General features: G+C 38.9%; 3 protein-coding genes across 4 annotated transcripts in view; 1 reads left to right on the top strand and 2 right to left on the bottom strand.

Annotated features, from left to right (window-relative positions):
• jmy (junction mediating and regulatory protein, p53 cofactor) overlaps positions 1-45,516 on the bottom strand; it is a 48,516-nt gene extending 3,000 nt beyond the window's left edge. The window contains exons 1-12 of the mRNA XM_062972356.1: positions 44,886-45,516; positions 43,867-44,829; positions 27,094-27,267; positions 23,349-23,499; positions 21,156-21,325; positions 19,412-19,577; positions 18,518-18,705; positions 16,128-16,208; positions 14,041-14,136; positions 12,547-13,081; positions 10,164-10,472; positions 1-4,421 (exon numbers count right to left, since the gene is read on the bottom strand). The exon at positions 1-4,421 is cut by the window's left edge and continues 3,000 nt beyond it. Coding sequence (XP_062828426.1) covers positions 10,165-10,472; positions 12,547-13,081; positions 14,041-14,136; positions 16,128-16,208; positions 18,518-18,705; positions 19,412-19,577; positions 21,156-21,325; positions 23,349-23,499; positions 27,094-27,267; positions 43,867-44,607 — 2,610 coding nt within the window. The 5' untranslated portion in view covers positions 44,608-44,829; positions 44,886-45,516 and the 3' untranslated portion in view covers positions 1-4,421; position 10,164. The remainder of the gene's footprint in view (positions 4,422-10,163; positions 10,473-12,546; positions 13,082-14,040; positions 14,137-16,127; positions 16,209-18,517; positions 18,706-19,411; positions 19,578-21,155; positions 21,326-23,348; positions 23,500-27,093; positions 27,268-43,866; positions 44,830-44,885) is intronic.
• A 27,112-nt stretch (positions 45,517-72,628) lies between these two features.
• Positions 72,629-92,465, bottom strand: LOC100558455 (betaine--homocysteine S-methyltransferase 1). The gene is made up of 8 exons (XM_003216351.3): positions 92,324-92,465; positions 84,850-84,982; positions 80,510-80,628; positions 78,836-79,027; positions 76,577-76,724; positions 75,772-75,954; positions 75,029-75,257; positions 72,629-74,040 (listed from the first exon to the last, which is right to left on the bottom strand). The coding sequence occupies exons 1-8, from the start codon at positions 92,357-92,359 to the stop codon at positions 73,848-73,850; spliced, it is 1,233 nt and encodes a 410-aa protein (XP_003216399.1). The 5' UTR covers positions 92,360-92,465; the 3' UTR covers positions 72,629-73,847.
• A 2,863-nt stretch (positions 92,466-95,328) lies between these two features.
• On the top strand, positions 95,329-142,611 carry dmgdh (dimethylglycine dehydrogenase). Of its 2 annotated transcripts, none has more exons than XR_010003574.1 (16): positions 95,329-95,478; positions 100,913-101,084; positions 104,169-104,267; positions 107,593-107,757; positions 107,920-108,124; positions 111,492-111,740; positions 112,880-113,078; positions 115,665-115,834; positions 116,115-116,268; positions 117,232-117,397; positions 118,204-118,334; positions 121,150-121,367; positions 121,756-121,913; positions 125,045-125,104; positions 126,858-126,938; positions 140,479-140,609. XR_010003574.1 is itself a non-coding variant. In XM_062972355.1 (16 exons), exons 1-16 carry the CDS (start codon positions 95,399-95,401, stop codon positions 141,614-141,616), a joined length of 2,580 nt encoding a protein of 859 aa, XP_062828425.1. In that variant the 5' UTR covers positions 95,329-95,398; the 3' UTR covers positions 141,617-142,611. The 2 variants fall into 2 exon arrangements, 1 of the variants encoding a protein (XP_062828425.1); XM_062972355.1 differs by lacking the exon at positions 126,858-126,938 and adding an exon at positions 141,398-142,611 and having other exon boundaries at positions 140,479-140,613.
• Positions 142,612-144,179: the final 1,568 nt, after the last annotated feature.

Below are 144,179 nucleotides of genomic sequence, written 5' to 3'. Positions count from 1 at the left end.
AGCCAGAACCACACAATTGCCCCTATTGACTATATTTGTAGCTTGGGTATGTTTTGTACTAATCTCACAATTATTTCAGTATGTGATTGGCAAGACAGAATCAGCTCAGAGAAGGCTCTCCATGTTGGGGAGAGGTCATTTCAGTCTGTAGTCCACTCATTTCACCCTGGGTACAAAACTAGGGCAAAGTATTTCCTGAAACAGGCCCTCAATCATGTTCAACATCAGAGACAATGCAAACACTGGAAGCAGTGAATAAATACATTTCTGAAATGCAGGACTTGGAGAATTTGTAGACCTATTAAGGCCTTTATGTGCCAGGCATAAAGGGGGGTTTGTTTATATGTTGCCCACCTTAAAATTCAAAGCCAAGAGTTTCCATGTGGATTATTTTTAAAACAGGGTTGCGCAGAACATTAGAAAACAGCTTTCCAAAAAATATTGGTGTAATGACCACCATACTCCAAATATTAATTTGGTAAGGTTTTATGTAGCAAAATACCTAGTTCTGTTGCAAATTTTTAACTTCAATGTTTTCATAAAATAAAGTAATCTAGTGTGGCATTTACCCGTTAACACATTAATAAAATAATGCATTTTTTGACTAAAGAAGACTTACTAATAAAGCCCAACCCATGGAATTGTGAGAGCAGCAAAAAAAGTACCCAGCTGCCTCCTGCATATTTGAAGTTGTCAAGGAAACAGGACAACACATTAAATTCCGATATTTCCTGTCGCTGTGCTTTCCCAAAACTATTTTCTACTGGACAGGGGTCAATACTGATACCAAGCTATTGTCAACTGACTTTAGCAGCATTTGAATACATCTCACAAGCTCTCAATAAGGTGCTTCTAACATTTGCAAAAAAATGTCTCTCCTTGCAAGTCTTTCCCGTAAGCCTATTTGCTTGACAAGTTACCAACATTAGATCTATCTTGCTTCATGCTTCTGAGAGCATTATGACTAACACAGGTAACTGAACTACAAACACATTACAGTAAGAATAAAATGTGCTCATAAATCCAAATAGCTTTAATTTACAATTCACTCTTTAAAATCAGTGCAAATAAACAATAAAAAGCTGACTATTCGTGTGTTTCTTCTTTTCACAGGACTGTATTAAAAACTCAGTGGGACTCGAGGCAAGTGTCAACGTAAGACAAAGCTCAAGAGCAAAGCTCTTTAAGGTGATTCACTCCCTCTAGCCCTGCAAGACATGATTTTCATGCTGTTACATTTTTGTGGTTACCTCTCTCTTTTTAATTATATAAGCTGTTTTGAATAGCTCTGAATAAACAGTTGAATTAAGAAGCAAACCTAGCTATGTTAAATAATATTGAAGTTACTTATACAAATAAGCCAAGCAACTAAAATTAAAGACTCATGGGATTATTCAGCAGAAGATGAAACCACTTCAACAAACAATGCTGTTCCCCTTCAACATAATAAACATTTTTTCATGGAAATAGACGTCTCCGTGCCTTGGTCCCCATATTACACAATTCTTACACTACACCACTTATTACCTGGCATTTATTGTTCCTTGAGAAAGTCCATAACCAACTCCAGGAATATCCAGCTAGATCTAGACTATATTCAACCAATTTGAGATACAGACTATAATGTGGAACAGAAGGTGATTACAAACAGTGAGTAACCAATATAACATATGATCACAGTACTGTAGGATAACCTGTTCCATACAAATACTGAAATGCATTTTTCATGCACATTTATCAGCTGCAGATTTGAACTTCAATCAATTCAAACATTGAGCCAAGTTTTCTTCTTAACCGCTTACATATTTTCCAAACTTGTTCTGGGAAATGCAGATTCACAGACTGTAACCTACTGGGAGCTTTCAGATGCATTGGTGTGAAATAAAAAAAATAGGAATTACTATTATTCTAAAGCTTGCAAATTTAGTAAGTAAGTTGCAGATGGAGACAAAGACATGGTCTTAAGATCTGACAGATTTGTGTAAAACCTTCAGTGTTAACCGAGAGCCAGGTTAATCTCGTCTTCCTAATGGATCATGAAAGAATATACAACTGCAACGAAAACTCTGAATATGAAATCAACTATTGTACAGCAGCCAATATATAAAAATATGTTCCTATGAATAAGCCATTTTTACAGATCCAAGCCAGTTTCATGTTCTTGCACAAATTCAACTGTCAAACAGTTATTTTAAAAAAAAACATGCAGTTTTCAAGGCAAACATCTCAGATATATCAAGCCTGAACACAGTACAATCATCTTGAAAGCTTCATAAACTTCTCACACGAATTCAAAATTTGTGGATGCAAAACAGTGCAAAGGCAAGGAGTACTGCTTCTTTTTTATATAAAAAAATCAAGTTTTTGTCTCCTCCTATTGTTAATATCTTAAAAGGCCTGGCCACTGACACGTGCTTCTTGAAGCTTCTGCTATGATTGTGCAAAGTTTTACATGATCCACACGCCATCTCAACTTTTAGAAGTCCATGTTTTGTGCCATGGCTGAGAGTTCAAACACAGTATATCATATAGTGGAAATGTAGGGAGTGTAGGGTGACTAAACGGCAAAGGCACACCGACTACATACAATACATTTTATGCAAAAGGTTAAAAGATAAATTTGCAGCTATTTAATTATTGCCACCAAACCCTGCATTGTATGAGATTAGAATCACATACTATAATGCAATCTGGGTTAATATGCAGTAAGTTGGAAATAAACCTATGACATCTGTTCTTTGGGAAATTAATGTTCAATGCATGATGCAACTGATATACTTTTTTCTCCCTGCAGAAAAGTTCTCCTATATTAACTGAATGCATGCTGTTCTCAAGCTTTCCTTTAGAAATTTCAGACAATATAAGGCAATAAGCAAGCATGTGAAAAAGTACACCTGCCAGCAGCATGACAGGTGATCCATAAAAATACTGGGTAGTGCTACTATTATTGGTTAAAGTGGTCTCTGTTGCAGACCCAAGGGTTCAAGAGGACTAAGGTATGCAATGTATCTGTCAGTATTCTCAGTACTTCAACTATTTTTAAAAGGGAAAAGAACAAGAAATTTAACCTCTTGTTCTGAAAGATAAGTGAGTTTACATGTTCCTTTGAAAATACATAGTTCATGGAAGCTACACTTAACAAGGAATGAGTATGACAAATTGTTGAAAAATGGATTGGTTTCTTACATAATGAATAATTGATTCCCAAGCAACGTATACATTAAAAACCTCAAGATTCTTCTACAAGTAGTTTTTCATCAGGAGTTTTAATAACGGCAACATTCGTCCGGATGTAGAAATACTGTTCAGTATTTTGGTATTATAAAACGAGCTGCCTGCAGCTATTAGTCATGCTGTTTGGGGATTACGTTGCTTTAGATAATTCACTGCACTGAAGGCAATGCTTCCATTAGACCATTGGACAACCAGAGTTAACAAGAAGCGTATTTTCCAATAAGCAGGGTGTTACGTAATTGAAATACATCTAACAATGAACAAGAATAATGAAATATAATTAATGTTCAACATAAAAGCAAAATTTTATGTCAGTTTTTCATCCTTCTTAAATAAAGATTTCTTAGAGCAATCAAAGAACAGTTAAACTAATAGACAAAATAATTTTAAGTATTCTCATTACAAAATATTGCTTCTATAAATAAAAATTTATGTAACTTTTTTATAACACAGCCCTGCAATTAAAATGTTACTATTAATAAGAGCACGGAGAAATCTAATTCAAAAATATAAGATGTACACAGTATACATGGCCTTCTAAAAGGTTCTGTTATATACCGGTTTAAATGTTCTCAGCTGTAAACAAATACATTCTTATGTGTTTCTTAGGGTACTTTCCATTACTTCGTACAGCAATTTGTTCTCATTTTCAAATTAATTTGTATTTTCTACTATGAATAATTAATCAACGTTTTCTCTCTGAAAACCATCTCCTGTATGGAAAATATGGTAAGAAGTGAAGTGCTTTGGGTGAATTTCTGTTGTTGCATAAATTAGCGGATGTCAAAGTTGCATGTTGAGTTTTCAGTGGCAAAATCTTCAGTGAATCAAAGGCATAATTTCCTGGTAACTTACATTAGGTCAAAGCTTTGCTGCCATTCCTGTTGAATTGTTATTTCACACAAATGTAAAAAGTGAGTGAAGAATCAGAAAATATCTGGAAAGGTGTAGTCTCCTCATAGTTAAGCAAAAAGCCTACCTAAAGAAGGTGAGTTTTGGTCCAACCAGAAACTTCTATCATGATTTTTAAAGGTAACCCCGGCTCTAAATGGAAATATCAAAATGCTCAATCAGAGAAAGCTTTTCCTTGCGCTGAAGATGGTAATCAAACTGTTGACTTTGAATGTTCAGTGGTGAAAGGATAATCACTGTGGAATCCTTAGATCTGTTGTGTGGAATCCTTCGATCTGTTTCAGAAATAAAATAAAAAAAAGTTCAAGAACAGTTCAAGGGGTATTCCAGACAAGAAACAATCAGGGCCAGCCAAGCCTCCCAACAAAGGATGCCCCCAGGCAGGAAGCTGCCAGGCTTTGAAGCTGCAGGGCTATTTAATGCTAATAAAGCTGGCTAAATGCAACATTCACACTTGCCTCAAACAGACAAGAGTTCTTTCTTCATCCCTGGACATTCCACAGATATATAAACACCACTTCACTAGTTTCCAACAGACCTCACAACTTCTGAGGATGCCTGCCATAAATGCGGACGAAATGTCAGGTGAGAATGCTTCTGGAACATAGCCATAAAGCCTGAAAAGCTCACAGCAACCCAGTTCAAGAACAAACTGCAAAATTGCTATTTAACTCAAAGTTCTACCTTTCTGAATTGAAATCTGTTAAGCATATCTGTTCTAAAACCTTTAGATTTCCTACAGTTGCTGCTACATGCATCTCTGAATCTGTGCCAATGCCACATTCATTTCATGCTGCTTTATATAAGAAACAGATCAGCATGGAGCTACCAATCAAGAAAAATAAGATGACACAACTGAGAATAATTTTCTCCACTGGTGAATATAGTCTGAGCATTTCTGGTCTTAATAAAAAGCTAGCTTTTACTAGTGAACATGGCATATAATGAATGACACAAGTTCCATAAAGGTTTTTAAAACCAAGGTTTTTAATATTCAAGTGAAATAAGATTGTTCCAAACCTCCATCAGTTTACGTGGGCATTGATTCCCTGAGGTGATGGTTTAGGAATTTATGGCACAACTCAAAATATGTGATCACACCTAAATTCCACTAATTATTCATACCAGATAGAAGGATTTATTGGTAAGAAGTGTAAACCACAACTAATATATTAAGATATGCTTTTTTTAAAATGCTGTAGCCACGTGTTAGTTCACACACACAGTATACTATTTCCAACACTGTTTATAATACTGTTCTCACCTCCCACTCACCCCACAATACATATTTCTAGCATGCCAAGTACTTCCTGGGTTTTTGTTTGAATTATGAAATAAATTATATATTGCACATAAAGAGAAAATAAACCAATAAAAATATTAGACAGGAGTGTAGAGTAACAAACATCAGAATAGTGACCAAGCAGAGCAGTTCAACAGGCTATCAGGCTTAGCATCAATACATGGCAGACTCAGGGAAATGCCAGGGGTCACAGACCCTTTCGCCAAATACAGTAGAGCCTCGCTTATCCAACGTAAACGGGCTGGCAGAACGTTGGATAAGCAAATATGTTGGATAATAAGGAGAGATTAAGGAAAAGCCTATTAAACATCAAATTAGGTTATGATTTTACAAATTAAGCACCAAAACATCATGTTATACAACAAATTTGGCAGAAAAAGTAGTTCAATACACAGTAATGCTATGTAGTAATTACTGTATTTACGAATTTAGCACCAAAATATTACGATGTATTGAAAACATTGACTATAAAAATGCGTTGGATAATCCAGAACGTTGGATAAGCGAGTGTTGGATAAGTGAGACTCTACTGTAATTCAACTGGCGGAGAAAACGGTGGGGCAGGTGGGGGAATAGTCTTAATTGGAAGGAATACGGACTCCTGCCTCATTGGTTTGACATTCTTGGGATAAAGCCAATTGCAGCCATCCTAAAAATGCCAACCCATAGAAATTTTGCTAGACATATGGCCTGGACTGGATCAACTGAACTCTTTGAACAAAACAAAACAAATTCTTGCCTTGAGGAGCACACTAGGCAACTATAACACATGGTCTGGGATCCCGGCAAATGCCTGAGTTCCAGGCACTGTTGAACTGAACACTTGTTTGCTGCTCTCCCCATTCATCACAGATCAAAACATTTGGAGTGAAAAAATGGAAAATTGGGGGTTAGATAAGAGAGTATGGTAGGGACATTAAAGAAATGCACTGAAGCTGTCCTGAGTGAGCTGTCTTTCTGAGGTGCTTCCTGAGGCCCTCACCGTTTGCTGTCCACACCAAAGACCCACAACGCAAGGCCCATTTACAAAAGTAGACCCATTATGTCCCACTGCCTAGGGCTCTGTAAAACCCTGGGTCAACCCTGCAGACCAGTGTTGTATGACAGCTATGGCCTAGTTATGAAACAAAGAAAATGAGCAGAAGTGAAAGACAACAGCTTAGGCTCTTTTTAGATGACCTCAGCATGATAAGCTTTTGACATTCCCAGTCAAATGCTTGGCTTTATGCATCCTAAGGATCCCTCTTCCTCCTCTGCTTCCAACAGGAGAACATCGTTGTAAGAATGTCAATATTTTGCATTTGGAGGGGACACAGATCAATGGCAGAAGACCTGTTTTGCATGTAGGTTCCCTATCACATCTGTTTAATTGGTATCCACTAAGTAAGGCTCACAACTTCTGACCCTGAAGGGCTCAGGATGATCAAAGTACACAATCCTAGGGAAGGTGGAGAAGTTATTTAAGTCAACATAAAGCAGCTTCATACACAGCGCAATAAAATCTTTTAACAAGAATTGTACGTCTATCTTTCATTTCTGGATTTTCTACTTTTTTCACATCAGGTTGACTTACACAGTAAATCAGTAATTTCACCCTCTGAATAGCTACAACATAAAATTGATTTTCTCTTTACTGAAAAAGTTGCCTTGGGAAGTGACCTTCCTTCTGATTAAATTTATCTGCAATTAGTTACTGGCATGCCAATTCATATATTAATTCTGTTATGGTTGAGCCTTATGGCTCCGATACTGGGAGACGTGGTCGTAAGACTCCTCGGGAGTCAGATACTCTCGAGAAGCGAGAAAGGAAGCGGCTGCGGGACTTATTTGCAGAACCATCTGACGAGGACTCCTTTGAGGGTTTTACTGAGAGAATGGAGGAAGAGATGGTTAGCTCAGAGGAGGATGACATGGAATGGACTCGTGTGAGGGAGGATTTGGGTGCCACTGGCAATGATAGTATGGAAGGCGATTGGGGACCTTCAGGATTAGACCCGTGGACAAGCTGGAGGGATGGAACGGGATCCACAGCTGGGGATGCTGTGGGGCGTAGTCAAAGGTGTTTCAGTTCTGATGAGGAAAGTGATGAGGAGACGCCCGGAATTAGGGGAACAGCTGATAGCGATGAGGAGCTGTAAACTGGCATAAAAAGGGGTTTGGAAGCAATGGCTAATTGCGTTGGGCAAGGTAATCTGGACAAACGCTTGGGCTCTGTGTGGGAAGTTCCTGAAGACGGGTGTGATTCGTTTGCTGACTACGTAAGTTACCAAGGACACTGGGCATAGACGGCGGGAGGAATTGTGTGGGCTTTTGTTGTGCAACCTGTGCTTAATCTTAATAGCTTGGACCTCCGTCGTCTTCTTGACGAACGCCATCTGTTTACTCTGGACTGACTGACTGACTGACTGACTACGGCCTCGGACTCTCCTTCCTGTGATTATCGTTGGAACTGGTGAACTACAAACGTCTATACCTGCCTTACGACCTTCGGACCGGATTGGAACTTCGCTGACTGCTTCTGCCCTTGTCTGCTGCGTTTGTATCTGGAAATTGCTTGCTGCGTGGAGGAGTAACCTCTTAGTTACTCAAACATAGCTTTTGGCAGCAGAGAAGTATCTGCTGCCAATTATTTGCATTTCTTTGAACCTTTTGTTCACCAGCTTTGTTTGTTTAAGTCCCAGGCTGAAGTAAGCTTTTTTGGTTTAACCCGGATTAAACTCCGGTTTAATCCGGTTTATCTTTTGAACGTTTTTCTTGTGTCTTTTTACTTTTAAGGCCAATGTTTGCCTAGCCCTTGTCTTTTACGGGCATTTTTGGTTCTGTTACTCCAATAAACTTTGCTATATCTTGTGGCGTTCTGTCCATGACAAATTCAGTGGGGCCATCTCTGTCAAATTGATAACAACCATGTTGAGAAGAAATCTTACATTCTATTAATGAAACATATGTTTAAACCTGTAGTCCCAGAGATCAGATTAAAACTTTCATGCAATGTTTGACTGTGACTCAATCTCTATATGAGCATGATATTTCTCTCTCTCTCTCTCTCTCTCTCTCTTGTTTTGTTTTTTGTTTTTGTTTTGCTGAAACAAACTATTGAGATCTACTGGCAAATATTTCACTTTCCAGAACAGCTCCCAGTGTATTCAAAATGCATTGGCAACTAAGGACACATATCATAAACGGAAAAGAGCTGTACAAGTATATAGTCCAGAATATGTTGAACATTAAAAATTGCCTAGGATGTTTGTGAAGAATCACACATGCACAAAATAACATATTGTACATACTCATCTGTATGTTCATTTCTAAGTCAAAGGCAATTTTGGGGGCAAAAAATTATCTATTTTAATGGGACTCATTGATGTTGCGGGTCATTCCACAGATATTAATAATTGTTATTCTTATTATTTCTTACCCGCCTCTTCTCACAGCTTGGGGTAGGTTACAACATTGCTAAAACACATAATCAAAAAGGGAAAACATCAATGCTGCTCTAGGAACCAGCTGCTACCATTTCCCCACCCAGGCTTTCAGAAATGTTAGAAGTTGCACGCAGCAGAGGAGAGCACAAGGGGTCTATCCTTTTTTTAGGTTCTCTCGGTATGGAATAAGTTAGAATAGTAGTGTTGGAAAAGACTTCATGGGCCATCCAGTCCAACCCCCTGCAAAAAAGCAGGAAATTGCATTCAAATCACCCCCGATAGATGGCCATCCAGGCTCTGCTTAAAAGCCTCCAAAGAAGGAGCCTCCACCACAGTCCAGGGGAGAGAGTTCCACTGCCGAACAGCTCTCACAGTGAAGAAGTTCTTCTTGATGTTCAGGTGAAATCTCCTTTCCTATAGTTTGAAGCCATTATTCCGTGTCCTAGTCTCCAAGGCAGCAGAAAACAAGCTTGCTCCCTCCTCCCTATGACTTCCCCTCACATATTTGTACATGGCTATCATGTCTCCTCTCAGAAAGTTCTCATCTTTCACCACTCTACTCAGAGAAGAGCGTGGACACACAGGCACACACACACACACACACACACACACACGTTAAGTTACTCACATTGACTCATGGATAAGTTGACCCAGGGTTTTTGGGCTGATTTTTTTGACATTCCAAAATATCACCCAACTACACGGCATTTTAGAATTGGGGAATAACAATCTCTAGACAGAGTTTGAGAATAATATACTACTTACACATTATATTAACTACAAAGCATTACTTCGAGATGTAATGACAGTCTTTTTGATGATGCGTTCCCCTTGCACAACAAATCACATTACTTATACTCTTTACTGGGTGTGGGGAAATATGGGACTTTAGAGGTCCCATCCCCCGCTCTCACACACATTTTAGGCCATTTCTATGTTTTTAGATGGGGTGTTGAAAGGAATAGAAAAGCAACAAGATGTAACCAGTGGCATAGTGAAGAGAAAATATTACCCTCCCCCAATGTTCAACACCCCCTTCTCCTTGTTGCTGCTCAGTAGTTGTTTGTCTCAACAGAATTATAATTTTGAATATATATGAATGTTGTAGGTCCTAAGCTATTATTAATAGTAGTAGTAATAGTATTTATACTCTGCTTTTTCCTCTCTTCAATGGAGACTCGAAGCTACATATTCATAATTCTCGTTGCTAACAGGGAGGACAGGGAAGAGGGCAAAACTGTATTACTAAAACAGCTATAAAATATATAAGCAAAGTAGAAATATTTGACCTTAATTTTCCCAGTCTGTGCAAGGCAGATTCTCCTCCTCATCTTCAGACTCTGGTGATGCCTCTTTAATTCTCCGTAGAGCTTCGTGGATGCTGCGGGTCAAAGGGTCATCATCAGGCAAAATTGTGAACGACTCCCTCATAATGTCCTTTTGCACCTTCTTCAGCTTCACACCTTTTCGTATCTGTGCCAAGATGTTGTTGCTGTCATCTTCATCCGGGAAAGGAGGGAGGTTTCTCTGTTCAACTTTCCTCAAATGGAAGCTACCTCGTTTCAAGGAGGCCAATACCTCATCCATTGGGGAACTTACTGCAATAAAGCAGAGCATTCATTAACCATATTTATCATATTGTAATTCACAACTGTCCACATTCTGTGTTATTGGATTTAATAGAACATGCACTCAAAAGAGAAAACACATTTTAGAATTACTATTGCTATTTCTTTGTTTTTGCTTTCAAATTATTAACATTGTTGAAACAAACTAAATAAATCAGTTATAAATTATTATCAAATATAAACAACTTCATTTGTAGTATATCAACATCAAATACCACTAGAACTTACAGCACGTAGACTTTTTGGGCAACTTTTCCTCTAGGAAATGTAATGACATAAACAATGTATTATAAAACTTCATTTTTCAATTGTGAAAATACTGGTAACAACTCTACAATATACTTCAAAGAGTACAACATTCAAGACCAAGTGAAGAAGACCCACATCACATATGTTCTGTGGATGTTAAGCCCTCATCTATTTTCTTTACATCTGACAAACTGTCCAATTATAAGTAACCTGGGCAATTTTTCTATGCTAAGCCAATAATGCTAGAAATAAAAGAGTCTTCTTAGTATTATCTGATTACACTGACCCGCAAAATTAAGAATCAAAAACCTTTTAAAAATGTATACTGGTGTTTTAGGAATGTTACATTCTAAATCCAAAATGATTTCAGATTTGTTTCATCATGTCAGTTTTTTTCCCAACTTGCTTTGACACTTTTATATTGTGTAATATGTCACTAGTAGATAAGATTTCTTTGGGAAGTAAAGACTAAAAAGTAAAAAAAGGGTTAAAGTATTTTAATTGACTTAAAAGGCATTTAAATTTATTGATATGAAACATAAAATTCCTTCAAAAGCATTAAATGAAATTGCACTGGAACACCCATGTTCACACTTAATCAAAATAGAGTAACAACTGAATTGATAAAAATAGTGAATTTGTGAAAGACCTATGTGTGGTATGTTATTTTTATTATATTTTTGAATTCAGAAGCCAAAATGTTTTAATAACAACAACAGTAATGAAAAAATTCATAGCAGGCATGTGTTATTACATGTAAATTAGAAAGCCAATCAACTCTTTCCACATCCATCTCCTTTTATAATCCAGGAAAATTACAATATTATAGGCTCTTACTGAACCCCTTTTAAATCACAGTCATTTCTTCATGCAGGAGTGGGGCTAGGATGTGCCCCTTTTAGTATACATTTCAACAAATTTACACTTTCCATTCAAAGCTACAAATCACCAAACCCATTATTTTCTACTGTCAAGAGGGTTGAAATCCAGTTCTTAAAAGCTCAGTGCTAAAAGCAAATGAAATATTTCTGGGGACTATATTAACTATGCAAATTGGCACAAAATTATTTTCTATAGATTATTCTTCTGATAATCATGGAATGTAGCAAATATATATGCAAGGTTATAACACCAACACTTCATACAAGATTTATGAACTGAATAATTCTATGCCACCTTCCAAACTGTTCATGAGGGCATACAAACTGATAATAAAGGAACAAATAATACTAACACTAATAACAATAAAATTCTCAAGGTGGTCTTTATTGCTATTAATTGGGTTCCAAAGATATACTTTTTGTTTGACTTTTTCTCTTCATTAAACAAAAGACATTTGGGTCATAATCACAAAATGTTTTTCAAAAATCCATTGGTTCCGGACACACAACTATGGATTGAGGGCTTCAAATAAGTTTGAAGCTAGAATAATTTTACATTAGAAATATCTACGAACAACATTTAGCTAGAGGGCTCAACCTAGTGCTGTTATCTTGGAAGATATTTGTCATATATGTCCAAAGTAGTAAAGGTTTAGGAAACAGGAAGCCAACAGAGAAGATGGGGGAGGGGGGGAGCAATTGTACTACTGTATTACATTTAACTGTGAACAAAGCATGTAATGGGTTGCTGTGAGTGTTCCGGGCTGTAGGGCCATGTTCCAGAAGCATTTTCTCCTGACGTTTCACCTGCATCTATGGCAGGCATCCTCAGAGGAGGTGAGGTATGTTGGAAACTATGCAAGTGGGGTTTACATATCAAGAATCAAAGTAATCCAACAAAAATGAAAAATTACCTCTCCTCCTCTGCATCCCTTCTAGATCACCAGTCTTCTTCAGTTTTTTCTTGGCACTGACCAACTGGCTGCTATCAAAGAAATGAGCTGACGGTGCAATAGTGTTCAGTAGTGATGGCTTCTCCATGCTGTCCTGTTTGATGGGGCTTGTGCTTTTGTCGGCACACTGAGTTGATTCCTCCTTGATGGGCAAAGGTGGGGGAGGTGGGGGCGGGAGCGGAGGAGGAAGGGGAGCCTCCTGGACTGTATCAGGCTGAATATTATTACTGACGGGCATTGGAAGAGAAGTCGTTTGAGAAAATTCCGAGGTAAGACCACAGGGAGGTAAAAAGGTATCTTCAAGTTGTCCTAAACTCCTAGGCTCCTGGGTTAGCAAAGGCTGGATCAGTTTCTCTTCCCCCAAATTTTCAGTCTGCATAGTTACTGGTGAAGACAGGGATTGATCTGCACATGGAGTTGAACAAGCTGTACTTTTTTTTCTTGCATGGGCCAGGCGAAGCCTGGTTGATTTGAGTATTACCTGTCCAGGGTAGCGCTTAGGAAGAGAATAAATGGGTACAAAATTATATGATAGCTAATACTTTGTGACAAAAAATGTGCTTTTAATACTTTGTTTCAATTGACCCATTAATAATACCAGAAAATCTGTCTGAGAAGACGGAAGTAAACCTACTAAACAACACAGGAAATATTTCTTCTGGATTGTTGTATGTTTTCCGAGGTGTATGGCCATGTTCCAGAAGTATGAAAACATACAACAACCCTGTGATCCCGGCCATGAAAGCCTTCGACAACACAGTATTTCTTCTCATACCAATTATACAACTAATATTTCTGAAACTTTAAAATAATCTATTTTTAATGCTCCCAATTAGAAGATATTACATAAGTTCTCATGAAACTTTATTAGATGTGTGGAAAGGAAACCTGTACTTTCTATGTTTGTACATTTAAAGTAATGTATATCATCACTTAACACACTATATACATCTATATGGTCCATTAATCATGTCTAAAAGATTAACAGGAGAAATGGTTAATCAACCCTATTCAACCCTATAAAATTGTTAAAATGACTTTGTTTTAAGAAACAATAGATTAAATATGATTTTAGTCCAATTTGTATCCATTAAAACACAAATTCCATTGGCTTCAATGGCTCTACTCTAATTATAGCTAAAATTGGATTTATCTCTGTGAGAGCTAGAAGCATTCTTTCTTTCATATAAAGCAGAGATTTTTTAATCTCAGCAATGCATGTTCTTGCTATATGTTATGTAGCAAGAGCATGCATCTGCCATTGCAGTATAACTGTCATATCAATGAATTAGATATTCACAGTTTCACAGGGGAAGGGTGGTGGGTCTTGAAACAGATCCCACACAGATGCTGTATGTGTGTGGACAATAAGGTGCTACAGCTAATTCGGGGTTGCGAAAAAGTGGAGTTAGTGGAAAGCAAAATTAAGATGCATAATTAGAAGCACCAACTTACCTGTTTAAATGTCCGAAGTCTGTCCAGTGTTTTCTGCCGTTCCTGACTAACCCATGAGCTTTTACGTTCTTCCTCAGCTTGCAATCGCTCCCTCTTCTGAGAATTAAATGAAAAGGGGAAATACAAATTTCCATTTAAGAGAAAGGAATCTGGATGGAAAATTCATTCCCTACTTAATGCCCCTACCTCACTGGCTCTCAAGTCAGGATTGCATCTTGCCCCTTACAATCTCAAGTGGCCAAGATTATTGGTAATTGTCAAAACACCAAAAGAAAACGGCAAGAATTAAGGGCTCCTGGTGGAGGCCTGCTTCCATATCTAGTACTTGAAAAAAGGTTTTCAGAATAAAGCTTAAGTTATTATTAGTTACAACTGTAGTAGAGCCACTAAATCAATATTTATTTATATGTTTACTCACTATTCAAGACTGTTTTAAGTGGGACTTGCTCTAGTTAAGAAGAACCTAACAGTCCTAATAAGATTCCTGCCAACAACTTCCAATACCTCTCAACCAAGATGGCTATTGGAAAAGGGCTTCTTAGAATTGCAGTCCACAAAAACCAAAGTTTTTGCACATTTAGCAGTACCTCTTGCTCAACAGAAAAACGACAAGATAAAAAGATCTAACTGACAAAGATGCAGACAGTAAGAATTACAGGCAGCATATAATGGGTTAAAAAGGGGTTAAGATTATATTTTGGTAGCAAGGGGAAATGACCAAAAATGAAATAGGCAATAAATACAAGATGTGGGGTGTTACATGGAATAACATGCTTATAAGCAGGCATTTATGCCACGAATGAGCGTGTGTGAGTATGAATACCAACTATACCTGGTTATTACTCATTAGGGCTTTAGGCAATATCTTTCCTCCCAACTTTGTCCTCCTATGACCATTGTTAAAACTAAATTTGTCATTTTTTTTACAAATATTCACAAGTACTGCATTTCTATTATTATTTGCAAACACCTGCTTATTTATTTATTTACAACATTTTTACCCTGCCTTTCTAACCCAAGGGGACTCAAGGCGGCTTACATGAATTGGCAAAATTCAATGCCCAAAACAGTGCACTAAAACAAACAGTTTATACAGATCAAAATAACAATACAGAATAAAAACATATAATACAAAATTTAAAAACATGTATATATTTGAGTCCATTCATCCAATATCCTTATGCGTAAATCTTAGTCCAGACCATGTCAGTCATTATACTTATTCATCAAATTCATGGCCATAAATGACTGTCTATATTTATAAGCACTTGATTCCATACATCTGATGAAGTAGACTCCATCTACGAAAGCTTGAATAGTGATTAAACATATAAATAAATATTGATTTAGTGGCTCTAATACAGTTGTAACTAATCATAATTTAAGGAAACTTCTTTGTTCCAGTTAATCTCAAAGATACTATAAACATTCTTCAGCTATGTCAATGAAAGACAACTATTGCTTGCATGTTTAGATTTATCCATTTTATTCCAATAAATGATTATGGTTGATGTGTATATTCTAGTCAGTTAGGGCGGGAAACAGCTGTTTTATATTTAAAGGTAAAGGTTTCCCCTGACGTTAAGTCCAGTCATGTCTGACTCTGGGGGTTGGTGCTCATCTTCATTTCTAAGCCGAAGAGCCGGCGTTGTCCGTAGACACCTCCAAGGTCCTGTGGCCGGCATGACTTCATGGAGCGCCGTTACCTTCCCGCCGGAGCAGTACCTATTGATCTACTCACATTGGCATGTTTTCAAACTGCTAAGTTGGCAGGAGCTGGAGCTAACAGCGGCTGCTCATGCCACTCCTGGGGTTTGAACCTGGGACCTTTCGGTCTCCAGCTCAGTGCTTTAATGCACTTCGCCACTGGGGCTCCTGTTTTATATTTACTATGAGTTAAATAATGTGGACCATAGTATTATACATGTTACTTGCTTAAAATGAAACATGAGAATGAGAAACAAATATCCATTATTGATCATTTAATGTGCTATAATTATGCTTCTCGGGAATTATTTTTAATTTTCAAAAAAATTTCATCTGGCATAATAAAGCATCAATTTAGCTTTAAGAAAGACCAAACTCACAAACATAGCAGTATGCTGCGACTCTTCCTCAGTCTGAAAGTGCTGCAGGAATTTTTCACTGTTTTTTGCAATGCAGATTTCCTGTGGAAACACAATTTATTTTAAAGCTATTTTCACTATTTCGGATGAAGGGCCAAATGAAGGCAGGAAAAAATGATGTTTCCTGCTAGCAGGTGACACCAATGTTGTTGAAGCTCCCAATACACCAACAGTAAGTTCCAGCATCACAGAAGCCTCGCTAATGTGTACATAATATGAGGTTTTAACCAGGTTCCCAAAAGTATCAGTTTCTTAAAGCTTGCCTCTTCTAAAATATGCCATAAGAAACATTAATGGGGTGGCTACCAATAGAAACAGTGCAAATAATCCCAGATGTGCATATTATGCATCATCCCTGGTGATATAGCTGTACTATACAAGGAGAGCTGAAGAGCCACTGTATTCAATACCAATGTGTGCATAAGGCACTGGTTGAATTCTGGATGCATTATATATGTGTTATCATTAATCCCAGAAGTATGTAAATCTAAATATATTCCACAATGTGTTTCATTGTATTTATTACGGTTGTGTTAATTTGTATTGTTACAATTATGGGAAATGTCTGCGTATGCCAAAAGCAAAGCTTCTGTATTCTGAGAATCCTCTTCTTTGCAGCAGCAGATTCTCTTTTTCTTTATCAGCTTCATTAATAAAAATTGTTAGGTCCACACAAACCAAGAATGCTGCTTTGTAACCAGTAGATGGTAGCACTATGATAACAATAAAAACTTTTTTTCAAAGTGATACCATATCAAGCTGATTTCAAGACAGTGCTAGGAAGGTAATGCAACACACTGGTAGAGGGGACTGATCTAACATCACTGGGGAAGGAGATCCATAACCAGTTGCGCCTGCAAAGGAGGGGGAACCGAGGGAAGGGTCTCCCCAGCAGATCTTAACACTTGAGCTGGTTCATAGGAAGACATACGTTCAGACAGGTAAGCTGGGCCAGAACCATTTAAGGCTTTATAGGCTAAAGCCAGTACTCTGAATTGTGCTCAGTAGCAAACTGGCAGCCAGTGGAGCTGACGTAACAGGGGAATTGTATGCTCCCTATACGCCGCTCCAGTAAGTAATTTGGCTGTTGCTCGTTGGGCTACTTGAAGCTTCCTAACAGTCTTCAAAGGCAGCACCATGTACAACACATTGCAGTAGTCTATTTGCGATGTAACAAGAGCATCAAACTACCATAGCAAGTTACAAGCAACTATTCACTTGCAGTCAGGTCCTTTCCCAAATTACATATATTACTTTATGACATTTTGTATGCAACTTAAGTAGGGGTAACTTCCATCCCTTCATAGTAACATCAGCAGGGAAAGAATATCACACAATTCAAGTACTGGCTCATTCTTTGCCCCTTGTTCTGTTGTAGGTATTCAGATGAATGGGTCTTTGTAACAGAGACCACTTAGTTTGCAAAATCCAAATTTTTAAAGCAAGCAAAAAGTAGCTGTTCTAGTTATATTGTAGAAAGAGGAAAGTTACATTGTAAACTGAATGATAAATGATTGTTCAGGGGCTACTTGGATACTACACGCAAGGCAAATACAAAGCATATCTAATTATAGGAAAACAGATGTCAAGTACTATATGATCAAATTCTTAGGCTACAATATGATTCAGAAATATTGTAGTTGCACATAGGAGCAGGACATGTGCCCACCAGGTATTATAGCATCAAAAATCTGTTTGATCATGCTAATCCGCTCTGGCCTGGATGAAGTATACGCTCCACCTTCATTGCTACACACTTTCAAACACAGGGGTAAAAAAGAAGGGCAATAAATATATGGCCATTTCTTTTCTGTGCTATGTCTATACTGTTCATGCTGAATTTGATCTGGGCATATACCTGTAAACCTAAATCTAAAAGTATTCAGCTGCAGGTGAGATCTTAACTTCACAAAGGAGCTTCTTATTAACTGGAAATGTAATGTTTACTTCCCTTTAACCTTTATATTGGACTTCTTTGGGAAAGGAACTTGTTAAAAATGTATCCCCAACTATATCGTATCATATTTGAAAAAAGGAAATAAATTAATTAAACTTCATAGCCCAATCAGATAAAGCTAGTCCTCCATATTCACAGATTTTGCATCTACTGATTCAACCAACCCCCCCCCCTCCCCACACACACACACACAACTTGAATATAATATATATTTTAAAAACTGAAAGTAAACCTTGATTTTAACTTTTAGTAGAAAGGGCACTATTTTACTACACCACTGTATATAATGGGATTTCAGCATCCATGGATTTTGTTATTCATGTGAAGATCCTGTAACCAAACAATGACCTCTTTGTTAAGAAGTCAGTGAATGAATGTATACTTCTTGTTTTACCTTTTTATTTCTGAGGTAGGCCTTCTTGGCTGAAATGCGCCCACGTCTTGCTTCTAGTTGCCGGACCTTCTGTTGCAATTTCTGTAACTCTTCTCTTTGCAAGTGTATAGATGCTGCCATATCTTCTTTTTCAAGCATGGCTTCCATACTTTCGTAAGTATCATAATATACTACTTCATCTCTTTTTTCTGTTTGAGACCACCAAAAAAGGTTAAAAACAGTTACACTCAAACATCACTATGTAAATTAACCTTCAATTGTGCTAAACAAGATGACATCCAAGAAAACTGTTCAATATTATAGGAACAGCAATCACAGCACTAGAAGTGGTTTAAATCTTACCTTACACTGACCCTGCCCTGAAAAAATAACAACCACACACTAATGTCTTACAAGGTCTCAACTGTAATCTGACCAGAGCAAAAAACAAGAGCATCTAAGGTAAATTACTCCAGAATTTACCTCCAAGCTAATGCTAGTTCTTTTTTGTCCATTCAAATATGAAGACCGGAAAAATCTATTGAATTTTGAGTGCAGAAACTAAATCAGTTGAGTATAAACAAAGTATGTCTATCTTAGTTTTATTATAAAATCCATCCAATAATCTAATAATCTTATTGTTGATATCTCTAATACTTCAGAAGAAGATAAAAGAATGCAAAAGTAAAAAAAATAAGGCTGCAATCCTTCATACAGCTAGAGATAAACCAGGCTAAAGCAGTATGAGTCTCTTACGAGTAAATATCTTAAGAACTGCAGTATACAACTGATTCTAGAACTAAAGAAAGAAATTTTCAGATTGAAAAAATATTATGGGTTACTGACAATAATCTGTAACATAGCAGCCTACAGCAATTTGTTCAATTATAAAAATATAAAACAAATCTATATCACCTGAAATAAGTCTTTTAATGCTTTCAAGCTGTGCTGTCAGCAGCAATTCTTCACACTTCAAAATTTCAAACTGCACTTCATACAACTGAAGTTGCAGATCATAATAGTCAGCTTCAAGTTGGTCCAAATGGGCAATGGCTTCTGTGCCCCCTTGTAAGCTCTGCATCTGAATGGGAAGGACAGCTGAGAGTTACAACAAGATCTAATAAATCTTAACAATATCATGACACATCCAAAGACATCAAGAAATAGAAAATAATTTAAAGATGTTGTTGTAAATAAAATACATGAAAGTACATTACTGCTACATAAGCATAGTTCTTTAGCCTGCAACTCTGCATACACGTTTACCCAAACTTCCTTGTGAGTAAACATGTTTAGGTTCTGCATCAATTAGTAATAACTTTCCTCATTATCAGGTAAATACTAGAACCAGCAAGGGATTGCAATATGAATGCAGCTTCTTTGATGCTTGGCACAGACAGCAATAGTATCAGAATGAGCTTGGAACAATTTCTTGTCTGAAAATCAACTTCCTTTCCTAGTGACTATCAGATTAATCAGCAATGTCATCACACAATCAAATCTGACAAACGAGGTGTCAATGTAGAAAACAAGTGATTTTTAAACTACATAAATTAATACAATTCCTCATGATACATTGGACCGAAAATAACTACGAATCGATTTGGAAAGATAATCTCTACAGGGATTCAATGGTTTCCCTGAATTTTCAACATCTTTTGACATTGTCAATGCCATCTTTTGGCATTGTCAAAAGATGCCATTCTGGGTATTCCAGTTATTTCACATATTTAGAGAACTGTAAAGAATATTATGTGATTCAGAGTTTCTGGTTGCAACCGCAATGACATATAGCTTTGCAAGTGAACTGGAAATCACCATCTGGTACAACTCAATGAAAACTTTTTACTGTTCTTCTCACAGTATAAACTCTCATCTTATATCTACTGTTCACAAGTGATCAAATGAAAAAAAAACAAGTTTTATAAACTCCTAAGAATCTGTTCCAAAGATAATCACAAAAAAAGATTTGAATGTATTTTGTATCAAGTAAAATGTTTTGATGGCCAGCACAAAAGTAAACTCCTGCTTCCAGCACTATAAAGCAGGAAATGTCAACTATCCAAAAGTACACCTCCACTACAAACCTAAATTAACTTCCTGCTGCACTTACTATAATTATTTTCCTCAAAATCCTGAGGATAACATTTTGTAAGGATGATGTGAACATCACAAAAACTGCTGTTCTTAGAGTTCCTGTGATACAGGTCTGTTCCAAGTAGAAAATCCATGCCACCAAAAGGTTCATTATCATGTATTTCATAAAACTTATATCACTTAGTTTCTGTATGCCTGAAAGTTAAATTCCTTTCTTTAAAATACTTTATCCCAGCATTTCAACAGGTCAAATAGTCATGCTTATCATTTTATATTATGATTGCAAGTCTTTGATTTTTTATTTTTAAGTCTCTAAAAATAAATTAATACAAGCAATTAAAATGTCATCTACATTCAGCTTTGTGCTGAGGTGTGCACATACAGTTCCCAGGACTGTAACTGCCCTATAAACTTATGTATAAGTCTAGAAATTTTAGCACTGGGCTTTCCTTTCTGTGCATAATGATTCTCAACTGATTCACAGATCATATCAAAATGTTTAAATTTTGCCCAAAAATCTGTTCTCAATTTGGTCAACTTATACAAGAGCATAACAAAGTACCTCTTCTTTCAATGCATGTTTCTTCTGTTCCAAACAAATTTCTTTTGCTCTCATCAACTGCAATGTCTCCTTAGAAACTGCATACTGAAGTTTTTCCATTCGTTCCACTGCCACTGCCCATGCAGCCTTACCAAACTTCTTCTGGTCTGCTCGCATTCGATCACACACAGCTGTTGCAGGGGAAAATGAAATAACAGGCTTATCCCACCAAGAAGTATTTAAGAGCGATCTGATAAGTTTACAAATTTTGTTTATTTTGTTGAAGGCTTGTAACAGCAATGACAGATTCAAGGCCTTCTGACATTGATACCAACACCATTTTCAGTCATGACTTTCTATAGCTTTTAATCACAAATCAAACATATTGTGCTTTTAAAAAGTTATTCCTTTAAATAAAATGTGCAATCTATATATAACTCAAATACTGGAAAGGACTGAGTAACTTTCAGACACTGAGAGAACTAGAAACTTAAAAAAATCTCACCTTGTTGGTCATGTAATTCTGAAAGTGACAATAAATACAGCTTGGAGGATATAAATGCATATATGATATCAAGCATCCTAATCTGATAGCACAACAGGTCTGTTAGGTCAGAGGAAGAAGTTCCACCATCTCTGATTTTTGCCTTCTTTTGTTTGCCTTCAGACATGAAAGCATCATTGAATAAACAATTTTGCTGCTTCTGAAGCCATCCCGTCATGCCATGAGGAAAGGAACCAAGTAGGTTGGCAAAATGTTCCCCACCACTTAACCCTGCAAGACACATATCCTACCTAATATCTGGTCATCCATACAGACTGTGTAACTGAAGTTATGTGTGTGAAAGAGACAGAATGTTGTTGGCATACGTGGGGTGATATAAGGAAGGCAGGCACAGATGAAAAAGGTGGATGTGTGGAGGTAGATAAATATGGGAGTGTAATTGTACAAATTGATAGCTAGATATTTATTTATTTATTTATTTACAGTATTTATATTCCGCCCTTCTCACCCCAAAGGGGACTCAGGGCGGATCACATTACACATATAAGGCAAACATTCAATGCCTTAACATAGAACAAAGACAGAGACAAACGCAGCTCTGAGCTGGCCTCGAACTCATGACCTCTTGGTCAGAGTGATTTGTTGCAGCTGGCTGCAGATGACTGCTTATCAGCCTGCGCCACAGCCCGGGCTGTGATATAGTGAAAAACTTTATATTTGCAGACAGGTAAAGGAATAGAATATGGATGCTTACAGAGTTTGCTACCTGTGTTTATTCCTGAGTAATTCATTTGTTAATTTGCTAAACATGCATAAATGGTCACTTCTACATAGATATGTAGAATGGTGGTATGGGAATGCGGTGAGATTCCAGACACAGCATGTTTGTTTGTCTCTAAAGATACCATAATCACCATTATCATTCCTCCCCCCTCTCTCCCCTCATTCCTGTAAACTCAGCATTGCACACTTACTTTATATCTGTATATACTTAATATCACACTGACTTTATATTCCATCCACTATGATGCACTTAGCCCTAGAGCTATAGTGGCTTGGATGTTGGATTACGACTCTGGAGACTAGAGTACAAATTCCTGCTCAACATGAATATCCAATAATAGGTTCCCCTTGGGGTCAGAAACAACGTAAAGCCATAGCAGCTACAATAACAATGATGTACAGACACCTTTGGGGTCAGAGAGGTGGAAGGGAAAATATTTTAATAAGTTCTATGCCAGCTCCTCACGCACGATGATGGATCATGTCTTAAATAGCATTTCAATTTTTAAAAAACATATGAGCAGGTAGGGTTTCCTTTTTCAAAAGGATCAACCAACTGTTTTATCTTGCATAGGAGCAAATGTCAAATGGACAGATCTGAAAGCCCTGAGTTTAAAGCATCATGAATCTAAGAACAAATATATTCCCTAATTTCAATGTCTCTACATAAAATTGAATGCATTTCACTTCACAAGATGGTTTGGATGATGATGTTAAAATACATTTCACATAAAATGTGGAACAAACAAAATATATTTTAAAAGTGATCCCTCTCTTACTTGAGTAGATAGGGTTCTAGCAATTCAAAGTAGGTAATAAAATATTTGAGTGATAAACAGAATGAGTCATTACAGGACAACAGATTATGAAATCAAAACTGAATCAAATGTCTTGATGGAAAATATGGAAACGTCTAGATCCATTACCCTTTTGTGCTTTTGCTGTTATTTCAAAATACTTCACAGTAAGATCTTGAATGGAAAGTACAGCCATGTGGGCTTTCCGCTGCCAGTCCGCATCTTCCTTTTGGAGACTTTCAATTCTTCTGGGTCCTAAGTAATCATTTTCTATGGAAATCTGAGAACAGATCAATCCATTATATCAATCATCAAATTAAAAAATACAGGAAAACATTCAATAAAGAAAGCTATTAAAGCTTCCCCAACATTGAAAAGCATTCATCAGTAGATATAGGTCAAATTCAATAGGCAATTGAATATAGGCAACTCACAAACAGAAACATAGATAATTAAAACAACAATCACAAGGTGGAAAAAAGAAACAAAGAAGCAGGAATAGAACTAAGACTGGGGGGGGGGGGTAGTTTGATCCTAGGTTTTCAGTGTTAACTTGTGAAGAAAAAGATGGAACAATGTACAAAAGATTTAAAAAAAAAAAAGCAGGAATAGAACTTAAGAATGGGGAGTAGTTGACCCTAGGTTTTCAGAGTTAACTTGTGGAGAAAAAGATGGAAGGATGAATAAAAATAAAAATAAAAGAATCACTATCTGAAACTCTGGCATCTTCAACTTTTAAAATAAAAAATAGACCTAAGATTTGGAACTGAGTGGGAATTGATGAGGCTCTCCAGGTGTTGTGGAATTGCAAGTCCCAACATTCTCACATTGACTACATGGCTAAGTGCTGGAAAGTATAAAACAGCATCCAAGCTGGGTAAACAGAATTCTGATGCAGACAGAAGTACAATTGTTTCTAAATTATTTGCTTCAAGTTGCCAATCCAAGTAAGTACCACAACACTGGTAAATCTTCCTTATTTTGCATCTGGTTCCATTATGGAACAAAACTTTTTCCCAAGAGACACTAAAATGTTCTTGGGCAGAGTAATCCAATGCCTGTTGAAAGCTAGGTGAGAGAATACTGGACAGAGCAGATGGGTTGCTCTGCCAGAGAAAAGGAGCTCACATGCACAATAGACTTCTCTTCTAGCAACCAGACAATACAGCCATAGAAAGCTCGGGGGCACAGGAGCACCCTGGCAGTACTCCCACCAACATTACAGTCCCTAAAACAGAACACCACAAGGATACATCAGGGTGCCTTCACATTCATAACTGTACTCTTATACCTTTGGTATGCTCATGGCATGGCATGGCATCAGCCTGAATGGCAATGGGAGAATTGTAAAAAAAAAAACCCACTCAAAACATTAGGTTGTCATAACAAACTAGAAAAGCTGAGAAAGTGGTCATTCCTCAGCTATAGAAAATCCTTACCTTCACAGGTCCACAAATCATAAATTATTTGTACTGTTCTAGGCAAGGGAACCCAGCAAATGCATTATTCCATGAAAGAAAAGAGAGGGGGAAGGAATCATACCCTTATAGATAGCATTTGAAACTAAAGAGCAGACTTCCTTCCAAAAATGTAGCCCAGGTTTTCCTAGCAACTCGATTTATCTATGTTAATGCAACATCCCTGCCTCCGCCTTTGCTTTTTAGCCCCAAATAATATTTTTGAAAGTGAGCTCATTGAAAGCTGGTTCTCTCACATATCTAGATTGCTCTGCTAATACATGCCAGTTACATGTTCACTTATACATATACCGTAGAAATTCCTTTTTACCAATAGAAGAAACCAGACAGAAGATAACAAGATGAGGCATTCTATTTCTTGCTTTTCAATCTGGGATTTGTAAGGATGAGTGCAGCTCAATAACTTACTTTTTCTAAGCAATTCTCAAAGTATACTTTTTTACCATCATAGTTTAAAACAGAAAGGCATTCTGAAGTCACTGATGACAAGTGATATGCCAACTCTATCCAACCTTGCTTTTAACAAAAAGCTGTTGCAGAAGATTGCAATCTTAAGGGGAAAGCAGTCTGTGTTGAACAGGAAGAGAACACTTTCACTTCAGGTTGTTTTTCTGCACATAATTTATCTCCCTCACACATGGTTATGAGAAGCATGTTATTACAGATAATATGCTACTTAGGGTTAAATAAAAGTAATATTTTAGCACCTCTTGACTTCTTCCCATTTGATTCACCTGAAGAGATTTAACATTGAATAGGAAAGCAAACTGGCAACATTATGATCAAAGTAACCTCATTGTAAACTTATATTAACATCTAAAGATGTCTAGATTTTTAATTCTTCTCATAGAAAATCACACAGTAAAGTGAAACACCACAAAACTAGAAAAATACACATATCACTGTTGCCTTCCCAAAAAATCTCTGCATTTGAAGGCTAACATAATTTTTTTTGTTCTTGCTACTAGCATCATTTTTGGTTGGCTAACAAGATCTTGTACATCAGTTATGGAAATTCTTGTAAACATGTCAGTGTTTTTTTATGACTTGCTACTTTGTACATGAAACTGCTTGCCAAAATTATGTTTAAATTAAATACAGTTTCTAAAATAGTTACTGGTACATTCTATGTAATCCTGGAGTTTAAAACATTTAGCAATGCAACAAAAATTCCACACCACGTAAACATTTCAATTATATTTCTTCCTGTCCCACCTCTCCCCAATTTTGATCTGAATATAGCTCTAATGTTTGTACTGCTTACAGCTCTTGCTATCTATTTTAAACTAATCTGACTATATGTACAGGCAGTCCCCAAATTATGAACAAGATAGGTTCTGTAGGGTCATTCTTAAGTTGAATTTGTATCTAAGTTGGAGCAGGTACATTTTATAAGTGTAACTCCAGCATATATATGCATGCATGCTTTAGATAGCACAGGGAAGGCTTTTGCTGTCTGTGCTCCTGTTCAGAGTATTTCACCGCACTTTCTGTCCCTGTGATCATTGTATTTTGAAAAATGTGGCTTGTTGCGGAAACAAGGATTGGTAAGAAAGTGTTAGTGGAGACACCTTTTCCCCATGATAACTCTTTCAGGAGTGAATTTCCCTTCCTAGGGTCAGATTTCTCTCACTTTCTGTTGTCTCACCCCCCCCCCCTTCTTAACTATGAGTCGGAGTAACTCGGGGACTGCCTGTATTGTTTTAATTAGACTAGTTTTTGTGTAAGCCACTAAACAAACATCACAGAATTCAGATGAATAAGTTCCAAATTGTATACTAAGCACTTGTTTTAGTGCGGAGAGGATTTCAAATAAGCTACAATCCCCTCTGGTGTCCCCATTATGGTGGCATCTTTTTGGCACTTCCCTGCCATGATGGGGAAAGTGGATGGTTTGAGGTTTCCTTTCTATGGATGGACCAAACTATTCCTTTGAGAACTTGGTCCATCTTTGGAGAACCAAAAAGGAGTACTGACCCCCTCTCCTCTCTCCAGTGGCCTTTTGCAATGCTGGGCAGCTAAATGGCATGAGTGGTGGCCAGACACAGCTGGCCCTGAGCAGTGTTGCTGCTTTCATCTTTCCATGGAATGGATAAGAGTAACCTTATGTGCAACCCTATGTTGTGCTCTAAAGTTTTACTGTCAATTTATCTACAGGTCATATTAATATTAAAAAGCCTAATTTTGGACCCCAAACTCTGACCTTGACTTATGAACAAGGCTAACTTAAACATGAGCATACATGGTAGGAATGATCTAGCTATGGACATTGTCCATTCTATGCCCTATAAATGCTGTTATGTGTACACAGCTCTCTCCTTGCATATGAGAGGGAGGCTGGAAGCAGGAAACTCTACATTTAGGTTAATTTTGAATGTATATTGCTAATTTGTTACCTTTATTTGCTGTCTCCTGAGCATGGCAAGCTCCCTCATGTCTCTGAAAGGTTGCAGCAAATACTGATAGAGTTCTGTGGTGGCTTCAGCAAGACTACTATATGCTTCATCTTCCAATTGATATAGTTCAAGTAGTTCTACCATGCTTTCTGTATTCTTGTGCTTTTCAAGGAGCTGTATAAAAATGAAGGAAAATAACATAACATAACATAATCAAACTTCTCTGTAATCAATAAAAATATATGAAGTGACGAATATCTGTAGTTGGTAACAGTCACTCATATAACTCGGTGAATAGTACTGACTTCATTTAACTTTACTCTCTATTTTGATTTAATTTATGGGACTTTAAAAAGACCCAATAGAACATTTAATCTTCAATTTTCTATATCGATATTAAATGCAAGGTGTAAATGTACTACTGAAAGTCTTACTTGTAAAATCGATTTCGTTATCTAGAAAAAGACAGAGCATTTTTCTATATTATGCCCCGTTTTAATTATTACTTTAAAATAAGAAGGAAAAGTACTTCAGAACCCTTCCAAATTTGATATATAAATATCCAGTACCATCTGTTCTGTGCTCCTTGCTTGCTTGCTTTTCTACCTAGCAAACAAAAATTTTATTTCAAAGGCTTTTAAAAATTGACTTTAAAATGTACCTTGTACATACCTTGTAATGGTATGCTGTCTTTATTGATTTTCATCTTTTTTTCATTGGATTTTGAGCAACTTTAATTCTACATATTGTGCCAGTATTGAAGAAGAAAGAGGTAAAGCTGTTTTAAATATTTCTGACTGAAATGCCATTTGTTACACACCCATGCATATAACAATCTATGGACTTGTGGGACAGTCTATTGGCAAAATCATTCTGTCCACAGCACTTTTGACTGGCTCCTAAAAACTGTGCCTAGGAGAAGCAGGTAACTTGGATACAGCACTCTTCTTTTTCTCCTTTTCTCATTGAGTACTGTGTCAATTGCTTTTAAAAAATTGAAGCATTTTTCTTCTATTCGAGAGCACAGATTTGTCAATAATATCTAAAGAGGCAGCTATTATTTATATACAGAGAGGTTACACTAAACAAGTAATGAAAAAGCAAATAAATAGCAGTGTCCATTCATAAGATGTAGCTGCCCGTGAACAATGGAACAATGGAACATAGATCTTAACAAAGGTCCATCTCTACACACATATACAAATAAATTGACACAGTACAGCTAACATGAGTAAGGTGCACCAAGCAACACAGAATACTGAATGGGTGATATAGGCTGTGCGACTAAGCCCCTCTTTTCCAGTAATAGCCTAACACACTGCATTGAATGTAGGAAGTGTAGTAAAAACAAGGTAGAAAAGAGTCTCCACTGAATCACAGTCCTTGATTTTTAAAATCTTCTCATTTAAAATAATAATAAAATTGAAAGCTTTGGTAGCATCCAATGGCTTAATGGAAACATGGAATATTTCTAGGTAATATGGCATAAAAATGTGAGCTCTTTAAATGTCAAGTATATTCAAAGCCTTGCTCAAACGGTGGACAACTTCTGTATTCATCTAATCTATTCTTATCTTTCAATAGAGAAACCCAAGCAGTGCTGAATAAAGCAAATCAAGTTTTAAGATATTGTACAGGAAACACATGGTTGATCTATTTAACTGCCTATATCAAAGAAAACAAACTCTAACTTCATATAGTTCAAAACATTTATACTATTTTATCTTTCTATTAAATGCAGTTATGTGGAAAATCTTGGAAATTATAATTTGAGGAAAATTAACAGTTTGAGAAAGCACAGATACTAGCAAAGAGAACCAACAGGATGCCAGCCTGTCAACTGCAGCAGAAACAAGAGGTACTCTAAAGACTAACACATGTATTAATAACATCAGCTTTTGTGGATTATAATCCATTTCTCTAGAAACATAAGAGTATTATCCAGAATATAAGATACGGAATATACACAAAATATAAATCTGGGAATGGGATTATAGAGAATGAGATCAGAGGGAAAGTAAATGCAAGAAGCACAGACAGTGACAATTATTTTAGCAGCACTGGCTATACAGGCAGTCCCCAAGTTACAAACAAGATAGGTCCTGTAGGTTTGTTCTTAAGTTGAATTTGTTTGTAAGTCAGAACAGTACATTTTATAAGTGTAACTTCAGACAAATAAATCGATCTATCTATCTTTGGATAGTATAGGGAAGAGTTAACACCCATGTGGAGTTTGTTTTACTGTCTGTGCTCCTGTTCAGAAGATTTCACCACACTTTCTGTCTCTGTGATAATTGGATTTTGAAAAAATTGGCTTGTTGTAAAAACAAAGGATTGGTGAGAAAGCTTCAGTGGAGACAACTTTTCCCCATGATAATTCTTTCAAGAGTGAATTTCCCTTCTTAGGGAAATCCCACTTCCTGTTGTCTACCCCCCCCCCTTCTTAACTATGAGTCGTTTGTAACTCGGATGTTTGTCATTCGGGGATTGCCTGTACATTCAGACGCTTTATTGGTACCACAAACATCTTTGTCCTAGCCAAACCAATATAACACGTACAAGCCAAGATTGCCACAGTATCGTACAAATAGCCATCAGCAAAGCTTTGTTTGCTTGCTTGCCTTCCATAAGCTCTAGACTAGATATTACTGTAGCATTATATATATATACTAGCTGTGCCCGGCCACGCGTTGCTGTGGCAAAGTGGTGGTGGTATTGGTTAAAAATTGTTGTGTAATTTTTATTTGACGTTATTTGTATTTTTAAATTAATTTTACTGTAAGTTATCTTTTTATTTATTATATTTTATTATTTTCTTGTATAATTTTTAGTTATTTTTTTGTTATTATGGTATTTTATTGTATTAACTTTTTAGTGTTTTTAATTATTTTTAGTGTTTTTTATTATTTTTATTGGGTTGCTAGGAGACCAAGTGGGAGGAGCTTAGCCTTCTAACTGGCAGCAATTGGATAAAAGCAATTATTCCTCTCTCTCTCTAATTAGGACTTTATTTTTCTTTTCTTTTTGTTGTATCAACCTAGAGGCATGGATGATGGGTTGTGTCGTCAAATTTCGAGGTTGGGGGGCCTGTAGTTTTGTTGTTTTGTGGGTCGCCGTGATGCCATCACTCTTTTATATATAGAGATATATATACACACACACACACACACATACATATGAATCACTTCTAAATGCACATGGCTGCCATTGCAATAATATAATTTGATGTGCTTCATATATGTTCTGTGTTTGGTTTGTGACAGATATTTGTACTCGTCCATCCATCCATGGTATGTGGCCTACTGTAGAAAAGTAACTCTTTGACATTTGGAAACTGTTGTTGTTTATTTGTTCCGTCACTTCCGACTCTTCGTGACCTCATGGGAAACTATCTGTAAGCAAATAAAGGTCTGCCACCAAAAGCGCTTGAGATGGCAGTTTAGGACTTAGAATACAAAAGCTTATGCTATAAACTTTCTTCTCTCAGGTAGTCTCAAAGGTTCTATAGGATCTCTTTGTATGCTGATCCAGACTACTGCAGCTTGGCAAACTATATATTTCCCAAATATTTCCCTAAATTCGCAAATATAGTAATTCCTACATAACATTACCATGTATTGAATTGCTTTTTGTCAATTTGTTGTAAAACATGATATTTTGGTGCTTAATTTGTAAAATCATAATGTAATTTGATGTTTAATAGGCTTTTCCTTAATCTCTCCTTATTATCCAACATTTTCGCTTATCCAACGCTTTTATTTTTCAGTGATTGGTTTGGGGGGGGGGCGCCAAAATTCTGTCCACTTACACTTGAAAATTGCCCCTGGCTGTCAGTGACTGGAAGTATGAAGATTTCTCATTTGTAGGGTTATCATCAGTTTAAGCAGCATTGATGGCAAACAACTACAAAGAAGAAAAATAGGTGACCACGGCAATTCTGCATCTCAAATACACTGAAGTAGAGGTATGCTTATGGCTCCAGGTATACAGAAAAATATATTGCTCTTGTGCCAGCAGAAAAGCTTTAGTCCATGGGTGTGTATGTGTGTCAATGTAAAGAGAAAATGGAAACTCCCTAAATAACATAATAATTACAGATAACCCCAACATTCCTGGAACCAATACCAAAGCCTGCCAGAAATGACAGCTACATACTACTCACAAATTAAAAAGCCAATAAACTCATAATGAGAACCCATCTCCCAAACATAGCACTGCAGTGAACAGCAGCCAAGAAAAAACGTATCTATCCATTTTGGATACAATACCTAAATCATTATAACATGATAGCTTTATAAATACAGTAGAACCCCGATTATCCGATTTAAACGGGTGGACCGAAACTCGGATACCTGGATTTATCGGATAACCCGATCTCTAGGCCCAGGCGCCTAGCGGAGGGAGGAAACTTCTCCCTCGGGCAGGCGCTTGGACCCAGGCGAAGCACGAGGCGTGCTGCTGCTTAGAGGAAACTTCTCCCTTTGGCAGGCGCCCCAGCCCAGGGAAGCAGACCACGATCGCAGGCCGATTCCGGGACACTTCCTCCTGCCTCTGCCTCTCCTCTCACGAGGAGCTCCTTCTCACGAGAGGAGAGGAAAAGGGAAGAGGAAGCGCCCTGCCTCTTCCTCTCCTCTCACGTGAAGGAGTTCCTTCTCGCGAGAGGAAGAGGCAGGAGGAAGCGCACCGCCTCTCTCCTCTTCTCGCGAGAGGAGAAGGAGAGGGAGAGGCAGGAGGAAGCGTACCGCTTCTTCCTCTCCTCTCGCGCAAAGGAGCTCCTTCTTGCGAGGGGAGAGGCCAGAGGAAGCGTTCCGGAAGCAGGCCACGATTGCAGCAGCAGCATTCGTGGCCTACTTCCCTGGGCCAAGCCCTCAACCCTTGGGAAGCAGCGGCGCTCATGGGCTCCTTCCAAGGGGCGAGGGCTCCTTTTGCTGGAGAAGTTCATTACACATTAATGCTATGTAGTAATTACTGTATTTACGAATTTAGCACCAAAATATCACAATGCATTGAAAACATTGACTACAAAAATGCGTTGGATAATCCAGAAAGTTGGATAAGTGAGTGTTGGATAAGTGAGACTCTACTGTATTGTTAAGTTTAGTCTTTTTGATCTGATTTTACTGAAACAAGGAGTATTCATTGCCTTTTTGTGATTTATGGTTTGTATCCTGAGTGCCCTTTTGTCCTGTTACATTTGTGGTTAATTGTTAAATGATAAAGCTTAAAGTGTTCTGATATTTCTGGATAGGTTTCTGGTTTAAGGATAGTTCTGAGCTTCAAACTTTGTTCACATGCAAAATATGAGATGACTCTCAAATATCCTTTTTGAACATACACATCCCCACAATGGTGATCTGCAATTCCAAACATAATGTTGCATTTAAACAGCTTACTTACAGTGTGGTGTGAAAAATCACCAGCTCAAGGAACCAGAAGTACAAGACAGCAATGTTTGAAACAATACTTGTAACAATCAATTAAGGATTATAATGGTTAGCAAACTGAACATGAATATGTGACAAAGAAGACTAATGATGTCTTAGATTTTATAAGAACATAATTTCCAAGAGCGGGGGGGGGGGGGGGGGGGGGTACTAACTATTATGTCCAATTTTGAAAAAACGAAACCTAGAAAATCAATACATGCTCAAATCTCAAGTCTGGATTCTGTTCAAAGCACTAATAGAAAGCAGTGAAATACCCGTATTTACCCAAGCCTACTGCACTATCAAATCTAATGCGCACTTCCATTTTCAAAACCCTGAAACCAATAAAAATATTTGCGGACACTATTTAGAAGTATTTAATGTGCAGAGGCATAAGGTCAACTGTAATATGGCCATTACAGTTGCTGCCTGCTTAGAATTCCTTCTTTAAAAGCAAAAGCTTCCAATGGAAAAGAAAACTTTGGGGTGCATCTATGCTGTAGAATGGATTCACTTTAACTGCCCTGGCTCAATGCTATGGAGTTACAGGGGCTTAAGTTTTACAAGGTCTTGAGCATTTTCTCTCAGAAATGCTAATGCCTCACCGAACTACAAATTCCAGGATTGCATTAGCATTGAGCTATGACCATTAAATTATAGATGACATCCTTCAAATAGGAGCTCCAGGTGCTCCTGAAGAAGCTTCCTTTTTTGCTTTAGTTCAGCCCTAAAATTATCATATTACACAAATCTAATGCACACCCTAATTTTGACAAGGTAATTTAGGCAATAAAAGTGAGCATTAGATTTGAATAAATGTATTAATATGAAACTTTGGTGTAATGGCATATTTATTTTGAGCCCACTCTTCATGAAAGGAGTTCAGGGGAGAGTAATTCCTGCCTTCCATTTATTTTCTCAACAACTAAGCAAAGCATGGTGACCGAGACGAATTAGGAAATGACACAGCTGAGTAGGGATCTGAATAGAATAGAATAACTTTATTATCGTTGTACATTGTACAATGAAATTAAATGCTTTCCGTAGCACACATCATAAAACGACACACCCATCCCTCCACACTCCCACCCCACCGCACAGAAGAAAAAGTAGGCCTGCTTGGCCATGGTAACCCACTGGATAACCTTGGGCAAGTCACACACTCTTAGTCACAGAAAACTTTGCAATACAGTCATCATAAATTGGAAACAACTTGAAGGCACACAGCAACAACACAGACCACTCTATGAGGCTTAACCTTTTCACTCCAAGCCTGGTAATGCCTACTCTACCAAAAACCACAAAGATTGCTGAAATATTTCAGAACTACATTCCTGGTTATTTGGTATGATATCTGAAAGTGGTTTTGGAACCACTGACTTGCAAAACAATATACAGAAAATTCTCAAAATTACGAATTTATCATTCTCTCAGCTACTTGGGGTGGGGGGCATGGTGTGAAACAAGCTACAACCAAGCAACATCTCAACCTCACTGCAATCAAAAGAGCAACAGAAGTTCAATGCATGCAAAGAGGGGGACCACTAATGCCCCTTGCCATGTTATTCTTCTACAGGAATAAATGCAGGAATTTCCCTTCATTCAGGGCTGGTGAAGTGTCTACTTCCTTAGTATACACAGCAATACATACAAGCATCCTTGGGATATTCTTATACAAAGGAGGGGGAGATATGGCAACAACTTTAAGACTAATCGAAAAATCTCATGCAAAAGTAAAAACCTGTTAACCTTGAGGGTGCTGCCATATTTCTTTTTCCCCCTCCTACTTCTTTGCTTCTTTTTATGCTCCTAGAACAGTGGTTCTCAACCTGTGGGTTCCCAGGTGTTTTGGCCTACAGCCCCCAGAAATCCTAGCCAGTTTACCAGCTGTTAGGATTTCTGGGAATTGAGAGCCACTGTGCTAGAGAATAACAGCTACTTCTTTGAAAACATATCAAAAACACCATAAATTTCAATATGATAGCTAAAATGACAACACAATTAAATATTGCAGGCATAACGCAGTTAGGTTTGTCCAAAACTGGTGTGATATATTTTGGTGTACATAATCTTGCAAATATTCTTTTCGATTTATTTTTTAAATGTTATTGTTGGGATGACACTAGAAATGGCCCTTCTGTACATGAAGACATGCATCTGAGAGAAATGTAACTCACTTTCACTAAAGGAGTGGGAAGAAGGAATAATTTGGAAGGGATGTAGCAAGGTTCTCACCTATCCTACACAAATAAATTGTTTCTATATTGAAATGACAAGTTCTTGTCCAAGTAGACCCAATCCACAAGAAAGAGGAACCTTCATCAAACACACACCAAAGGAGAGAGGATTTCACGAAGGCCAGGAGTATTATACTGCCATACCCACCTTGTGCATGAATCAAGGTGGGTATGTTAGCAAGTTTGAGGACAACATGGGGGAAAAAACTGGTAACCATAATGAGCATTATGGGAAGCTATTTAAAAAACTAGCCATGTATAGCCAGTAAAAAGGATACTGAAAGAATATAATTATATTCTATAAATAACTTGAAGCACTACACACACTGTATAGGAAGAAAACTGCTAAATAGAAGAACTATAGCTTTGCATTAGTGATTAATAATTTTAGACTATGTCAGGAAATCCTTGTGTTTTGACCAGCTCCCAGAAATGTCATGGAAAAGAAGACTGTCAATTATTTCAAGACATAAAGAATATCTTGTAGAAAAGTCATAAATTGTGTGGGATTGAATTTGTGGATATGGAGGGCCAACTGTATATTTAAACAGACGGAAAAAAAAAACTCTAACACAACTATGTCTGCCTGATTTACACCACTTTTCTGTAATCTTCTTACTTTTGCAATCCATAATTCAAACTACGTATAGTGTTTAGACTGAATCTAAGTGCACACACCAATATTTGATGCCACCACCATCTGGAACTGAAAAAAGCTAAAATAAGCTAATCTTTATTTATTTTGAATATCTGAGATGGGCACAAATCAAGACCTAGAAAATCCTGTTTGAATCTACCTGGGTTTTACATTCCTCTTAGCTTAACCAAGCATGATCCATGAGTGCAATTATTAATCTTCAGTGAAAACACAGACCCTTTAATAAAGTATGTTAATAAAGAAATACATTTGTTACTGTTTAAAGTCAAATCACTGTTCCTTCTCTCACTTTTACACTATTAACAAAGCTTAAAGTTATATTACAGTTCTTGTTCAAGCATTTTAAAGATCCAAGGTGGAGTCAACTATGTGATTACTGGCTCCAAAAGTTGAAATGAAGACAAGGCGTCTCCTGGAATAGCCTCCTCCTACTTGAGTTTTGATAATAAAACCTGTCCAAGCAGATAGACCAGAATTTCACACCTTAGATGTGACAAGCCAGCTAGACTAGTGTGTGTCATGGCTTCAAACACAGAAAGAGGATGAACACTTCCTAGTAACAAATCAATTTATTAAAATCTCAAAATTAAACACGAGGAGAAAGGAAGCCAAATCATCTTAAGTAAGAGGAAATATCTAGTTAGGTCTTACTTAATGAGAGAAAGAAATAAGACCAAAGTCCTTGAGCACATTATCAGTTTGAGATGTCTGACTTGCAAGCTTGCAAGCTTTCTTGTCTCCCAAATGAGCATTTGAATGTTTAATATGGCATCATAGGCATCAAGAATTTTATTATGTTTTGTGATTAACATGCTAGTGAATTACAGATCTAAAGTTATGTTAGCAGTGGGAGAAAACACCTTCAGATTAAATTCCAAAGCAATATCATGAAATCACATGCACAGGAAATCTATGCATATATAACACTAAAATGTCAATTAATGGAAGTGGGGTCCATGTAAGTTATATTTACCCAAAATAGTACAACACACAACAATGGTAACAAGCAACTGCACTCAGAAAGGATATTGGAACATATGAAGAGTGATTAAAACCCTAAAACCCCATTTAATTCAGTATGCACACATTTTGTACACCCGGATACAATGCTAACAATCACTATAAAAAGAGCCCAGAAGAATCAAAAGAAAGGCTTTAGGCATTTTAAAACCAAATGGGATTTAAATTGTATGTTTAAATTGTCTGATTTAAATTCAGACTGAAAGATATTAACCTACCATTGTTATCTTTACAACATATTCCTCAATACTATATAACCTTTAATGCATGTGTACATAACTATCAAATCTGAGCTTTCATAAATTGACATACCTTCCATGAGATTATTAAGCATATTGAAATTAGTACCAGTTAGACAAAATCCTAAACCCTAATTCTGCCTAATAAATATTAGATAAGACTCACTCACCCATTCCTTTCTGGCCTTGTGCACAATATTTGATAACTTTCTATCCTTACTGCAGTAAATCATTGTTCACTATTTCATTCAAAACTATTAGGACTGCCCCCCTGAGACAGATCATCTGGCCCAGCATTATCTACAATGGTAGCTGCTCTCCAGGGTTTTAGATGGAAATACTATCCATCCTACTACCCAAGATCCTTTATTTGATGACACCAAAGATCAATTCAGGGACTTTCTACAGTCTATATGTAAAGCAACTGCTTCCTTTAACGCAAATCTCATTTCCCAGTGCCTCCATTTGCAGAGTCCCAGAAACCCTTTGATTGGGATGCTGTCTGGGTGAAAAAATTGGTTTTGGAGGTCACATTTAGCTATTTATAACCATAAACATGAATGCCGAAAGTTATGAGATCATAAATCCAGCATACAATCTCAAAACTGCTCAACAGAATGCCAACCAAAATATGTTAAACCACATGTATTCATACACAAACACACACACAAACATGTCTCTCTCTGTATCTGGCATAATACACATACTGTGTCATCCCACTTCCTCATATATGTGACCTTCAGAAATGGCAGACTACAACTCTCATCATTCTCAGCAGGATTATGGGGGTTATAGTCCAACATGTCTGGGAACCACCCAGTCTGAATAGGCTCACTTGAATAACTTACTGTGCTATATTGACTAATGGTCTATATAAGAGACATCTGCATTTTTGAGAAATATGGACAGAAAATACTTTGTCCTTCTGAGGTTCCTTCAATACTTCCTAGTTATTTAGACATTTGTTGAAAAATAAAAGCTGTACACTCCTTGGAAATATGAAGGAAAGTCAGATTTCTATTAATCCATAGTCCCAAATCCTGTGAAATTCAACATCAATAAAGGCAAGCATACCTGCAAAACAATTTCTACAACACACACATATGAATTTATTTACATATTTAATTTATAGCCCACCTTTTTTCCAGCACAGGATCCAAGGCTGCTTATAACAATTTAAAACAAAGTTCAGCTAAAATCTTATTATGCAAAAGTTTTACAATAATTAAACAATTCTATTAAACAAAGCACATAGTTAAATAATTTAAAGTATTTCTGAAACATAATTAAAAATATAATAGCATAGCATTCACACTGAAAACACCCTTCTGCTGCATAATTTAAGAAGCAAAGGCCTTCCTAAATAAAAAGGTCTTTGCCTACCTGTGGAAGGGAATGTCACATGATGGGATCAGCTACTGAGAAATAAATAGTTATGTTTTTGTTTTAAATGTGCTTTAAACCAATGGCCATGGAAACCACTGAGTGAGCTATGTGCTGTTCAATTAGAATTGTTAATTTAATTGTTTTTTACTTAGTATGAATCAATATAGAGTTTCTTATACACCTATCAAGGAATTGTTGGGAGAATTTTTTCTTGTATTTTGTTCTTAATGTTTTCCATCTCTATATTCACAGCTAAACTACCCTATCTGAATCAACACTTGTATCAACATAACTTGCATATCAAAACTAAATACCATAGGTGTAATGCTGCCAACAGTAAAGCAATGGGTTTTCTCTTGATTGAAATAAATTGTTTCGAAGTCACTGCTATTGACTAACCATCAATATAACCAATTCAATCTACTGCCAATCATTTTAATTAAAATTCTATGGTAGTTTGTTTGTCTATCAACCTGTATGTTAGATAGCAGGAAAACCTTATAATCCCAGTATTGAAGAGCTAAAAAGAAATAACTTTAACCATGAGGAGAGGCAGGTAAGAAATAAAATGGACTAGTAGTTAGGCACCAGGAATGTCAGGAATATTCAAATCTACTATTACACTGAAAGACAATTAAAATAAAATATAACATATATAATTTTAAACAAACAAACAGAAAGAATGAGGAATGGAATACAGAAGATCAGCATCCACAGAAAAATAAACAACCACCATGGAAGATATAAAGTACGATATACATAATGATTAAGAGCTTTCAGTTAATGGTCAAGATATAGCTTCCTCTTAGTATCAATTTTACTGTTTATTTTTTCCATTTCCTAGTTTTCACCTACTTATTTAAGAACATTTTAGAATTCAAGTATTTCAGCACAGAAGCATCTGCCAAAGCAGATGTTTCATGCAAGTTTATATGGGTCATTATTTAAGAAATCCTTTAAACATTTAAATGGAAAAGAGTAAATCAAAATTATTCTGATAACAATTTTACTCTGGAGTCTAGTAGGTTGTCAGTAGTATCACAGATGGTTAGAAAAATTACACAAAGAAATCCAATTCAATTCTAAACACAACAAATATCAAGTCTTACAAAATTTAGATAGATTATACACTGAGCAACTAAACAAGAGATAAACAATATCAAAATTGAAAAACAATGAAATGAAATCCTCCCTGCTCACCTCATTTCAAGAAATCAAATCTGCAGCAAATCTGTAAGTTACAAATAATTTTAATGAAAAAAACAGTGCTGCATTCATTTCTATGCTACTAAAAGACATTTGATGACAGTCTTTAGGTCCTTTTGAGAGTTCTAGTATGGCTTTTAAATATGCCATTCCTACAATTGAACATCTCAACCTTCATGTCTAGCTACCTTCAAGTGCAGATGGCAAAAATAATGTGAAAGAAAATATATATGCAACACATGAGCTTAGTAGGTTTGTATTTCAGGGAGAGAATCAAGTCCCCATCCTGAAGTGTGGAAAACCACTGCATCAGGATTACACATTAATATTATATGCCTGTCATCTGTTGTTTCATTATCATGGAATAACTTAGGTAAGTGAGATATGAGCTTCTTGTTTCAGAGAAAGCCACTATCAAACATGTAAGAGACAAGAGAAACCTGAGAACCACAGAGAATAAAGCAAGCTACCTAAATTATCTCCTTTCTTCAATATGAAGCACCTTTTAATTAAGGACAGGTCAGTTCACATACCATATACCCACAACAGCAGTACTAACATCATATAATTTTAACAACTTGATTTACCCAAGATAGAATGAGATGACTGCACTGCAGTTAAGCACAATAGCCTGCTAAGTGGGTCATATCTACATCATAGGTTGCCTCATTTCATTTAGGAAGGTTCTTTCTTAAGATATTTTTACTACCCATTTACTTTTATTTCTTAGCATCTCACTTACTCATAAATATGCAACACATTTTCCCATAAGGAAAGATGGCAGCAAAAATCCCTAGTTTCAGTGTCAAGGGCTCTCTTTCATAAAAAGAGGAGTTATGAAAACTGGCACTCCTCAAATAACAGAATATTTGGAAAAAAAGTTTGAAAACCCTGGAAGTCTACTAATAACCAAGGGCCTCAGAGAAATGAGGAAAAGTCTCTATGGACAACCCATAACCCAAAATTACAATGGGAAGCAAAACCTGTATTAAGTGTTGGGGTATGGTGACACTGAGTGGTTTGGTTGGAAGTGGGTGTGTACTGGATGGTGTTAAGTGAATGAAGGAAAGAAAGTCTGGCATTAATCAGCTTGATTCCTGTTTTCAGGTTTGGAATCAGAAACTACAACTTATTAAAACAATTATATTATTAATGGCATAACAATAAAGTTGAACTGTCTTGGTAATCTTCTAAAACAGACTCTAACCAGCATTATTAGCCCCGATTCAATGGATGTGTCACACTTACCCTCATGAAAACAATGTCTAAGCAAATTAGTCTATGTCAAGGTTACCTGAAGGCTCAGACCCAAATCCAAGGAGGGATTTTAAATGAGACCCTGTGGGGCAAGGTAAGAAACAAGCTTTCAAGGCTCTGGGGCCAGTCTGGAAAGGGGACCTATCACAAAAATGTGATTTATGCCTTTCTCATGAGGAAGCTTTTTTTGTTTATCATCTAAGACTACAAAAATGTCTCTTTTGAAGCTGTCAGTATCACATTTTAGGCATCTAGAAAACCAAGCACCTGGGAATTTCCTAGCTCCTTTTTCTATCATCCCACATATAGACCTTTTACAAATAATTCAAAACAAGTGGGTGAAGCCTGGTAATTTACTCATAACATAACAATGTATCTGTGACAAAACTGTTTTGCAACTGTGTGCATCTGCACTGGTACATGATCCAATGCCAAAAAAGAAAACACAAATGGGTTCATTTGCTTCCTTCAATGTTCCAATACTAGAGGGTTTTTTTTGTTTTGTTTTTGCCTTCCAGATGTGCAGGGCTCTCCCACATATTTATAGATCAAAACATTTGTGGGGCCAAAAAAAGCTTGAGTCTAGAGAAGGCATCAAGGAGAAAAGCAGAGGACTACTTGTGAAGGCTCAAGAGTAGGCTTTTGTTTTTGTATATATGACAGATTGGACCAGGGTACAATTCTATACAGTAAGTTTGTTCAAAGCAATACAATTTGAAACAAAACGAAACAGGTTCTTACTATGGAACTGCTTCTTTTTTCAGGTCAACTATTCATTGGAGTTCAGCACCTTCTATTTGTGTTTTTAAATACATTACAACTATAATATCAGTTTGCTTCTGACACAATAAATAAACCACCTTCTATTTTATAGACATCTATTCACATACACATACAGTCACAGCTCTTTTTTAAATTACCGGTACTTCAGTAATGTCTTATCCTTCCCTTCTTTAAAAAAAATAGTCCAAATTGGCTCTTAGGAAGCATTTTTCACCAATGCCTTTGGCTAGTAAATGAAGATGATCCTCATCAGAGTTCTGGAACAACAATCTGGTGTCGCCCAGGTGTTTTGGATTACAGCTCCCACATTACTGACATACTGCCTAGGGCTGATGGTAACAGCAATCCAACATGCAAGAAAGCTGCTGGTAAACACTTAATAGCCATAAAGTACTCATGCAATCACTGGTATTTACCCCTTCTCTATGTATAAAAAAAAATCCTTCTAAAAATACAACACTCTACACACTGAAGTATTTACACACAAAGAAAAAAAAACCCTCATGCCTAGATCTGGATAAAACTTTGATCCTGTTTCAAATTAACAATATATCTGTATCCTACTTTACGCCATTCACTATTTACTGTTCTCATTAACGTAAAAAAAGGTTTCATCCTAAATGAAGGGAAATACCTAGAGCAGAAGTTCGGTACCTATTGCAAATGAATGCTTGTGGCAATCACATACCCACTCAGCATTTTTCATCTACAATCAACCAGAAGCAAAAGAATGCATTTAATGGTAAATGGCTGTTGGCCTCAATCTTTCTTCTCATGTTAACATCAGGTCCAAATACTTCAGCTTTGACTAACTTTATGACTGCTTCTTACCATGAGGAACAGTATCCAACAGCAAACCTGGCAAATATATTCAGTGCAAAATAAAGACTGGAATGCTCTATGGTTATTAAGGTAAACCCACTAAATTAATTCTTCGATGGTGAGTCTACACGTATGCAAATCCCTTTGATTCAATCTCACCCCCATCCCCGATTGAGAGCAAACACAGAATTGCTCTGATTCTGAAAACAAATACAAAAGGTACAGCTTCTGCTGCAAAAATATCAGTGGGAGCTAGTACTAGAAAAATACAATGCAGTTTGACAGTAACTGATCTGCCATTGCTCAAAGCTATGGAATCAAAGGAGTTATAGTTTTACTAGGCCTTCACAGCCTTCTCTGAAAAAAATGCTGATGTGCCTCCACAAAGCACAACTCCTAGGACCCTAAGTTACAGGGGGTGCAGTGGGACATAGTTTATTATTATTATTATTATTATTATTAGACACTCAGTTATTGGAACTTAAGTAACCAGAACTCTCAAACAACCAGCAAAAATTAAAAGAAATACTTTCAATTTTAAAAGCTGTTTTTCAGAATACTACATTACGCTAAGTTTGGTATTGTCTTAATTTGCTTTAAATTACTATTTCTAGTCAATACAGACTATATGGTATGGGATATAGTATTAATCAGGCCTCTTTTTAATTCTCAAGCAATCTGAAACTACATTTATCTGGCACTTATCAACCTTCAAGAGTGCCAGTTAAGTCTACTGTACAAGCAATCCCCGAGTTACAAACATCTGACTTAGGAACAACTCATAGTTAAGAACTGGGTCAGAAAAAGGAAGTGAAAGAAATCTATGCCTTGGAAAGGAAATTCACTTCTAGAAGAATTATTGTGGGGAAAAGGGTCTCCACTGAAGCTCTATCAATGATCCTTATTTCCACAAGCCAAATTTCTCAAAATCCATTTATCAGAGATAGAAAGTGAGGTGAAATCTTCTGATATCAAAGCAAGGGGGTGTTAACCCTTCCCTATGCTATCCAATATACATGGGTTGCTGTGAGTTTTCCAGGCTGTATGGCCATGTTCCAGAAGCATTCTCTCCTTACGTTTCGCCTGTATCTATGGCAGGCATCCTCAGAGGTGGTGCAGCATGTTGGAAACTAGTCAAGTGGGGTTTTTATGTATCTGTAGAATGTCCAGGGTGGGAGAAAGAACTCTTGTCTGTTTGAGACAGGTGTGAATGTTTCAACTGGCCACCTTGATTAGCATTGAATAGCCTTTCAGCTGCAAGGTCTGGCTGCTTACTGTCTGGGGGAATCCTTTGTTGGGAGGTCACACCTGCCTCAAAGAGACAAGAGTTCTTTCTCCCACCCTGGGCATTCCACAGATATATAAAAAACCCCACTTAACTAGTTTCCAACATTCCTCACAACCATAAATGCAGGCGAAAGGTCAGGAAAGAATGCTTCTGGAACATGATCATACAGCCCAGAAAACTCACAGCAACCCTGGCCCCTTCCATACAGCTGAATAAAATCCCACATTATCTGCTTTGAACAGTGTGGATTCAGATAACGCAGTTCAAAGCAGATATTGTGGGATTTTCTGCCATTAGGTCCTGGGTTATATGACTTTGTGGAGGGGGGCCCAGTGATTCTGGCCACGAATGCCTTCGACAACCTGGAAGAAGGCCCAAGTTTGCCCAGGTCTGGCTTTCACACTTCCAAGTGCCTAGCAATGGCGATTATGATAGCGATGGTGGTCCTCACCTCCTGGATGCGCTTGCGGGCCCGGGCCAGCACCTCTTCGTAGCCCTTCTGCCGCAGCTCGCTCAGGCTCTCATAGTATTCCTCGGGGTCGTCGGTCTCGGCAAAGAGCACCTGGGAGAGGATCTTCCACCCACAGGTGTCGAGCCCGTGGCCGAGGTAGACCTGCAGCTGGGCGCAGAGGGCGTCCATCTCGGGCTGGCTCAGCTCGGGCGCCCCGAAGAGCACGGCCCACATCCCGGAGGGCTCCTCGGGCAGCGCGGGCAGGCAGGGCTCCAGCTCGGACGAGACCGAGCACAGCTGCTGGTGCACGGCGCGCAGGTCCTGGAAGGAGAACAGCCCGGCCCAGCTGCACTCTTCCCCGGGTGGCAAAGGAGAGACGTCGTGGCTGAGCTCCAGGACCTCCAGCTCGCTTACTGGAGACTCAGGAGGCGGAGGAGTGGGAGGAGGCCTCCGGGAAGGGATGCTCCTCGCCCGCGGCGCCTCGGCTACGCGACCCCCGGGGCTGCCTTGGCCCCGCGCGGGGGAGGCCGGGGTGCTCCTGCGGGCCGACGAGGAGGCCCCGCGGCGGAGCTCCCGGGACCGCTGCGCCGTCCGGTTGTGGCAGGTGATGGCGAAGCGGCCCTCGACCTCGTTCCAGGCCACAATGAAGGCGAACTTGTGCCGCTCGCGCTCCTGGAAGGCCTGCGGGCGGACCGCCACCCAGTCGGCCTCCAGAGTCTCCTCCAGGGCGAAGGCGCTCATGGCGGCGGAGCGGGGCCTTCCCCTCACAGCTGCAGGCCACCCTCGGCCATTTTAGCGGCGGGGAAGGAGGGAAGACAGTCCAGTCAGCCAGCCAAGTCAGACAGAAAGGGGAAAAGCAGAGGCCTGAAGCCTGAGAAGCCAGCCGGTCGGAAGCAGCAGCTTCTCTTTCTCCTCCTGCTTCTCCTCAGCTCGCCCTTCCTTCCTTCCTTCCTTCCTTCCTTCCTTCCTTCCTTCCTTCCTTCCTTCCTTCCTTCCTTCCTTCCTTCCTTCCTTCCAACGCTTTGTTGTTGTCAAGGAAAGCCAAGGTCCGAAGCCTGAGAAGCCAGTCAGAAAGGGAAAAAGCCGAGGCCTGAAGCCAGTCAAGTCAGTCAGGAAGGGGAAAAGCAGAGTCCCGATGCCTGAGAAGTCAGTCAGTCAGGAAGACGAAGGGCAAAGTAAAGGCCCGAAGCCTGAGAAGTCAGTCAGGAAGACAAGGGGGAAAGCAGAGGCCTGAAGCCTGAGAAGCCAGTCAGCCAAAAGCAGCAGCAGCAACAACGTCTTCTCGTTTTCCTTCTGCTTCTCCTCAGCTCCTGCTTCTTTTTTCCTCAGCAACGTCTTATCTTTCTGCTCCTCAGCTCGCCCTTGCTTGCTTCCTTCCGCTGCTTTGTTGTTGTCAAGGTAAGCCCGTCTGCGATGGATGGCGCCTCTTTCTCCGTCCCTTCTTCCTCTTCGTCGTCGTCGTCTCCCGGCCTGCTTTGTTTGCTTGCGCGGGGCTCCCTCCTCGCTCGGCCCGGCCGCCTTCAGAGGGTCACGTGGAGGCCGCGGATTTGTTGACAGGCCGCAGCCGCCGCGGCGATGCTGATGATGATGCTGATGATGATGAGGCGATGAGGCAAGTGGCGCCGCCGCCCCGCCTCCAGGACGCCTCTCTCTCTCTCTCTCTCTCTCTCTCTCTCTCTCTCTCTCTCTCTCTCTCTCTCTCTCTCTCTCTCTCTCTCTGTATGTCGTTGAGGCCCCAACAGGAGGAGGAGGAGGAGGCCTTTCCTCTCTTGCTCCTCTGGCGCAGGCCCAGGCTCCTCCTCTTCTCCAGGCCCGGGGCTGTGAGGGAGATGGAGAAGGGGAAAGCAAGGCGCCCTTCCCGCTCCTCCTGTTTCCCCGACCAGTTCGCCTTCTTTCTCCAGTTTCACAAGGTATTATTTTCCTTCTCTGCCAAAGAGTGCTGGTGCCTCACCAAACTACAACTCCCACAATCTCACAACACTCAGTGGGTTGCTGTGAGTTTTCCGGGCTGTATGGCCATGTTCCAGAAACACCCTCTCCTGACGTTTCGCCCATATCTATGGCAGGCATCCTCAGAGGTTGTTGAGGTCTGTTGGAGACTAGGCAAGTGGGGTTTATATACAGTAGAGTCTCACTTATCCAAGCTAAACGGGCCGCTGAACCTTGGATAAGCGAATATCTTGAATAATAAGGAGGGATTAAGGAAAAGCCTATTAAACATCAAATTAGGTTATGATTTTACAAATTAAGCACCAAAACATCATGTTATACAACAAATTTGACAGAAAAAGTAGTTCAATACGTAGTAATGTTATGTAGTAGTTACTGTATTTACGAATTTAGCACCAAAATATCACGATATATTGAAAACATTAACTACAAAAATGGCTTGGATAATCCAGAAGCTTGGATAAGCGAGGTCTGGATAAGTGAGACTACTGTATCTGTGGAAGCTGGGGGGGGGGGGGGAGGGGAGAGAGAAAGAACTCTTGTCTGCCTGAGGCAAGTGTGAATGTTGCAATTAATCACCTTGATTAGCACTGAAAAGCCTTGCAGTTTCAAAGCCAGGCTGTTTCCTGCCTGGGGGAATCCTTTGTTGGGAGGTGTTAGCTGGCCCTTGTTGTTTCATGTCAGGATTTCCGGAATCAGACAGGCTTTTGAAACTGCAAGGCCTTTCAATGCTAATCAAGGTGATTAATTGAAACATTCACACTTGCCTCCAGCAGACGAGAATTCTTTTTCCCAGCCTGAACCTTTCACAGATATATAAGCTCCACTTTCCTAGTCTCCAACAGATCTCAACATCCTCTTAAGATGCCTGCCAGAGATAAAGGCAAAACGTCAGGAGAGAATGCTTCTGGAACATGGCCATACAGCCCAGAAAACTCACAGCAACCCAGGGATTCCAGCCATGAAAGCCATCGACAACACATGTCACAATACTCACTTTTCATGAGACCACACTATATTATTTCTATACCCTCAGTCAAATAATTTGCAAGAGGTGAATAGGGCTATGGAGGGGACCCTGAGTGATTTCAAGTCCAGAATGAGTGCAGTTTGGCACCACTTTAATTGCTATGGGTCATGTTATGGAGTCCTGGGAACTGTAGTTTTGTGAGGTGCCAGCACTCTGGAGAGAAGGCTAAAGCCTTGTAAAACTACAGCTCTCATTATCCCGTAGCATTAGGGAATGTCAAACTGCATACAGTGTAGATCAAGCATGGCAGACTTTGGCCCTCAAGGTGTTTTGGACTTTAACCCCCACAATTCCTAACTGCTGGTTTGCTGTTAGGAATTGTGGGAGTTGAAGTCCAAAACACCTGGAGGGCCCAAGTTTACCAATGCCTGGTGTAGATGCATCCAGGCACTGCAAGCACAAGCAGTAACTCCCATGGCTCAATGCTGTGGAATCCTGGAATTAGTAGTTTGGTGAGTTGCCAGTTCTCTTTGGTAGAGTAGGCTTGCAAAATTACAACCACCAGGGTTTCATAGCATTGGGCCACAGCAGTTAAAGCGCCCTTCCACACAGCCATATAACCCAGAATATCAAGGCAGATAATCCACAATATCTGCTTTGAACAGTATTATCTGAGTCCACACTGCCATACAATCAAGTTTAATGTGGATTTTATACAGCTGTGTGGAAGGCGCCAAAGTAGTGTCAAACTGCATTAAATCAATTGTGTAGATGCATCATGACCGTCTTCCCTTTTTCCTTCTGCCTTACCAATTATTACTGTCTTTTCTAGAGATTCCCGTCTTCTCATAATACAGCCAAAGTCTCAGTTTCGTCATCCTGGTTTCCAAGGAGAGTTCACACATACACACATAAAAATGTATTTTGTTTCTAACTATCCACATGAGTATCTGAGATAGTGACACCTTTGCTTTCTATTCATGCAGTGTACACAAACTTTTATCGTGCACAACATTATTTAAAATATGCTGTATAAAATTACCTTTGCGCTATGTGAATATAGTGGGTATGGAACATAAATGAATTTCATGTTTAGGCTCAAGGCTAATTTACAAGAAATCTCTTTATGCATATGCAAATATTAAAAAAAAAAATCTGAAATACAGAACAATTCTGGTCTCGAGCATTTCAAATCAGAGATGCTCAGCCTATTATTATTATTATTATTATTATTATTATTATTATTATTATTAATTCATGTCTATCCCGCTTTTTTCCCTGGGTGGGATTCAAATATTGCTGTTCCTATTCAAGTCAGGCAGGATGCAAAGATTCCTAGCCAAGGACCACAAATCCTTACCATCCCTGAAGTTATATGGCACACTTCACTATTTCTCCCCCCAACTGCTGCTATGCCTGCTGAAAGAAAGAGGTAATACTAATAGCTATTGAGGATGTGAGGTGAAGGGCAAATGATTGTCGGGTTTCCTGTTACCTGAATCTATTTGCCTAGTAAAGTGACTTCTTGCCCCACTTAGAGATGAAAGTTGCATAAACATATTAATTCTCGCCAACTATTCCAATTAATCCTTTGTCATCCCACCTTCTCAGATGCTTTTAAAATGACCAGGCTTCTTTTCTCTCCTCTTTCTTCAGCTTGCTTTAAGGTAAAGGTAAAGGTTTCCCCTGACGTTAGGTCCAGTCATGTCTGACTCTGGGGGTTGGTGCTCATCTCCATTTCTAAGCCGAAGAGCCGGCGTTGTCCATAGACACCTCCAAGGTCCTGTGGCCGGCATGACTTCATGGAGCGCCGTTACCTTCGCGCCGGAGCAGTACCTATTGATCTATTCGCATTGGCATGTTTTCAAACTGCTAGGTTGGCAGGAGCTGGAGCTAACAGCGGCCGCTCCCGCTGCTCCCAGGGTTTGAACCTGGGACCTTTCGGTCTCCAGCTCAGTGCTTTAACGCACTTCTCCACCAGGGGCACTTGCTTTACTTGCTGCAAAATAGTTCAAAGTCCAAAAATAGTTTGCACTCAAGCAGAGAGGAGGGGACAGATATTGACCTTCCCAGGAACAAGCATCTGAGAAATGTTGGGAGGTATGTTAATGTGTGTGCATTGTGTGCCTTCATGTCCTTTGCAAATTATGGTGACAGAGTTTTCTTGGCAGGATTTGTTCAGAATGGGTTTACCTTTGACTTCCTTTGAGAGAGTGTGACTAACCCAAGGGCATCCTGCAAGTTTAAAATCAGAAGTGATGGTGCCATTATAAAATTTATTCTGTCTAATGCAGTATTTCTCAACCTGTGGGTCCCCAGATGTTTTGGCCTTCAACTCCCAGAAATCCTAACAGCTGGTAAACTGGCTGGGATTTCTGGGAGTTGTAGGCCAAAAACCTGGGGACCCACATGTTGAGAACCACTGGTTTAATGGGTCACCAAGGAATGTTGCTTCCCAGTGTTTTAGAGCATAGGTATGGGGAGCAGCAGTCATTGGATATTAATAGCGTGTCCAGAAAGACCCTTTGCAAGCCCCATGGAAGCTTGGAGTCAGAAAGTTTGGAACCAGGAGGATTCACAAAATTTTACAAAGATAGACAACTCGAACCCTCTGAATGATGTCAAACTGCACTACATCCGTCTTAGTCAGCATAGCCAATGGTGAAGAATGCTGGGAGCTGCAGTCCAACAACATCTGAAGGGCTACAAGTTGTCCACCATCTCTGCATTAGAAGCTTTTGTTTGAAAGCCCAGCTTCAGACCTATAGCCATGCAGGGTGAGATGGATAGGTGGAGGATTTTCAAGTGCCAGCAAAGGACAGCAGATTTCTGTTGTTGTTACATGTTTAGTGTTGTGCAGAGCATTATTATTTTTACTACAAGTTTAGTGTTGCACATACCATTTGTAACCAAAGCCTTTACCTCAGGCATCAAAATGCTTGACACATTTTTGAGAACGTTTTGTTTTATTTTGCAAACCCAGTATAGGTTGAATATTCCTTATCTAAAATGCTTGGGACCAGGAGTATTTTAGATTTCAGGTTTTTTTAAATTTTACTCTGAATAAACAAACAGATAAGATGAGAAGAATTTCTCAAGTGATATCTGAAGGACAGGATCCCCCAGGGGATTTCATTGGGCAGTGTCATTGTATGAAAAGTAGAATAACAAAACAACTACCATCCATGCTGTATAAAAACTCTACGCCACCCTTGCCCACTAACCCATCTACAGATGAAGCTACGTGAGATCACTGGCATGTATTTTTCTTTGTATCGTCCCGGTTATATTTCACAATACTGAAGTTTAACTGAACTGCATGCCAAAGCTAACTTCTGGTTTCAGTTTACAGTGGTGACTCATGAAACCATAATCCTGATAGAAAATACCCTTGTTTATGGTGAAAGATTAGATTACGTAACAGCAGAGTCCAGGGAAAACCAGTCTCTGATCATTTGAGAAGTACTTAAACAGATCTCTGTCAATCCATGGCATTTGTGTCCCCTGAACATATTTTGTGTTGCCTTCCATTTCACAGTTCAGTACATGGAGGGTGAGTATTCTGGTTGTTTTTTTTAAAAAAAACCAACCTCTCTGGAATGAAATTTCACAACTGGATCAATCAATTTGAGAAGATGCTTTATATATTATTATAGATTTTTTTTCTAATTTTGACATGCTATTTCCACTAGCAAAACTTTCTCAAGTTTGACTTTGACATGAACTTCAGATAATTAAAATGTATACTCCGTAACCACTTGAGCATGTTGTAAGTCCTCTTCATAGTTGGAGAGTATTTATAAAGGAAGCTTAAAAGTTTTAATTGTGTTTTTATATTTCAGAACAATCTACTAACACAAAAAATTGTAAACACTGTAATTCCAAATATTTGTGACGTAAAGAAGACTTGTTTCAGCAGTTGTTGTTCTTTGGCAATAAGAATCACTTATTTGTCCTAAATTTTCTCTATACTGCTTGTACTTGGAAGCAATATACTGTAATTTTTAATGTCTTTTCTGTATTTTTGGTCTTTGTTTTGTTTTTTTGCTCGTTTACTTTTCCCAGAAATATATTGAAAGCATAGCCTGAAGGTAAGTTTATCCAATATTTTAAATAATTTTATACATGAAACAAAGTTTGTATACATTGAACCATCAAAAGTCAAAGGTGCCCACTGCATTTATGGACTATTTTGGACTATTTTGGATTTCGGAATTTTAGATAAAGGATGCACAATCAGTACTGATGGAACCGGCTTGTCTGTTGCCATACTGCTGTGGATCTCATTATTGCACATATGCATACACACACACACTGTTAGATTATTTTGTTAACTACTGCAGAAGAGAAAGTGGTTTACTAGAAAATGAACTGAGTGGAGGTGGAAAAACAGGATCTGTGAGCAAAACGAGTAGGGGAGCAGGTGGCTGAACTGGCAAGAAACCAAGAAGGGAGAACAAAGCAAAGAGGGGAAGTTATGTTTGGATTTTAAGCTGAGTTGGTCTCTGAAACTAACATTTATCACTCTCTCGATACCAGTTTCTAATTCCTCACATGGGCATAGGCCAATTTTTTTCTCACAGGAACTTCAAAGTAAAATTCTACATTTTTGGCAACATCACTGTAACCTCTACAAGCTGATATGCTCACGCACTGATGTCAGTTATTATGTTTTCCATTTTTATATCATATTAAGTGTAGGTGGTATCAATGGAAGGAAATTCTGCTTATCTCTGAAGAGGAGTAAGAGCTGAAGGGACATGAATGCCCACCATTGTTTTGCTTTACTTCTTTTTTACAAAGCTCTGTTAACCATTTAGCATCTTACTTTTCCATTTTTTTATGTTAAGAGAACTTATGCATACATGAAATCAATGTTCCTTTGTTTCCAGAAAAGCAACAACAGTGCTGCAGATGCCTTTATGCCCTCTGGGTAATCCAAGATTTGGCAATATGCCAATTACTGGGAGCATATATAAATTTCCACACCACAAATCTTGCTTGATTTAACATCAGTATAAATATAAACCAGAACTAGTGAAAGGTTTTCAGATGCATGTTTGAAGTGGAATAATGCATCTTGATATAATGTAACAACATATTTGACTCTATGATTTAAGCAAATATGTTGTCTACAGAGCAATCCAGGATCCATAGTCCTTAATTTCACGTGTTAGACATTTCAAGTATTAATCAAGCTCCCTTTTTGCTTGCAGATTATGCAATTCAAATGTATCCATATTAAAAGACAGCCTTGTTAACCTGTTTTAGCATTAAAAATATTTAAAAATCTGTTAGCATCTAATTGAGAAGAATACATTTCTAGCATAAACCTGCATGGACTCCACTTCATCTTTCATGCTCAGTTTTTCCCAAAGTAATCTGAGGGTACGTACATCAGCACTCCAGAATTGATACAGTTTGACACCATTTTGAATGCCATAGTTCAATGCTATGACATCATGGGAGTTTTCCTGTTATAAGGCCTTCAGCCTTCTCTGCCAAAGAATGGTGGTGGCTCACCAAACTTCAAAGTGGTGTCAAACTGCATTAATTCCACAGTATAGATGCATCTCAAAGTAATTATTTCTGGAGATGCCATGATATCCATTCCATCTAAAGAAGCTGTCTATTTTAACCCTGTTCTGTGTGTTCAAATCGTAGACTAGTAGTGATTAGGGCAGAAACTGAAGGTGGGTAGGGTCTTTCTCTGTGTCTACCTGTCATCCCTGCTTTCTTTTTTCTTTGATTCCTTTTTCTTATTATCATTTGACATTGCTCTCTAAGCAGTCTTTCTTTTCACATAAGAGGCTGCCGGGTGGATAGGTGGAGGAACAGGTTGCTATTGCCTGAGGTCTAAACTGCCTGCTTGCAGGTGGCTTTTAAAATTTGACTATGAGCCTAGGGGCCTAATAAAATTTGACTGTGGGCCACAGGTGCCCCCTCCATGTTCTATTATTATTATGATCATCATTATTTGTGCCCCGCCTTTCTCCCCGTGGGGACTCAAGGTGGCTAACAATCCTACACTAGACAATACAAAAGTTAAAAAAACCCCTAAATGTAACAGTGTGATAAAAACAGAATTAAAATACAATTAAATATACTTAAAATGGAATTTAAAATTCATAGACCTCCCAAAGACATTAATCCTTCTGTTTTCTCTTCTGTCAAATGACAAGAATTTCATGTATAAACAAGCTTTTCCCACAAGGTGCAAATATACTTTCTATATCAGAATGGGAGAACCTTCATAATGTTCCTGGAATGGAACTCTGTAGTCTGTCCTATGGACAGATGCCTCGATATATCATTTTAAAAGACCAGAGGAATTCATACGCCAATAAGAAAGAAAACTAAGTAATATAGCTAGCTAACCACTAGTGGAAGTACAAACCCCGAAAGCAGTAAATCAGGAACTGAAGATGAAACCACAAACCACAATTTGGATCAATCTTGTACAATAGCTGGCAGATCTGTCTCTTTTAAAATGGAAATCTACCTCATTTGTACAGGAAATATTAGAGGGACCACAAGGGCCATGTAGTCTAACATTCTGCCATGCACAGAAACGCACAATTAACTTTTTAGGGATAAGCAACCCTTCAGATATCCTGGTCATTAGCAATAAAGAGCTTTGAATGTCAGGCCAATTGACTGAACTCAGGAACAGACTCGCTTAACTAATGAAGCATTGATGCTCATGATATTCATAAAGGCTGACCCCATTTAATAATCTATCAGTCATTTTCTGCATTAGCTGCAACTTTTAAACCATCTTCATAGGCAATCCCACATTAACAATAGACTAATGTAATATGTTTCCACTGACATATCTTAAAACAATGGTGTAATATGTCTTGCATACCAGAATGAGCAATGTTTGGCTCTCTGCCTTACATACTGACTGACAAGTCCTACACAAACACCTATCAGACATTCAGAATTGCCCTCCAAATGGCCAGTCAAATCTGCAAAAGACTTTAGTGCTGGGTGAGTGAACAAACAGCATGTAGCCTCCATATGGACATTGTTGAAGCCTCAAGCGCGCCTTTACCTCAAGCTCTGGGGGCTGGACAATTTCAGATTTCCAGTAGCACCTCCCATACCTCAAGGTGTTGTTGGGCCATGGCACCCCACTCCCCAAAAGTTTTATGAACAAAACAATACTTCAAGCAAATATAATATGCTTTTTCTTTATTTTTTAAACATTTTTCTGTGGTTTCAAAGTTTTGAAATATTGAAGCCGCTGGTGGTTCCAATAGTACCCATCAGCAGCTGTACCATAAACTCTATCACAACTAAACCCTTTAATAAATGTATAAACATGATACTTTTTGTGTAACTTGTATTGATTGTATAATCTCTTTTTTGTACCAAATATTTTCTGTCTGCTGTCTTAATGTGTGTTTCTTTAATCACAATTACGTCTGCTTGAAAGTATTTGAAAGTGTGCCACCTTGCATCATTTACTGGGGGAGTTCAGGCTGTTTATGTTGATTAAAAGTATTTTCAATTTCCTCATTTTTTTCGTGTCAGGAGCAACTTGAGAAACTGCAAGTCACTTCTGGAGTGAGAGAATTGGCCGTCTGCAAGGATGTTGCCCAGGGGACACCTGGATGTTTTGATGTTTTACCATCCTTGTGGGAGGCTTCTCTCATGTCCCCGCATGGAGCTGGAGCTGATAGAGGGAGCTCATCCGCGCTCTTCCTCATAATGAAGTTAGATGTGTCATGTCCAGTTCATCATTTCCAAAACTTTGTTCTGAGTCTTTGTTGGTTGGGCTTTTGGATCTTGTCATTTCTTTTTCTGTTTCCTTTATTAATTGTTCCAGTTGTTGAGAGACTCTTCGTAGTATTTTCTCTTGTTTCTCCTTTGGTTGTTCTTCCTCTTTGCGTTTTTGTGCTTGTGAGGAAGCTTGTTCTATCTCTTCTTGTGATTCTATGTCTAGTGTAAAATTCTTGAGCCTTTGTTACCGAATTTAACTTTCAAGCAACCAGAAACTACATTTATCCACCTTCTGTCAGTCCCCATGGGTGCCTGTTAACTGAGAGTCTACTGTACATACGTTTGCCAAGGAAAGGATGTATTGTCACATAAAATATTCAACATGCTTCCAGTGCATTTTATATTTCCAATAAGAGGTGTACTTATTTTTTATAACAATAAAATTTTGTTCTGTATTATTATAATGGCCTTTGATCTATACAGAATATCAAAAGCTTTGCGTTATTAGTTGCAAGAAATATATATTGTGTTCAGTCCTTCTATTACAGAAAACTATGAATGAAAACATCTATCCCAGAAAAATCAGGACGTCAGAGGCCACAGTTTAGTAATTATTTATTAAATTGCACATATGGTATTTGTACCGAAACAAACCAACAGTCATCTCCTTGTTTGATGATCAAGGATACATCTCTCTCTCTTTTGATGTTCAAGAAAATTATAGCATAATTTGAAAATTATTGAATACATTTTATTTTGCTGTGGCATATAAATAAGTAATTCTAGTCTTTTGATATTCCACAACTGCATTTTTTATATCCTAGAATATTGTCATTAAAACTTGGCTTTATAAATCTGCTTCTTTCCCCCTTTTGGATCTGGTTCAGCACCTTCCTTTTGGAAAAAAATTGCTCCTAGAAGTTTTTGTCTTACATTCCTGTTTGGTGACTCAGGGCCCTTCCACACAGTCATATAACCCAGAATATCAAAGCAGATAATACACAATATCTGCTTTGAACAGGATTATCTGATTCCACACTGCCATATAATCCAGTTCATTGTGAATTTTGTACAGCTGTGTGGAAGGGGCCATACTGATCAAGGCAATGAATCTTCTTTAGCTTTCCTCCCTTGCTTTTTATATTCATCCTCACACTCCTTTCTCACCTACCTCTCCTTCTCCCTTTTCCACCACATTTCATGTCCTCACAATGCATCCCTCTCTTTCTTTTTGTATTCTGCCACTCACATCAGTCACTCATCAATCTCTTCTATTCCCTCCTTCCTCTAGCCTTGTCCTTTCCTTGCCTTGCTTTCTCCACTTCAGCACTCACACTGCTTAGTTTCCCATCTCTCTCATTCCTCATCTCACCTCTCCTTGTGCCTTAACAGTGCATCACTCGCTTGTGGTCCTCTCTTGCTTCATGTATTTTCCCAATTTCACAACTTCCTTTTCTCCTTTCCCCTCCCTTGCCTCTCTTGATTCCTTGAGCTTGAAATGCACAGATTGACTTGTGTTTTGCAGCATAATTTGATAAAAGAGTGCCTCCACAATTTGTTTTGTATTTCAGCTTCTACAAGGGATAAAGACATATTTTCTAAAACAAGAGCTTGGAAACCAAGCCAACTGATGGTTCAAATGTACACTGGGCAGCATGCCTAGAATCTGAGTGAATCTCAGCTATGTGGGTGGCATGACAACCCTAATTTCAAGGCCACAGTTGCTGCTGACATTCTTGAAATGGAGCCATTTTGGTGGCATCTACACTGATCCTACTAATCTATTTGGATATGGACTGCAATGGTCAGGTGTACTGAGTCATCTGGAAGTCCCTCTGTCTGGAAATGCCTCCAGTGTTGTTGCTGGCTGACATCTGAACATTCACTTCTAGGTTGCAAAGAAGGATTCTGAAAATAAATATTATATTGTAAAAAGTTCTCAAAGCTGTGGCGTTGAGATTCCATGAAGAAAGAACTGTCAACAAGCTTATATTAGTGTATGTTTTCACCATTAATACTCAACAGTTCTGTCTTCCTTATGCTGTATAATGAAATATATCTTCTAGTATATGAAATGACAGCTTTTTAAAAGGAAGAAATACATTTGCTGCCCTTGTAAACAAGCTTTGCTTCAAGAACTTTTGGCTTCCCTTAGCAAGAGCACAAAGAGCCTTTATTGTGCTTTCAACTGAGGTTGCCAATTTTTAAAAAAAGTAATTAGGAAAACTCAGGAGCTGTGTGCATGTTCAACTAAATTCTATGAAGCAGTGTTATAGCAATACTGAGGGAATTACATCTTTTAAATACTATGGTGCCATTGCATTAAAAAAACAAGTTATTATCCCATGAACTTGATATACCGGTATTTGTATTGTTATGCAATGATACTTATTAACAATGTAACACATTGGATAAAGATAAAACCAGAGATTTCTTCAGATTCAAAATCAAAATGTTTCAAGATCTGGATAATACTAATAATAATAATAATAATAATACATTTCTTATATCCTGCCTCCATCTCCCCGAAGGGACTTGGGGTGACTCACATGGGGACAAGCCCTAAAAACATCAGTTGATGTACAGTTAAAAACATAAGACACATTACAGAATTGACATAATCCAACACAACAGTTATTTAAACATCTTAAAATAACACAACCATATCAATTAAAAACAATTGCATGGCGGGGCAAGCTGTACAACATGGAAGTAGGACCATGGCAGCATAAAGTGCTAGTAAGGCCAGTAAGAGCACTTGGAATTGTGCAGTGAAGTATAGGTTGATTTATTGAAATACGCACTTAAACAGCCATGTTTTCAGTTCTTTTTGGAATATGGGCAGGGTGGGCGCTAGTCTTATCTCTCTGGGGAGAGAGTTCCAGAGCCGGGGGGCCACCACTGAGAAGGCCCTCTCCCTCGCCCCACCAACCATGCTTGTGACGGTGGTGGGAGCGAGAGGAGACCCTCCCCGGCAGATCTTAGAGCCTGCGCTGGTTCATAGGGAGAGATACGATCATGAAGGTAAGCAAGACTTGAACCGTTTAGGGCTTTGTATGTCATAACCTGCACTTTGAATTGGGACCAGAAACTTAGTGGCCAGTGGAGCTGCTTCAGGAGAGGCGTGCTGTGCTCCCTGTAACTAGCTCTTGTTAACAACCTGGCTGCGGATCTTTGCACCAACTGCATTTTCCGGACCATCTTCAAAGGCAGCCCCACGTAGAGTGCATTGCAGTAGCCCAATCGTGATGCAACCAATGCATGGACCACCATGGTCAAATCAGACTTCTTGAGGTATGGTTGCAGCTGGCGGACCCCCAAACTGTGGACATGCACCTTCAGGGGGAGTGTAAACCCATCAAGCACAGGTTGCCAACCTATACTCTGATCCATCGAGCGACTGACCTGGAGGACCTCTGTCTTGTCTGGATTAAGTTTAAGCTTGTTGGCCTTCATCCAGCCTGTCACAGCAGCCAGGCACCTGTCTAAGACATGGGGGGCTTCCTTGAAGTCAGGTGGAAAGGAGTAGTAGAGTTGAGTGTCATCTGCGTAGAGATGGCACCAAACTTCAAAGTTCTGGATTACCTCACCCAGCGGTTTCATGTAAATGTTGAACAGCAAAGAGAATAGAATAGAACCATGCCGGACCCAGGGCCGGCCGGAGATAATTTAAAATATTAAGCGGGGGTGGAGAAAAGCGCCCCCCCCGGCCGGCGCCGCGCAGGGGGTGGGGAAAAGCGCCCCCCCCCCCGCAGGGGCGGGGGAAGCCTGATGGTGCCCCCCGGGGACCTGCGCCCGAGGCGGCCGCCTCACGTGGCCTCTATGGTGGGGCCGGCCCTGGCCGGACCCCACAGGTCAAAGGCCAGGGGTCCGAGCAGGTGTCCTCCAACTTCACGAACTGGTTGCGACCCTCCAGGAAGGAGTGGAGCCACCGCAAGGCAATGCCCCCAAGACCTATTCTGGAGAGCCGTCCCAGAAGGATACCATGGTCGATGGTATCAAAAGCCGCTGAGATATCCAAGAGAACCAACAGAGACACACTCCCCCTGTTGAGCTCTCTGCGGAGGTCGTCCACCAAGGCGACCAAAGCTATCTCCATGCCGTGACCAGGCATAAAGCCAGACTGTGATGGATCTAGATGGTCAGTTTCTTCCAAGAACTCCTGGAGCAGAGAGGACACCACCTGCTCCAGAACCTTTCCCAAAAAGGGGAGATTAGAGATGGGCCGGTAGTTGTTAAGTTCAGATACACCAATGTTTAGATAGACAGCTTTAGAACTGGTTCAGCCATATAGAATGCAACAAATGTCTGTGCATAATCCTCCTCAATTCTAATTATTTCAGCATAGATGACCAATTTATTGGCACAACACAGTTTCCTCACAAGACATCTCATGTCTTTAGGTAAATATCTGAAATAGTATTGAAATCGAGCTAGAATTTGGATGGTCTCGCCCAGAGGGAGAGAGCCCACAGACCCAACAAAAAAAGGGTCCGGTACTCTGGTGAAAAAAAGAGAGCCGCTAGAATAAGAATTTCCCCTGAATTTCCCAAATAAATCTCACCAAAGCTGAAGAAAGACCACCGAGTTGTTTATTGTGATCCAGCTGGAAAGGATGTCAGAGCCACAATAATTCATCAAGTTGACATACCACACAAAGCATTACAGTACATTTTATAGCATAAAAACAGGGCAGTCAACTTTGAATTTCCCTCTCCCGCCCCCCTCTGCCGGCTTCGTGCTGATTGGTTGTTGTCATCAGCTGGAGGGGAGGCGTGGACACCTCGGCCAATCAGAAAGCCAGCACCGCTTTGGCCTTTCGACCAATCAGGAGCGAGGAGGTGGTCCAAGCAGGAAATAAAGGACAGGGAATGGAATTTGAGTGGATTAAATTGACTTGATGGGTGTCCGATGGCTGGCGATAACCTGAAGAGGTCCTCTAGCCAGCTGAGTATTATTTGTTTTGAATTGACTATCCACTGCCTAGAATGATATCACACTACCATTCTAAAGCGCAGGGCCACATTCCCCTATGACCCACATTCCCCTATGCAGAATTATGGGAAATGTAGTTTAGGGTATAAGTAAAAAGAAGGAGGAGGAGGAGGAAGAGAAGGAGGAGGAGGAGGAGGAGGAGGCGGCAGCGGCGGTGGTCATGTCAAAAAGAACCCATTGACTTGAGAACTAATAACTGTATGTACTGTCAAATTGTAACTGATCCAAAGACCCTGGGAGTATAAGGCCCCTTCTACACAGCTGTATATAATCCAGAATATCTGATCTGAACTGGATTATATGGCAGTCTAGACTCAGATAATCCAGTTCAAAGCTGATAAAGTGGATTATCTGCTTTGATATACAGGATTATATGACAGCGTAGAAGGGCCCCAAGTCCCAAATTCAAAAGGCTGTTTTTCCTTTTCAAAACTGAAGGCAGAAATATTTAAATCAATATTTACATGAGCCTTGGTAGAAAACATCAAAGTTTGGAATGTCACTTTTTAAAAGACAATCATTTTGCAGTGCTTGTTATATTGAAAGGAGAAAGCACAGCAGCATGTTGCCATTGTTATTTGTTACTGAAAGTGCAAGTCATTATGTTAATGTTAAATGGCTCAATATGTTTAAATTGGTTTTTAAATTATAGTTTAAAAATACAAAAACAGGCAAAAATAATCTCAACTGGCTTCCCCTAAGCAGGTTTTTTGTCATGGTGAGTAAATGTTATTTGTTGCATCAAAAAAGCAATATTATTACTTGCTGCCATGTTATTTTTTAAAGTATTTTGTTTGACATACAATTGCCTATTGAGTGATATATTGCAGATAATGTAAATACTTGGAAAACAATGCATTTAAGCTCTGAAAAGATATAGGTGTCTCTTAGAGTAGTGGGTAACCTACTGTACTTATTGTTTTCGAACTATGGCACCCCCTCTCCAACCATTTATGAATTTCAGTAAGACTTCAAGCAAGAGATATGCTTTTTCCTTTATTTTTAAAACATTTTTTCCACTCTTTCAAAGTTTTGCAATGTCAAAGCCACAGGAGGCTCTAGAAGAACCCAGCAGCAACTGTACCCTGAACTATATCAAAACTTAAACCCTTTAATAAATGTACAAAAATGATGTTTCTTATCTAGCTTGTATTGATTGTGTACTGTATCAATTTCTAAATGTATGAACTTGTATCAAATGTGTCCTGAAGGCATCTGCTTCCCCAGTGCCCCCTATTTACATAAACTCCTAGGAATGGAAATTTCTACACAATTAAGAAAGGTCCCCCCAGTTATCTCCCAAGCCAGATAATATCAGATACATTTGTGTATGTGTATGAGACAGATGATCCCTTTGTCACTAAAATGGGTTTAAGATGTTTACTTGTTTGATTAAGACTGGAGGCTTGCCATATCCATGGAATAGAAAGCTAAAACAAATATGAATACATTATTATTATTTAGCTCCCAAAGGAGACTCAAAGTGGCTGGACATAAAATCATTGGTATCCAATTTAAAATATACAAATATACAAACATTAAAACAGAATTAAACGCAACCAGTATTTAAAAACTCAGTTAAAATCCATCAAGCATATTCAAAGTTAAAAACCACAGCACCCTCTGACCAGATCTCAAACACCTTCATCTTTAAAAGCCTGCTTGAATAAAAAAGGTTTTAGCAGGGAGGGGGCTATTCTGGCTTCCCTGGGCAGGGAATATATATGAATACATTAGTCTTCTGAATAGGCAGCCAAGCCTCTAGTTATCCAGTATTGTCACCTTTTGTTTTCTGGGTCTTGCATCTTTGTCTCCATGGAATTTGACACTTAAGCCAATCAAAGAGTTATCTGCATACCCAGCGGGCATCTCTCTAATGAACTAGACTTTTGAACCTACCAATAATCAGTTCTTCTTCCTGCCACAGGGATCCCCTCCTCCTATCAGTGACATCAGGGACACCTCTGAACAATCCTTGCGTGGATCTCAGCCAATCAGGAGGAGGCACAGGAGGTCTGAAAAGCTGTCAATAATGTATAAAATGTCTTGTATTTTTCTATGGAGTTATGCTTGTACATTTTGAGCATCGGCTGGTACTTGCATCTTTTTGGCCAAGCTAATACACTTCTGTAGTTTGCCTTCAACCCGGAGTGCTTGTCCTAGCTGATCTGGTTTAAATCACCAGGTAGAGACCTCCTTATTCGTGGTCTTAGCTGAAATCACATCATTATGGCAGACAGTAAAGAAAACCAGGAATATGTTCCAAGTAAATTTCCAGAAGAATATTTTTTTCTGTTTACAACGAAGTGTGAATATCTTTGTGAATAAGAAAGATTCAAGTCTGACAGTGAGAGTGCATCTACACTGTAAAGTTTATTTATTTATTTCTTTATTTATTTCAATATTTATATCCCGCCCTTCTCACCCAACAGGGGACTCAGGGCGGCTTACAAGAAAACGCATATATAAAAATTATATAGTGCAATATAAATCAGTTAAAAATTATTAACTTACATCAGTATTCATAAAACACATTATAAAATTAATGCAGTTTGATACTACTTTAACTGCCATGACTCAATGTTATGGAATTCTGGGATTTGTAATTTGGTGAGGCTAAAGGCCTTGTAAAACTACAGCTCCCAGGATTGCATACTATTGACCCATGGCAGTTGAAGGAGTGTCAAACTCCATTAAATCTACTACCGTGTTTCCCCGAAAATAAGACAGTGTCTTATATTATTTTTTACTCCCAAAGATGTGCTAGGTCTTATTTTCAGGGGATGTCTTATTTTTCCATGAAGAAGAATTCACATTTATTGTTGAACAAAAAAATGAACATTTATTCTATACTGTACAGTAGTTGTCATCACAAACCATCATAACCAAACCAGACAAACTGTGACTTCTGTCAAGAATTTCTTGTTACTACCATTATTTCCACATACAACTGGTATGTACATTTACCAATCCTGCATGTTATGGTGTTTTGTTTGGTGGGTGCCGGGCATGCATCCAAACAAAATCTTTGCTAGGTCTTACTTTCGGGGGAGGTCTTATATTTAGCAATTCAGCAAAATTTCTACTAGGTCTTATTTTTTGGGGATGTCTTATTTTAGGGGAAACAGGGTATGTAGATGAGAGTAGTGGAACTTTTCCCCCCTCGTAATAACTTCCTGCTTAACTGGCAGCTTGCTAAAGATTCCTGGGAAATCAGATTTGATTAATGCAGAAGACCAGAGATAGTGTTTTCATCTGGATTGCTTTAAGGCCATGGTGGGGGCTCAGCTTTCCTTCTCCTTGGTTTAGCAGTTTTTGCTTCCATTACAACTTTTCCTTGTTTGGTTCGAATGCTGTTCTTTTATTATTAGCATTCTTTTGCTTATTTTTGCCTTGCTAAACAAGACTGTTTTTCTCAAGGCTGCTTTAGCCTGCTCTTCTTTTCTCTGGTGCTGTTTCCCATTTTAAATCCATTATGCCTTTTCAATACTCTCCCTTATTTTGATTCAGAGTTGATTATGATCTTTTTTTGTCATGAGAATTATAACTTCAAGGCCCCAAAGTATTTGGAGGAACCTTTGCAGTGATGATTGCAACTGTACCTAATTACTATTTTAATGTATTTTCCCCTAGAGTTCTGAATTTCAGCCTCCCATTAATTCGGTCACGTATTCCTCTTGGGATTAGTCTTCTGGGTGTGACCAAGCCAAAGCAATGTGAAGCAAAACAGTCAAACATAGCCCCATCTGCCAAAGTCAAGGTATATAACCGAAGACAGTCATTTTATTTTGGCAACGTGAGGGGGGGAAATGCCTCATAAGTACCTTTCAGGCACCATTATGTAGTTAAGTGTTGGACTAGGACTCCAGGGATTCAAATCCCTGCTTAACCATGGAAACCCTCTGAGTGACACTGTGCAAGTCAAACTCTCTCTCTTAGAGAAAGGCAGTGGTAAACCTCCTCTCAACAAACCTTGCCAAGAAAGCACTATGATTGATTAACTTTCAGTTTGACATAAGTCAGAAATGGCTTGAAGGCAGACAACAACAAACCTCTCAGTATGCCTGGCAGTGAAAATACCGTAACAGCCAACAGTTTGTTTCTCTTTTATGTCCCTGTAAATCTGTTTTACTCTGAAGTGACATCACCTTGGTTAATGACAGGACTGTCCCTTCTTCTGCTAACCTGAAAGAAGCTTCTCTTGGCCATTTTCCTCTCTCTAGTTACAGCCTTATTACTGTTACCTTTCACCCTGACATTTCTTAAATGTTCTCATTAAGCATCTTCATCCCCCTCTTCCCACCACTAGTTCAGCACTAGATCACCTTAAATCTAGTTTTCATTCATGAGACTGCAGTGAGCCTGGTCTTAGTTACATTTTGAATGAATGGCTCTTTACTAAATGGCACTGCCAATGTTCTGTTCTTTTTATACTCTTTCAGCCTTTGATTCCATTGACTGTAGTACTGTATACATTACTGCAGTTTTAAGACCAATTCCCCAAAGACCTTTAGCAGGAGGAAATTAGTCACAGGCTGGAAGCTGGGAAGGAGTTTCAAAGTAATCTGAGCCCAGCTGAGGTCTGTTTTTAGTATGAATTAAGCAGTTGTTAAATATTATCCATCACCTCACAAATTGTAGAACTGACGTCTCTAATTCCTTTTTGTGTGTTTATACTAGTACAAATATCTGTTTTCCCAACTTTTGACGACAGTAGGACCACTTACCATGCAATCACATTGGATGCAGTTTCGGTTATACACAGAGAGCTTTGAATACCATAGAATTGTCCAGGAGGATCTAAAGATGCTTGGAAAAATAATCTTTCTAAGGTAATTTTAAGGTCTGCAAGTCAAGAAGTTGACTATAGAATCATGCTGGGGGCCTAAAAAGAATCCTTATCTAGGCATTGCTAGGTCTTTCTGGCAATTCTACATTATGCTTTGGTCAGAAGCCCAAGACATAATTCATTTCAGATTACAGAAATAGGGTTCCAGATATATGTGAAAATCATATTACACCGAGTGTTCTGGGATGGATCCCTGGCATAAAATGAAAGTCTACTGTATTGCTAACATTTGTTCACACACTCCTCCTCCTTTTGATTGAGTTTGTTGTCCTCTTCAAACCCACACTGTTGGAAATTTCTTCTTTTTTGTTTGTAGCCTTCTCAATCACTAGTAGCTGTTGGCTTTGATATTACTGGAGCAGTTAATACACCCTGGGTTTTGGTCAGAATTTTCAAGGAACTATCCAAGGTGCTGAACCATATCTTCAAAATGGCTCATTGTTGCCGTCATTTTCTTTGAAGGAATGGTGTACAAAGGTACGCCCCTTGGACCAAATGCGGTAATTCAAAGTCAATTTTGTGCTCTTCAAAATTTCCCCCCAAATGCTTCAAAATGATCGCTAGGGAATGTGGATAGCAGTTCCATCATGTCTGGAGCCACCTTGGCCACCAGGATATCAAAACGTATCAGCCATGAAATACCTTCTGGGACGGTATAGAGCATTTCCATATTGGTTTGTCTCTCCCAGACAAAATTATGACCAGAAAGGCATTTATGAAGCAGGAAGCAATTTATTACTTCCCATTGATAAAAAACAGACCTCCTTTGGACCTAAAATAGGCAGGTAGGAGCAAAGACTTGATTATTTTTTGTGTGGGGAGTGCAACCCTCCAGAATCTTCTGGGTGGGGGGAGGGGGGGGTTAATGTAAGCCTCTAGCCTTCCAAGGTTGCCCACTATCTTTAAAGTTCAGGTGAAGATTTGGAATGGATTCACTTAGAAATGGGGACTTGGAAAGCACCAGCCCTTTTTTTAGTTATACTTTATCACCTTAATTTATTTGATGTTATTTCTATTCTGCCTTTCTTCTTACTCAGGATCCAAGACAGCTCTAATTTTGTCACCTGCTACTCTCACTATTTTTCAACATTTTCCCTTTGTTGTCTTATTTTCATTAGTGATTGTTTCTTTATCTGACATATAGTTCTTTTTCTTTTACAGGCCAAGATCCTACATCGGAAATTGTGAGTTCTAACTTCACAATGAAAAAGTTATGTCTTTGACATGATACACAGTTCCTCCAGTGCTCTGATGTTCAGTGCACTATTAAACATCAAGGCACCAGAGGGACTGTGTATTATGTCAAAGACAGGGGTCAATACAGGGAATGCCGTGGATGTAGCGTACCTAGATTTCAGTAAGGCCTTCGACAAAGTCCCTCACAACCTTCTGGCAAACAAACTAGTAAAATGTGGGCTAGACAAACTACGGTTAGGTGGATCTGTAATTGGCTAAGCAAACAAACCCAAAGGGTGCTCACCAATGCGTCGTCTTCATCTTGGAAAGAAGTGACGAGTGGAGTGCCGCAGGGTTCCGTCCTGGGCCCAGTTCTGTTCAACATCTTTATTAACGACTTAGATGAAGGGTTAGAAGGCATAATCATCAAGTTTGCAGACGACACCAAACTGGGAGGGATAGCCAACACTCCAGAAGACAGGAGCAGAATTCAAAACGATCTTGACAGACTAGAGAGATGGGCCAAAACTAACAAAATGAAGTTCAACAGGGACAAATGCAAGATACTTCATTTCGGCAGAAAAAATGGAATGCAAAGATACAGAATGGGGGACGCCTGGCTAGACAGCAGTACGTGTGAAAAAGACCTTGGAGTGCTTGTGGACAACATGTTAAACATGAGCCAGCAATGTGATGCGGCTGCTAAGAAAGCCAATGGGATTTTGGCCTGCATAAATAGGGGTATAGCGTCTAGATCCAGGGAAGTCATGCTACCCTTCTATTCTGCCTTGGTCAGACCACACCTGGAATACTGCGTCCAGTTCTGGGCACTGCAGTTGAAGGGAGATGTTGACAAGCTGGAAAGCGTCCAGAGGAGGGCGACTAAAATGATCAAGGGTCTGGAGAACAAGCCCCATGAGGAGAGGCTTAAAGAACTGGGCATGTTTAGCCTGCAGAAGAGAAGGCTAAGAGGAGACATGATAGCCATGTACAAATATGTGAGGGGAAGTCATAGGGAGGAGGGAGCAAGCTTGTTTTCTGCTGCCTTCCAGACTAGGACACGAAACAATGGCTTCAAACTCCAGGAAAGGAGATTCCACCTGAACATCAGGAAGAACTTCCTCACAGTGAGGGCTGTTCGGCAGTGGAACTCTCTCCCCCGGAGTGTGGTGGAGGCTACTTCTTTGGAGGCTTTTAAGCAGAGGATGGATGGCCATCTGTCGGGGGTGCTTTGAATACGATTTCCTGCTTCTTGGCAGGGGGTTGGACTGGATGGCCCATGAGGTCTCTTCCAACTCTACTATTCTATGATTCTAAGAAATGCCCTGTGTTGCAAATTGCCAGTTTTATACTAAAAGGAAACACCATGCATATATTCATGTTTTCAATAACAGCTTGTTAACCTGGTATGCTAATTACATAAAACTAGGTATAATTAACCAAACAATGAGTAAGGTGGAGCTCTCAGACTAATTATGAGGTTAGTTCTCCATTGAAAGTATTAGAAATGCATCATTGTAAACAGCAACACATGTCTTTATAATTTCTGAAGTTGTTTATTTCCTGATTTAGCACACATTTCTTCATTTCCATTTGTCAGATACATTGATTTTTCTGATCTGCAATTACACTGTCATATCAGAAAGTGTGAGTCAGCATAGTGTAGTGATTTGAACATTGGCCTATAATTTTGGATACACTGAAACCGTTGAATGAACTTGAGCAATTCATACCCTCTCAGCCTCAGAAGAAGGAAAATGCGAACTCCCTCTGAACAAATCTTCATATATCCATGTCGTTATGTCCTGTTGCATTAGAAAGCAAATCGTAGCACTTCTCAGATCCTATCACATGTTCGTCTTCCTGATTTTTCCCTGAAATCATCCGTTTTCAGATTGATCACATGAATGAGTGCATTTCCCACCCACTCAATTAAAAAAAACCTTGGGGAAAAGAACTTTAGGGATACTAGACTTTCCCTTCCAATTCTATGACTCCCAATTAGACAAAAGACATTGCTCGGCACCCCCCCCCCCCCTTCCAAACACACATACACTTCTCTGGGCTCCTCTCCTTCCTCCCAATCTCACAAGCTAGCTGAAATGCAATTTTGAAAGCCAATATTATTACGAAGGAGAAATGAAAGGGAAACAAACTGATGATATTTAGAGATTTTGGTATTTCTCACTACTCACGTCATCAATGCAGGGAATCTGACATACCATATGTAGTTTGCCATTTTCTCCAATTGTATAGTGATTCCTGAGCTCAGAAGATTATCTCTGCCCATCTTCTTGCCCCCCAACCACTCATTTCCTGACACTTAAACATCTGTATAACAGACCCTGTTCCCTATGTCATGGGATCGGCTCCATTATAAGTCACTTCCTTTCTGTATTACAAGTGTGTAGAAACTGGTGGAAGGTTGTGTGGGATAATATCTCTTATCTAAACTTAATTGATCGTTATTATCAGTTGCTTTTCTTAATAAATGGCTATTGTATTTAAATAAATTCTACTCAAAAATGGACTATACAGTATATAGAATAAAATAGTATGGGAGCCCTTGATGGCATAGTGGACTAAAGCCTCGTGACTTGAAGGTTGGGTTGCTGACCTGAAAGCTGCCGGGTTCGAATCCCACCCGGGGAGAGTGCGGATGAGCTCCCTCTATGAGCTCCAGCTCCATGCGGGGACATGAGAGAAGCCTCCCACAAGGACGGTAAAAACATGAAAACATCCGGGCGTCCCCTGGGCAACGTCCTTGCAAACAGCCAATTCTCTCACTCCAGAAGCGACTCAAGTTGCTCCTGACACGAAAAAATATATATACTGTAGTATGAATCTTAAAACTTTTGTAAATATATAAACTGCCACAAGGAGGCAGCACTTTCATAGTACAGTAAATGAAAAAAAAATCACTAAACTGAGTGGGAAGGTGTATTGTAGGTACACTGCCTATGTTTTTAGATCAGTGGTGCAGCACCAAAACGTGTGATCTGCTCTGCTAATATCGTGGTATTTTCGTGGAAGGAAAAACTGGGAATATTTCTTTCTGAGTAACATTTAGGGTAGGCTTAACTCCTGCTTTACATAAGGCTTCAAGGGCTATTGGAAACCTCTCCACAAAGACCTGCTCTGATGTTTAGTTATGGCACAGTGATGGCTCTAGATGTTCAAAGGCTAGTCTATTTATGTTAAAACAGAATCAGAGGTTAATCTACACTGTCAAAATAAGGCAGTTCAATACTACTTTAACTGCCATGGCTCAATGCTATGGAAGCCTGGAGATTGTAGTTTGGCGAGGCATTGACACTACTTGTAAAAGAAGGCTAAAACCTTGCAAAATGACAACTCCCAGATTCCATAGCACTGAGCCATGGTAGTTAAAGTGGTGACACAAGGCATTAACTCCACAGTGTAGATGTACCTGCAGAGCTATAATTGTAGTGTGAAAAGTACACAACTGCAGTATGATTGGCACAAAGGTTAACTTAGCAGAGTATGCAGTCCTGTAAGATGTACGTATTGTATTTTTATTAAATTTATAGTGATTGCATATTTTATTTAGACTGCATTCCCTCTTCTGTCTTCTTCTTGGAGAGTGATGCATTCATTCCTTATTAATAATATCTAAGTGGCCGCCTGATTTAGCTGAAAAGCTGTTATTTGAAGAGCTATTGTTTGGAGAAGGCAGCTGACAACTTGAAGGAATTCTATCCTTCAGATAGACTGAAAAATATAAGTTCAGAATCCAATATTGCTCCAGTTGGAGCAATACATTTGTGAGGATGTGGGAAAGAAGAGCCTTTAGTGTTGCAGAACCCAGCCTGTGGAATACAATATCTTCCTGTTAGAGGCCTTATTACATCCAACACTGTCATCATTGTGGGTTACAGTTGAAACATGGCTTTTTACTAAGGCTTTTAAGATATAATAACTGTATCCAATTGTACATATTCATGGCTTGAAGTGTTTTATAACCTTTTAATTTGTTAGCTGGTTTAATGCACTTTAGACTACAAATTATTTAAAAGGATATTGCACTTTAAATGGTTTAAATTGATCTTCCTTTCTTCCTTAATTAAGTAATGAATTGCTGATTGAAACAATTCCTTCAGTAGTATTGGGTAGGAATAATTCTCCTCCTGAGAGCAAACTTGATTTAGCGATTTAAGAACTGGACTATGACTCTGGAGACCAGGGCTGAAATCCTTAGACAAGCCATGGAAACCCACTGGATTATCCTGGGCAAATCACTTTCTCTCAGTCTGAGAAGGCAGCAAAGACTATATTATTATAGGTGTTCACTTGTGGCCAATAATGTTTGTCTTTCAAGGGAAGAGTCTTGATAGTGGGTCCGTAAGTGACTGTTGAAACCTATTCTGGACCCACATGGTCTTTCACAGTCAGGGGCGGTTCAAGCTATATGCCAACTATGCCCTTGCGGAAGGCGCAGTCTGCCAGAGGGCGCAGTGAGGCGCCTCAGAGAGCGGGGATGGGTCTCTTTCGCTCTTTCCTCCTTTCCCGGCTTCAGAGGGGTGGTGAGAGGCTCCCACAGCCACTCCGAAGCCGGTAGGGTGGGGGGGGGGGAGCAAAGAAGCACTCATCCCCACGCCGTGGTTCCGCGCCTTGAAGATGGTGCTCTTTTGCACTTCCTTCCCTTCCTGGCTTCGGAGGGGTAATGGGAGCGATTCAGCGATTCAGTTATTGGTTTTGGGGGGGGGGGGGATACTGCTTGCTTACACTTGAAAATTGCCTAGGGCTGGCCCTGTTCACAGTGAGGACATAAATTTCTAGATGGGAGGCAGGTGTGACAAGGGTTTGCTTAATGCGCCTTCCTCTTGTCACGTTTCTCCCTTTCGCCCTCCACTTGTGCCTCTTCAAAATTCATAGCACCATTGGAATAGCTGATCACCAATTAGAATGCTCAAGTGCCAGGGGTTCCCAGTTCTCAGGGTTTATTCTACACTTTTTAAGGTTAGCCTTAAGGCAATCTTTAAATTTCTTTCATTGTCCACCAACATTCTGTTTTCCATTCTTGAGTTCAGAAAAAAGTAACTGTTTTGGGAGACAGCGATCAGGCATTTGAACAACATGGACAGTCTAGCAAAGTTGATGGTGGAGAATCATCACTTCGGTGCTGGTGGTCTTTGTTTCTTCCAGAACACTGACATTTGTCCACTTGTCTTCCCAGGAAATTTGCAGGATTTTTCAGAGGCAACGCTGATGGAATCTTTCCAGAAGACAAGAGTGACATTTATAAATGGTCCATGTTTGAAGGTGTACAATAGAATTGGAAGGATGATGTCATTATAAACAAGTATCTTGGTATCGCCACAAATGTTCCGATCATCAAACGCTGTAGGTCTCATTGGAAAAAAGGCTGCACATGCAGAGCTCAGTGTTGCAAATCAAAGGCAAACCCCCTCTGGAACGAAAAACTTGCAAAAGATAGATTTGCTTATGATATGGCCAAAATAATCTTGCCAAAGACTACTGGTACTACTCAAAGAAGAAAAAGTTTTATTTTCAGCCTGAGCTTCGGATCATATCTTTTTTTCAGTTTTAGTGAAAGAAATAAACCACCAGAAGTTCCATGCATCCCTCTATCTGTTCTCTCCCCTTGGACCCTAATAGCACATGGACAATTAGATTTTACCAATCAGTTATGGATTTCCCTCCTCATTCTGCACGTTATTACAGATAAATTAGGATGTTAACAGAAACACCTTTTTGCGGAGTAAGGTTTACATTGCAATTCTGATTTGCTTTCTGAAGAATTGAGCTTTATATCCTTATCCAATACATCCTAGCCTGGAGGTAACATCAGTGCTTAACCTCAGTGTATTTCAAGACCACAGCCAGTGATGGTGAACAATTGCATTGCTACCACAAATGGCAAACAGATGTGAGGTTATTTTTAAAATCCTGCATGTAAAAATCATACTATATTTGATGTGCATATGCTTAATTTAGTGTATGGTTCAAAAGCTTATATAAAATGGTTTCATTTAAGTTGTTTTGCTAGTTGCACACATATTTTGGTTTAATTGAAGTTTCCTGAATTGTTTTGAAAAACATACAGTGCAATGTTATGTGAAGGGCCCACTGAGTTCTGCTTCCCCAATTAGAGGTAAACCTGCATAGCACTGCTTCCTTAATTGAAAATTCCTCTAATACATATGCTCCTGTTGTTAATGACTGCAAACTTTGACTACAAATGAGATACCTCCAAGTCACTATTATTAATGGCCTTCTTCTGGTCTTGCAGACTCAGGACTTCCTTGATTGAGTTGATCCATCAATAATGTGTTCTTCTTTTCCTCCTGCCTTCTACTTTACCAAGCATTATCTTTCTTCTTTCTCCTCATGATATGGCCAAAGGACAACAGTCTCACCTTGGCTTCTGGAGTGTCTTGAGGCTTTATTTGCTCCAAGAGCCATTTGTTTTTGTAGCTGTCCACAATATCCAAAGTTTTCAGTACCACATTTAAATTAATTGATTCTCTTCCAATCAGTTTTCTTCTCTGTACAACTTTCACAAACATGCATAGAAATGTAGTAGCAAACTCTTTATCAACTGCACAGCCACATGGAACAGTATAATGTGGGACTTTACTAATGAACAATAACAGTTAATGGCCATCTTTTTAGTAGCATACCCAAGAATAAGTTCATTTTATCTTGTGTATGTATGCCAGATACAGAATATGACACAGTTCACCAAGATCTCCAGAGGATTGAAGGAGTTTGTTGGAAGATGTTCATGATCAGCACCTGACTATTGGGGCAATTTGTAATCTTGTACAATCCCCAGATTTCCAACCTCATTTGAGGGAGTATCACATTCCCAAAATATGCTTTTCCTTTCTAGGTGTGTTATTTCATGAAAAGGTGTATTTTATTAAAATCTTCCTCCATAGCAATATAATGACCATAACAGTAGACTCCAGTGTATAGACACTACCTCCTGGGAGGAGGACATGTTGCAGGAAAAGGTATTGTTAATTATTATTGTTGTTGTTGTTGTACACATCATTTCTAAACTACATGTATTTTGAACATAATTTCACTCTTTAGTACAACTGACAGTTATTCAATTTACAAATCTTTATTGATATTAATAAAGAACAATTTTCAGTCTACATATGGAGTCTCATATGTTATTTACTGGATATTAATGAAAGATAGCAACATTCAAGAGTATTTAACTTGTTTATATTTTAACATAAGACCTCAGTTCCCCATTGGTATGTAGAGTTCATTTTCAGAGCTGGCACTAAAGCCCACTGAGGCTTCACTATAGGAACAAAGATGTGAGGAAAATCATCTGAGTTACCCGATTTGTGCATCAGTGAGATACTGGAATGGACTGTAATGAAGTCATTGTGAATGAAACCACTGCATACTTAAAAATGACTTGATTCTTCAGTTTTCTATTCAATTTCAAAATGATAATTTTAGTGAAATGAGCAAAACATATTTCAAATATATATACATGAACCATTTTGTTTTCATAAACATGGTCTGTTTAAGACTGTAGCAGGGTACCTAAAAATCCAAATAGTCATAAGCTTCCTGCTTCCCTGATATGGCCTCTCCAAAGCCATCATTCCCATCAGAAGTAAATGAAGGAAAACTGTAAAATAATCCTTCCCTAATCTCCTACTCTACCATGGAGTGCTGGTGGGCCATAAGATATCTGGCAGAAACTCCACAAGACCACAGGACCTTTCTGCTTATTTTGAAGATGTATGCCTAAGTATCAAACTAGATTACACATTTAACAGAATTCAAAAATAGGTCTCCCTCAAATCTAGCATGCTTTGCTTTGTGAGTGGTCACTGGAAAGTATACAAGTCTCATTTGCAACTCTGATTGCTGAAACAGACATCTACGAGGAAGAGAGATTTATTTCGGTGAATACATATTCTCTTAGTGTCTAGTTTTACACTATGATTGGTCTATTTAACCATTCATGTATGTTTATTTCCCAGTCATTTCAAAAGGACTCAAGAAAGTGAACATTCTCAGAACAACGAATACTATAAATTGGGACTTGCAAATGTTTTGGTGTTTTGTGGATGCTTCTAACATCTGAACGCTTGAAATTCCACATAAATTTATATGTCTAATAATATTTTTCACAAAACAAAATATTACAGTGTAATGTTTGTATTGCTAAGGTTTATTATACTTTAAACTTATCATTAAAGTAATGATTAGCACATTCTGCCTATAATCATCTCCACACTGAATGTCAATTATACATTAATGTAATTATTTCAGTACATAAGGATTACTAATAATTTAAGCCACAACTTTGGATTTTAATTTCTGTTTGTTAAACAGCTCTTTTAGCTGTTGCTCAGATGTTGCTTCTTTCTGCTGTATCAGCTCCGCATCTCCTTTGGTCACTCCCCAGTCATCTGGTTTTGACAGTGAAGGGCAATATGGGCGGCCTGAAGCAGGCAGCAGATTCTCCCAGTACTCTTTCCTGGCCCTGGATACAAAGAGACAAATTCTGTTTTTAATTTACACAGTATCTTAATATGCCAGTCAACAGTCATAAAAGAATCTCAATTTAACCCTAAAAGTGCAAAAATCTGTTTTTATTACTTGCTTTCAGACTTTTAAGAATATGGACAAACTGTTACTGGAAATTACTTTTCAGCCACAAACAGTAATAAAGGTGAAACAGAAATGATCCTTTACTTAAGACAACCTAAAAGATCAGTGTCACTCAGGCAATCCAGAGTTTTAGTAGAAGGTGGTAGTATAAACTTATTTCAAGCATGTTGCATTTTCTGCCAGTCAAATCTCAGTCCTTGCTAAAAATTATATGCACTACCTGTAATTCGGGTTGTTCCTTGTAGTCAGATTAAATGAGGGTTCAAGCATCAAAATTACATGCCAGAGCTGTGTAGGTAATTTCTATTAACCCATTTCTTAACCAGGAGAGCAGTAACAGAGTAAGAATAAAAAGAAGGCAATTCAGAGTCATTATTAAATGTATCTAAATTTCCTGGGATGTTTGGAATGTAGATGTCCTTTCCTAAGGGAAACTACTTAGCATATAGATTAAGTAGTCAGTGTTCTGATTGAATTCAATACCCTCAGATTTATTGCACACAAAAACACTACCAGTCCAATGTGACGAGAGCAGCATTTTTCTATTGTTAGAAAATCTTAATGGCTTTTGTAATAGTGCAATTGTGGAATAAAAGTTATCCTACAATAAATGAGAAGAGATTTAACTCAATTCAAACAGAATCGAGTTAACATAATCTTAATTTATATGATGAAAAAGTCTCATACTCCTTGTTTCCATCTTTTTACTTGCATCAATACATTTCTCCTATAAAACTCTGATCATACATGGTTTGGTATAATGACATAAAGTTCCACTACTTCTAAGTACTTCAATATCTGAGGCAACCATTTCGAAGAAGGAAGCCTGTTTTAAGTGCCAAAGTTAAAAATATACTTACCTCGCTCTGACCCATGGTTTGGTATGCATGCTCAGATCACTTCCCCAGCTGCCATGTTTTTCAGAACCATGTGGTAAGAAGCCTCTTTCAGGGGCCAGCTCCTCAGCAATGGCTCTGATGTGATATGGTTCAAATCCACAGCATCCTCCAATGTATCTGATTCCCAAGTTATAAGCTTCCCTTGCATATTTATGGATATCCCATCTGGTCAGGATTCTTGGCTCCAAAGCTGTTGATATGCAATTGCTTTTACTTCATTATTCCCTGAACATTCAGTTACTACTTTGCACAGATTTGATAAAACTGTTACTATTGTACTGGAAATACACAAAAAGAAAACAAAAAATATTTTTTCTCTATATAATGCCAAGCTGGTTAACAAATGAATGCATCTGACACTAATACGTAGTTTCCTGGAGTGCTTCCAGTATACAAGACATTACTAAAGCAAGAAAGGTCCATGTATTAATATGAATTGGAAAATAAATCCTCTTATTGAGGAAGAAATTTCTAATTTTGGTTAAAATTAACTAATATGAGTTGTCTTTACTTTAAATTTTAAGCAGCACAAAATTGGTTTTATTCTTGACCCCACTATGTGCATATTTTCTCCAACGTAAGTCTCGATTCTGCAATGAAATTAATTGTCATGGACATAAATGTAAATTTAATGTTATTTCATGTATTGTGCTACTGTTCTTTTAACTTGATGCTTATCAAAAACAAAAACGTTCAAGTCTTACCAAAAGGAAATTCTGGCAGATCAATGAAACCCTGCTTTCCACAATCGGGAGTATGAAAAGCCAGTGGTTGTGACATCAAATGTGCCTTTAGTTTAGCAGCTGCCAAACCTTCTTTCATGAGTTTCACAGTTTTGAGGCAAGTGGTTGGATCAAAATGGCAGTTTACTCCAACAATAGAAGCACCTAGATAATAAGAAGGAAAGTCTTCCATAATGTCTAGCTTCTTTGAGTGCAAAGAATTGGTGGCACCCCAAAATTCATCTGCATATGCTGCTTAGACTGCTAGTTAATTCCCAACTTAAATATCGTTAATAAGAAAGTATCCCCAATACCTTTTTAACTTAGACATTGGTAATAAGAAAGTATCCCTCAGAAGTCTAGTTTAGGGATCTTAGGACATATTGGCTTGAATCTTATTCCTACTCCTGACTGGAGTAAACTCATTCAATCAATTATATTTCCTTCTATGTGGCTCATGCCTCAATAATCAGTTCAATAAGCCTATTTTAATCAGAACTAACCAAAAGAATTCCAGCCACTGTATAGAACGCATACACCTAACATCCAATGAATTGAAACAGCTTGGAATGTCAGGAAAACAGCAAGGAATGTTATTGATGCCCCTGGTAGCACCTAAAGCTTGAGGTAGTTGCCTCATCTACTTAATGGTAGGGCTGCTTTGATATTTTCGTTCTACTCAACCTAAGTATAGCTTACGTTGAAAGGTATAGCTAGCTACTCTTTCTGCTCACATTATGTTGCAAGTATTTTTCACCATATATTGAGGGACAGGAGAGAGTCTTACCAGCCTTTACAAGCCGAACAGCACATTCTCCAGGTGATATACCATGCATGTCTCCTTCTGGACCAATGCACAGACTAGCGGCAATGGGCAGCCCAGATTCCTTTAATGTCTCAACTGCCCACACAGCTTCTTCAACATGTTCAAAATACTAAAAACAGGTTTTTTAAAAAAGGTAGAGTCAGAGATACAACTGGAAGGTTCAAAATAATACGTAGTCCCTAAAAAAAAACCCCAAAAGTCTCTAAATATCTAAAACATTAAAACTATTTCCTCAGGGAAACTGTTTCCAATCTTACTCTTTGGAGTAGAGACACATTTACATTTACAGCAAAATCTGTAAATATCCCAAAATCTCTCTAGAATATTCCTGCTCCGGACTGACCACAGATTATACGGAGCTCTTCATATGCTTTACCCCAATCCACAGCAGCCATGGGAGCAGAATCCAGACCATCTAGTCAGATACAAACATGTTTGTCTCCACTGGATCATCATTCTTAGCTTGTTGTCTTTGTCAGCCAGTCAGAAAGCTCTTGGCCATGAACGGGCACATCTGCTTACATTTCTTTGCACATTTCTTTGTTACAGCTCTGTAACTTTAAACTTCAGTTTTTATTTATTCAACACATTTATGTATCACTTGTCAGCCCACCAGAGCCTCTGATGTCACATATAAACGTTTTGCATTACAAAACGTTAGATGCAAATAAAAGTATTTCTTAAAAATAATTTAACATCAGACATTTAAAACGGTCAGAACAGTTTCAAGAGCCGAATGCTATGTGAAGCAATTCAATCCCATTGCCCACCAGAAGCTCATAAGGGATGAACCTATCCAGACTTTGCTTAAGAGGGAGTTCCACACTCAAGAGAAAACCCTTGTGAGGTGGTGGGTCATGAAAAAAGGCACGCTCTGCCAACCTGAAATATTGGACAGAAAGGCTTATATGAGAGGAAGTGGATATCTTAGATATCTTGGCCTCGTGCCACTCAGGGCTTTCTAGGGCAAAACTGGAAATCAGTCCAGTTCTTGTAAGACAAATACTATATGGTCTCTACAATGCACATCCAACAACATTTTGCAGCACATTGCGATAGATGTTTCCAAATACGTTTCCATGGTAACCCCAAATAGAGTGCATTATTAGAAGGTCATTAAGCATGAATTACTGTGAAATCCCCATGACCTAAGGCCGCCTTGAGTCCCCCTTGGGGTAGAGAAGGGCGGGGCATAAATAAGGTAAATAAATAAAGGCACTACTGTCCACAGCAATGACCTATTCTCCAGGAGCAGTGCTAGTTCCAAGAGCATCTCCAAGTTACAAATGTTCTTTCAGAGGGAGTGCAACTCTGACCAGAATGGCTGCAATGGCAGAATGGCAGGTTAAGATGTCTACCGACCCATAAATTTTCTGTCTCATCTGGGTTAAGCCTTGGTTTATTTACTCACTGCATCCAGACAATTCAGAACTTCTGCTTCAGCTTCCTTGGCATCAGGTGTAAAAGAGAAGCAGAGCTGGGTGGCATCAACATATTGATGCTACCAAGATTGGTTGGTGGGAACGAGAGAAGGGGCCTTTTTAGTGGCTGCTCCTTGACTGGAACTCCCTGCCCAGGAGAGCTAGAATGGCTCCCTCCCTGCTGTCCTTCTGGAGGCAGGCTACAACCTTTTATTCAGATAGACTTTTAAAGAAGAAGGTTTTAAAGATCATCTTGGGCTGCTGTGATTGTATATGTTTTTATGGATTTAATCTAAACTGTTTCTAATACTAATGATATTTAATACTGTTTTAATATTTTTATACTTATAAATTGTAATGCTTTTAATGTTAGCTGCTTTGAGTCTCCTCATAGAGCAAAAAAGAGGGATAATAATAATAATGTGATTCCTTTCTGGCTTAATTATCTTAGTAACTGGTGCTGTTCAGCCTCCATTTCACTAACGTAAGGTTTTACAGGACTCAGTACAGTACGCTATTGTTTGGAGTTGGATATAATCAATACTCCCATGTCCCGTAGATCAATCAAATGGTCTGGAAGGATACCATAATCACTAGTATTAAATTCTGTCAAGAGATCCAGAAAAACTCACCAAGATGTTCTCCCTGTCCAACTTCCAGTATACCTAATCTAAGAGATTTTGTGGCACATAGACTTTTTTACTTTTCAGCACAAGTAATACCTGTTTTTGATGGCCCAAAGCAGAAAAGTTTCATTGTTCCATTGATTACATATAATTTCTTTCATGATTTAACTTACCTCTGCAATTAAGAAATCCACCTTTTGTTTCATAAAAATGTTTAGCTGCTTTCGAAATATTGATTTAATTTCAGCTTCACTCTTGCTGCTTAGATATGAAGGTGTTTGACTGACACCTCCAGCCACCAAAGCATCTCCTTCTTCAGCTACTTCTTTTGCAATATTGCAAGCAGCTTCATTCACCTTCTGGCCCTAAAATTAGGAAAATTTAATTAGTATCGATTTACTGTGTATATATACTACACTATTATATCACCACAGCACAAAATGAATAAAATTGATACATTATAAATACATTGCTTCGTTTTAAAAATGTAAGCAATAGACAAAGTCTCTGAGAAAATCATAACAGTTCGCAGTGAACAGTGCAAAATGCTTCATTTGAAAATGTCCCAATTTACAGGTAAATCCTAGTTACCCACAGTATCAGACTCTAACAGGAGGTGAAAGGGAGAGGGAGGGGGAAAGAGGAAAACAGTGGAAAATTGACAGATCAAAGTAGAAGAGTACGGAACTAATAAGCTGTTGACAATAAGACGACACCAGAAGGGGGCAAGTGTGTATGTGTGTGTATGTATTACATTTTGCTTTTGTTGTTTTCTAAACATTCTTGTGAGGAAATGTGGATATGTTATATTCTACTCATATGATCCAAATCTTTAAAACCCCAGACAACATCTTTGAATTCATATGCATTTAGGAAGACATGAATTTAAATTCCATGGATCACTCTCCTGAATCTTCAAAAAGATGGAGAACCTCATTCCTTTTCAGCTGAGAACTGCAGCTTGGATATATTCAGACTGGTCCCTCCCTCCACCAATAAACAGTTGAAGCATCACCCCTAGAGATTTGACAACTATGGGATGGGATAGTTGTGCAGACAGGTAGTGAATAATTCCTTAAGCAACTTAGAAAAAAGGACACCTATACATGTAACTCTAAAATATATGTGCATATATCACCAACTGGATTCTAGCCTGCAAAGGTTAAGGTGTTTGCATTAAATTCAAATGTAATTTCATTCTCTGGGTGAAAAATACCTCCTAGATGTAATCCAATACTTTTACAATATTTCTCTTTTGCTATCAATTTGCTGTTATTCTTTCCCAGCACAAGAAGTTACTTCTTCATAAAGAAATACAAATGATACTTTTTAACAATATGAGCAGCATTCTTTCTTAAATAGTCAGCCCTCCATATACTGGTACTTGGGATTCTTCATATATGGGTTTAATCATCCATGGTATGAACATGTTTTTCTAAAAGCAAACCTTGATACTACATTATATATGAGACACATCATTTACTACGCCATTGTATATAATGGGACTTGGACATCCATGGATTTTGGGATCCATAGGGGGCCCTGGAACCAAATCCCAGTGGATAATAAATGCCCACTGTAGCAATACATAATGTGATTTCCAGGAAATAATGACATTAAGATTAACCAGCATTTATTTTTTTATTGTTTTAAATTATCCCTGGAGTTTTGCACTTCAATCCATTCCTATTGCAGCATACTAAATCATGGTACATTTCACTTGAATCTTCATATTTCCATTTTTTAACAAACGAGTAACAGCTTATAAAGATAAACCATGTTTTTGTACTGCAGTCATGAATCTGTCTTTGTGTCAAAAATATTAAAAATAGAATGAAACTACTCACAGAAATTTTATCAGCTACATAGTTTCCCCTGTTCTCTAATTTATCATCACTGGCATAAAAGGTGAATGTTTGTAAAACATTTGCTCCAGCCCTTAGGAATTCTCGGTGCAGCTGACGAACTGTAAAAAGTTTAAACAAACCAAGAGTCAAATGTAATACTGTATGAGTATTGTGTTAGCAACTTCTTTTACATTTGGATAAACTACATAGTCATCATTATTTACTTAATATTGTACAGTACTATTAAAAAAGGAACAGCACATTATTCTCTTTGCTTGCAAGTGATACATAACTAATATGAAACTATTTCATGTGAAGATGCATACAAATTAGAGCTGAAATTGAAAGAGGAAATAAGATGTTACAGCTTGGGCAAGCACAAATGACCATCTATTTACTTTAGTAATGCTCTTTGAGCATTTTTTTCCATATATTACTGTGAAAACTATGAAACCCTATGAATAAAGAGCTTGATATGAGAATATTTGGAACTCTGGTGAAACCCAGTTAGCTTTCTGTTGGTGGAACTGGGCCAGTAGAACAGGAGAGAGAAGATTCCCTTTCTGCCCTGCATCCCCTCTACTTTTTTTCCCAGATGGTTAGGAAATCATCTGAAGCATTTTTCAGTAGTAGGGAGGGGCTGCAATGCAGAGAAATCAATGTGTGTAAGTTTACACAAGCTTGCAAAATAGTGGCTTCCACCCTCTCTAAATTTAGGTAGCATTTTAACGATTTATATAGGATTTTAATTGTGTGTTTTATAGTGTATTTAATAATCTGGTTTTCATGTATTTATTTGTTTGCCCTGTGTGTGAAAGACCCATGGTCTAAGCATCAAATAAAACTCTAAATTTATGTGAAGTTACCCTCAAAAGGCATAATTTTGTATCCTTGTGATACTTCCAGATAGAGAGGGATCCTCATGGTAGCAATCAGAAAGGACTGTAATTTGTCTCTTTCTCCATTTAAAAAAGAGGAAACGGTGTAAAAACTTGGGAGAGTTTCAAACATCACATGAAGCTGTTGCAAATTTCAAAGACTCAAGCAGGGTAAGTGGCATGGTAAAAGCCTATCTAAACTTGTTCGGGGCTTTATTGAAATATAAGGTTTTTGTGCAACCTGTAAATGGCAGATATACCATATTTACTCAAGTCTCATGTGTCATCAAATGTAATGGGCACCTCTCACAAAGGAGAGATGACTCGGGGAAGGAAGTCACTGCTTTACCATCAGGCTGAGGCTGGCAAGTTCACTAGTCTCAATCTGATGGAGGGTTTTGCTGCGTAATTGTAATGCACCATCAAATGGAATGCACATCTCAATTTTGGCTAAACAATTAAACCAAAAAAGATTTGCATCAGACAATTAGCAGAGACCCCTTAAGGCCATCCAGCCCAAACCATTTCTGCAATAGAGGACACAATCCAATCACTCCCAACAGATGGCCATCCAGCCTCTAAATCATAACAATAAAAATAATAATAACAAAAACAATATCATTGAATCCTAAGCTTAGAAGAAACCCCTAAGGATAATCCAGTTCAACTTCCTTCTACCAATCCAAACACTAACAGATGGCCATCCAGCCTCTACATAATAATGATAATGATATCATTATTAATCATAATAGAACCATACAATCCAAGTGTTTGGACAGACCCCAAACAGCCATCCAGTCCAACCCTTCTACCATGCAGGACACAATCCAGCCACTCTTGACAGGGGGCCATCACCCCTCTACATACGCCACAGCAACGCGTGGCTGGGCACAGCTAGTAACTTAATAAATAGCATTTAAAACCCAACCACGTTACTCAAATTTAAGACATTTGATCCAATGTCAAGGAATGCCATTCTTACATTACAAGTCTGCTCAAACATTTAAGTCTTCATCAATCAAAAAGTAACTTAAAATGATTTACAATCATATCTCCTTCACTCTGTTTGACATGACTATATTTCTGCAAGCCTTTTACAAATGATCTTAGTTGCAAAATACTTGTTTGTTGTATTTTCAAATGACTTTGACTCCTGACTTTGAGGAAGTTCACATGTTGCATGGAGAAGTTAATTTCTCTTTCTTGTCTGCTCAGAACAGATACAGCATTTGCCAAATGATTTTGGGCATGCAAGTGCTATGCAAAATTGTATCAGCACATCTAGTCTTTGGCAGCATTAAAAGGAGGCAGTACCCAATAGACTATGAATTAAGTTAGTATGAGTATTCTGTTGCTGTCATCACATCTTTGTTTCCTTCTCTGTATAAAAGCTACGCCCATTTGTACACAGATTGCTTTCACTATGGGACAAATAGCAATAAACTTTGAAGTATTGTGATAAAGTACTGTATTTCTGAAACAGGAAGAATGTAAAAATCATACATTTAAAGATAAAGTAATACTTTTTTTGAGTGCAGACCAATTGAATCAACAGGATTTACAAATCTGTCGAGTCTCCATTGATTCAATGGATGGAATTAGCTATTGGATAGAATTTCTACCACTGACTCATTGTGACTCATTGAAATAAAGGAGACAAATATCATTGAGACAAATGATATGTTCCATTGCTTTCAAGAAGACATAGACATAGAATTATCGTTATTATCTTTATTTATATCCCAGGGTTGTTTTGTGTTTTCCGGGCTGTATGGCCATATTCCAGAAGTATTCTCTCCTAGGAGAGAATACTAGGAGAGAATACTTCTGGAACATGCCCATACAGCCCGAAAAACACACAACAATCCTGTGATTCTGGCCATGAACGCCTTCAACAACATATTTATATCCCATATTTTCTCTCCATATGGAGACTCAAAGCGACTCACAACTAAAAGCATTGTAATGTAACTTAAAATATATAATATACAAGTATTAAAAAGATTATCAATCATCATTAAAAGCATATAAAATCACAGCAGCTCCAGAAGACCTTAAAAAAATTCTTCTTTAAAAACCTACCTGAATAAAAAAGGTTTTAACCTGCTGCCTGAAGGACAGCGGAGAGGGGGCCATTCTGGCTTTCCTGGGCAGGGAGTTCCAGCCACTGAGAAGGCGCTCTCTCTCTCTCTCTCTCTCTCTCTCTCTCTCTCTCTCTCTCTCTCTCTCTCTCGTTCCCACCAATTGAGCGTGAAGGCTCTCCTCTCTCTCTCTCTCTCTCTCTCTCTCTCTCTCTCTCTCTCTCTCTCTCTCTCTCTCTCTCTCGTTCCCACCAATTGAACCTGAGATGGTGCTGGGACAGATAGAAGGGCCTCTCCTGAAGATATCAGGGCTTGGGCAGGTTTGTACAAGTGGATGCGGTCGGCCAATAGCCTGGACCTGAACCATCTAGAATCGCATTGACCTTATCACACTCAAGCTTAAAGAGTAGGCAAAGAGCCTGCATCCCACCACAAATGTTGTGGCTGCTCCCTGAGGAATTCTGGGGCTTGTAGTTTAGTGAGACCCAGGAGCTCTCTGGCTAAACATTTTAAAAGCCCCTCCCATAAACTACAAGTGTGGATTCAGTAAGAAATAAATCTCATTGTTTTCAATGAAATTTTCATCTAGTACCTTTGTTCAGGAATGTATTATATGGACTACATAAAAATAAAAGTCTACATAAATAAAAATACCTGAACTCACCATGAATCCAGCACTAGCAGTCTACATGACACACTGTGACTTCTGGTGAGTATCCCAAGTTTTCTGTTATTAATCTAATTTTGCTTTGCTTCAAGCAAAGTTGGGGGATACTCCAGGATTTTCAGGAAACTTCAGTATATTCTGTTGTTTTAAAAATGTCTGGACAGCTGCATTGTATCCATTTCACCTTGATTCACTGTCCAGATGGATGATGTTGCCATCATCCTTCCCTTGCTGCCCAGAGGTTTTGCAAGTGCCTGGCCATCACAGCTGCATCTGCTAATATCAAAATGGGATAACTATGCTCTGCTTCCTCTTTGCTGATCCAGCGGGTGCCCTATTCTGACATCAGAAAATGTGACAAGTGGCGATCAAGTATCTGCAGGGAACTTCATGGCCAGTGGGGAGCAGCACCAGCAATACAGGGGCAAGCCAGCAAGAGAACAGACAGGATACCTGGCCTTTGATTCAGCAGGAACTTTCTGGATCTGGGGCAACTCCAAAAATACAATCCTATGCATGGACATTCAGAAATGAACTCTGAGTGAGCTCAACTGAATTTAATTTCAGGCCAAGAAGTATATCATTAAGGAATATACCCTTAATCATCACTAAATTTAGCTGGATTGAGACCAGCATATTAATTCTCCAATTGGATTTTTTTTAATTGGATAATTCTATGTAATTAACAACATATATATTACAGATTGGACCAACCTGCTTCTGGGTGTTCTACTGTAGCTTCTGGAGTCCATGGTCCAGCTTTTACATAACCTCTCTTTTCAAGAGCAATGACAAATCCTCCGTCACCAATCACAACTTCTCCTGCATTTAAACGTTCTAAAATGCCCTAAAACAAAAACAAATATACAAAAGTAACACATCTAAATGAGAGAGATTATAGAGCTTATAGTGTAACAACAATCTGACACACAACCCAAACAATAACCAAAGGGATTGATTTAGCAAGTTTGCAATGCATCAATGTGAACTTGGTAAATCAACCCTTTTGCAAATTGTATTGAGTCACTGGGTCTACTCTAGTTGGTGGTATGGGGGCTAACAAAATCAATATAAAACCATGTTATATTAAATCCCAGTTTTCACCATTTTCTTTATAAAATCAAATTCTATAAAAGTTGTAACACAAAGATTATTATAGCAACTATGTATTTCCAGACAGTTACAATGTTGCTATATAGGTTGTAATCTTTGGTGTACATAGATTTGTCAGTATATCCTCCAGAAAAAATTAATACTGCTGCAGACTGGCCTGTCCCAGACCATTCAGTGGCTATTTCCAGCAACAACATTTCATTCCCATCTATTTTTTAAAAAATGAGGACATATTTATATTCGAACAACAAAAAATACCCTAAAGGACAGTAAGACTGTATATTTGAGGTCCATACCAGTTCCTTGGCCAGTCTTTTACCTTGCTCTCAGTAGCAGTAAATGCAGGAGAAGGGCAGACTTTCTTTATAGCTAGATACTATTCAAGATTTTGCAAACATTGTTCCTTTAAAAAGAAATTTACTGACAAATTTACTGGGACTGAACATCCAGAGCCAAAAGTAAAAACTTCCTCACCCTATGACGATTTCCGTTAGTCCCTCAGCTGCTACCAGCTGTGAGGATCTTCTCCTTATTTATATCACTTCTGCCACCAAATGTGAGGACTTCCTTTCATTCAGTCAATCACTGCAGCCACCAATTATAAGGATGCTCTTGTGGTACCTGTGTGAAACTTTATCTGCCCCCTCAACAACAGCTTTTATTAACTGCTGCCACCACAGACATCATGTTTGATGTCAAGCTATGTAGAATTCTCAGAAGCTCAAGTGTAAAACATAAAAATGATTAAACAGAAATTGAACAAACTGATGTAATACAGTAGAGTCTCACTTATCCAAGCTAAACGGGCCAGCAGAAGCTTGGATAAGCGAATATGTTGGATAATGAGGGATTAAGGAAAAGCCTATTAAACATCAAATTAGGTTATGATTTTACAAATTAAGCACCAAAACATCATGTTATACAACAAATTTGACAGAAAAAGTAGTTCAATACACAGTAATGTTATGTTGTAATTACTGTATTTACGAATTTAGCACCAAAATATCATGATATATTGAAAACATTGACTACAAACATGGCTTGGATTATCCAGAAACTTGGATAAGCAAGGCTTGGATAAGTGAGACTCTACTGTATATATAAATCCTGACTGATGCTAACTCTAAGGCACATTGTTTACTCTCTCCCACATGCCTAACTTACCTAAATCTGTTCCTGACTCTAATTGCTATCTGTGATTCACACAAAGGTGGTAGATGCTCTGCGGATCTGGAGAAAAGACATCTAGGGTGCATCTACACTGTAAAATTAATGCAGTTTTGACATCACTTTAATTGTCATGGCTCAATAATATTCAATCCTGGGATTTGCAGCTTGATGAGGCATCAGCGCTATTTTGCAAAGAAGGCTAAAGAACTTGTGAAACTGTAGCTCCTATGATTCCACAGCACTGAGCCATAGCAATTAAAGCAGTATTGAACCATTAGTTCTACAAGGTAGATGCACCCATAGAAGCCGAAAAGAAAGATGAACAACCTCCCTGGAAGGCTGCAGGTGGAGGCTGGACATCTTACCACAGGCTGTAATTCCCTGAACCCCAGTTTTCAAAGCTAGAAGCCTATTCATATGCTTAATAGTAAAGGTAAAGGTTTTCCCCTGACATTAAGTTTAGTCGTGTCCAACTCCGAGGGTTGGTGCTCATCTCCTTTTCTAAGTCGAAGAGCCATTGTCCATAGACGCCTCCAAAGTCATGTGGCCGACATGATTGCATGGAGCACCATTACCTTCCCGCTGGAGTGGTACCTATTGATCTACTCACATTTGCATGTTTTCGAACTGCTAGGTTGGCAGAAGCTGGGGCTCCGCGGTTTAACTCACTCCACCATCGGGGGCTCCATGCTTAATATATAAATACATAAATATGCTTAATATATAAATATAAATTAAATGAGTAAAACAAATAGATGTGACTGATCATATATTGTGCAAATATATTTGTAATACGCTTACATTTAAAATAAACCCTGACAAACTAGGCACAGTGCTGCTATCAAAAACTCATACATTGTTATAATGGGCTGTGTGTGTATCTTAGTTTTTTAGCTAAATAAAATTAAAGCTTTCTAGCAGCAACATTGACTTAAGATATTGATGCAAATTATAAGATTTCTCCCTCATTTCCCTGTTCTATATACAATCAGATTGTAGATGGATCTCTTTTCAACACTGGCAATAGGAGAGAGCCTGAGGGCAGCAGGCCAACTTTGATGAAGCCAGGCAGGTGGCATACCGCTGTACTCCAAATACTCTACTAGCAGGGCTAGTACTAAGTTTCACCCAATGTTCCAGCATGCCTTCAGCCCTTACATACACATACACACACACGTGAAATGCAACCCTTCGAATAGTTCTTTACAGCTAGGGCAGTGTGACCATGCCTCTTAAAAGTGCTGACTCCCTTCTTATACTTGCCAATTTTTAGTCCTCTGCTTTGCCTTGCCATTCAACTTGTATGAGATGTATTTAGATCATAGCGAGAGAGAATTTTTTGTTCATGAATCCTTTGGAGGCAGTATGGGTTGAACATTAACTTATGGTTTTGAAAAATGGATATCTTGTCATGTTAAACAGCACAACAAGCTTCTACAAGAGGTAACTGTTACACCTGGAAGCTTCTAGGACATACATTTAAGTCTACCTTTACTGTCAGAAAAGGATAGACTGAGGGAACTTAGGTACCAAAGGCACCAGATCTGGATGAAGCCCCAAAGCCATGGTATGTTATCCTGAATTTAAATATTCCCTGAAAAATTATTCCCCTACCATACTCCCTGAAGTATCACAAAATAATCTATGATACCCATTGCTTCACCTATATATTTCCATTCATTCCATATGCTTCACATGTAATGGGTATATGGATTCTGCATTGCTGTCAAATACATGTTCCTCTGCCCCTAACATTCATAAAATTTACTTCTTTGCATTCATACCCAAAAATTAAGGGTAAACAATTGCCTCTTGTTCTGATTGCTGATGCTTTTTTCACTTTGGCATTCTTGCACCTCTGTCCAGCATTACATGCTAGGCCAGTGGTTCTCAACCTTCATAATGCAGTGACCCCTTAATACAGTTCCTCATGTTGTGGTGACCCCAACTTGTTGTTGCTCCTTCATAAGTGTAATTTTGCTACTGCTATGAATTGTAATGTAAATATCTGATATGCAGGATGTATTTTCATTCACTGGACCAAATTTGGAACAAATACCTGATATGCCGAAATATGAATACTGGTAGGGTTGGGAGGGGGGATTGATTTTGTCATTTTGAAGAATGTAGTTACTGGGATTTATAGTTCATCTACAATCAAAGAGCCCCAGTGGCAAAGTGTGTTAAAGCACTGAGCTGCTGAACTTGCAGACCAAAAGGTCGCAGGTTCAAATCCCAGGAGTGGAGTGAGTGCCCGCTATTAGCTCCAGCTTCTGCCAACCTAGCAGTTCGAAAACATGGCAATGTGAAGAGATCAAAAGGTACCGCTCTGGCGGGAAGGTAATGGCACTCCATGCAGTCATGCCAGCCATATGACCTTGGAGGTGTCTATGGGCAACACTGGCTCTTCGGCTTGGAAATGGAGATGAGCACCAATCCCCAGAGTCAGACATGACTGGACTTAACGTCAGGGGTAACCTTTACCTTAAATCAAAGAGCATTCTGAACTCCACCAACAATGGAATTGAACCAAACGTGGCACACAGAACTCCCATGACCAACAGAAAATACTGGAAGGGTTTGATGGACATTGATTTTGAGTTTTGGGTTTGTGGTTTACCTGCATCCAGCCTTCTTTGCCAAAGGAGTTCCTAAGACTATCAGAAATATGTGTTTTCTGATGGTCTTTGGTAACCCCTCTGATGCCCCCCTCGCAATCCCCCAGGGGTCCCGACCCCCAGGTTGAGAAACACTGTTAGGCCATCTATCATAAGAAATGTATATAATAAAATACACTTGTCTATTTGCTCCACTGACTTTTATTCAAATTTACAGCTTCACAGATTGTAGTAACTACTACATAAAATGTCAATTCTCAAATGCATAGTTCTCATTTTGGGATCCATTTGCTTCTGATATTGTGGTTATGTGTTGTTATATTGAGGAGGAAGACAAACTAGTTTTCTGCTGCTCTAGAGATTAGGATTCAGAGCAATGGATTCAAATTGCAGGAAAAGAAATTCCACTTAAACATGAGGAAGACCTTTCTGACGGTAAGAGCCATTTGACAGCGAAATATGCTGCTGCCTCGGAGTATGATGGAGTCTCCTTCTCTGAAGGTTTTTAAGCAGAGACTGGATGGCCATCTCTCAAGGTTGCTTTTATTGTGTTTTCCTGCATGGCAGGAGTTTGGACTGGATGGCCCTTGTGATCTCTTCCAACTGTATGATTCTATGAAACCGACTCTGACATATGGGTTTGATTGGTGAGATTTATTTCCCATTGCTTTCCTCTTTGACTGAGAGTGTATGACTTGGCCAAAGTCACCCAGTGGGTTTTCAAGGCTCAGCAGGACTTTGAACCCACTCTCCCAAAGTAAACATATAAGGCCAGGAAAATCTGGAAGTCACTTCTGGCTGTTTCACTGACTTCCATTGGATATTGCCATTTGTTTTTTTTTTTTATTTATAGCATTTATATTCCGCCCTTCTCACCCCGAAGGGGACTCAGGGCGGATCACATTGCACACATAAAGGCAAACATTCAATGCCATAACATAGAACAGAGACAAGACGCAGGCACGGGCTGGCCTCGAACTCATGACCTCTTGGTCAGAGTGATTTGTTGTAGCTGGCTTGCTATCCAGCCTGCGCCACATGGTGAAACCAGCTTTGTCCTACTTTGGGCAAAGTCAGGGGGTATTCCAGCATTTACTGAAAACTCAAGTAACCCACAGTTTTGGGGCAGCCTGGACAAGGGCACAAGGAAAGGGGATGGATCATGGCCATTTCATTGCTTCTGATTGCTACCCTCCTCCTTCCTGGTCATGCAGGTGCCTCTGCTCTTGTCAGAACAGGTGCCACGTTGGCCAGGAGGTCACATGGATCTTTTTGGCTGGGAGCGGAGGAGCCTTGGAGGGAGAAATGACAGTTCAGCAAGGCCAATGCAGTCTCGGCCCACTGAGCTGTGTGGAAGCCAACGCAATGCTGCTCCAGGCTGCCAAAGATTTAGTTGCCAGTGTAGATATGTCCTCAGGACATCATTCAAACCTGCATACTACATGAGCCCTCACTGCTGGAATTAGCTTCCATTTTATTCATGAACATTACAAATATTAGATTCAACTGTATTTACTTTTCTTTATAATAGTACACTAAATAATATTTGTCCTCATGTGTAAAAGTAGTTGGCAAAGATTCTTCAAAGGTTCTTCCCTTGTGTTAATAAACATTTACATATGTGTTGTGTTGGCAAATCCACACTGAACAACACAGTATGCCTAGCCAGTCCTGACTAAATCTGTGTTTACTCAGAAATCTAGATATGGCGACTGTACTTCAGAAATGTAGAAAGTCCAGGCATTTGCTGTTTTGACGTTTGTAGATTTCATTAAAAATGTTATCCCTAGAAATCTCTAGGCCCTTTATATGATTCTATGGACAATTTTCTCCAGTCGTGCTGGAGAACCTGGGCATTTCTAGAGAGAGTATAGAGAGAACACCTCTTTAGGGAATCTCTAGATCAGGGGTTCCCAAACTAAGGCCTGTGGGCCGGATGCGGCCCTCCAAGGTCATTTACCTGGCCCCTGCCCTCAGTTTTAGACTTAGGCTCGCCCAAAGTTTGAAATGTCTTGAAGGCACACAACAACAACAATCCTAATTAACTTGACTATCTCATTGGCCAGAAGCAGGCCCACACTTCCCATTGAAATCCTGATAGGTTTATGTGTGTTAAAATTGCTTTTATTTTGAAATATTGTATTGTTATTTCATTGTTGTTGTTGTTGTTGTGCACTACAAATAAGACATGTGCAGTGTGCATAGGAATTTGTTCATATTTTTTTTTCAAATGATAATTCGGCCCCTCAACCGTCTAAAGGATTGTGGACTGGCCCTCTGCTTTAATAGTTTGAGGACCCATGCTCTAGATCAGGGGTCCCCAAACTAAGGCCCGGGGGCCGGATGCGGCCCATCAAAGCCATTTATCCGGCCCCCACAGCACAAGGGCAGAAGGGGGTTGGGCTAAATGACCTAAGGGGTCTCTTCTTCTCTTACAACCATCATCATCATTATTATTATTATTATTATTAACATTGAGGCTGGGTGGCCATCTGTCAGGGGTGCTTTGCTTGTGCTTTTGGTGCACAAAGGCAGAAGGGGATTGGACTAAATGGCTCAAGGGGTCTCTTCCAACCCTCTTTATTATTATTATTAACATTGATTCTGGGTGGCCATCTGTCAGGGGTGCTTTGTTTGTGCTTTCGGTGCACAAAGGCAGAGGGGGATTGGACTCAATGGCCCAAAGGGTCTCTTCCAACCCCCTTTTTTATTATTGTTGTTGTTATTATTAATAATTATTATTGCTTGTGGCCAGCTATAGTTCGGCCCTCCAACGGTCCGAAGGATCGTGAACTGGCCCCCCGTTTAAAAAGTTTGGGGACCCCTGCTCTAGATCCTCCAAAGCAGCCACAGAGTCGTGCTGAGAGACCTAGTGATTCTTAAAGAGATATTTGCTGAGATCTAAAAAAAAAATAGCAAGTTTACATTTATAGTTTTCCATTTTCACTGAGGGCCCCTAATCTCAGCAAATGTCAAAATCAGGCTGGGGGTGCCTCTACACCAGGCATGGGCAAACTTCGGCCCTCCGGGCATTTTGGACTTCAACTCCCACCATTCCTAACAGCCTACCAGCGGCTGAGGGGAAAAGGAAGTGGCCTGTTAGGAATGGTGGGAGTTGAAGTCCAAAAGACCTGGAGGGAAGGCCCACGTTTGCCCAGGTCTGATCTACCCCCAAGCAGTGCTTGAAACTGTTGAAAGCACCGCCAGCTCTTTCCTATTGACTCCTTGTTCCGAATAAACAAACCCCCAAAAAGCCAGGAAAAGTCCCAGCCAGCAGGTCGCTTTACCTTCTTGGCTTTTGCTGTCCCTCCAACAGGAGCCATGACCTGCGACTCAGCTCACCAGACTCAGCCTCGAAAGAGTGCCCGGTGAGAGAGAGACCGCTTAGCCGCGCCTCCCCTATATATAGCCCGCGAAGGGGTGGGGGCAGCGCGAGCGGGGTGCTGATTGGAGGAGAGCCCGCCTCCCCGAACACAGGCGAGCCAGCCAGCGCGAGGCGAAGTAACGGTCACTTTTGGCCCAGCCGTCGAGTTCACCCTTCTTGGGACAGAGACGTTCAGTCAGTCAGTCAGTCAGTCAGTCAGTCAGTCAGTCAGTCAGTCACTCTTATCTCTGGCTAGATCTGCTATATAATAATCAGACAGCCAGATTTAAATCCACTATGTTTTCCAGTGTGAGAAAAAGCACTGGGTCACAAAATAGTACTATGCCAACAGGCAACTATTAAAAGCATATTTAACCCTCTGAGGCGCCTCAAGTCTTTGCTGCAGTGGGCTTCCTGACCTCTCAGGGAAATGGCACAAGAGGCCAACTGGGTTTTGTAACCCAAGAAGTCAAATAAAACACTCTAGGCCTCTGTGTTCCTGGAATTTGGACAGGGGACGAAGCCCTCGGAAAGCATGTGGAAAAATATGCGCAGTTGGCCGGGCTATTAAATTGATTCCAGAAATACACACAAACCCTTGGAGTATATTCACTGCCACCACAACTTCAACTTGCTTCAATGTTCAGGTGTGTCTGCGCTGTAGAATGAATGCTGTTTAACACCACTTTAACTGCCATGGCTCGATGTTAAAGAACCATGGGAGCTCTAGTTTTACAAGAACTTTAGCCTTCTCTGCCAAAGAGTGCTCAACAAAGTACAAAAACGTGGATAATTTCAGCAGAAAGGAGGAAACCATGAAAATGAAGGCTACCAGCATTTAAAAAAACCCTCTAAAATCAGGACAATAAGGAACAACACTCAGAAGGACAGGGGAATTCCAGAAAGGAAACAATCAAGGCCAGCTAATACCTCTCAACAAAGGATTCCCGCAGCTAGGAATCAGCCAGGCTTTGAATCTGAAAGGCCATTAAATTGCAAGGCTATTCAATGCTAATCAATGTGATCAACTGCAACATTCACACTTGCCTCAAATAGACAAGAGTTCTTTCTTCCAACATTAATTTTCCACAGATATATAAACCCCACTTGCCTAGATTCCAACAGATCTCACACCTCTGAGGATGCCTGCCATAGATGTGGACAAAACGTCAGGAGAGAATGCTTCTGGAACATGGCCATACAACCCGGAAAACTCGCAGCAAACCAACAAACTACAAAAAGACTTGTGCTCTCCTTTGAAACAGGGAAAATAAAACCCTTTTCTCCCAATGATACTCTGGCCCCACTACATTGCCATATAATGCAGTTTGAGCTGGATTATAGTGTTCAATGTAGATTTACATAATGCAGATTGAACTAGATTATCTGAGTCTACACTGCCACAAAATCCAGTTCAATGCATTTCATCTGCATTCTGAAACTGCATGATATGGCAGTGTAGATGGGGCCTGAGATCTGAGCTTCTTCATCCTGGTAATGCTCTCCTTAGAGGAAACCCCTTTCACTCAGTACACTTTGACCCTATCTACACTGCCATATCATGCAGTTTAAGCTAGATTATAGTGGTCAGTGTAGACTTACATAATGCAGATTGAACTATCATATGAACCTATACTGCCACAAAATCCAGTTCAATTCATTTCATCTGTGTTCTGAAACTGCATGATATGGCAGTGTAGATGGAGCCTCAGATTTGTGGTGTGTGCTGGGGAAGGCATGTGATTTCCTTGTGCAATAGCACAATGACAAACAAAGCTATTCTGTTCTATTTTATTGGACTTTCTTCATCCTGGTAATGCTTTGTCTTTCTAAAGAAGCAAATGAAACTCTCCCCTTTTAGCAAAAACAGGAGGGAGTACATCTGCACTGCAGATTTAATGCAATTTCGACCACTTTAACTGCCATGGCTCAAGGCTATAGAACAGTCATGGGCAAACTTGGGCCCTCCAGGTGTTTTGGACATCCACAATTCCTAACAGCATACCTGCTGGGTTGCTGTGAGTTTTCCGGCCTGTCTGGCCATGCTCCAGAAGCATTATCTCCTGATGTTTCACCCACATCTATGGCAGGCATCCTCAGAGGTTGTGAGGTGTTGGAAAGTAGGCAAGTGAGGATTACATATCTGTGGAATGTTCAGGGTGGGAGAAAGAACTCTTGTCTGTTTGAGGCAAGTGTGAATGTTGCAATTGGCCAGCTTGATTAGCACTTAATAGCCTGGCAGCTTGAAAGCCTGGCTTTTTCCAGCCGACACTCAGAAGACAGGGGAATTCCAGACAAGAAATAATCAGGGCCAGTTAACACCTCCCAACAAAGGATTCCCTCGGCAGGAAACAGTCTGGCTTTGAAGCTGCAAGGCTAGTCAATGATAATCAAGGAGCCAATTGCAACATTCACACTTGTCTCAAACAGACAAGAGTTCTTTCCCCCACCCTGAACATTCCACAGATTTATAAACCCCACTTGCCTAGTTTCCCACAGACCTCACAACCTCTGAGGGTGCGTGCCATAAATGTGGGCGAAACGTCTGGAGAGAATGCTTCTGGAACATGGCCATACAGCCCAGAAAACTCACAGCAACCCAGTGATTCCGGCCATGAAAGCCTTCGATAGCACAGCGGGTAGGAATTGTGGAAGTCCAATACACCTGGAGGGCCCAAGTTTGCCCATTCCTGCTCTGCATTTTGGTGAGGCATCAGCATCATTTGGCATGGAAGGCTTTGTAAAGCTCTAGTCTTGGTGCTTGCATAGCATTGAGCCCCGGCCATTAAAGCAGTGTCAAATTGCATCCATTCTCAGTGTAGATGCAACCTTGGCTCCCGGCTTGGCCTCAGAGGGGAGGAGCGGGGAGGACGCGAGGATTGGCCGAAGGATTGGCCGGCGCTGCCCAAACGGGGAGAGAGCGCGGGGCTGGTCTTGTTTGTCTTCAGTCTCCGCCGCCACCGCGTCCCTTGAAGGCGAAGCCGAGCCAAGCCAAGCCATGCTCCGGGGCGCCTTGAGAGGCTTCCCCTTTCGGCTGCCCGCGCGGCCCTTTGCCTGCGGCCCGGCCTCGCCGAGGGGGTGAGTCCAGCTTGGGCTCCCGGGCGGCGGGCTGTGCCTGCAAGGAGGACGGGTGCAATGACCCCACCTGGACTGCCCTGGCTCAAGGCAAGGGAATGCAGTTCTCCAAAATCTTCTCTGCCCAAGAGTGCAAACTACAACCCTCATTATTCCATTACCTTGAGCCAGGGCGCCTAAATGTGGTGTCAAGCTGCATTCATTCTATAGTGTAGATGTGCCCCTGGGAGGATTACCCTTGGCTCCCACTTCCAAAATAACTCAGGCCCCATATTCTTCTCTAGGACAGAATCCCAATAATTCCACAGGGGTGCTGCTTCAAAAAAACTGACACAGTAGAGTCTCGCTTATCCAAGCTCCGCTTATCCAAGGTTCTGTATTATCCAACACAGTTTGCCTTTTAGTAGTCAATGTTTTTGTAGTCAATTTTTCAATAAATTGCGAAGTTCTGGTACTAAATTCATAAATACATAATGTTATCGTGTACTGAACTGCTTTTTCTATCCATTTGTTGTAAGGAATGATGTTTTGGTGCTTAATTTGTCAAAGCATAACATAATTTGATATTTAATAGGATTTTCCTTAATCCCTCTTTATTATCCAACATTTTTGCTTATCCAAAGTTCTGCCGACCCGTTTATGTTGGATAAGTGAGACTCTACTGTAGTTTGAAATGTGGGGAGCAGCTCAATAGCTTAAAGCAAGCATGGTTTGGACTTCAAAGCCCACAATTCCTAACAGCTGGTAAGCTGGGTTGTTGTGTGTTTTCCAGGCTGTATGGTCATGTTCCACAAGCATTCTCTCTTGACGTTTTGCCCACATCTATGGCAGGCATCCTCAGAGGTATTCCTACCATAGATGTGGGCGAAATGTCAGGAGAGAATGCTTCTGGAACATGGCCATACAGCCTGGAAAACACACAACAACCCTGTGATTCTGGCCATGAAAGCCTTTGACAGCTGGTAAGCTGTTAGGAATTGTGGGAGTTGAAGTCCAAAACACCTGGAGGGCCAAGGTTTGCCCATGCCTGTCTTAAAAGCACCAGATCCTATATGTTTTTGAAAGCTAAGCCGAAACAGCCCTGGTTAATACTTGGGTGAGAGACCAGCAAAGAGCAGGTGCTGTCTGCTATAGGGTTGAACATCTCATATTCAGCACACCAAAATTTGCTATTAGACCAAAATTGCCCCCTAGGTGGCTGAGATAGTAGGTGAATCTTCTTTGAAGAATTAATACAGTTTGGCACCACTTCAACATCTGAAATGTTTAACTCCCCAAAAAGGGAGTTGTAGTTTTACAAGGTCTTTACCTTTCTCCACAAAAGTGTGCCAGTTCCTCAACAAACTGCAACTCCCATGATTCCACAGCAGTGAGCTATGGCAGTTAGAGTGATGTCAGACAGCATTAATTCCGCAGTGTAGATGTACCAAGTGACAACTTTGCTTTCTAATGGTTCTGCATACACAAGCTTTGCTTCACTCACAAAATTATTAGTAATACCATGTATAAAATTGCCTTCTGGATATGTACGTATATAAAGTATAACATAAATGAATTTTGTTTTTGGATTTTGGTCCCATCTCCAAAATAAATTTGTTATCTATGTAAATATAGGTGTTCCAAAACTTGCGGGGAAAGTATCTAAAATGCAAACCACTTCTGGTTGCAAGCATTTTAGATAATCCTGTATTTCAGAGGAAGCAGTTGGCAAAATAGCCTTCGTCAATTCCTTTCTGAAGAAACCCCAGCGAAATTCAAGGGATCACACACACAGCAGGGTCAGCCCAGGTTAGTACAGGCAGTCCCCATGATATGAACAACATAGGTTCAGTAGGTTTATTCTTTAGTTGAATTTGTTTGTAAGTTGGAGCAGGTACAGTTTATAAGTGTAGCTCCATATCCGTATGTGTGTGTGTGTGTGTATATATATATATGTGTGTGTGTGTGTGTGTGTGCTTTTTATAGCATAAAGAAGGTTTGCTGTCTGTGTCCCTGCTCAGAAGATTTTCCCTAACTTTCTGTCTCTGTGATAATTGGGTTTTAAAAAATGTGGCTTGTTGTGGAAACAAGGTTGGAGTGAATTTCCCTTCCTAGGGGTAGATTTTTCTCATTTTCTGTTGTCTCACCCCTGTTATTAACCATGTGTTGTTTGTAAGTCAGATGTTTGTAACTCAGGGACTGCCTGCACTTGGATGGTGGATCCCCAGTGAAGAATTGGTGTTTTAGGCTATATTTCAGAGGAAGGGATTGGCAATATTCCATGTTTAAGAATATCACATGAAATTTGGGGAGGGGGTGCCCTAAGTTGACTTGAAGGCATGTACATACATACAGATGAAATGTAAGGTGAATTAAATGATACAGTTAAACGTATTCTATAATACAAAGTTTTATAATTGTGGTATACTGCTCATCACCTACCCCTAAGGTAGGTATATAAGTTCTCATATACCCTTAAAATGGATTAAGGCCATACTCGCCCTGACTAATGTTTCCCACCCCTTGTGTTGTGACTGCGCCTTCGGGGATTATGGTTGATGGTGAGGGAATTCGAAGAGGAAGAAAAAACCCTCGTGATGAGGGTTCACTGGAGGAGTTGCGCAGGAAGCGACTTAGAGAGCTATATGGAGGATCTTCTGAGGAAGATTCAGATGGGGAGATGGATGCTGAGGAACAGGTGGTGGCTGGGGAAGCGGGCACTGAATGGGCACAGCCACTGGAGATGTCTGGGGATTTGGGGCTTATGGATACTTCTGAACCTGGGGTTTCTGCAGGAGCTGATCCCAATTGGGATGCTTGGAGAAGGGAGGATGGTTCTTTAAGTGTTCATGGGGCTAAGTGTGGGCAGGATGATTGGGACTCCGATGAATTGCTAGGTACTCCAGATCCACGAGCTCTAGCTGTGTGGAGTCCAGACTCTGAGTAGATTTGGGACACCTGGTGTTTGGGTGTGAGTGTTTGGTCACCCAGGAGAAAGGGGAATAAAATGGGAATGTTTGGCCACTGCACTTTGCGTGTGGCAAGGTGTTGCTGATGCGCCATTGGGATCTCTGTGTTTCCATGAAGACTGGACTTGGACTATGATTTGAATCTGCTGATATCATCTAGCTTGGCTCTCGCTGTGTCTTATCGTGGACCTGTTTTGGATGACTGCACCCTCTTCGGACTTTGGATTGAATTTGACCTGGCTTCTGTCTACGCCCTCTGACTGACGGCTACTCCCGGCTTCTGACTATTGGTTTGTCTTTCGGAATTTCTGCTGCCTCCTGACCTGACCTTGGATTCTTCTGACGACGGCTATTCATCATCCCTTTGAGGCTCTCGGCTTATCTGCACCGTGGAAGCAGCTTTACTGCTTTTCTAGTTTGTTTATTTTCCAGCAATTAACTCTATTTGTTTTCCAAAGCTGAATTGAAGCGTTATTTAGTTTTTTATTGAATGCCAGCATGGGAAATTAGCGTGACTCGTTTTTGAGTTATTATTGTCCAATCTACTCTCGAAACACTGAAAAGTGAAGTGTTTCAAGGATATTTCCTGTGTTTATGTTATTTTTTGGCTTATCTTCGGAATAAACTCTGTTTTGTATGTTAACTGGCGTCTGACTCTTGACACCTTGATTGAAGGCTGTCACTGCGATTGCTTTTTAACTGAAATTGCTGTGTATTATCTATGATGTACTTTTGTTATATTTTATTGTATGTTGTTTTGTATTTGTATTTGCATTTGTACTCTTTGGAAACTGCCCTGAGTCCCTTCAGGGAGATAGAGCAGTATATAAATAAATTATTATTATTATTATTATTATTATTATTATTATTATTGTGAAAGCAATATTACTTAATTTTTTTTAAAAAAAATCCACTTGTGCTCTTCCTCTAAAGAGTTTGGGATATCATACTGTATAGGGGCTTACACCTAAACCTCACAACTGTGTGAAGTAGATTAGAGTGAAGTCCCAAAAGTTTCAATACATTGGGAAAATGGGAAATTGTAGCTAAATATACCTTTATTTACATAATATTAAATAGGTTGTGCTGTTGGACAACATCAATAAGTCAAGTAGAGATATGTCATTGAAGTACCTGATTGGATGTGTGAGAGAGGTCCCATCTAGACTGCCCTATAACTACAGTGAACAGCATTATATGAAACTACACTAACCATGCAATGCCATTTGGAATTGCTTATATGGCAGTGTAGATGGGGTCAGAAAGCAAGCCAAGGCAAGTTATTGCAACTGCTCATTATTTTTTGGATTTCAGTGAATTTGTTCTCCCCTTACATTTTTTAAGGTTCTAATTTTTTTCTATTGTTGCTCCCCGGATCTGGAATTCCCTTCCGGAGGAGATCTGGCAAGCACCCACCCTGGCTTCCTTCAAAAAGCTGCTTAAAACCTGGCTCTTCCGCTGCGTCTTTGAAATACCGAGCCCATAGCTATAGTAATTGCACAGGCCATCTCTTTGACTTGAAACATTGCACTATATTCCTCTGCCCCAAAGCATCTTAGAATATAACATTGTATTTTAGTTCTATTGGTCCCTCCAGGCCATCCTCTCCTCCATCCCAGTGGTCATTTTCTTTTCAGATTCATATGTTATTTGAGTGATTATATTCCTTCTGTTTATGTGATTGTTTTAGTCAATTGTTATGTTATGTTTTGTTTTTGTTTTTAATTCTTATAGCGTTTTATAGTGTTTTCAGTGTTTTATTGTACAATGTTTTATGCTGATTTTATATTGGAAACCGCCCTGAGTCCCTTTCGGGAGAGAGGGCAGTATACAAATAAACTTTTACTTACTTACTTACTTACTTACTTACTTACTAAATTTTTATTTCTCCCTTGCTGATTAGTGGTACTGATTCATGGATAGTGGTGGGTGAAACAATGAATAATTAATTAAGAAAAGGATGAAAATGGTTGTTTGAAGGAGGAACTGTGAGAAAAAAATAAAAAATCTGTGGGAGAAAATGAATTTTATGGAGAATTAAGTTCAAAATGGGTACATTTGGAAATAACAAATCCAGAAAGGTGGAAGTTATTTGGGTGAGAAATGAAGTTGAACAGGGAAATATTTTGAAGGGGGATAAATCTGGGTTACTTCTGGATGCCAGAATATAATTCTTATTATAAAACATGTGTTTTGGGATAAGTTGATTTAATTAATCATAATTAATTTGGAAACCTGGATGGAAAGTATATTTTGGATGAGATCTCTGGGATGTGACCAAGTTTGGCCGGAAACTCTTAGGTGAACAACTTGTTAGAACCTCTGGCTTGTGACTTTCATGTTCATAAAAGAATGTCATGTGAACAGCTATAAAAGTAAAATATTAACAGTGGAACCCTACTTGCTCAGCTATTGATGTGAAACATGTGTGGCACAGTTTTATGGACAGTCATTAACATTAAGCATCCTATTTGATACTTTTTTCCTAGGGAAGAAAAACCATTTTCTTTAGAAGCAAGATGGAAAGATACGGCAGATACATTAATTATTGGAGGAGGTTGTGTTGGTGTGAGCCTTGCATATCACCTGGCCAAAGGTGGCATGAAGGATGTGCTGCTTTTGGAAAAATCCGAACTCACAGCTGGATCTACTTGGCATGCAGTAAGGGGAAAATCCTGATGCATTATATTTGAAAATAAGGCATAAGATTTGTTTTGCTGCCTAGATAATAATAATCCAATAAACATTGTATTGCTTTTTTTGATATAACTGGGAATAGACTTTAGGGAGTAATTTAAATTATCTCCGTATAATTTAAATTACACAGAGATAATAGGGGGAAAGTGCCATATAGTGAAAACCTATTCATTAGTGATGCTTAATATGAAAGAGGGACAGAACTTCTTGTCCACTGAAGCTGCTGCTGTAGCAACAAAATGCATGCTCAGCAACCAGAATGGGTGAACCTTGCAAATGTTACCATGAAAACCAAGCAAGCAGAAGCAGATTTTTAGTAATTAGCATGTTGCCTAGGAATTGCTGGACTTTGGGCACAATGAGAGGCAAAGACATCAACAACACTGAACATTATAAACAAGGCCTTCTAAGAGGCTCCTTCCCTTTGTATTTAGGTCAAAATGTTACCTTAATTCTACTTTTCCGGTTGTCAAGGATAAATTTTAAACTGAAAAACACAAATGTAAAGAGAGCTTCAATTTATTAAGAATCTTTTATTATTTTGATCATATCATTCACATTAAAAATGTCTATGTTTCAGAAGTTAGGCAAGACATTCTGCTTTGGAACATCTGGGGGGGGGGGGGTGTCATTAGATAGATCCAAGTTGCACAAACTATAGTGACATAGTTGCTAAGAAGAGTTGTCACAAGGTAATATTAGATCATGCGTCAGTGAAGATTATTCTAGTAAAGCAAGTAACATGAATTTAATGTGTACCATACAAGAACTTCTGAAGTGGAGTACATTTATAATCATTACATATTTTTCTGTATTTTTCTTAAATGGGACCACAGTGAATCCAAGTGGGGGTCCTGTTTTGGGGCCCTCCAGAGGTAGCAGAGACAACTCCAAATGCATCTTTCCCCCCCCCAAAATTAGAATTTGTTGGAAATCCATTATTAAATTTGAAAAGTAGGCATTTTTTAAAATGTTAAAATTGTGGGGACAGTGGCTCTGTTCCTGGAGTTGGTAATTTGCTGTTTTTCATGCCAGAGAAAAAGTAATTGTGGAAGTGTGGAGAAAGCAAGGGAAGACAAAGATAGCCCTAGGACAGCGTATGCTGAGGGTGGCCATACTTTTCCCCTCTGTGCTATAAACAATTACAGCAGTATTTGAGAAATTTCATAAAATATAGTGAATCTTCCATATATTTTATTTACAACATGGAATAGCCCAACTAGGATGCGGATATTACTTTCCAATTGAGAATTTTGCCCTCCAAAAGGAAATTTCCCTCCATTCTCCAAATTAGAATTTCAATTGAGTATTCAGGAATAACAATTTATACAATCAAAGAAAATAGGCAGGCAAAATTACCAACAGGATATAAATACAGCAAATATTGGGGTGCTAGGCACAAAACATTTCTACTGTATCACTTTCCCCCATATTATAAATTTGAGATATGAAGTAAAACTTAATAGAGGAGCAACCTCCCTTTCCCACCTCCAAAAATCTGAGGTGCAATTTTGGGTAACCAGTGGAGATATTGGCTGCTTGAGCATTTCATACTTCCCTAGCATTTAGACTTCATGTCGTCTTTATGTCTTCTTTATGCGGGTTAAACCACTGAGCTGCTGAACTTGCTGACCGAAAGGTTGCAGGTTCAGATCTGGGGAGCAGAGTGAGCACCTGTTGTTAGCCCCAGCTTCTGCCAACATAGCAGTTTAAAAACATGCAAATGTGAGTAGATCAATAGGTACTGCTCTGGCAGGAAGGTAATGGCCACATGACCGCAGAAGTGTCTATGGAAAACGCTGGCTCTTTGGCTTAGAAATTGAGACAAGCACCAACCCCCAGAGTCGGACACAACTAGACTTAACGTCAGGGGGATACCTTTACCTATAGATAGATAGATAGATAGATAGATAGATAGATAGATAGATAGATAGATAGACAGACAAACAGACAGACAGACAGACAGACAGACAGACAGACAGACAGACAGACAGACAGACAGATAGAGAGCGCATTTGGTTGGAGTCACACACTGTCCCTGTTCTGACTTTCATACAAATCCAGCTTGAGAACAAACCTCCAGAACTTCTCTTGTTCCTTACTCAGGGACTGCCTGTATAGATGTGGGCGAACCTGCATCCGAATGGAGGAAGCAGACAAAGGAAAGCTTCCTTTTCTTCAGAGAAACACATTGATATAAAAAGGGGGGACAGGAGTTGGTGGGAGAAGGGCCCACCTGCTTCCTTGTGGCTGTGCATTTGAATAGGCAGGAAGCTTCCTTCCGCTGGTTAAAGTAGCTGGAGAGAGCGCCTGCCGCCCTGCATGCCAGCGTGCACCCGGGCGTGTGCGCTCTCCAAGAGGCTGCCGCGGCCTCGCCCACTGCCGCCGCCACCACCACCTTCAGGTCAGCAACCCAATAATTCATTGGCTGTTCGAATTTGGGGAGCAGGGTGAGCTCCCGCTGTTAGCCCCAGCTTCTGCCAACCTAGTAGTTCAGTGATTGGTTTGGGGGGGGGCACCAAAATTTCTGTTTGCCTACACTTGAAAATCACCTTGGACCGGCTCTGCAACAGGGTCCAAGAGGTGAGTTTTTCCAGTCCATGGAACCAATGCCCTTCCAAGGTAGAGAACCAGAGTGCATCTTGAGGTCATACATCTACTACTTTGCTTGATCCTTAGTTTCCTACCATAAACTGAGTCTCACATCTTTGCTCCTGAAATCCCTGCTGGGAGTCAGAACTCCACAAAACCTGCAGCTGGCAGGAAAGTTCTGGGAGCTGTCATCTAAATGTTTTCAAGTTCCAAACTTTTCCAATCTCTGTCCAGGAAATGCAGTTTACTAGTAGTACAAAAAGTCATCTACCCTAACATAATCATGGTGCATAAATGCAACTAATTTAATTGGGACCCACCCCTTGCTGCAACTGTTTCTGTTTTTGTTTTGTTTTCTCACAACAGATTGAGTCCACATTCTGCAAATGGAGAAAAACTGAATGGCATGTCTCAAAATATAATATCATTTTATCACCTTTTTATTTTCTCTTTCAGGCAGGTTTGACAACATATTTTCACCCTGGAATAAATCTGAAGAAAATCCATCATTACAGTATCAAGCTTTATGAAAAACTAGAAGAAGAAACTGGACAAGTAATAAACTATATAAATTAAATTAAAAATTCATATTAGTCATATTGTGAAATATTGAATAATGAATCATTTGCAAGCCTGACAATTGTAGACAATGATGTATATATTTTAAAATCTGTATCATCTATATTTATTTATTAATTAAAAATATTTATCACGTTTCAACCCATCACATAAAAATACATGAAAACAAATGGAAACATTATTTTAAAATAGATTAAAACAATTATTTTAAAACATTTTTAAAATTAAGCAATTAAAACAATCCCATAAGCAAACTCTGGTTTTAAAGACCAGAGGCCATATAGAATTATACAATATATTTTTAAATAATTTTTTATTAAAATGTTTCTTGTGCATATAATAAAATATTAAAAAGAAAAATTGAAAACAGATGAGGGCAAAAAAGAGAAAAAAGAAAAAATAGAAAAAAGGAGTTCCATGGGTTTTTGGAAAGGTATCTGGGATGGGAAAGAAGAAGTAGAGCAGAGGTTACCTGCTATGTCCTGGGGAAAGGGAGATATTCGGTACTGGGAAAGGTAAAATGGGGGGGGGGGGGGAGGTACTAAAAGTTTCTTAGTTGGCTTCCGATCTTCCTCCAGGTGTCTGTAGTTTGTTGTCATATCCTTAATTTGCTCTTTTGCTTCTCCTTTTCTTCCCTCGTCTATTCAGATGGTCTTTCTTGTGTATGATAGTCTCTCTCTATAATCAATTTCTTCTTTTTCTGTATTAAGTATTCTTTCACTGAATTATACAATCTTGACTGTTCTAAGTTTATTTTTAAAATTTATATTCATTTTTTCTCCCAGATGGGACTCAAATCAGCTTATGATACAAACTGAAACAAATATATAAAATAATATGGAGTATAAAAGTTTAAAACTGAAGATGGTCTTTGCTTTTTGCCAAAAAAAAACCCCAAAAAACAAAAAAAAAAGTGTGCATCTGTGTTTCCAACCTTCCTCAGGAAGAAATGCAAGAGCAGCCACAGAGAAGGCTCCTTTGGGAGATTGGTGTGATAAAGAGAAAGCTCTACACAAATATTGTTAGACTAGAGCAGGCCAATATGGAGACTGCCCTGAACCATAGGATCAGGGATATTATGGAGTTTCCAGGAAATTTCAGAGTATTCCTGGACTTTGCCCAAAGTGGTGCAAAGTCCTTTAAAACAAAGCATGTACATACACAAACAGAGATACTCACTAAAAAGCACCACACATTGTTGGGAGAGCCAGCAGTCCATTTAGGGCAGGGGTCCTCAAACTTTTTAAGCAGGGGGCCGGTCCACAATCCTTCAGACTATTGAGGGGCCGAATTATCATTTGAAAAAGAAATACGAACAAATCCCTATGCACACTGCACATGTCTGCACATTTGTAGTGCAGAACAACAACAACAATGAAAGAACAATAAAATATTTTAAAATGGAAACCATTTTAACCAACATAAACCTATCAGGCCAATGAGATAGTCAAGTTAATTAGGATTGTTGTTGTTGTTGTTGTTGTTGTGTGCCTTCAAGTCAAGTGGGTGAACCTAAGTCTAAAATTATTTATTTATTCATTTACTACATTTATTTATTACATTTATATCACGCCCTTCTCACCCCGAAGGGAACTCAGAGCAGCTGTATGTACATACAATATATTATATTGTTAGCATATCACATTAGCATTATATATTACTATATTGAACTATACCACTATACTGTAATATTATATGTAATATATAACATGCAATTAATATTATTATATGGTATTATTATTAGTATTACATTGTATAACATGATAATATTATCAATATCATATGTATATATAATGTATTATCTTATTAAAACTGATATAAAAATATTATATTATAAATGAGGGTGGGGGCCAGGTAAATGACCTTGGAGGGCCGCATCCGGCCCCCGGGCCTTAGTTTGGGGACCCCTGATTTAGGGTGAATCCAGGGTTTCTTGCCAGTGTAGTCAAGCCCAGAGATGTGGCCTAGAAGGATGCCATGATTCATGATATCGAAAACCACTGAGAGGTCCAGCAGAACCAACAGGGAACATAATCCACCTGTGCAATTATCTGTTTAAATCAACCAACAAGATGATCAAAAGCATATCTGCTGGGCCTGAAGTCAAATTGAAATGGATCTAGATAAGGATGGATCCAATCTCTCACTGGGAGGTCCAGTTATCTAGATAGGCATGGAGCCAGTCTGACCTTCACTTGGCAATGTCTCACACATGCAGCAAATCAACCTTTCAGGGTGATGAGACATGCAATAGGACTTCTGTTAAGCATCACCTTTTCTTTGAAGTTCATCTTTCAGTCTCTTATGAGACGACATGATCTTTCAGAAGTCATTTAGGAACTTGTGAAGCAACGCCTACACCTTGGATTGAGCTTAGAAACAAAGTAGAAGCCAGCCAATCACTACAAGAATTTAAACCATACACCAGAAAGCAGACTGGTTACCTCATTGTGCCCTACATATAGCTTCCAATGCTGACCCGTGTCAAATGCATCACAGTACAACCAGACAGTAATTAAATGGTGTATATAGGGTTGTTAAAATCCTTGAGAGAGTACAAGAGAGTAAATAGATCTTTCTGGAAGATCACAGAGGTCAGGGAAAGTTCATTGCCACTGATCTCACATTTTGTAAACTGAAATGAAAGACCAAACGTGCTTTGACGTCATCAGGGATACTCTATTAATGTCAATATGCAGTGTTCTTTAGTCTATTGTTAGTATTTTGGCTGCACATCCAAAAAGAAAAAAAGAGAAGGGAATACTTGTATCTATAAAGATGTGGTGTTAAATTGTGTGGGTGAAACACTTTTGTAAAATTAAAAGATTCTCCAGTTATTTTATTTATGACACCAATTATTGGCTTCATAAATAATATGTTGGATTAAGGATTGTCCTGAAAGTTTTTTTCTAAATCAAATTAAAATCTTTCCTGTTTGCAAATTATTTGCACATCAAAGTCTGGTTTATGTTGTTTCAATTACAAGATCACTGATTATGTTATAAACTCCCCAAAATTGGGAGAAACAAAGATGCAAATCAAAATACCAAGTTATGTCTTTGCAAAATAGGACAAAAGCACAGATGAAGACTGAAGGCATTTTAACTGTTAAGTATGCTAAAATTTTATGTTATTTACATTTTTGTTCAATTTTCCTGAATGCAAAGTTATTAATTCTCTAGCCTGTGTGTGTGTATTATATTATACCCAGTGGATATATGATGTCACAAGTATTTAATGCTTTACTAGACTTCACATACATTTTCTATATTTGAAATCTGATAAGTCTTTCCTCTCTTAGGCTGTGGGCTTTCATCAGCCTGGAAGTATTAGAATTGCTACAACTCCAACAAGAGTGGATGAGTTTAAATACCAAATGACTCGAGCCGGTTGGCATCAAGCAGAGCAATATTTAATTGAACCAGAAAAAGTGCAAGAATTATTTCCTTTATTAAACATGGAAAAGGTAAATAAATTTGATTGGTTTTTATATTTTAATATTTAGCTATTTTGTCCTTCTTAAAGGTCAGATTTGTAGAATTACAGTGTCCAATGAAACCTTCGTATTCATATCCTCCTTATTTCTCATCTGCTGAAAAACTAATTTTATTTTATTTGATCCACTTAGATTTTAGCAGGTTTGTACAATCCTGGAGATGGCCATATTGATCCATATTCACTCACCATGGCCTTGGCTGCAGGAGCCAGGAAGTATGGTGCCCATTTAAATTACCCAGTCCAAGTAACTAATCTAAAACCTAGAGCAGATGGGACATGGGAAGTTGAAACTCCATATGGAATAATTCATGCAAAAAGAATTGTGAACACAGCTGGTAAGAAATCAACCATATTGTTATGCCTTTTACAAAATGTTCAATTATACAGATTGCGGTATCTGCCACTAGATAGAGACAGATCGTTGATGCTGTAATGAATAAACTAGTAAAAACCAAATGATTTCTGAATTTACATTAGAAATTTGATGACTGCATGGAAAATGTTTCTGCATGAAGCTGTATTTTTTATATTTTTATTTTGTTAATAGTTTATATAACACTAGAATAAGCAGCTTTCAATGCTTAATTATAGGATAAGAAGCACATTATTAGTATTAATACTAGTTATTAGTTTGCACAACAGTGGGTCGTGTTTCCATGCAAATTAATGTAGGGCCACCAGGATATGAGATGAATGTTTTCAAGTATAGTCTGGCTTTTCACAGTACTGGGCAATTGTAATATTATAATGTCAATGGATTTGTACAGCTACTTGTCATGTATATACAAGGCACATGCACCCCACCACATATTCACACATATACACATTTTCACTTTTTACTGTGAGAATAAATTTTAATTTAAAAAATTGGTTAGAATAGACTCAACTCCTAAATGTTACTAAGTGGATATTTATGACAGTATTATTCTTTATTTTTAAAGTATTTATTTATCAACTGGCTGAGGAGAATCTGGCACTGCATAGATCCATACATAGCATCCTAAAAAGGTGCCTTCAGTTTCCCTGCCCTCTTGGGGATCTTGCCAGACCTCTTACCTCAGATAGCCCTCTCTTGGTTGCATGTCTCCTTTTTACTCTCAGGAATCTTAGCAGCAGTACTTCTCATATTTTACGATTTCTTCCTCAACCTTAGGAATTTTACAAGCAATGCCTTAGTAATACTGCACAATAACATTACACATAGAATGTGATGGTTTTTCGGATACTTCCAATTTAGATTTCCACATTTATGGAGAGGTTCTACTTTACTTTCCCACCTAAATTTGTTTACTACAGTACATACATTTTCTTGTCTTTTAATCTGATATTTTGTATTTTTCTTCCTGCCATCTGCTCTTAGGAATATGTAAAGTGACTTAGATAGAGAGTTATCCCCATAAGCAGAAGGAAGGGTTTTCTGTCATGTGGAGGGCTTCTCCCATTCAGATTCTATAGATGAAAAGTGAGACACATATAAACAAACAACAAGGGAGGGTGGTTAAGATTGCAACTGTTATTCATGAGAAAGAACAAACAAGCTTGGAAAGGGTGTAGTAGTTTGCCTGAGTGCAGAGAAATGGCAATTATCCATTTCTTCCTCTCCTCTCCCTCCTGCTTAGTTAAGTGAATGCAAACTGCTTTTGCACTTTGAACTCGGCCCGGGCCCGGGCTGTGGCACAGGCGGGAGAGCAAGCCAGCTGCAATTAACTGCAATGAATCACTCTGACCAGGAGGTCATGAGTTCGAGGCCCACTTGGAGCCTATGTTTGTTTGTCTTTGTTCTATGTTAAAAGGCATTGAATGTTTGCCTATATGTGTAATGTGATCTACCCTGAGTCCCCTTCGGAGTGAGAAGGGCGGAATATAAATGCTGTAAATAAATAAATAAATAAATAACCTCCGTTTGCAGTAATTGAAATTAGCTGAAGATAAAAGGAATGTGGAAAGATTAAAGAGAAACTGGGATATTTTAAAAAGAGCTAAAACATGGAATTGCAGAGCATTAATTGGAACTCTGTAAATCAGGACAGTATGACACTGACAAACAATGGTTCGTTGAAGGGAATGACACTGACAAGCAATGGTTGGTGCCTTCCTTTCAAATAATGAATTGCAATCATAGTCTGAGGTGAGTTCACAAACTTGTTTGAAGATTAGCACAAATTATAATATGTTGATTCAGATATAAAGCTAGGAAATGGGGGTGGGATCCTACATGTGGCAGGTGGGTCAGGACAGAACATTCCTGGGCTCCAAATGACAAACTGAGCAACTTGACAAGGAGGAAAGGTAAGCTACTCTTTAATAAATTCATAGTGCTTTGAGTTAGCAATATTAACTTAGCACACTAGTTCTAGCAAGAAAACTCGCAGTAAATTATTACTTGTTTGGGAGAGGAGGGTTTGAAAGGAAGGAAGAAGATTGGCTGTAAGAATGTTGGTAGCCTACACTGACATAGTTGTATTTACCCACGCTGACCCCGGTGATTAATCAATACCAACTTTAAATGTTCTTTTGGTTGAACATTGAAATGATAAGTCTGACTTTGGTATAATAAGTTAACAAAATGGTGAAGAGATGTCACAACTTCTCAAGTCAGTATTAAATGCTGGTAATTACACTGCAGGCTAGAAACTGTACGAAAGAATTATAAGCAGCAGGATTAATGTCCCAACTGAGTCTATGTTATGCACTTGGAAGAACAAAACCCCTATCTAGAGATGTTAAATATGAGCTTGTGCCAGTTAACTAAAATTTGCAGAGTGTTCCTCAGTGCTTAAGAGATTCAGCTGATAAACTGCAAAGAGATGGTACAACTTTATGACAGGACAATTATGTTGCATACAAAAAATCCAAGGTTCATACACCAGCATCTACATACAAGGAAGGACCTCTGTGTGAAATACCTGAGTTGCTGTTTGTAATAATAAATGTTTCAGAGCATTCCTTTTTTTTAGCAATGGAGGGAGGCCATCCTCTGATGTCCACCATCCACTCCTGAAATAAACCACCATTATTTTTTTCCAACATCTCAAGAAAAATGTCCTCATGTGAAAAAGAGGGGATCAACCACATAAGGATGTCTTCTGTTGGACATAATTGTATTGTGATAAGAAGCAACATTTAGGTTCTCTAAAATTCATTTCTAAGTAGGCATGCATATGGCTGTACAGCACATTGCTAATATTCATATATGCATATATAGCCCTATATGTGTTTGCTTTGAAATAAGTTCCATTATGTTCAATGGGGCCTAACGCTTCCATAAGTATGTTTAATATTGCAGCCCCAAGTCTCAAACTTCATTAGAAAAGTATAAACTCTATTGCACAGTGTATTTGAATTAGGAATTTTGAAGTTACTTAATATCCTGTATTATAGTCCTTGCATGGAGATTACTCTTTACACTGAGGATAAAACTAATATACATGTAAAGCATCCAGTTTTTCTGTCAATTCTTTGGCAATAAACTTGGATCCAAACTTCTGCTCAGAAGAGTTCTGTTAGGGGAGAGGAGTTGAATGGAGATTTTCACTGACTTCCCTTTCTGCTGTCTCTTCATTGCTCCTTCTCGTACTGTTCTAGTTTCAATAATATTTTAGAAAAGTACACAGTATTATCTACTTAATTTTTTTTGTCTTTCATTTCCAAGTTTTTTATTACTGTTCTATTAATTGTATGGTTGTACATTGTGTTTTTGAGGTTTCTGGGCTCGTGAAATAGGCAGAAAGATTGGATTGCATCATCCACTCATACCAGTTCACCATCAGTATGTCGTCACAGCAACTATCCCTGAAGTGAAAGTCCTGAAAAAGGAACTGCCTGTACTTCGAGACTTAGAAGGTTCATATTACCTAAGACAAGAAAGGGATGGGCTTTTGTTTGGCCCATATGAAAATGAAGAAAAAATGAAACTACAGGAATCCTGGGTAGCACATGGAGTGCCACCAGGTAAATGTACTTGAAAAAATAATCTCAGGCTGTAATTGTATATACTATTGTAAGAGTTTCCTAGCTTCTCTTTTATGGAGGCCACTGCCATATGGAGGCCACTGCCATATGGAGGCCACTGCTTTTATGAAGGCCACTGCAGGTTCTCATGAACAAGGCATGTTAATCATTTTTAGCATACTTTTATGACACGTTCCCTGGAGATACTTTACTTCTGTTCTCTCAACAAACCACACTGAGTGAAAAGAATCAAGAGGCTGAAACCATGGGTACAAAATTGAGTGGATGAAAACCATTAGAAATTGCTATCTCTGCCCATTTTTATTTCTTCTCTCCAGTTAGATGATGATTCCGATGTGGCGCTGATCTGTCCATACAGGTTTCTCAAGGCAGTTTATAAAACTGTATTGCCCTGGGTTGTTGTATGTCTTTCGGGCTGTGTGGCCATGTTCCAGAAGCATTCTCTCCTGACGTTTCGCCCACATCTATGGCAGGCATCCTCAGAGGTTGTGAGGTATGGATACCATCCATACCTCACAACCTCTGAGGATGCCTGCCATAGATGTGGGCGAAACGTCAGGAGAGAATGCTTCTGGAACATGGCCACACAGCCCGAAAGACATACAACAACCCTGTGATTCTGGCCATGAAAGCCTTCGACAACACAATGTATTGCCCTGTCTTGCTGCTGTTACTAAAAGTAAAAATTTTCATGATCTTGATGGCACTTGACATTTAATATTCAATATTTTTCAAGAAACAAAGTAAAAAACTTCTCCTTGGAAACATTTCCCTATACTCTATCTCTCTTCCCTTCTCTCCCTCTGCCTCTCCTTGATTGGTCCATCTGTTTTGCTTTCCTCTGTTGATCACTTAGTCCAGTGGTTCAGAGATTACTGGTGATGAACCAATGTCTTCTTGTTTGTCCTACTAGTTGGTATTTATGAGTAATAACCATATTCCATATGTGGATTGTACACATTTCAGCACAGGCAAAAATTCCTTTGGGTATTCTAATCATAGTTCCTGTATAACCCAACTATATTCAGTTTATGCAATGGACAGATGTATGTTTTCTGCTTCTATACCTTGCAATTTATATTTTGCTACTGTTTTCAAATATGATAACATTTTTCTAGGTTTTGGCAAGGAACTTTTTGAATCTGATTTGGATCGAATAATGGATCATGTTGAAGCAGCAATGGAAATGGTTCCAGTCCTGAAACAAGCAGACATAATCAATGTAGTTGCTGGTCCTATAACATACTCTCCAGATATTTTACCTATGGTGGGACCTCATCAGGCTGTTCAAAATTACTGGGTGGCTATTGGTTTTGGGTAAGTAAATTGTTCCCTTGAGAAAAGTTTTTGGATATCAATAATTATAAATTGATTACAATTAAATTATTAGCCATGTGTTTCTCTTTTGACTGTAGGAGAAACTGGAAATATTCCTAAATTTGCTGCTGGGGTTTTTATTTCCAGAAAGTGAATGTTTAGAGACCAAGAATACATTATTGTGTTAATTTAAAAGTAATACATCAACAGTTTTAGATAGTAAATACCTGAAATATGAAACTTATCTCTAAGAGTAATCTCCATATAAAAGGCTGAAAAGACACCAATGTAACAGTAGTTTTTAAAAACAGATCCAGGGTAAGGTAGGTGTGGCTTAATGTATGTTTTAGGTAAATTATTGGAAACCATTAGTAAAGAAAAAAAACATCAAGCATATATAACAGAGGCTTGAAAAGTGTAGTGTGGGCCCAAATAGCTCCCCCCCAGTTTTGCAGCCTGACAGACTCCTAACAGCATAAAGTAAAAGCAAGCTGCTACTAAAAATTTGACAGCACAATCATGCAGGTTTTTTTTGTTTGGTCACTGAAATTCTACAGGAAACCTGATCTTTATAAGGGGCTACTGACACAGGGAGGGGAAGACATTGAAGGCAAATGAATGTCTGCATACCATGAGGGGCAGGATCTACTCCTCCCTGAAGAAGATGAAAATGCCATGCATATCTATCAGCAGCTGGCTGCAGTATAGAACTAGCAAATGCCTGGGTGCCTTCAGAGCCAGGCAGTGTGAAAAGGGCAGGATTAACTATAGTGAATGACTGAAGAAACTGGCAAAATTACATCTAAGTATTTATTTCCTAAGAAAACTCTAGGAAATAAATAAGTTGACAGGTAGCTTTAAGGCATGTACGTTTAGTTTTCAGTGAAGAAGATTCATTATGATTTCAGCAAAAATGGTCTTGTCAATAGATATGTTGATAGGATGACATGGGAAGACTCTGAGAGAAAAAAGCAACTTTTGACCAAATCCCCAACCACAGAAGCTATGTGGTGAAAGAACATGTTTGCATCTTTCACATGACTGGGAGATGTGAACTACTTTGTGCATTGTATTTCAAAAAAAAAAAAGTTTTCTTGTAGTAGATGATGTTCATTGTCAAATGCTTTAAGTATATGGGAGATACTGAACTATGCAAAGGATGGAAAGATAAAGTGGATATAGTGAGGTGAATAAACATGTATCCTTCACAACAAACCATCGTTTCGTGCTACATAAACAAGTGTCAGATATTTACAGGTTTGCACAGTTCCTGATCCCTTTCCCTCTTCAACACAGCACTGTTTCACTTGTGCTTCAATCCAGGATTAGAACTTGGAATGATACCATAGAGTCAATATGACCACCCCCAAAATGTTAACCATCAACTAGGGAACAAGCAATTATCTATTTAAAAAGACTAGCATTGAGATTCCTGTGATCAATTAAAATGGGTATTAATAAATCCACTGTTTTTAAATTGGTTTTTAAAGGCCTTTAAAATGGATTGAAATTATATCTCTTGTTTGACATTACTTTCCTGCCCCTAGAGGCAACTTCTGGATGATAGAAAATGTGATCCCACTTTGGTGTAAGCCACTATATGGTTCCCTTGTCACCTAGGTATGAAGAAGTTTCAACCATATTCACAATGGGCATGTCTGTGGCCACTTTAAGATTCCTAAAGAGAACTATTTGAATGGTGATGATGGGCACATAGAGGCGCTGTCTTATTGGATCCAGGGTTATGTCAAAACTACTACAAAGCTACCACAAGAGGCCAATAGGCAGCAATGTAGAGCAGGTTTTGAATTCCTGCTCACCCATGGAAACCAACTGGGTTACTTGAGCAAGTCACATTTTCTCAGGCTCAGAGGACCCTTTGAATAACTCCGGCCAAGAAACCCCATGATAGGTTTGCCTTATGGTCATCACAAGTCAGAAGTGAACTGAAGACACACAGCAGCAGCAACAACACAGAGTTAATGACTTTAGAAATCCTGTCTACATCAATTACATAAGCTCACTAATTTTCCCATTTTATAGATGTGAGTTGATAAGGAAGAACGACTCTAGGGATTATGCTGTGCAGAATGTTTGTACAGATGCATTTCCTATGTAAAAGGCATTTCTCTGGAAGAAACTGTAGGTATCCAGCATATCATATGCATGCAGATGTGTCTATTTATAATGGTAGTGGAGTTAGCTGCAGCTTCCTGGTGTACAAATACCTGGAACATCTGCTGATTTTACTAATATGACAAATAGCAACTATGACCTATGTTGTTTCCTGTGTGGAAATTTGATGAATTTGTGAAACACTTAATGCTGTGTGAAATAGACCTTAACCAGTGTTTTGGTTGGGAATTGTGCCCAGACTTTTAATACTGAATTGTAGTGTTCTCAGCTGACCTTTGCTGATGTGGAAGGCCGAGCAATAATCAAAAACCAGCCTGCCTGGGTACTACATAGTTGGCCAATCTAACATTCCAGTCATTAACAAAATTGGAAAATCTAATTGTGTTGCTGAAATGTTATCTGAAATAAATCCATGAGGAACATTTTTATTTCCCCCTCCCTTCCCATTAGATATGGCATAATCCATGCAGGTGGCGTAGGAAAATATCTTAGTGATTGGATACTCAGTGGTGAGCCTCCTTTTGATCTGATAGAATTAGATCCAAATCGATATGGAAAATGGACAACTGTGGAATACACAACCACAAAAGCAAGAGAATCTTATGGATTTAACAATGCTGGTAAGACAGTTGCATATAATTACTTGATTCTTAAAAAATTAAATTGGCATTCAGTCAGGGGTTCTTGTCCTAGTTCTTCTCATCCTTTTTTCTTTTTCCAGAAGTAAGAACAGCTTACAATGTTAATAGGGCATATAAAAGTGCCATCTTTCTTATATATATCTACTGTTGAGGTGTTGTGAACATCTCAAAATATACTGTGCAGTTTGTTATTTGGAGGCATCATGTACATTGCAATAAATCATTCATTTCCATGTGTTTCTTTTTTAATCTTTTATAGTTAGCTATCCTAAAGAAGAGCGGTTTGCTGGCAGACCTACAGAAAGAGTCAGTGGGCTTTATGAAACCTTTAAGTCCAAATGTTCAATGGGATTTCATGCAGGATGGGAACAACCTCATTGGTTCTACAAACCAAGGGATGAGACTGGATACAAGTAAATAAATGTTACATTATTTTTTCTATTGCACTGAGGACTGCGCACTCTCTGACAGAATAAGTTCCCAATTTAATGAGTATTCAGATCTGTCTTTGTTGGTGAAGGCGTATGTGACCATGGTGACTTAGAATATGTAACAGCCTTTTGCCTGTAATCTCAAAACTGAGTTATGGTAATATGCTATATGTGGGGCCTAAGAATGGTCCTGCAGTTGCGGTTTCAGTTTTCAAGGCAGAACTACATAGGGTACCTGTTAGATGCTCCCCATTTTCAGTATGAAACATTGTTGCTGGTCACTAATTTAATGCTGTTGACCTTTTAAAATGCATAATATCAGGATACTTGACAATGTATCTTCTTTCTTGACTCTGCATCTAAAACAATTTGTCTAGACCCCTCAACCTCTGAGGATGCCTTCCATAGATGTGGGCGAAACGTCAGGAGAGAATGCTTCTGGAACATGGCCATACATCCCAGAAAACACACAACAACTCAGTGATTCCGGCCATGACAGCCTTTGACAACAGATTTGTCTAGTTACTGAGGAAAGAAGCACTCATGTTGGTTCTTTGTACCTGAAGTTGTGTAGAGACAACTAGGAATGAAGCTTTCATTGGATTATTGTCCTCACTGTGGAGATTCCTGCCAATTAATGTTATTTTATTGTTGATCTCTTCTAAAGGCATGTTGATTGCAATACATTTTCCATAACTACTATGGCCTACTATGGCTATATTAGCATAATTAAAGGGGGGGAGACATAATATTTTTATATTATATTATGTAAACATCAAGTATGCATGTGAAAAAACAATGGTTTCTAATCACACAACTTCCATTCATGCAGTTTTATAGATATTAGGCACATTATATACTATGACATGTGAGCTGCTTCATTCTCATTGAAAATACTAGACACATTGTGTTAGTTTTAAATGCATATAATCATTCTTTTTTTAGGCCTAGTTTTCGACGCACAAACTGGTTTGAACCAGTGGGTCGTGAATGTAAGCAGGTGGTGGAAAAAGTGGGTGTGATTGATCTTACTCCATTTGGCAAGTTTAGCATCAAGGGCAGTGATTCTGTTAAACTTTTGGATCATCTATTTGCAAATGTGATCCCCAAGGTAAATTGAGATGTAATAATTATATTAATTTAGGGTCGTATTTCGTAAAGCCTGAAACAGATTTAACATATGTAGTCTTACTAATGCGAACTCTAAAAAGTACTGAATTCAAGGACCAAAATAGTTGAAATCACAATCAAGCACTGAGCAGTTGTGCGAATAGCTATATAAAATAAAATGTAGATATAAGGAAATCTGTATTGGTTTTCCTGTATCTGCAATTTACTGTTTAGAAAACTAATCATGTGATTGGTGTCCTATCTAATGTGACTAAATTCCAATGAGGAATCATATTAATCTTACTGTCAGGGAAATCTGGCCCAGGCAGTGGACATCATGTTGGATCAAGGCCTATACATCTAGTGCATGTTTGTTTTATGGGGTATATATGCTTTAGAAGAGAGTGTAATAAATATTACATGGGCCCATTTTACATAAATCATATGTTATGCATGCAGAGCTCATACAAATACTTCAGCTCATTATGGATAATTAAATCCTTTTGTCCAATTAAATGTAGATGCTAATCACTTCAAAATTTTATAGACCTGGGCAAATATAACATATTTATCTCTTATTTCTTTCCTCGGGCATAAAACATAACATTAATTGCCAGTGGCTACCTGATGGAAATGTATTGACTCTGTGTGATTAACACTTATGGTAAAAAAAAATAAAACAAAAAAAAATCTCATTGAAATTGGTTGGATATAAGTATGCTCATCTAACTCTTCTGTTTTCCAGCTTATATACTTACACATTTGCGTGCTGCTATGTGTTAATTTGTTACTATTTTTCCTTTAAAGGTTGGTTTCACAAATATAAGTCATATGTTAACTCCAAAAGGCAGAGTCTATGCAGAGCTCACAGTCTCACATCTGAGGCCAGGGGAATTTATGTTAGTTACTGGTTCTGGATCAGAGCTTCATGACTTGAGGTCAGTATACATTTTAATGACTGAGATATTAAAAGCCTTGAGGAGACATAGCAGAGGACTAGTATTCAGGAAAACCAGAAGCGTTGTGCTCTGTCTACTATAAAGAATGTATCTGAAAAAATAGCGAGAAACAACAGCAAAAAACAAAAACAAAAAACAATTGTCGCTACCTGTCAATGATAGTGAACCTGCATGCTCCTATGAAGCAAGGGGTTATGCAGATGGGGGTCTCCCAGGTTCAACAGGGTGTTTTTTTTTAGTGAGAGGCCAGATTAAATGTGCCAAAAATCCCAGTAAATATGGTGCAAAAAATCAAAGTCAAATATTATACTGGATTAGTTGTTGCTAGGGTAAAATAGGGTCTATATCAAATGTTTGTGTTTCTAGACATCAGACAAAAGTTGGCCTACAAGAATCAGTTTCTTTTGCTAGGTAACTAGAGGCTGCTGGAAAACTGACTACAGTAAAAAAAAATGGACAGCAGCCAAAAATAGATTAATAATGAGATATTATTATAAAGCAAATTCATCAGTCCCAATTCTACCAAAGGAGAATGCATGCCATTTTTGAAAGAAATGTACCTATATTCTAATGTAACATATCAGCAGTTCTTCAACTAATATTACCCATTATCCAAAAAGATCTCTTTGATGAAATATAGAACTTGCAGAACTGCAAAGAAAGATCAATATTGCAAAGCAGAATAAACTGTTATAATTGAGAATGGATCAGTAAAAACTGCCAACACAGAAAAAGAATGAAAAATAAGTTAGTACTGGAAATTTAGAAAATGAAAGGATTTTGATGGAAAATGTAGATAGAAATACTGATTTTTTAAAAACTGAGCAACAAATTGAATTGCAGAGAAAATTATTAATGAAACGAATAACAATAAAAAATGTAAAAAGCACCAAAGAAAGAACTGAAGAAAATTATCAGATATGTTAACTGGGCAATTCTTTTTATTTATTTATATTGTCCCTTTCACCTAATATGGAACCCAAATGGTATACACTATAAGCTAAAACAAAATAGTGAAAATAATAGGTGGTACATTTTAAAAGCTTTAAACAATTGAATTAAAACAAAAATTTAAAACAGTTAATAAACATATAGCGCACACACATGGACACATATTTTCAAAAGCATGCCTACTCCATATCCTTCTACCTTAATCATTTAAAGGCTGCAAGCCTGTTTGAATAAGAATTTCTTTGCCTACTGCAAAAGCAAAGCAGAGAGGGGAGCCAATCAATCCTCAGTTGGGAATTGGTTCTATAACCTTGGAGCAGTTACTGAGGCAGCTCTCTGGTGTCCTGACAGATAGTGCGGGAGTTGGGATAGAAACAAACCCTTAGGCAAGCCTATATATCATGATAAGGGTTTTCAGATACTATGGACCCAAACTATGCATTAATTTAGATGTTATAACCTGAAATTGATTTTGCTGGAATCAAACCATTAACTAGTGAAAAATTTTCAGCAAGGATTCATATGCCCTCTAAAATCAGGAGTCACCAGCCTAGTGCCAGCAGTTTAGAAGCACTGCATTTTCTTAACAGTTTCTAAATGCAGCTTCATGTAGAATGCATTCCAGTAGTCCAAACACGATGCATCTTTTATCTCCAGGAATGAGTGTATGTGATGCACTAGTTCTAATTGTGCAGACCTGGTACATGGTCACTCCTGGTCATTGTGAAAACCTGGAATTCTAGGCTCAGACCTGGGGCAAGAGTACAGCTAAGCTACAAACCAGAAAATTTAAGGGAATGTAATCATGCCAAGCACAGGTTGAATTCCTATTCCCTGATCTGCTTTTTAACTGATCAAGAACAATAATACTGCTTTCTATAATACTGAAGGGGAAAAAAAATCAAGGATATGAAATAGCAAAGCAAACAATTTATTCTATATGATAAATTTAAATTGAAAATCACGACCACAATCTGTACCCTATTTCATACTGTAAGAATATTTAGTCACGCTATTTCAGTTAAATTTGGAATTAGTAAATGTGCTACACTATCAAGAAAGATAAGAACAGCACACATTATCCATGTATACATCACAAATTCCTAGATTCTTGGTTAGAACACAAATCACTGATAGTGTGAAGAGAAGAGCTGGGTAGGCCTGGTTAGAGCCAACCAATCAGAACCGAAGGAATGTTTCAAGGGGGGGGGGCAACAGAAGGGTTGTGTTTGACAGAAGACAAATAAGGGGAAGCCACTAATGATTAATGTCCAAAGATTAATGTGAGATCTAAATGTGTCTTGATAAACTTCTACAACTGTATCTGGTGTTCCTGTTAAATTCTGAGAAAGAGTCTGATTATACTTACCATAGTGAACCAACTGAATAAGAAATCTATTAGCCCATATAGGGATCACATTGAAACCCACATACAGGGAGGGATCCTGAAGGGGCAAGAGGCAAGGCAAGGATCAGGAGCCTAAGGGTTTGGAATTGCAGGGCAAGCCTGGAAAAGGGATTGGTAACACCTGGTACAGGGTAGACCGTGAAACAAGAGGACCCATATCTCTATAACAACAGAAATAACAATCAATCTCAACAGCAAATTAAATACATTTAAAAATATTTTCATTATTTAATTGGGTATCTTAAATCATGTTTTTCTTAATTAAACTGGAGATGGTGGAGTTAGTTAGGTGAACTTGCTAGAGGCCCAATAGTTTTTTTCTTGAAGGCTGTTGTTGCTTTGATTCTATCTGGTTGTCTTATTTGTTAATATCATCATACTTTCATGTATTAACACATATATGTAGCAAATGAAAGTGTTGTTTTATGTATTTAGATGGATTGAAGAAGAGGCAATTAGAGGGGAATATAATGTTGACATCAAAAACGTTACGGATGAAATTGGAGTATTAGGTATAGCGGGTCCATATGCCCGTGAAGTTCTCCAGAAATTAACAACAGAGGATCTCAGTGATGCTGCATTTAATTTTCTACTGTCCAGGCACTTAAAAATTGCTGATATTCCAGTTACTGCAATTAGAATATCCTATACAGGTACATTAGAGATAAATTGTTACTCTTGCAACTATAAGAACTGTTCTTTGGTAGCTGTTGTGTGTCTTCAAGTAATTTCTGCTTTATTGCTACCTTAAAGCAAACAGATCACAGGGTTTTCTTGAAAAGATTTATTCAAAGGGGACTTATATGTGCCTTACTCTGAAGGTGAGATTGGTCAACCAATCTCCATGGCCAAGTAGAAATTTGAACCCTGGTCTCCAGAGTTGTAGTTCAGTGATCAAACCACTATACCCCAGAGGCTGGTACCTTGGAAACCAGCAATGCAATCCAGCTATGGGTGGGGGTTAATATTTGTTTTACACTTTTTAATTATTTTAGACTTGATTTATTCTAAACTAAAGATGCTAATTTTGTTTTGTAACAGGTGAATTGGGCTGGGAGTTGTATCATGAACGAAAAGATTCTGCAGCTTTATATTCTGCTATCATGGAAGCTGGCCATGAGCGAGGAATTGACAACTTTGGAACATATGCAATGAATACATTAAGGCTAGAAAAAGGTTTTCGTGCCTGGGGGGCAGAGGTTTGAAAACAGTTTTTTAAACTACATTTTTGTTTTATTATATTGTACTATGTATTAATCACAATGAAGCCTACCAAATTATTGCCTTGAAATTATTCAATTTCAATGAGTTTTGAAAGGATTTATTCTGCTAGGATTTATTCAATTTATGTTCCTTTTTTCTCCTAATGTAAGATGCAGGGTGATATAGCAAATACAGCTAAACATAAAATAAAACTGTTAAATAGATGATCAAATTAAAATGCTTAGGCAGACTCATATAGGAATATAGTTTTTCAGATAGCCTGGACCCAGGTCGCTGGGCTTCTAGTCACTGTGAATTGCTGGGCTTCCTTGGATCTCCCTGTGAAGAGATAAGTAATGTGAGTGACAATGGAGGAAACAGAGTTTATTTTCAATCTGTTATTTGCACCAAAAAGCAAGGAGAGAAGACTGTGGAATGAATCATTGCGAATATCGATTAGGAACCATCATGCCATTCAAAGTAGTGAGCCACCCACATGAGTCCTCTTGCTGCAGGAGCGCTAGCAATGGCAACACAGGGTTTGGGGGAAAACATTCATTGCAAGATCTGGAGCCATTGATGATGATCTTTTTATAAGCTGCTGCATCAGCAATAGCATATGGTCTGGGGAAATTCCAGATAAAATTATGAGGGATGGTGCTTGGTTGAAATGGTAGCAACTGTTGCAGCTACTGAGACATTCTGCCATCTCTCTCCCCCCCGCCCCCCAAATACCCCATCCCTGTGTTTGCCACATAAACCGGCAGTTGAGTTTTAAACAAATGGCATCACTTGGGCCCTTCCCTGGTCTTGGTCTTGGGCTCTGAACTCTCAAGAAATGGGGTAGTGTAGACTTGGTAATTAAGATGAAAACTAATTTCTTTATTTCATGGAAAACAGTATGTTCCATTTCATTTATGGACCTAAATGTTCTTTTTGATACATTGGTGGCTCTGTTTCGTGTGCATTACAGAATTGGGTTAACATCTTCTAGCAATACGATTGGGTGGATATTTTCCTTAGAGCAAGTTTTGATCATTAAACCCTGTGCCATTCAATATAAATACCTTTCAGTTATTGAAGTGCTGAGAAATTCTGCCTAAACTACATTATAGCAATCTACTTGAAGAGTTAAGGATGTATCTTTGGGGGGGGAGCGCACAGGTAGTCATTTCTCACGTTGCTCCTGACACGGAAAAAAAAGCATAGGTAGTGAAATAAATGAGACCTACATTTGGACAGTTGTGTCCAGGATTGTAGTTTTTATTTCTGAAGCATTTCTAATTAATTTCCATGCTATTTGATCCACTTATAAAGATTTTTTTCATTTGTCTCAAGATGTTTCTATTCTATCAGTCAAAATATGCAGGGAATGCATTTTCAGCTGAGAGTGACATTTCAAATCCCTTTAAAAATATTAGCATCGTATCTCACAGTCACAGAAAAGATGGAAACAGCTGTTCTGCTTTTCTTTGTTGCTCCAATTTCCTGAATAAAATATTGGCTAAATGAACACTTCATTGCATGCTCAAAGGTCTCCCAAAATTAAATTTCTAATTGTGGATAGAAGATAACAGCAGAGGAAGCTTGCAGGTTGAATGAGAAACAAATACCCCAGGGGTTAAAACCAGGCTTTCTGTCATAGGTTCCTAACCTCTTATGTAGATAATACTGAGCTGGATGACTTGAAGATGTGGGAGCTACCCATATTTTTAGTAAAACAGAATGCTAATATTTTTCAAACAACTGCATTTCTAAAATGCAATGACCATAGTCCAGCAGCTTGTGAAGCTTTCTACAGATCTTTTTAGTCTGTATATTCAAGAAATTTCTGTGGTCATCCAGTCTATTCCAGCCAGAAGGTACATGGCTGGCATGACTGCATAGAGCTCCGTTACCTTCCCACCAGAGCGGTATCTATTGATCTACTCACATTTGCATGTTTTTGAACTGCTAGGTTGGCAGAAGCTGAGGCTAACAGCGGGTGCTCACTCCACTCCCTGGATTCGAACCTGCGACCTTTCGGACTGCAAGTTCAACAGCTCAGTGCTTTAACACACTGTGCCCCGGGGGCTCCTACTCAAAAAATGATGTACTGTATTGGCATTTGGGACTAGTGTTAGGAAAAGGTCACTAAAGCCCCTTCTACACTGCCAGATTATCCAGATTATCTGCTTTGAACTGGATTATATAGCAGTGTAGACTCATATAATTCAGTTCAAAGCAGATAATGTGGATTATCTTCTTTGATTTGGTTATCTGGTTACCTCAAGGATGGATTACTGTAACACACTCTACGTGGGGCTGCCCTTGAAGATTGTCCGGAAACTGCAGTTGGTACAACGGTCGGCAGCTGCTTACAGGGAGCGGTCAACCCCGCCTGTTCAAGCAGCTCCACGGGCTGCCGATAATATTCCGGGCCCAATTCAAGGTGCAGATTATTATCTATAAAGCTCTAAATGGTTCGGGACCTGCCTGTCTTCGTGACCGCGTCGTCCCCTATGAACCCACCCGATCTCCGAGATCACCTGGGGAGGCCCTCCTCTCACTTCCACCCTCCTCACAACTGCGTTTGGTGGGGACGAGAGAAAGGGCCTTCTCATCCGTGGCCCCCCGACTCTGGAACTCCCTCCCCAGGGAGATTAGGTTAGCTCCTTCTCTATCTTCCTTCAGGAAACAATTGAAGACTTGGATCTTTCGGCAGGCTTCGGTGAGATAGTCATTAATTAATCAGCCCCAGAGGGTTTTTAATAATCTATCCTGTATTTTATTACAGTCTTACCATTTATGTGTTTTAAATGCAATTTTTTATCCTTGTATTGTTGTTTTAATTGGTATATTGTATTACTGTTTTATTTTTTTTATATTGTGATTTGTATTATGTTGCTTATATTTTGTCCTTATGTTGTTTGGGCCTCTGCCCCATGTAAGCTGTCCCGAGTCCCCGCAGAGAGATGGTGGCAGGGTATAAATAAAGTTTTATTATTATTATTATATGGCAGTGTAGAAGGGGCCTGACACTTAACAAAATAGATGTAAGAAGTTACTGGAGAAGTGAAGGAAATATGCCACCTACTGGTTATCCTAATTGTTAAATATAACATTCATTCCTTCTTTTTTTTAACAGATGAACTGTGACACCAATCCTTTGGAAGCTGGACTGAAATATTTTATAAAATTAAATAAGGTTGGTCCTAAATGTTTTCAGAGCTCTAACATTACAGTACTTTAAAACATGTTCTTCTCTATGCAAAAAATGTACATGACCAGATAGCTAGCCGTATATTTCCATAACACTGTTCCTTGTATATTAGAGAAATTATTTCAGTGTATGAAAAGTTTTTTAATACTGTAGATAGCTTGCTCTTCAACATGTTCTATTAATTAATTCCATCTTAGATATCTTACAAAGAATGTGAGACTCCAAATTTATTCCTTTCCACACCCCCTCACGGATTTGAAATGCATTTTGTTTCCTTATGGGGTTGTCTTGATTAATTGTTCACTTCCCTCATTTTCTTCTGTTGAATTTTTATTTTTATGTTAGATCAAGCAGCTGCAAATTTAATAGTAAATTCACTACTTGTGAAATTTTAAAAGATGAATAGCATGTTAGTTGATTTACATATAAAAGAAATGTGACTCTTTTTAATTCAGTAGTGGTGCTTATCAGAGTATTACTGGGAAGTTTCCAATAGCCCATACATCCTGAGGTAGATCCAGACTTAATCATGTTTACAATACATTGGAGTTCGGACAATTTGGCTCTTACCATTTATTTATTTATTTAAGAAATGTATACCTTACCTTTCTCCACTTAAGGGCTCAAGGTGGCTTATAGCGGAAAACAATCCCTAGTCAGGACGGCCATCTTCTATCCTGGCTGAAGCATTCTGGAAATTGTACTCCAGGTTTTTTTCAAGCTCTCAATAGGGCCACCATAATAAATAGGGCCTAAATAAGTAATAAATAGGATCTAAATAAATGGTACCTGACTATGTCATGATTGTTTTTAGAAAGTCTGCAATTATGACGTAGCGTGGATCTGCATTGACCACTTAGTAGCAAATGCTGGATTGGCCCTGGTATGGTTTAGACCAGGGGTCCCCAAACTAAGGCCTGGGGGCCGGATGCGGCCCTCCAAGGTCATTTACCTGGCCCCCGCCCTCAGTTTTATAATATAAAATTTTTATATCAGTTTTAATAATATAATATATTGTATATACATGTAATATTGATAATAATATTATGTTATACAATATACTAATAATACTACCAAAGAATAATATTAATTATATGTTATACATTACATATAATATTACAGTATAGTGGTATAGTTCAATATAGTAATATATAATGCTAATATTGTGTTATGCTAATAATATAATATATTGTATGTACATACAGCTGCTCTGAGTCCCCTTTGGGGTGAGAAGGGTGGGATATAAATGTAGTAAATAAATGTAGTAAATGAATAAATAAATAATTTTGGACTTAGGCTCGCCCAAAGTCTGAAATGACTTGAAGACACACAACAACAATCCTAATTAACCTATCTCATTGGCCAGAAGCAGGCCCACACTTCCTATTGAAATCCTGATACCCTGTTTCCCCGAAAATAAGACATCCCCAAAAAATAAGACCTAGTAGAAGTTTTGCTGAATTGCTAAATATAAGGCCTCCCCCGAAAGTAAGACCTAGCAAAGTTTTTGTTTGGAAGCATGCCCAGTGCCTGCCAAACAGAACACCAGAGCATGCAGGATTGGTAAATGTACATACCAGTTGTACATGGAAATAATGGTAGTAACAAGAAATTCTTGATAGGAATCACAGTTTGTCTGGTTATGTTGGTTTGTGATGACAACTACTGTATAGTATATAATAAATGTTCATTTTTTTGTTCAACAATAAATATGAATTATTCTTCATGGAAAAATAAGACATCCCCTGAAAATAAGACCTAGCGCATCTTTGGGAGCAAAAATTAATATAAGACACTGTCTTATTTTCGGGGAAACACGGTAGGTTTATGTTGATTAAAATTATTTTCATTAATATTGTATTGTTCTTTCATTGTTATTGTTGTTGTTTTGCACTACAAATAAGATATGTGCAGTGTGCATAGGAATTGTTCGTTTTCCCCCCCCAAATGATAATTTGGCCCCTCAACAGTCTGAAGGATTGTGGACCGGCCCTCTGCTTTAAAAGTTTGAGGACCCCTGGTTTAGACCACCACCACCCCTCCAGTTGCTGTGGAGGTGGGAGAGAACCCTTCCTGTCCAGCATCACTGAACCCAGTTTGGCACTGCTGGAATGCCTCCCTTAGTGTCCCCCTCCTCTTCTCTTCGTTGTGGCAGCCAATAGGCACCACATGGCTATTGCCGGCCACTTGTCACTTGGAGCGACAACAGCTGGCATGACAGAGCAAAATGGGGGAGAGAAGAGTGGGAGGAGGAATCATCCTTTCCTCCCCCCCCCCCGCCTTTTCCTATTGTCTTGTTGCTTTGGCTAGTATTATTCCATGCAGTCAGTGACTGACATGAGCCATGTTATATTCTCTGGCTGCCACTATGAGGAGAACAGGAGGTGAACAGTGAGTGTTACCCCATGTCCCCCCAAGCTCTGGGAATACAGGATGGCTATGTAAACAGTTGCAACCAGTTCTGTCTTGGAACTGGCCCAACTGTTAACATGGATCCAAAATTGCAGTTTCAGATTCTTGTGGAGAATTCAGAGCAACTGCGACTTTGGTTAATGTGGTTCAAGTGTGCATTTAAGTGCCCTTGGCGTGCATGAAGCCAGATCAGCACCATGCATTGTTTAGCTGCCATGAAACTGATTCACCCGCCTTTCGTGATAAGTGGTCAGGGTAGATGTACTCTTTGTCTAGACTCTAGATACTACTGTTTCATAGCAACCAGTCAAATACTCTGGAAATATTAGCAGTGGGAAAGATGTAAAGGTACATTATGTAGTCAAAGTGAAGGTACAATGCATTTATCCTGTTGTTCATGTAAGGTTTTTTTGTGTGTCCTGTCAGTTTGAATAAAATGTGCTTCTAGATAATGCATTCTGATGTGGTGTTAAAAATAATTTTAAAAAATATAATGCAGCGCTTTCTCTTTGTTACATGCTCAAGATAGGGACTATCAACAGGAGATACACACACACACACACACACACACACACACACACACACACTTTTTATTTATATTCTGCTCTATCTCCTCAAGGGGACTCAGGGCGGATTACAGAACACATATTCCCATGCTGTTATATAGTTAACAAGGACAGACAATACATAGACAGAGGTAAATGCTTTTTCCCATCTTTTCCATTTATGGCATCTGGAGGCTGTGTTCAATTCCGGCCACAGGGGGAGGGGGTTGCTGTTGTTCCATCTTCCATGCCGAGGAGCTTTGTCGTCCTTAGACATCCTTGATCAAATTGCCTTATAGGCGCCTTTTTTAACCTCCTCACTTTTTAAAAAGCGGTACTATTGATGTACTCACATTTCTACTTTCAATCTGCTAGGTGGGCAGGGAGCTGGGGCTGATGGCTGGTGCTCACCCCAACCCAGGCTTGAACTGCTGACTTTTCAATTGGCAGGATTTTATGCAGCGTAGCGGTTTAGGCCACTGAGTACAGTCAGCCCTCAAGTGGGATTATAAGTACAAGACCATTGCAAAAGTGGAAAATACATGAATACAAAACACTATTTTTTTTTTGCTGAGAGCACTTCTCCAGGAATGTCTCCAACACAAATCTATGGTCAACATCTACTGGAAGTGAAAGCTTTTAAATTAAATGGCAAATTAATATAAATGTAATAGTTATTACAGAATCACAGAGTTGGAAGAGACCTCATGGGCCATCCGGTCCAACCCCCTGCCAAGAAGCAGGAAATCGCATTCAAAGCACCCCCGACAGATGGCCATCCAGCCTCTGCTTAAAAGCCTCCAAAGAAGGAGCCTCCACCACAGTCTCCTTAATATTTTCTAATATTAAGGAGATAGAATGAGGTGTTTGAGCTTATTAGTGATTAACTGAACACACTAACTTTTTTCTTGCTGACCAAGAACATTTAACTTTAGTTTTAAATCTTGATCCAATGACTCTGCAAGTAAAATCAAGGTTGTAGATGTAGATTTAAAAAAGCAATAATCAAGAACAAAATCAGTACATTCAATGTAAAATGCAAACAAGAATCACAGTGAATTGCTTTATTGTTTAAAGGTTAAACAGAAAACCACACAGAAAGGCAGAATTTAAATTCTTATTTTTTAAAGAAGTCCTTTACACTAGAAGTTACATAGTAATGTGTTCATATAGATTGATTTAAAAAATAATTATTGATAATACCTCTAATAATACACTGAGCAGTATTATAATGTCCCAGGACATTATAATCTTGCTTATACAAGTAACCCAGAATTTTGCTGTAGAGAATAAAAATCACTCTGAAACAATCTCTTTTTGTGATAAATATTTTTGATAAAAGAACAGTAGCCAAAAGACAATGTTTTAGTTTGCTTTGTTTTGCTTGTTTTGAACTCATTAAATGTTTGTGATTATTCAGCACTCTGTGCTATCAATAAAACTACTAAATCATTCCAATCAGAGATATTCCTAGTGTAAATTCATAACATTCTCCCTCAGCATCTAGCACACTGAGGGAAAGAACAAAGAGAGCTACTTTTTTGTTTTTGTAACTTTAATTTTATTGATTTCCTATAAAAAAGTGAAATGACAAATGATAAAACAAGAAGAAAACATAAGGACAAATCAATAACCACATAAAACCAAAAACAAAAAAACCCAAATATGATGAATGGGTTACAGTATAAGGCAGATTAGTTATGCCCTCCACATTGAAACTAAATGTGTGGAAACGAAAGGAAAGAACAGTGAGACTGTGTCAATTTGTTCTGTCTCCAAAACACAAAGAAGGCACCTGTAGGTGTATACAACTTAATATATGTAGTATCTTCCATATAATCAAGAACAAATTGTGTACAATTATTCTGGCACAGAAACCTTTTTTACATCTTCCACTTTATGTGCCAAGGAGAAAAATAAGGGATTGGATCTGGCCATTTTGTATATTTGTAGTAGATATAATGTTTCTGTTTTTCAGAGCTGTTATATTTTATTGCCAAGATGAAAGACAGGATAACCAATTAATGTACAGAAGTTGATTGTACTAGTAAATGAACCTTCCTTCAACATTAACAATAGGTTGGTATACTCCTGAGGACAGTAGGCTAGTTTAGGAGGCAAAGAAAATGCTATGAGATCCAGACTTCTGCCTTCTACATTTCACTGCTGCTTCAAAGGACTAATCAGTAGTTTGAGGCAACTCTTCTGCTAAGCATAATGGTACAGCATACAAAAAGTCATATACAGTAGATACCAATAAAAGCGGACATAACTCAAAGCATAGAAATTTAAAATATAATCAACCAATCTACATAATTAAATGTAGTTTAAAAACTTGCATTGTCTAAACCATCTCAGCTTGATAATAATCTATGAATGTTTTTCCATGTGCCTCAACTAATTATGGCTTAGCATGCCTGGAATGATAATGCATCAGACTGGATTAATTCAATCACTGTTAATTGACATCTAGCGTTAAAAATGCCTTTTGTGTAGGATTAACTCGAAACATATGTATGTATATATACATATATACAGACACACACATATATATGTATGGGAGAGCATTCTATATATGGGGAGTAAAACAAAAACCCTCCAACCCGTATGTAATCATTGTTTTCCAATCTTCATGTAAGATTCATTTTGATTCTTATCTTGCTTATTCTTTGTGCAGAAAGAGTCCCAAGTCCTAATTTTGTCAGTGATGTTGATTGTGTTGCTCAGTTGCCAGCCCTCCAGCAACACAAAATGGCCTAGTTTAGGCATGCAGCTAAATTCTGATCGGATCAGCATGCCTCACAATTTTTCCCCTCCTTTCCATTCAAGAAGCGGGTGTAAGCTGAACTTCAAGAATGTACTACATTAACATATATAATTAAAACTCATTAAGCAGCTGCTTGTTTAACTAAAGGCATTTAATTAAAAATAGGATCAAAATATGATCTTGGTTTGCTAAATAACGTTGGCTCACTTTGGCTCATTCTCAGTCTATACCAGGCAGAAGTGCACTTTTATTTCTCAGGGCCACCATCTTTCAGACTTTGCTACAGAACATAGCACTGTCATTCAAACTTTCAATAAAATTGGCTTATTGCTAAAAGGAAAGGCATTTTGAAATTATGGGACAGAAATCTAAATTATATATCTACTTCAAGGGAAGAAAGAAACTCAGAGATAAATTAAAATAAATAATATTTCTTCTAGGCTGTGTCTTAATAAGAAAATAGTATTTCAGAACAGCAGATCTTTCATATATTGGTTGCCTTTGGAGCACAAAGACTTTTTATGCCAAGGGAATATGATTTTGAGGCCTGTCCTGAAATTACTCAAGAAAGGCCAATGAAGAGTAATTAATTTCAAAATATTTCCTAGGCTTCGCCTCTTGTGTGTTGTTAGGTGATGGTTAAAGCAGATTGCAGCAGATGCCACTATTCTATTTATTCAGTTGAGTAGCTTTGTGTATATAATTTGGATACCTTCCAACATTCATAAGGTATTTACCAAATAAATTGCACAATTAAAAGATGTAGGCATGTCTTCTTGACAGCCATTTTGCATTATAATATTTCTCTTCCTAGGGACTCAAGCATCATTGTCCTTAATTGCCTCCTTTTATTATTCTGACCAGATAAGAAAACAAACCCATTATTTGGGAATTCCTGTCTTCACACCACTCCATGCACTTCAAATTAATAAAAAAAGTAGCAATTATTACTGAGAATAACTCTTGCTGTCATTGTCTCTGAAAGCAAAACAGTGCATAGGAAATACTTTAGGTTACACCTCTGGAAGGCAATTATGCACGTTACAGTTTGGATCATGAATGCTTAAATTAATTATTGGTATTACAATGATGCTATAAAATGAAAACACTTAATACCCTTTCTTTTTAAAAAGCAATGCTAGTATAAATTTTCTGTAAATTCACTTTCCTTATAAAATTATATAATCATGATATGTTTATTAAGACTGTGGAAACAAGGAACTTTAGACAATTTCATTGTAAAGTAACCTATGATTCCTAATTCTCATCTTGTTGAGATTAAGTGTATGCATGCATAAATGTTGCCTGGAGCTTTTGCCAATGTCACTGAAGGCACCCATGCAACTTGGGGAGGGGGAGGGTATCTTCCCCATCTCTCCATGTCTCATGGACACCATTGTTAACATAAACAAAGCTGCTGAATGATGGCCAGGACCTATTTGGAGTTTTGTGACTGCTGCTAAGGCAATGAAAAAAACAATTCAAGTGCCATCCCCTTTTTCCTATGCTGCGGCGGGGCAGGGAAAGCAGGATGGCAGCATTGGCCCATGTGAATAGAAAGACTGGTTCCAAGTTGGAACTCAGCCAATGGTTCAATCCAAAGTGTGGTACTACTCCAGAGTATCCCCTGACTGTTCCTAATGCAGGGCAAAACTGCACTAAGTGGCTTTACCTGTATTGGAGGTGAGAAGAACCCGTGTGTCATATGGATGCCATGGAGTGTCTACTCCCGCACTTTGGGGTATGTGACCCATGTAGATGGCCTCCTAGGCTCAAAATCTATATGTCAATTCCTTTTCTCAATTTTTAAGGAAATAAAGCCACAATTTTAGCTAAGCAACTTTAAACAAATATTAGGCAGCAAGCTGGAGGAAGCAAACCCTATTTCTGTCACTGCCATGATATTTCTGCTTTTCAGAAACACATGTCTAATATTCTGTATAGGCAAAAAAAAAACCACACACACACACACACACACTAGGAAACAGTCTTGTTTTGACATTGTCCATGTGTAGGATTGCGGTAAAGAATAGTTGTTTGAATTGTTATGGCCATGGCCATGGCCATAGAAGTATGAAGGAGTTCTTGTTGCATTTTACAACTTTTTCAGTAGAAAAAGTGGTTGAAGGACTGCCCGCTCCATGAGCTTTTACACTTTATGTAGAAGTATTTTGAGGCTTTTATAGAGAACCTTGAATTGCACAATAGAATGTGATTGCAATGTGCATGCACAGTGCACGTTTCTAAAACACAACTTTGTGTGTTGCTTTTGTGTGTGTACACATTACATTGCCTTGCTGCTTAAAGCCAGATTTTGTGACATTTAGAACCATAAACAGAGGGCAGAAAATCTTCAGAATTTTGGCATCATTAATACAGTAGAATTTTATATGCAAATTTCTCATTCTCAGAGAAATATCAAGCTCAGATTTTCATCAGAAAATAATGATTTGCATAACCTTTTAAAATTGGTATTGTATTTTAATTTTGGTTTTTACACTTTTAATACAACCCTTAATTTTATAATGGAAAATTCAGTTCACCACTGATCACTGGTGAAACTATTTTAAGATCAGAGCAAGACCAGAGGTATTAATAGGAACATTCAGTGCATTTCTCTTAAAAACAATTTTTGCCTTGGAGCATCCTAAGAAAAAAATAGGGGTAAAAATGCTGTGGTGATGGACTGAAGGTGGTTATCACCCCTTCACTCTTTTTCCCATAGACGCAGAAGCAAAGCCACCCTAAGCTATCTTCTGTTCCAAGTTTATACACCTCACTTTTATTCCGCTCACATATCCCATTGACACACATTCATTCATACCGTATTCTCTCATTGACGCACATCCATTCACACTCATATCCATTTAGACATAATTTGTGAAACAGCACCTCCTCAAACTCTGTCTCCCAAGGTTTTCTGATGGAAGGGAGATATAGGAAATGTTGAAAGCTGCCACTTCAAAGTGCCTTGTTTTGACAAAGGTGCTTAAGATGTCTTTACAATAAAGCTCCTAGCAGAACAAACTTCTTTCACCTCTTATCTTTCCATCGGATGCTGCCAAGTGCGGTGATAAATAAAAAGTAAGGAGAAAGGAAATCAAAAGGACGAGGCCAAAGTATGAAGGGGCAGGGCAGGTAGCCAAATTTAAAGATTTTCTTGGCCCAGTTTCATCTGGGACCAGTGATTCTTCACCTTTTTGCTAGGTAATACCTTAATTGTCGATTTTTTAAGGTAAATACTATGCATCACCTACCTCTGTCTCCATTTACTTTGCTGAAATCAAGCTTAAATGGGTTTTTTTGTGGCTACTGTAGATGCATAATAATAAGCTACTGAAGCCACTGCAGTACACTAACATATTTTTCCTATTGGAAAGTCATTATTGAATCACCAGGCATGGCTGATATGAATCACTTCCCCAATATCATCATTTTACTTCTCTAAGCAGAATTTTGAAGAACCGAATATTCAAAATGTGATTTCCTTCAGTGAATCAATTGCAATACACCATTGTGTAAATGTAGAATTATATCTAATTAGCTCCTTTTACTGACAGTGGGCTTATGTGATTGGCATAGAGAAGAAGCAATTCCCCCCTTTCCTGCAGTCCACTCCTAATACCCTCAAAATCTACTCCAAAATGTTGGGAGTCCCACTGGAACAAACTTGGGGGGGGGGGGGGCAGCAGGAAGACAAGTGAAAAGCTACTTGTATCGTCTCCTATTTCACACACAGTTTAAATAGTCCCTGTGTTTGTTTTTAAAGACCAAACACTGCATGTATGAAATTTACTAGCACAAATTAATTTCTGACATTTTTTTAAAGTTTAAGGCAAATCAAAATTACTTTAGTAGCCTCCCTGTTTATGTATTCACAAGAGCTAACAGTCTTCTATGCAATTAATCTACAAGTGACCCACTAAAGTAATTCACATCTGTTGCCAGGTCACACTCAAGGCTCCAATTAGGATTGCTGCATTAACCTTCATGCAGACTGTGTTTTCCATTTAGAAATGATGGATTTATGGAAGTCAAATGAATGATTTTGAAGAGTAAGCATTGGGGAACTTAGTAGTATTTAAATCCATGTTTCTTTTATAGACAGAGTTTAATTAGAGCTTATAAAAGACACACTGCATTATAGCCAGCTCGTCTTATCCACAGATTCTGTACCCATAGATTCAATCAATGGTTTAAAAATATTCCAAATCTTCCACCCCTCAAAAAAAAATTCCCCAAAGCAAACCTTGATTTTACTTTTTATATAAGTGACACCATTTTGCTACAACATTGCATATAATGAGACTTGAGCAGATACGGAATGTGGTATCTATTGGAGCTCAGGGAACCAAATCTCAATAGATACCAAGGGTCCACTGTACTGCCTGAAGTAGAGACCTGATAACATGGCATATTTAGATGATACTAACTTGAGCTATCCTGCCCTTTTTTCCATTAAATCTCCTGCAAATTTCTGTAGTCAATTAAAAGCAATAATGTTCTTGATTTGTGACATCTGTTTTACTGAGGATAACTGCTTTTAATAGGGACAAACTGCCATTTTCTGTAAAGGTATGTCACTGTACTGTATCACAATTTATCTGGTACTTGTGGTTCATTGTCTTGATGTACTATATTTTTTGCACATACTTGTTTTCAGTGACAGTGGCTAGAGCTATTGATTCTTGTTTATTCATTCAGTCACTTCCGACTCTTCGTGATCTCATGGACCAGCCCATGCCAGAGCTACCTGTCGGCCATCACAACCCCCAGCTTCTTCAAAAATTCACTTCAAGGATACCATCCATCCATCTTGCCCGTGGTCAGCCCTTCTTCCTATTTCCTTCCATTTTCCCCAACATCATTATCTTCTCCAAGCTTTCCTGTCTTCTCATTATGCGGCGAAAGTATTTCATCTTTGCCTCTAATATCCTTCCCTCCAGTGAGTGGTCGGGCATTATTTCCTGGAGTATGGACTGGTTGGATCTTCTTGTGGTCCAAGGCATTCTCAGAATTTTCCTCCAACACCATAGTTCAAAAGCATCTGTTTTCCTTCGCTCAGCCTTCTTTATGGTCCAGCTCTCACATCCATAGGTTACTACGGGGAATACCATTGCTTTAACTATGCAGCCTTTGTTGCCAGTGTGATGTCTCTTCTCTTCACTATTTTATCGAGATTGATCATTGCTCTCCTCCCAAGAAGTAAATGTCTTCTGATTTCCAGGCTGCAGTCTGCATCTGCAGTAATAGCTATTGATTACATTACAGTATTTCCTTTAACATGGGACAAAATCAATTTCCAATAATGTGCCAAGTACAAAAGTTGTGCATTGATTTTAATGATTGGTTGGATTGGTTGATTTTATATCTGACCTTTCTTCCAAGTTGGGGTTGGAAGAAACCAATTGATGGATTGTCTTGTATAAATTTAGACGTTCAACAGAAAAAAAAATTATTTTATTTTATTTTATTTTAAATGGGCAATGTTAACTAACTTCTACTGTAGAGATCTTTGGTAACAAGGAAGGAGGGGTACTGCTCAGCAGAGTGGAGCAATTACCTCAGGCAGCAGTGGCGCAAGCAATCTATCTTGGGTCCTCTAAGCTAGCTTGTTGCCTTCAGGTTTCATGGAAAGTATTGTCACCCGGTGACACAGCGTGTTAAAGCACTGAGCTGCTGAACTTGCAGACCGAAAGGTCGCAAGTTCGAATCTGGGAAGCAGAGTGAGCACCCACTGTTAGCCCCAGCTTCTGCCAACCTAGCAGTTCGAAAACATGCAAATGTGAGTAGATCAATAGGTACCACTTCGGTGGGAAGGTAATGGCGCTCCATGCAGTCATGCTGGCCATATGACTCTGGAGGTGTCTAGGGGCAACGCCGCCTCTTCGGCTTAGAAATGGAGATGAGCACCAACCCTCAGAGTTGGACACAACTGGACTTAATATCAGGGGAAAACCTTTACCTTTACATATTGTCACATCACCAGTTGAAGAAATATCCAGCTTTTTGGGGGGTGACCTTGGGGAAGTCACCCCCTCTCAAGCTCAGAAGAAGGCAAGGACAAAACCCCTCTAAACAATTTTGCCAAGAAAACCCTATTAGAGTTGCCTTAGGGTATTCAAAAGTCAGAAATAACTTGAAGACAGTAACAAAAATCACCTTGTTCTTTACCTCAGGAAGCAACATGTCTTGGACTCCCCCGATGCAACATGATAATATAAAGCTTTAACCAGTTTTGGGGATTTTAACTGTTTGTTTTTAATACTGTTAATATTTAATTCTATTTTAATGTTTGTATGTTTTTCTTTTTTTAAAGAAAAAGTAGGGTATAAAAATAAATAAATAAGCATTTTTAAGGCTGAATCCAGGAGCTGTTGGGAAAAGTAAGGGAAAGTGGTAATTATGACTGCTGTTCACACAGCAACAAGTTGTTCAGAGTAACAGTCCACTCTAGAGGACAAAAATGTATATCCCAGATGAGGAAGGCTTGCTGTAAGATTAGATGACAGTTACTGCAAGTACATATGATGTTACTGCAGCTTAAATGGTATTATTATACTGAAGTACTTGGCCAGGTTTACAAGAGCGGCAGAACTCTGTTGGTGCAAGAGAAAAAGCACATATATTGAGTTAAGCAGCTCAGTATCCCAGCTCATTATATATATCATGGGATTTTTAATTTAATAACATTTCTACAAATAATTTTGTTGTTCATTCAATTAAAATATGTTAGTGCATCTTTAAATTTACCATCAATTTTAATATAGTCAGGTTTAGGAAACTTAGGACATAATTAACCCAAACCACATATTATTTTCACTTTTCAATATCAACAAATTGCCCATCCATGATTTTTGAAACTTCCACTAATTCCCGAGACATTTAACAATGATATTCTAGCAATAGTCACTCTTTGCAACTTAAAATATACAAATTACAGCAGAGGAACCTGCAATGTAGGCATTCATCCCAGTCCTTCTCAGATAACCAGTGAAAGTTCTATACCAGTGATTCCCAAAGTGGGCACTACCGCCCCCTGGTGGGCGCTGCAGCGATCCAGGGGGGCGGTGATGGCCACAGATGCATTTGGGGGTGGGGCCAGGGGAGGGGCGGAGCCTCTTCCGAAGTGCGGGAGACAGGGCTGAGCCCCTGAGGCGCCTGTTAGGACACGGGGAGGAGCTAGAGGAGTGGGCGTGGCTTCTTCCCAAGAGCCCGAGACAGGATTGAGAATCTATACCTCTCCTGAGGCACTTGTTGGGACATAGAAGGCCGAGCTAGGAAAGGGGGTGGGACCTCCTTCCAAGAGCACAAGACAGGGCTGAGCCTGTATACCTCTCCTGAGAGGCCTTTTAGGACTAAAGGGCGGGGCTAGGGGTGAGGGCGGGGCCTCTTCCCAAGAGACAGGGCTGAGCCTCTGTATACCTCCCCTGAGGCACTTGTTAGAACACGGGGGTGGGATATAGAGGTTCAGCCCCATCAGGCACTTGGGAAGAGGCCCCGCCCCCTCATCTAGCTCCGCCTCCTGTGTCCTGGCAGGCGCTGCAGGACAGGGACAGAAGCTCAGCCCTGCCCCAGAGCTTGTAACTCCACCCATCCCAGTCCTGGCCGCCCATCTGTGGCCCCGCCCACCTTCTCCTCCCCCTCCCAGCCCTGCATCTTGGACTAGGGGAGAGGTTCAGCCCCACCCTCTTGAGCAGGAGCCACGCCCACCCCTCTAAACCACACACTCCCTTCCAGGAGGCGTTGAGTAATATTTTTTTCTGGAAAGGGGATGGTAGGCCAAATAAGTTTGGGAACCACTGTTCTGTACTGTTTCCTAATAAGGTGACTACTGTCCAACTCTATATACCAAAGGCCCCTTACACCACAACTTTTCATAGAGCCAGCTCTATTATTCAACAGAGAGATGGAACTGCCTCAAGTGACAGGGGCTAAGGAGCATAACACAGCTATATGGGCCACTGGTCTTGTCCTATGACTCCCAATGTTGAACTACAGTGCCCACTTATCTCTAGTGTCTATTCCCAATGAGAAACTAGAAACAAGCAGATTAAAAATACAATAGTTTAATCTGCAGAAAACACTAAACAGTAACTTTATAAATGAGCATCTTGGTCTCCCTACAAACGTCCCAATCCTCAAACACTTTCTGCTTCATTTAGAAGAATGATGCATTAGCAGAGCTCAGACAGTGTTCTATTTCAGTGTCAATGCTGATTTTTGTGGAGAGGCGGCTGCCAAGGTAGCAGAAATGGTCAACATTTTCTAATGTTACACCATTAAGCTGTATTTCTAGCATTGCAGAGGGATTGGCTGGTGCCTGTTGAAAGCGCTCTTTGGTTTTCTCAATGTTCAGTGAGATGCCAAGCTTTATGTATGTTTCTGCAAAGGCATTTAAGTGGCTTGTAGGTCTTCTTCTGAATGAGCACAGACCATATTATCATCAGCATATTGGAGTTCTATAACAGATGTTGTTGTGACCTTGGTTTTGACTTTCAGACTGCTGAGGTTAAATAGCTTGCCATCTGTCTGATAAATGATTTCCACTCTGATGGGAGGCTTCCCATCAACAAGGTGCATTATCATAGCAATGAAGATGGAGAATAAGGTTGGGGAAATAACACATCCCTGTTTGACACCTGTGACAATAAGAAATTATCTTTGTCAGATCATTAGTCCATCCAGCTCAGCACTCACCTCTTCAGCAGGAAATTGTTTTCCATGGATTCAAAAGAATCGTTTTTCTTATCAGTTCCTGGGATCCCTTTCCATCTTGAATTCTATGATCTTCTAGTTGTTACATTGAAATTCCCAATAGCCTCAGAAAGCACAGCTGACAATGAGGAATGTTAGGAGTTGCAGTTCAACAACATCTGGGCCATACACACATCCAACTCTGGAGGAGATTGTAGGAGCAAAACCTGGGAATATCAACATGCAGTTTCCCATTAGTTCTTATCATTTGTTGCATATGGCTATAGTCTATTCAAAAGAGCTTATTAGGAAAAATCTGGTAACTCTATCCTTTCAGAAAATGTTTAAAGGAAATACAGTATGATACCAATACCAGGGGGACTGAAACCAGTAGTTTCATCTACCAGCATCCCACTAAATATATCCTCTCTGGGAATGTTTTTATTCCTTTTGAGTGACTTAATGTTAACCTCTGGTAGAAGTCTTTCAGGCTTTTCTTGTTACCCACAGTTTACTGTTTCCTCTGTAAGTTCAGGAACATAACCCCCATTAATACACAGTTGTATCATTGCTACTGATTTTTTTTCCACAGTGTTGTCTGAGTGACTCTACAGCCACTTCTCCAAATAAGAAGCTAAGAGAAAACTGCAGAGGTCCTTTTAGTATAATCTCTTTTTAAAAATCAAATAGGAATGTATAAATTCTAAAGGTCACACAGATGCAAAAATACATGAGGTGAGTTAGATGAACATGCTCACTTTGTGGAGAAGATGAAATAACATTCATGAAACGCAAAGGCTTGATTTAATTTGTACTTTTATCTAAAGCTTAATTGACAGGACAACAAGTGAAGACACATTTAAATGCCTGCATCTATAACCTTGTCACAGAGTCTCACTAATCATTTATCATAGTTACCTTTTTTTCCCTTTTCCCAGCCAGCAGACTTCATAGGAAAGCAAGCACTGAAACAGATAAAAGAGAAAGGGCTTGAACGGCAGCTTGTGTATCTCACCTTGAAAACAGATAATGTTGATCCAGAAGGAAATGAAAGTGTCTGGTATGACAACAAGGCAAGTAGCAGATATTTTATTTCAGAACACTGAATCAAGGAAGGGCAGGGTTGTGAGCATGTTCTCTCTTCCCATAAAAGAAAGATGATTCGGATATATAGGCAGCCCCTAAGTAACAAACAAGATAGGTCCTGTACATTTGTTCTTAAGTTGAATTTGTATGTAAGTCAGAACAGGTACATTTTAAGTGTAACTCCAGCCAAATACTATCTATCTTTGGATAGCATAGGCAATGGTTAGCCCCTCTGTGGTATTTGTTGGTATTTCCAACAACCACCATCCATCCCTCATCAACTCTCATGAGGAGAAACACAACAGTTATACCACCCCTATTACATCAGTCTCTACATCCTGATTACAGTGTCACAACACTTACACATGTGCTTAGGCTAGAGATATGAATCCTGTTATCACTTAAGAAATGCCAGGTAATTTACAAATCCTGACACTAATTGTATATGTTGACAAGATAGATTATCCCATGACAGTCAAATATGATTGGTCTTCAAGTACAGAAGATATGTGTGCCATTTCTTTTCTGGGGTACAAGCTGATTTAGTAAAAAAAAAAAAAAGCATGTCACCATCCATGTTCTGTGTTAAGATCTTCCTGGTTTGTTGTTATTGTTATTGTTGTTGTTGATAGAGCTAAACATATCAAATTTAACCTTGCTGCACTGTCATATATTTGATTTTATCAGAAGTTATGTATTTATTTACACAAATTGCATCAGTTGTGTAGGCTTTCATGCACTGAAAAATGTTGATATTTGCATAACTTTCAGGTTATTGGCAACACTACATCTGGATGTTACAGCTATAGCACTCGCCAAAGTTTGGCTTTTGCCTATGTCCCTGTGGAACTCAGCAAAGTTGGGCAAAAAATGGAAGTTGAACTGTTAGGAGAAAAATATCCAGCCACTATTATCCAAGAACCACTGGTGATGACTGAGCCAATGAGAATGCGACTTCAGAAGATGGGCAGCAGGAATGCCAGAACATAAACATCAGATGTATCATTCTTCCCTACTAACAGTCAAGACATGATTAACTTCTTTGTCAAATTTATGCACAGGCTAAGTTAACAAAGCTTAGGGTCTGGGGTTTCTTAATGAATAAATTTTAAACATTACATTAGAACAATAGAAAATCTGGTCCATGATAGTATGACCTCTTAAACTTGACATACCCTGGAGCCTCAGAATGTATTAAATGGGATAATTGCATATGACATGTATAAGTTGATTTTAAGCCCTGTCCGTGTGTTTACCCTCGCCACAATGAAAACTGTGTGAGTAGGAGAACAAGAACATTATTGTTGATCCAACCCGACCTTGCATTTCCATCTTGGCTCTATACTGCACAGAGTCTACATGAGTAGAACACATACTTCAATACCAAAGTCATTAATCAAAAGCAGGAAAGGAACAATTTTCTAATTGTGAGCATAATTGATTATGAGCTGATTACAAACTGCATATGAAATACAAAACTGCACATGACATGGGCAACAATAAAATATTTTATGCTTACTAATATTTAAGAAACCATTGTAACTTTTATGTGTATTTTATTCTTTTGTGTTAGATCAGTCTGTAGATTCCACCAACTAAATGGATAGCATGTTTGTGAGAATGTGGGTGACATGAACTGCAGGAAGTCATCATTTTTTCTCCAAGTGTATTTATCTGGATATGCAGCCTATCGGTGGCCGAGATGGGTGGGTTGGTTTCCCCCATTGAGGTCTGTCTGAGAAGGACAGAAATAAACTCTTAGTAATCTTTTGGCAGTCAGTGTTTGATCAGTGCCTACAGGATCAAGCCTTCCACAGGATGGTAAAACATCCGGGCATCCCCTGGGCAACATCCTTACAGACGGTCAATTCTCTCACACCAGAAGCCATTTGCTGTTTCTCAAGTTGCTCCTGATATGAAAAAAAAATCAGGGCCCCACCAATTCTGTTTCAAACTTGTTTTATAAAGTTTACTTAACATGCAAAGAGTTTGTGTGATTTGTTAGCTGTTTATATATCACAATTAGAGCAACATGGCATAAGACCAGATCTAATTTTGGTGGGACAGAGCCTGCATTCTTACTTTTCTCTTATGGGTGGGGGGTCTCCTTAAGGGACCTTTGGGATGCAAACTGCTAGAGCAGGCCCAGTTGGACTTGACCCTAGAAGGCAAGAAACTGCACAGTGGTAAGCAACCACATGCATCTTACAGATTTTACGCCAGGATTGCCACCTGGCAGACATTCAAGGGGATTTGATATAATAGGAGTGTTTCCAGATACCTGGATTGATTGCTTCATGCCAGGACAAACCCATACATATTTCATTTCAAAGGTGCTACAGTTTTTTTTGTGAAAACGTGTGACCATTTTCCACCAAAAGCTGTGACAAGTTCATATGTTTGTTCTCCTATGCTCTTGCTTGCCATTCACTGCTAGACTCATAATCTACATTGTTGAAGTGAGTGTAAATAGAAGCTGTTTCAAGTGAACAGAGTACACTGATTCAAATAAAGGTAATTCACCAAGAAAGGAAAACAACCAATATAAATTACTGGTCTAATTTAGATTTCTCATTTTGAACTTCATATAATTCCTGAGCCAGCTAGCATGCTATCGTTCTAACAACAAGAACATATGTTGTTGTTGTTGTTTTTTTTGGGGGGGGGGATAGAACATTTACATCACCATCCGATGGTATGAAGGTTTTATGACACTAGCCTTTATGTCACAGCAAGCTTGCTGTTTATATAAATGGAAATGTATATATGGAAACAAGGCTATTGTGCTGCTTCAGTGATGCATGTTCCTACAATCACTCTTCTACACTACCTTGCTGGCTGTTATTTATTTTCTTTTTATGGTGCAATTGCACAATTGTGCATGTTCAATGTTTCTCACAAATTGTGAGTTCTGCCATAATTGCTTAATTGCATCATGTTGGCAAGTCCCCATGCATAATGGTGCAATTATGGCAAAACCAAAAGTTTTAAAATAACATAAAACTTGGAGAATAAAGCAATGTGACATTGTGGGGTCAGAGAAGAAAAAAAGAAAGGAGAACCCTGCCTAGTCATACCACATGCCTGCTAAAATGTCAAAACTGCAATGGAACAAAGAAATAAATCAGAAATAATAGCTGAATAGTAGCAATATTGGAATGTGATCTTCTATTTATTCTTCCCCTTAGATGACTTTCACACGCCACTCCTAATCTTTCTGTTTTATCCACTGTCATTTCTCCACCCTTTCCCCCCTCTTGTGGACCATATCCTGATCTTTTCTTTCTAGGGGCCCTTCCATACAGTCCTATAACCCAGAATATCAAAGCGGATAATTCACAATATCTGCTTTGAACTGGATTATCTGAGTCCACACTGAGTCCAATGTGGATTTTGTACAGCTGTGTGGAAGGGGCCTAGCTCTCCCGCCAACCTTACTCTTTCTTTTCCCCCAGAAGTAGTGTCTAATAGGCTCATTAACATTACTATAAATATTTAATGTCTTCCTAAGGCAAGGAACTTGTGCAATCTAATTTGTCCAGCAGGCCCAGAT

The sequence above is a fragment of the Anolis carolinensis genome, chromosome 2, assembly GCF_035594765.1.
Source record: "Anolis carolinensis isolate JA03-04 chromosome 2, rAnoCar3.1.pri, whole genome shotgun sequence".
NCBI classification, from domain to species: Eukaryota; Metazoa; Chordata; class Lepidosauria; order Squamata; family Dactyloidae; genus Anolis; species Anolis carolinensis.
Note: the sequence above shows the minus strand (reverse complement) of the source record. Positions and strands in the feature narration are given on the sequence as shown.

Excerpts from the sequence above, each read along its gene's own strand:
- LOC100558455 (XM_003216351.3), bottom strand. The coding sequence starts at position 92,359 with ATGGCTCCTGTTGGAGGGACAGCAAAAGCCAAGAAG. Across the intron at positions 80,629-84,849 it reads AGTAGAACACCCAGAAGCAG|TTCGTCAGCTGCACCGAGAA; the intron begins GTTGGTCCAATC and ends AACTTTTTACAG. Across the intron at positions 76,725-78,835 it reads TGGATTTCTTAATTGCAGAG|TATTTTGAACATGTTGAAGA; the intron begins GTAAGTTAAATC and ends ACCTGTTTTTAG.
- dmgdh (XM_062972355.1), top strand. The coding sequence starts at position 95,399 with ATGCTCCGGGGCGCCTTGAGAGGCTTCCCCTTTCGGCTGCCCGCGCGG. Across the intron at positions 108,125-111,491 it reads AAGAATTGTGAACACAGCTG|GTTTCTGGGCTCGTGAAATA; the intron begins GTAAGAAATCAA and ends TGTGTTTTTGAG. Across the intron at positions 116,269-117,231 it reads AGGGATGAGACTGGATACAA|GCCTAGTTTTCGACGCACAA; the intron begins GTAAATAAATGT and ends TTCTTTTTTTAG.